The 144,179-nt window shown below is 35.8% G+C and overlaps 7 protein-coding genes across 23 annotated transcripts; 2 read left to right on the plus strand and 5 right to left on the minus strand.

Moving 5' to 3' along the window:
• Nucleotides 1–16,194: 16,194 nt before the first annotated feature.
• On the minus strand, nt 16,195–17,923 carry LOC108226607 (protein EXPRESSION OF TERPENOIDS 1). Of its 2 annotated transcripts, none has more exons than XM_064079053.1 (2): nt 17,086–17,923; nt 16,195–16,742 (listed from the first exon to the last, which is right to left on the minus strand). In XM_064079053.1, the coding sequence occupies exons 1-2, from the start codon at nt 17,735–17,737 to the stop codon at nt 16,393–16,395; spliced, it is 1,002 nt and encodes a 333-aa protein (XP_063935123.1). In that variant the 5' UTR covers nt 17,738–17,923; the 3' UTR covers nt 16,195–16,392. The 2 variants fall into 2 exon arrangements, with proteins under 2 accessions (XP_063935123.1, XP_017257083.1); XM_017401594.2 differs by having other exon boundaries at nt 16,196–16,748; nt 17,086–17,916.
• Nucleotides 17,924–54,426: 36,503 nt separating this feature from the next.
• Nucleotides 54,427–60,228, minus strand: LOC108227307 (coatomer subunit alpha-1). The gene is made up of 4 exons (XM_017402380.2): nt 59,979–60,228; nt 59,652–59,879; nt 58,494–58,988; nt 54,427–57,712 (listed from the first exon to the last, which is right to left on the minus strand). The coding sequence occupies exons 2-4, from the start codon at nt 59,857–59,859 to the stop codon at nt 54,765–54,767; spliced, it is 3,651 nt and encodes a 1,216-aa protein (XP_017257869.1). The 5' UTR covers nt 59,860–59,879; nt 59,979–60,228; the 3' UTR covers nt 54,427–54,764.
• A 6,382-nt stretch (nt 60,229–66,610) lies between these two features.
• Nucleotides 66,611–69,359, minus strand: LOC108227818 (uncharacterized TPR repeat-containing protein At1g05150). The gene has a single exon (XM_017403174.2). The coding sequence runs from the start codon at nt 69,163–69,165 to the stop codon at nt 66,742–66,744; it is 2,424 nt and encodes an 807-aa protein (XP_017258663.1). The 5' UTR covers nt 69,166–69,359; the 3' UTR covers nt 66,611–66,741.
• A 7,981-nt stretch (nt 69,360–77,340) lies between these two features.
• Nucleotides 77,341–85,272, plus strand: LOC108225960 (kinesin-like protein KIN-7C). The gene is made up of 14 exons (XM_064079404.1): nt 77,341–77,406; nt 77,886–78,494; nt 79,202–79,291; nt 79,379–79,479; nt 79,584–79,697; nt 79,770–79,851; nt 79,936–80,003; nt 80,081–80,146; nt 80,245–80,369; nt 81,229–81,535; nt 82,128–82,232; nt 82,317–83,186; nt 83,340–83,617; nt 84,070–85,272. The coding sequence occupies exons 2-14, from the start codon at nt 78,257–78,259 to the stop codon at nt 84,383–84,385; spliced, it is 2,760 nt and encodes a 919-aa protein (XP_063935474.1). The 5' UTR covers nt 77,341–77,406; nt 77,886–78,256; the 3' UTR covers nt 84,386–85,272.
• A 280-nt stretch (nt 85,273–85,552) lies between these two features.
• LOC108226418 (probable LRR receptor-like serine/threonine-protein kinase At4g36180) lies at nt 85,553–89,150 on the plus strand. The gene has a single exon (XM_017401372.2). It carries the CDS (start codon nt 85,655–85,657, stop codon nt 89,045–89,047), a length of 3,393 nt encoding a protein of 1,130 aa, XP_017256861.1. The 5' UTR covers nt 85,553–85,654; the 3' UTR covers nt 89,048–89,150.
• A 602-nt stretch (nt 89,151–89,752) lies between these two features.
• Nucleotides 89,753–108,430, minus strand: LOC108227162 (lysine-specific histone demethylase 1 homolog 3). Of its 8 annotated transcripts, XR_010284460.1 has the most exons (15): nt 108,295–108,430; nt 105,744–108,164; nt 104,794–104,935; nt 102,089–104,377; nt 101,896–101,989; nt 100,997–101,346; nt 99,282–99,959; nt 98,764–98,838; nt 94,714–95,005; nt 93,637–93,735; nt 92,412–92,586; nt 91,024–91,184; nt 90,672–90,800; nt 90,365–90,478; nt 89,753–90,248 (listed from the first exon to the last, which is right to left on the minus strand). XR_010284460.1 is itself a non-coding variant. In XM_064079403.1 (9 exons), the coding sequence occupies exons 2-9, from the start codon at nt 107,975–107,977 to the stop codon at nt 94,943–94,945; spliced, it is 5,925 nt and encodes a 1,974-aa protein (XP_063935473.1). In that variant the 5' UTR covers nt 107,978–108,164; nt 108,295–108,430; the 3' UTR covers nt 94,588–94,942. The 8 variants fall into 8 exon arrangements, 1 of the variants encoding a protein (XP_063935473.1); XR_010284463.1 differs by lacking the exon at nt 91,024–91,184 and having other exon boundaries at nt 94,887–95,005; XR_010284462.1 differs by lacking the exon at nt 91,024–91,184 and having other exon boundaries at nt 94,780–95,005.
• Nucleotides 108,431–116,198: 7,768 nt separating this feature from the next.
• On the minus strand, nt 116,199–134,623 carry LOC108227229 (lysine-specific histone demethylase 1 homolog 3). Of its 9 annotated transcripts, XR_010284508.1 has the most exons (15): nt 134,466–134,623; nt 131,916–134,335; nt 130,967–131,108; nt 128,262–130,550; nt 128,069–128,162; nt 127,170–127,519; nt 125,455–126,132; nt 125,190–125,264; nt 121,126–121,417; nt 120,037–120,135; nt 118,861–119,035; nt 117,470–117,630; nt 117,118–117,246; nt 116,811–116,924; nt 116,199–116,694 (listed from the first exon to the last, which is right to left on the minus strand). XR_010284508.1 is itself a non-coding variant. In XM_064079564.1 (9 exons), exons 2-9 carry the CDS (start codon nt 134,147–134,149, stop codon nt 121,355–121,357), a joined length of 5,925 nt encoding a protein of 1,974 aa, XP_063935634.1. In that variant the 5' UTR covers nt 134,150–134,335; nt 134,466–134,623; the 3' UTR covers nt 121,000–121,354. The 9 variants fall into 9 exon arrangements, 1 of the variants encoding a protein (XP_063935634.1); XR_010284511.1 differs by lacking the exon at nt 117,470–117,630 and having other exon boundaries at nt 121,299–121,417; XR_010284510.1 differs by lacking the exon at nt 117,470–117,630 and having other exon boundaries at nt 121,192–121,417.
• Nucleotides 134,624–144,179: the final 9,556 nt, after the last annotated feature.

The raw sequence follows: 144,179 nt of genomic DNA on the forward strand, positions 1-144,179 counted from the left end.
AATCATTCCGCTCGTGATTTTGTTTGTGATCTGTCTAGGTTTTATACCAGTCTACTGTCCGGGTTTTATACCTGTCTATTTCATGGCCGTTGCAACACTACGTGACTTCTTTTCCCTTCTTTTATGGAAAGCAACGATAAAAGGTTCTGGTAGCCAAGCCTTTACTAAAATTGTGGCCATCTTTGATATTAAGGTTTTATATTTGAAAAGTGGTAAAAAGAAAACGTAGTGCACTAGTGCTGAAGTGGATTTCCCCCTTTTTTTTTAAACATTTTTAAAACTCATGTCATATTCTAACAAAAAAATGTCACTAGAACTAAATATGACAATATGTATAAATATTATTATGAATTTTAGCACTGTTATAAGAAACAATAAGCAAAATTAATTTACGATACGGTCTTGTAATAATTTGTCGAACACTCATGATACAAAGAGCTCACCTATAAATCTAGTTACAGTTGCAAAAAATATCATTAAGTCAGACAAATGATGGTTAATTCATATCAGGCTCTTAAGAGGCCTGATTAATGAAATGTTTAATCACTAATCATGATTCCCACTACCAAAGATGTATCAAGTGTGGAATTGATGTGGCCTGATTTATATATCTTCTCTTTTGGAGACACACTGACCCCCATCTTTGGAGACCACCATTATATTTCGTAATTTATTTTTACTTTTGGTACAAAAAATAAGCAGAAAAAGAAGTAAAGGGACTGCAGAGAATACTATTTAATTTAACTTTAATTAGATTCCTTGTCATTATTATTATGGAAATACTGTTTGGCTTCGTCTTTTACAGCCATGCCTGATGAACATAACCTAACAGTAATTATAATTAAAATTATTACTTTTTCTGAAAAGATAATTATTAAAAAGAAAAGAGAAATGAGAGGACTATAAACTGACCCGGCCTGCATGACCCGGTCGGGTAAAACACTAGTGCAAAGGGGGCAGGGCATATATATGTGCCTGACAGCTAGAGATATTGGACTTTTATCTGCACGAGCGAATCTTCTTGCTATGGCCCAGCCCATCTTATCAGTTGACTCCTTGACCCACTATTGTACCCTCGATTCATTTAGGGTCGATCGCGGTCCGGTTTGGTTCGGATTGGAGATAGAATCGGAACCAAACCGTACATTATCGGTTTTTTAAAATGTCAAACCAACCTGTGAACTGCAAACCAATTAACCCGGACTATGCGGTGCGGTTTTTGATGGTTCAGTTAAGCGGATTGATCGGTTTATGACTAAGGCTTATAGTCAGAGATGAGGGTATGAATAATACTAGAAATAACGTATCATTTTGTCTACATTTGCACAATTTTACATAGTTAAATTAAAATACAAACTTTAGTCTAATAAAATGCATAAACTTGAATCGAAGTCGTGGATCAATGAATTGATATGACTTGTAGTTTGTATTGATAAGGTAACTAACTAAACAACAACCTCAGCAAGTATAAACTAAAAAGGTAATATATTTATATAAAATTAATATATATATATATATATAATATTAAATATTTATATTGTATATATATAAATATGCGGTTCGGTTTATAACGAGTTGGTTTAATATAAAACCAAAATCAACCCATAAATCACGGTTTTTTAAATTAGTCGAACCGAAACCGTAAACCTTATTTCGGTTTTGGTTTGGATCGGATTAATATCGGATTGGTTTATGCGGATTTTGCAGTTTAAACCAGACCGTCATCACCCCTAATGTCATGTATAATTTCGTAAAATCTGTAAAGTACTCGTAGAAATTGCAACAGTTAAGATCGTTGAGCTAAATTCAGGTAGGTGCGATCATTTAGACGAGTTGAGTTAATTTTAATTTAATTTTATAAATGAATACTTGAAATTTTTGGTCGAAAGAAAAAGATATTTGAGAAAGCCATTTTAATAATAAAATACCAATATTTTTCTGAGATGAATTGAAGTTGAGCCGAGATTGAATTAATTAAGATATTTACCGGTACAATTCAAAACAATAAATAGATATTTACTAGTAATGCATAGTACATTTTTTATTCAGGCAAATCTAGTCCTCTCCCTCCTGTTTTATACAAATTAATTTTATTTTAATTTCCGGAAGTACAAAACGTTTGATCTCTATCATCCTTCTAAAATTATTACAATCATGTAGTATGTATTTTTACACCTTTTCACCCTCCGTTTTTTTTTTTTTAAAGGAATCAATGCCATAATTAAAAACTAGCCATACTACATGTACAAATATGATAGAAATTGGACAGACGCCGAAGAATATCGCTAGTGAATCCTTCATTTTTGGAGAAACAGCTAAGCGATTTGAATGGTTTGAATATATGCACTTATTTTCACCTGATTGATTTTTACTTTGACTGTTTTGAACGATCGATCATAAATGTAATCCTATAATAACTTCAAACCTGAATCATACCCGTAAAAATCATGCGGATTTATAACCTTGGTCACTAAGAATATTAAAACACACCAAAACGAAAACCAACTCTCACAAGGAGAGACTAATAAAAACCAAATAAATTGAAAACTTGTTAAAAGGAAAATAAGATTCCAAATAAGAAAACGAAATAAGAAATTCATAAACAAGATAAAGATTTTATTAAAATAAAACATATCATTCTGAAATACATTCATATCATAAAATGTATTTGAGAATAATGTTTTTTCAGAAAAAATAATAATTTAAGGACTGTGGAAGTTTTATAACTAAAAATGATAGTCTAAAATAGCTATACTAAGAAGATGATAATATAATTAAATAAAAAAATTATAATTATAACAAATTAAAAATTTTATAAGATTATTCAAACCCTTATCTGACACGGTCATAATTCATAAACTTAATCTAAAGTTAGAATCTCTGGTAAAACAATCCCAGCTAAGCATGCGCCATGCGGTACTAAAAGTTGTCAATATTCCAGAACTCTGCTCTATGTCTTTTCCATTTTTCTTATAATCTTCGTTTTCATAATTGTTGTTCTGTCATATTCGATCAATATTCACTCCTACGTATTTTCTTTATCCAGTATTAAATATTTAATTCCGTTATCATCCGTTCCTTTGGATCAAGTGATCACAAGATCTCTATATCGAAACAAGGACATATATAATACATGACGCGCTCTTGGTGACCTAACTGTGAATTATGGACTTCTCACTTGTCATGAATTATTTACATATATATAATAGTGCAATCTATCAATCATTGTATTGATCAGTCGCTTTGCACACAGAAACGGACGATCAATGTAAACACACTCACAAGATTAGCAATGAAAAAGGAACAAGGAGTAGAAACAAAGAAACCCAGCAAGGAAAGCTGTAGAGACATGAATAGAGATGGTTAGTAGAGAATGCGGGTAAAATCGTTATTGCTTCGTTTGGTAGATGAAGAGCTCTCTGTTGTCTCTTTTTTGGCCAGACAGATGCTGTTCTCGTCAATTTCATGCCGTTGAGAAGTCGCCAACATTCTTTCATCAGTTGGATATTATTATACATCTATACTATAATATAATAAGTCAACATAGGTTTAATTTGTAGTCGTACAAAATTTTGGTTTGTTCATCTAAATACAAGTCGGTCATATGTAGACTTCTCTTACTCTTACAATATTAAAGAGTTTTATACCGTTCAAATTACAAACACTTGTGATGTAATACAAGATTAAAAAAACTCTACCATTATTCTTTTAAATATAATTTATATATTATTTATATACTATATTATAATTATAATAAACCGATATTGATATAATTCGCAGTCGTCCAAAAAATGTAATTAGTTGGTAAATATAATCTGGTTAAAATCTAATTCATTAATACTAAAATACTAATAAGATGATGTTAAAATTTAAATTATAATTAATAAATTACGAATTCTACACTCGCCCGTGCTTCGCACGGGTTAAAGGCTAGTATAATATATATACGCACACATTATTAACACCAAGTTTTTTGTGCTGACGAAGGGAGATGCCTAAAAAATAAATTTTCAGGAGTACATCCTTGAGCAGAGAATTAATTTAATAATAAAAAGTCATACAACATCTAAAAAACAACCGCGTCGAACAAAAATAAAACGGTAACAATTGTTAATTAATCCATTCTTTCTGAAATCACGCGATTTGTTGAAGATGTGATATTTACAAGTACCTCTTCTACCATAATTACAGCCTCAAAATCATACTCTCACAAACAAAGAAGTGAAATAAACAAAACTCTCATACACACAGCCTAACTCTCACCAAGAAGAGGTTACACCAAACCAAAATAATAAATAAAGATAAATAAATCTTAAATCTGGAGCGAAATCATAAAAATAAGAGAAATCGGACTAAAAATCCACCCGCTTGAAACATGAAAGAAAAGACAGCGAAATCCCCGATTATTTTAGATCTAAGAATTTTTTCGAGAACAGATCTGGAGCGGAACCACAAAAATAAGAGAAATCGGATTGAAATACCACCCGCTTGGAAGAAAGACGGTGAAAATACTTTTAAAATTCGGAACCACACATTTTAAATTCAGAAAATATATGTTTGCGTTGATATATAAAGGAACAAACAAAAATTCAGAGAATATATAGACATAAGAAATTTATTAGAGACACACATTTTAAATTTTTTCGTAAAAATACTCTTAAAATCATAAATTACTATTTTGGTTGGTACGATAAAATACTATCGATGTCAATTCTTATTCTTTCTCTCTCCTTTTTTTTCGAATAAATTCTTATTCTTTTCTTGATATTATTGTTGGGCAGAAAAGTTTTTTTCCCTCGAAATTTTGGATATATTAGGATCGGCGCTGCATATGTGGGGGGCTTTAGAGCAGCTCCAATGTTGGGCTGCCCAACTTATCTTTTTCTGGGGTCCGCATGTGCCACGTCAAACTGGGTTGGCCAAACGAAACAAATGGCCAACTTACTCCAATGCTATGCCCGCTTTCTTTAATGTGTAGGACACAATCATCATTTAGATCAACAAAATTTGTGTTGCCAAAGGCAGGCACTTGTGAATCTGGAGAATTTTGGGTATTATTAGGCGGTTGTTGGGTTTCAAATTGTGAATTTGAATATGGAGGAAAAGGAAAATGATGTGGAGAATTTTGTGAATATGAAAATGGAAATTGTGAATTTTGAGGATATGGAAATTGATATTGAGAATTAGTAGGTGGAGAATTAAAATTTTGAGGGTTTGTAAAATATGGATTTGGATATGGATATGGAAATGGAATTTGAGGATTTGGATTTTGAGAATTTGGAGGTGTAGGTTTATTCGGATTTATTTTTTGGTAGAGAAAAAACTAAATTTCTTAAGAAGATGAAAGTATGAAAAATGGGATATGAAAATATAAGATATATATAAGAACAAAATATAGCCGTTAAATTATATAACCGTTGATTGTTTACGTTATTAGTTAAACGGTCATATTACTGTAATGTATGCATGCCAAGTTATAAAACAAAAGATAACAAACAAAATATAAACAACAAAAGTAAAAAGTAAAACAAGGCAAAAAGACATTAAATTGTAATAAACAATTGAAGTGGCCACTGCCCGGGAAAGTGGGCATACCCATTTCATTTCTATTCCTCCAACGTGCATCTTATGTGCCCATGTCAGTTTGCGTGGCCCAATGAGGAGTTGGGCACTCCACTGGGGCTGCTCTTAGTCCGCACCAGTGGCTGCGTAGTTCCGCTATTGCATTCAATCACTACATCTTGGCTAGGGCATGCATGCTTTTAATATCGAGATATTCATGATTTTATCTTTCGTTGTATATTCAGTTAATACAAAAGTCGATTAAACCATTAATGCGAAATCGTCGAAGTTGGAAAAGGACACCCGTCATTTCATGACAGTCGTTAGTTCAGTTGGTTATCTAGTTTCGTCCATGCTTCAAATAGACATGAAGATCAAGCAAAATATTTATCCTGAAATCCAAAATGATAGCAAATATAGCAGAAAGTCCAATTTTAGTAATACAGTAATATAGTGTCACTAAAAAATTAATGTGAGATGATAAATTCTAAAATGAGTTAATTTTTCCTTGACAGACCTGTATGTCTTCGTTCATATTAAGGCTATCTACTAAAAAACGGCTCCAGACTTGTTTAAGTTATTTGTATTTGTTTTTCTGTTTTATTTAACAAAGTCTATAAGTAGGGACTGCCGTGGAGCAAAAGATGAGGCTCATAAAAGCAGCACGGTAGTGAATGAAAAGACATCACTTCTGTTGATCTACAGAAGAGTTAACTCCAACTTGCGACTAAATGAAACTAAAATATGAAAAGACGCGAAATTATAACTATTAATTTTAACAGACAAAGCCAATTTTTTGCTTTGGGAAGATCCTCTTAGCCCTATATGCTATTTTGTCGCTTCTACTCAGAGAGTTTCTGTTTTGTAGTATTATCTTATCACGTTTTAACAGCTACTGCAATCTGCAAACACACAAAGCACTAACACCTGCTTTCTGTTTTGCTCAAGTGACAGGCAATTATAGAACTTTGAATACAAAAAATTAACTAAATTAAGTTAAATCTTCTGAGTTTTTTCAGTTCAGTCGGATCCTCTTGTTCTGATGAACACACGAACTCAGTCATCAGTTCTCGTAAAACCTTGATTTTTTCTAGTGATACGAACATAAATTAAAAAGACCCCAACCTGGCCTGAAATTTTATATATCAATAAATTATAAAATATTATTTTCGGATTTCTTAAAAATGTTTACGGTTTGTGAAAGAAGAATCTAAATGATTTTTGGCCAAAAACAGTAAAGAAAACAAATATGATTCACCTGATTATATTGTTAGCTTTACATAATGACTAGCCTGCAGATAAGTAAGATAATAACTGATCTCTTCAACATCCAAATGAGTTACTATGATCTTTCTGTCACCTTTGATCAGCAAAGTATCAGACTATCAATACATGTAAACATGCGAGTGTCATCAATATTACTGCAACTTATTTGTGTCCCGACTCCAGACTGCATGATTCTTTACCTTCTTCCTTTTTCAGTTGCCTTTTCCTTTTATATGTTAATGTTTGAACAAACCAAATACTGTTTATTTTCAACTTTAAAGAAATACAGTGATCGATCACATCGGCTCGCGTGCTTTGCCAATATGAGGATTCACATACAAAGTTCATATATCCAGATTCCAGAGGCTAACACTTAAAAAAAGGCAAATCAAGATGAACCAGACATGCATTTAGGCTCCCTGGAAAGTACTCCAAATTTCAGAATTTCTATTAAAATATCCGGGACTTATACAAGCCTTTGGGACTTAGAGCAAGTCTATCTGTCCTAATAAGTACTATATAAATATATTAAAAAATAATGTTCTAGTGATTTAGAACTACTATCTTGGTTTATGAATTCCAATAATATGTCTTCTAATTGTGCCTTAATATTATAATAATAAAATATTTGGAATACTATTGGTGAGACGGGAAAATATGAGAGGAGAGATTTTTTGAAATGGAGGGAAACTAATTTTTTATTGATAAAAATGGTTTAGGCCATGCATAGTGGTGCCTTACAAATAAGCCACTTGTTGATGAATGTCCGATTGTTTTAAGGCATAAGTAGAATATTATTGGATCACTAATTTGTTTTAAATATGAAAAAAGAAGAAAAAGGATTGAGTAACCAATACAAACATGATTAGCTAATCCCCAACCTAGTTCAAATGCTCTATGAGAATGTGATGGATGTTACCCAAGGTTTGGACCAATTCTATCCCTTGAAGAATACAATCTTTCGCAATCTATCTTCTTCATTTGTTGAGCACCCACTCCAGAGATTCCACATCCACAGTAGGGAAATTGTCCCCCATTAGCACTTGCGCAAAATGCACTAATGTGAGAAAAGGGTTCTAAATTAAGATAACCTGGGCCAGTTACTTGGCAACATTCAGGTCCAGTAGGTGAAATGCTCCATGACTCATTTCAGCAGGCACTATATAGTGCACAATTCCGGACCTAAAATCAGCCAAATAAGAACAACGAATATTCCTTTCAGGGTTATTACAGGATTCTCGTGTGCATTCAATGTGCCATGATGATATGGCACAATTATTTGCTAAGCAAAGTATACACAACATGATGTAAGACCATAGCTCAAGTAGATTGCAATAAGACTATTTGGAGAAACAATGATCCGTCTTATCCAAGCTAAGCATCCGAATAAAGCCTACTCCAAATATTTCTTATATATCTTGTCTAGATCTGGAGAAAATATACAAAGTATTTGGTAACATCATAGCACAAAAACACTCACATCAAATACAAAAAATAATTTCCAGTCAGAATTGCCAAAGCCTAATCACTGTAATTAAGAGGATAACCAAGTTTGGTTTAGCATATATGAAAGGATCGACGCAAAGTTAACTATATAAATGTTCATAACATAACCATCTCTCTCATGTATCTTTCTTTCATCACATAAACAGGTTCAGATTAGGCAAACTTAACATGTAAATGTTAACAACATAAAAATGTTGGTTTAATAGCAAAAACTGTTTTGGATGGGCAAAGTTGACATATTTAAACGTAAACAAAATTACCAGGTGTCCCTTTTATCTTGGTTTCATCATATAAATTAAAGCTCATAATATCAATACAGTCGCGAGACAGCCCGAGGCGGAAGGAAAAATACAAGCTTCTCTTATTTATTACCTGTGTCTACTATTTAGGCAGAATCCCGTCACCCACTTTTACTAAGAAATTGAATCCACAAACGGAAAGGATTTAATGCAGATTTTGACGGGGATCAAATAGCTGTTCATGTACCTTTATCTTTTGAGGCTCGAGCGGAAGCACGTTTACTTATGTTTTCTCATATTAACCTTTTATCTCCGGCGAGAATATTTACAATGAGTAAATTACCATATCTTCGCACATATACCTTGGTTCGATTTGCACAAACACTAAATAAAAATCACTAAAAATTATTTACAGTACAATCCAACCCTTGATAACTATTTTTTCTTCTGCTTATCAATGGCGCCATTGATAACTAATTTTAGTAAAGCATAAACATCTCCTTCAGAAATTCACAAGTACATAAATTTTCTATTCAGCTCGTTAATATCTCCTTCAGAAATTGCTGCAGAGATAAATAGCAAATGCATAATCTTGATTCAATAGTTGAAGCAGTGCCGGATGTTGAAGGGGTGCTCACAGGGCTTAGCAGCCCCGACTCCAAAAAATTTGTCTTATAAAATATATGATATTCAATCCCCCTTTTAAAATTAGCCCACCTTAAATTTCTTTTTCAGCAATATTAATATGTCATTAGAGATGATATAAATTTGTTACAGAAAAGAAGCCCCCATCAGTAGATTTTCAGTACAACAAAATCGGCTAATTTCGATCTTCAGAAGCTATTTCGATCATAAACGGTCAAAAAATAACTAATTTTGACCACGAAAAAACGGTCAAATATAAACTAGTTGAAATTAGGAAACCGCTCGAAGATAATTATTTTCGACTGCATTTTTCTATCTTTGACCGGACAATTTCGACTAAAAACGGTCGAAATTAGCCTGGTGATCGGAAGTCCCCCCTCCCAAATTTATTTTCAACCGGAAGTTATTTTCGACTAAAACCATGGAGGGAAAAAGCTAGAGTGAGAGGTCGAATTTTTGCGGTCGAAAATAAATTTATTTTCGACCAGGTAACTTCAACCGGCTTTATTTTCGACCTTATGTGGTCGTTTTTATTATTTTCAACCGGATATATTCGACCACATTTATTTTTGATCGTTTACGGTCGAAATTAGTTTACGGTCGAAAAAGACGGTCGAAATTAGCTGCTTTTCCACCACTGAGTTGGGCTTATATATAAGGAAGTTAAACATAAAATTAGCAAGTCATAGCCAAACAGGTGTTTAGTCAGAATGTGCATGAGAGAATATACCATGGGCTGATCAGTGATCACTTGGAAGTTGGACTAGCTGCTTCAAGGTCCAAAAAGATTGAATTTCAAAAAGCTTAAACATAATATCCTCCATTTCACCAGGATCTCATCTAGTTCTCTTATCTGGAGCTTTTAATTGTGTTAGTTTCTTCTTATCCAGAACAGAATAAAACAGAACAAAGAAAGCTATTTGTCCCAAGTTAAGAGCAAACATTGAGTAGATTAATCTGAATGTATTGACCTTATTGACATAAACACCTGCTACTGCATAAATCATTTTGCAATAATCTAAAAATACAAGGAAATGAACTTTCTTCTTTATTTAAAATGACATGTACAGAAACTATGACCCAATCATAATTGATCAGCCACTTCCAAGATTTAAGATTGAGAAGGGGTAAGAAAGGAAGCCATTTATCTCTGTTCTTTAATAACTGTCCACAGTAAGGAATACTTAACTGTTTCTTAATTAGTCTAAACCTTAAAAAGAATATGCTTATGATCAGGGAATAGATGGAGTTGGTGATTAACAAATTAAAGCGCAATCAAATATGTAAAGAGGGATAACTAAGTTCTGTAAAGAGGAATAACCAAATTCAGTAAAGCCTAAACAGATTCAAATGAGGCAAAGTTAACCTATATAAATGTTGATAACATTGCGAATCAAGATAACAAATACAGAAAACAATTTACAGTTCGTTATATTATCCTGTGTTCATTTGTCTAGGTTGCATTGCACAAACACTAAGCACCAAATTCTGAAAAATTTTAACAGTTCAATCTACGAATGAATCACCATCACTGTAAAGCGGAACAACTAACCTTAATGAAGCATAAACTGGTTCACATAAGTCAAAGTGAAAGTACATAAACGCCAAAGATATTACAATGAATCCAATATATCATGGTTACATTATTTGTAGCCACGGCAACTTGATGAGACCATAAGTTGAAAAGAGAAGACTTATAAGAGAATTGGCGATACAATCAAACTGATTGTGTACGGATATACTTTTACCTTTACACTATCAGCGAGTTATAGGCTACTGTCGTAGCTGCCACAAATTAGGTATTACACTTGAAACTCTTCTGCTATGTGTAATTAAAATTAATACCGATTTTAAAGCGCAAACAAGTTAATCGGATAAGCAGAACAAAGATCATGAGTCTAGTAAAATGTGACATTATCCATCTGTAGCTGCATTGTAGTGATGATTGCTTTTATTTCGCAGCTGCTTAGTTTTTGAAATTTAGAAAAAACTCCTAGAAATATTTTTTGAAGTGCTGCGAAATAGTCGAATGCCAAGGATCAACAGATATTCCTGGTCTTTAATCAAAAACCATAAACATCAAACAATCTCAAAACACCCCATCTCCAAGAACACGGCGAAGATTGTGATTACCGTCTTTCAACTCTTTAACTTCATCCTTCAACATATCAGCTACAGCTTGAACTTCCAAGTCCAAATTCTATTTCTTCAGTTCCCTGTTCTTCACCATCAAATCCTCCAACATATCAGTTTCATCCTCCAAGTCCAGATTCTTGCTATCCAGTTCCTTGATCTTCGCCTTGAAATCATTACTCAAGATTTGCAACTCCGACATGCTAGGCCTGGTTGGCTGGGGTTCGTCTGCAACATCAACAGTAGCAGGAGGAGGACAGAGCAGGTTGCCCCATTCATCAACATTGGAGTCATATCTTTGTATAATTTTTGAATTTCATCTTCAGGTGTATTCAATTTATATTTTGAAAAATAACACCTGTATATAGATTTTAAAATATTATGGTTAATGTCAACTGTATTACCTTGTATTACCTGCAGCTGCGACATACTGCAAAATGAAAAACAAATAATTACTTTCGGGTATACCTTCCTTTTGCTGAATGTTAGCTTTGAGTTCATCAATCATATGAGAGCTGTTCACTTCAAGGGTGATGGTCTTTCCATCTAAGGGTCTTTATAACGATCTGCATGTCATCGCTATTAGTCATACAAGTCAATGTTAGAGAATCAACGTGTGCAGAAGAACAATTGGAGCGGTAGGCTCTCATACCATGTCAAAAGATAAATGATGTTTCTACATGATTGCAGTATATATACACATGATGGCATGCCCTTACTAGAGTGTAACAAATTACTTCTTAGTAACCAAAGTCAATGTTAATCATCGGTACTACTTACAAACATCTGATAATCCAGGTACTCCTCTTGTTACTCAAGTGTTAACTGATCAAAATTACTTCAAGTGGAGTCGTTCTATTTCTATTGCTTTATTTGCTAGATGAAACTTGGTTTGCTTGATGAAACCTTATCAAAACCTGTTGTTAGCTCTCCATTATTTATTGTTTGGTCTCGATGTAAATTTGAAATGATATGGTATTGTCCTGGTTGTTGAACTCTATGAGTGTTGAAATTCGAAACATTGTTGCTTAATATTTTTCCACCGAGGAAATTTGGGATGATTTGGCTATATGATTCTCTCAGTCTAATATGCCTAGAATATTTCAGTTGTGAAAGAAAATGAGGGCTATTAGTCAAGAATCTCTATCAATCACTGCTTATTTTACAAAATTCTGCACTCTTATTGCTGAAATTGACACCTTTATGTTGATGCCTAAGTGCACATGTCTTAGTAGCAACTGTACTTTTTCTAAAGTTTAAAAGCTTGAGCATATGAAAATATGATAAAACTGAGTCAATTCATCATGGGAATCAATGAGCAATATACTACCGTAAGAGGTCAACTATATATTGCTGCTCAATCCTTAAATCTCTGACTCTGAGTCAGGCATTCTCTTTGTTGTTACAAGAAGAGTCTAAGAGAGTTTTTTCAAAATTAGCCAATACTCCTTTCACTAACAGTATGGCTATGAATGTTAAGCATAACAATCTCACTAAATTCAAGAATTCAAATTCTACCGTGACTGTACATGGCAAACCCAAGACTGAGATTCAATTAATTAATCCTGTGATTACCGTCACAATGCTGGTCATATAAGAGACAAGTGTTTTTTCCTTCATGACTATCCTGAATGCCATACGTTGCATCGCAAACCCAAGACAAAGCGAAGAAAATTTATAAACTCTGTCAGCAATCCTGTGTAATCAGCAGCTCAGATTTTTACAACTGTCAATTCTTCTCCTGTAGTGTAATTAAAACTCTGTCAGATTTTATATTAATTTATCAAACAACTAACAACATAACTCAACTACCTCTACTAGACCTATAAAAACTTCAGGTCTTCGACTAGCGTTAATATAAAATTTATTTAATACATTTCTATAACAATTATAAATTTAAAAGATTAAAATTTTACTTTACTGACCCTATAAAAAAATCATAAAAAACATAATAAAATCAATGTACAAAATTCTTATCATATTTTAGAATTCAAATAAATAAGTCCATCTCGATATTATTGGAGAATAAAAGAACAATATTAGTATATTATCATGGCGACTAAGAATTAAAGCTGCAAACTGGACCACGATATACAGTACAAATGCACCTATTTATTAATACGATCGCCAAAACAGCGTGCATGCACTGGTAAATTAACAAGGTCGACGTTAGAACTGAGCAGAAGATGAATTATCATTATAGATATATAGATACTGTAGCTATGCGGCTATGCCCACTTCTCTGCATGTCTTGATAAACCATTCATCAATCATCACCCTTTGAATTATATTAATGTATATTGTGCGTATAAGTTACGTTTATTTTGGTAACTTGATAGTGATATACGCACTGAGATTGAGGGCATGGGTGCTTGTATATCGATAAAATTGCCTGCTTCAAATTCTAAATGACCGGATATACAGTGTCACCCAATTAAGCAATGACTTGATGCTCCCAAAATTTAGAGGCCCTAAAATTTAATAATCATCGATATCAATATACTTATACAAAGGGGAAGCGAGGGGCGTGTATGCGGCGCCTCTCACATCCCTCCGTTCTATTTTTCTAATTTTCTGGAATTTAAGGATGAAAAATATCAAAAATTAGAACTACTTTTTTTAGTTTTGGGTATATTAGAAGCAAGTTTCAGAGTCTGATTTTGTTTCAGATTATTTATGGAATATAGAAGCTTGAAAATTTTAATCTGATTTTGTTTCAGATTATTTAATTATGGGAAAGAGTAGCACACAAGTCTCTCTGCACCTATAAATACCTCTATAGATTGTACCTCTGTAGATGGTAGGATTTTTGATCATCTAAACACAACCTCCTCTCTCTCAATACTACAACCCTACCTCTATCTGGTGATACTTCTCTTGCTCGATTTCTAACTCGGTTCGACAACGATAAATGAAGGCTATTTATACAGTATTAAAAAAATAAAGGTTGTTGCAAGTAAATGTAGTTATAAACCGCTACAGGGGAGTCGAATAGAGTCTTGACATGATGTTGATGAATGATATCAATAAATTAACTATTAGTGATGTATGTTTGTTGGTTATTATTTATAATATTTGTTTTGTTCATCGGACATGTTTGTTGTTGCTAATTTTTATATGATTATATGATTTACTTTGTATACGAGAAAAAATTATTTATGCATTATCTGTTTGCTCCGTTAAGCAACTTTTTTGTGCACAATCAATCCAAAAAAATTGGAGGAAGGTGACAATGTAAGAACATGATTACTTTTCAAAAAAAAAACACAAATAAAATTAAGATTCGTCGTACTTTAAATTGTTAATTACGTGTATAAATTTAATTTCATATTTTCACCATGAATTATAGTCCAGTTTTGCAATTTTATATATTACTATTGGTATTACATCAAGATTTTAATAATATAAAATTAATTTTATCCTACAAATATTAATTTTGAATCATTAATATATTTTTTATAGACAGCCACAAAATTATGTTATTCTATAAATATTAATATTAAATCATTAATATAATTTTGAATCATTAAAACTTCGTGTTTTTAAGTATCCGCGGAAAATTATAGCGGATACTTAAAAAAACAGGTTTCAATTCCCGCCTTTGAAATACAGATCTGATAGTAATGGAGTAGTGTTATAGATAAAAGTTGCATGACAATCACTTGTCATGGACCAAAACCCATAATATTTTATGACATTCCGTACCGTTCTCCCCTGAATTAAACCCCTGAAGGCAGATGTTATTAACTTGTTCATTTTTTGTTCGAACTAAGCAGATACGCTACTGCTTTAAGTTAGTAGCAACATGAAACATGATATATTAACTCTTGTTATATTAATCAAACATAAGATATATTAAACCTAGTAGATGACGAAGGCGCTAAAACAAGCCAGAAAGCTAGCTGGCCTGGCTTCTTAAACCTTTTTGTTCCCCTCATACTGAAACTCTACCATTCTAGAACCCATGCATACCATCAATTCCACATAGCTTAATTAATTGTTTCGCCATCTCTGGGACCTTGAAAACCCTATAGACAGATTGAGGAATTCATCATTTTTCCTACGGACGCACCCTATATGATCCGGTCATCACATGATAAAACTCTTTGTAGATCGGAACATTAAATTAAAACAGCTCAGCCTCTTCACTACAACGCTACTCCTGCTATGCCTAACCAGGTCATGTTTCATGCAAGTACTAGAACCTCATGGATTACCTAAAACCACATACTGTAACAGAACTACGTGAAATTAAATGTTAATAAATGAAGAAAAATGCTTGGTGTATATAATTATGTACAAAACTTTGTGTACGTAATGATATGTGGTGGGTTTTAATTGAAGTGAGCCCACATAATTATATCAACCCCAATTAAAATCCAACACATCAATTGTCATGTCATTATGTACAAATTTTTCGTACACAATTTTGAACACATAACACTGCTCATAAATGAATATCTTTAGGACCGAAAAATTTTATGCATTTAGGAACTATATTCATTTTAAAGATTAAAAATATACCTATATTGCTATCTTCTTCATCAGACAAAAGGGTTTACTTTCTCCCTAAAATTAGAACTTACAGGGGTTAAGAAAATAAAAGGCGAGAGCATTATTAATTAATATCCGGCAGGGTGACGGGTAAACGGGGAAAAGCAACCTCGAGTTCAAAAACCGAACAAAAAGCGGATTGAAAATCAAATCAAACCCAGATAAAATTGTTGAATGAAGAAAATGGAAAGGAGAAGCTAGTCTAGCTACTCACATAAATATATGAGCACATTACCATATGTAGCATAAAACACATTCTTCGAAAAGCAAAATAAAAAGATCATAATGTTCAAGAAATTAATCTACACCAAAAATTGTAATTATCTGGTTATTTAATGGAATAGTTTACTACTAACAAAACAACATCATTGATTAGCAATTATAACAAGAATGTTTAATCAAAGATTTGTTAGATTAAGAAATATATAAATCAACGACGGAAATACGGAATGTAATGAATAATTAGGTGCTATCGATTTGTGCATTTTTAAGGCCTGGGGGGTGGGAAGAACTGAGTACCCGCCATGAAAGCATTGAGAGGAGTTGGATAAGTAGTCGACGAGTCAAGCCACGTCACTCCTGGTGGATTAGTGGTAGTAGCGGCCGTGGTGACGAGATTAAGGGATTGTTGTGCTGCGCCACTGGTGGTAGAGTTTTCACCAGCCCCGACGTAACGGCTTTCGGGGCCTTGATCGTAGAGAAGTCCCTTGAAGACATGCCCTCCGATGTTTACCGCTGCTTGATACGCATATTGCTCCTGCGCATCGTCCATTGCTCTCACGTTTACGCATCGAAACACGGCTGATGACGTTATTTCTGCTGGAAATTGTCCCACTTCTAACCCTAGCCTCACACACAACAAAAATGTTAGTCCCCAAATATATTCATCAATCAGGCCGAAACAAAAAATTTCATCAATAACAATAATTATATACCCGTCTAGAGGTCTAGGTTTTTATTTTAACCAAACGAGCAGGTTTGAGTATTTCAAATTCAGGAATCGACCTGTACTAATATAGTAAGTAGTTATAACCTGAGTTGTGGTTTTACAAACGAGGACAAGTATTTAAATTTTAGTAATCGACGTGTACTGGTAAACTAAGTAGTTATGACCTGAATTGTGGTTTAAGTATTTAAATTTCAGTAATCAACCTATACTGATAAAGTAAATAGTTATGACCTGAATTGTGGTTTTGCAAACGAGTGCAAGGGAGTGGATTTTCTCTTGTCCGCTTCGATTGATGAGCTCCTCTCATCAAACTGAACTGATTCTGCTCTTGCGGCTCATGATCCTGTTGCGGCTGTTGCAAAGACGAAGATAACTGCAATTGCTGCTGCTTCTCGCGTCTCTTAGCTGCCGGAACCCAAGTGCTCTTGACATGCGTCTGGCAATGAAACCCTCGGCTCTTACAACAAGTCCTGCACCTCATGTGCACACAATCCTTCTTCGCTTGGTTTCCGCAATCTTGACAATTAACACTACTGCCCCCACCACCGATCATATTATTACTATTATTATTATTGTTTCCGAGAACTCCGGATTGTCTCATGTGAAGCCCAAATCCTGAAGAAGAAGATGATCTGTAGAGAAACGTGTGATCATTATCATTGGTTCTTCTGGTTGATGAGTAATTAGAAGCTGAGCCACCAACTAGAGAGAGATCCACATCTTGGAGCTGAGTCTTTTGTTGTTGGTGAAGTTGGTAGTATTGTTGCCATAGCTCGAAACCCTTGTTGTAGATCTCTTCGTTTTTGAACAAAAACAGGCTGTTCTCTTGGCTTGCTTGATCTTGTTCTTGATCTTTTCCTCCTAGTGTGAAGAAGCCTGACATTTTCTACTGTTTGTGTACCCTAATTTTGAGCACCACCCCATGTAGAGAGAGAGTATCACATCTAACTAAGCTTCTATGGTTTATTAGGTGCTTGATTTTTTATAGTATAAAGGGAGAGAGATTGGTGGATATAGTGGAGGTGAGGGTTTGTGGTTAGGTTTGTCAAAGTTGAATTCTGTGTGCAGTCTGTTTTGTGTATTAAATAAAGGCATGTCCCCGCCGCCATGGATACTGGAGTCACTGCGACCTTCTCTCTCTTCCCCTCTCTCTAGGTTTATTATTATATACACGAACCCAAAATGAGTATTCAGATTATTTTTTTCAAGTAATATGGTTGATAAATGATTCATCTTTGAAAATTAATATAGTTTTTTTTCCGAATAACACGATCGATTCCAAGTAACATGATCAATGAGCGAACACAATTGGATATTTCATGTGTTTAAAAATTTATCATTAATTGAGCCATGTCCTGTATTCGACTCTAACTCATCTCTACAATGCTCATTTGTAAGATTATATCATATTAATCAAAAAACATGATCGATGCGTGATTTGGTTTGAGTTATGGAGACAGGTATATGCAGCGCTATCGAGTATTGTTATTACTATTATTTATATGTGTATATATCTCAGGTCATGTTCGAGAGATAACCATTAGAAAGAGAATCCTTAGAATTAATATATTATTTTTAGTATCTCTTATGATCATTAACTTATTTCTAATATTACTTAGGGTTCTGCACTAAAACTGTATGAAAAAAATGTCCTACTTATATATTATATTTTGAAATTACTTTTTGAACACGCAACAATGCAAAAAAACATGTATTTTGATTTATATCATGAAAATCTATGTAAGTTATAGAGTTTTACGACAGAACCTTAGTGTTAAGCACTGTTCTCTCTAGAGCGCGACCCATATATATACATCATATCATATTAAGATTGAAAAATATTTTTCATTCTTTTAAGATATCTTACATTTTCCATAAAAAATATATATATACCTCACAATCAATTTGAACCAATTTTCAAATAATTTATTCTCTTGTTTCATGACTCAACCCTCTTACTTCTCTACAGTTGTCTGTCAGAATGAATGAAAATCTGATTTAGAAAGACCAAAATATTAGCCGTTGCATGTCAATCTTAAGGTCACTTCGCAGTCCACGTGGCACTCCACCAGCCTTTGCTTATTCGTCCTTGTAGCGGAATACACGCTTTGCTTTTTTCTCTTCTGACTGTTGTTTTTCCTATAAAACATTTATGTTCGTATCATTTGTGTATTTTATTTTCAATCATCATAGCAGCCTTAACAGGACACTTTCGTACATGAAATTCGGAATTTGTTTGGATTCTTAAATTTTCGTTTTTGCCTTCATCTGATAATCCACGGTTATGAATTGGCTGGATGATCTGGGCTGCTAATTAAAGTATACAGCCTTCAGTTAACCAGCATTAGTTTCGACGCAATATTTAACTAAAAATTTATCTTCATACAATGCTGTTAACCAAATTGAACTCACATGTATCATAACTGTATTGAAATCACACGATCGGGTATGAAAATGAGATTCCATGCAGATTTCTCGTTATCTCGACGGGTCTCGTTTTGTTTAACAAAAATGTTAATCTAATAACAAAAAATCATACAACAATCTCGCTTCATGCATTCTCGTTGGGTTACTGGTACCCTTTTCATCATGCCCTGATAGAGCTATCGTTTGAGCCATCGACCAGAACTGCGATCACATACAAATTTCATCATCAAAACCCCCACTTACAATTAAGAAACGGAGACAAAACTATCAATAGAGAGATAAGACAACCTGAAAATACAAATCGAAAATCGAAATAAAAGCAAACTGAAAAGAAATCAAAACAAAAAAACTTAGATCTAATAGTCGAAACCACAAGATAGACGATTAACTCTCCGATCTGATAAGCTTCGCTTGAATCGAATAAAAAAGTAACTCAAAAACTCTGATGATCTAGATATAGAAAAACAAATCGAACGTAATTAAAAGGATAGAAATTCTTCCCCGAGGAGGAAGATTATTGAAGAAAACAAACCAGAAAATACAAATAAAAGAGTTTGGGGCTTTCCACCGGTGAAAGCCGATGGAAGCCCCTCAGATAATGGAAACGGCTAGTCGGCTACTTCAAGGGCAGAGAGAATTTTAGGGTGTGTTAGAGAGAAGCATGTAGGGGTGCCCATGGGTTATCAAAACCCGCCCAAACCGATCTAACCGACCCAACCCAACCCTAAACCAACCCGAAAATATTTAACCCGAATTTTGATTGGGTTGAAAATTATTAAAACCGATTTAAATGGGTTGGGTTAGGGTTTTGCCTATAACCCGCCCATTCTAACCCGACCCGCATATTTTATTTAATTTTAATATATTTTATTTGTTTTTATTGAAACAATTTTAGGTTTCTTTCTATCTAAACTAACATTATATCACATATTACTTAAATTCATAATAAATGCGTGAAACGATTTCTAGTTTGAACGAATCATGAGTTCCGCTTAATAAGAACTAAGCTATTGGCAAACAAACTTGATAATGAGCTCAATTGTCTTGAAAAGATTGTGAAGGTTAATAAGAACTAAGCTATTGCCAAACAAACTCGATGATGAGCTCAACTTTTCTTGAAAAATTGTGAAATTACAAAACTAAGTGATCTTATCTCGCACTCATTTTCTAGTAACCTATTCTACCCAACCCAAACCGACCCAACCCGAAATAAAATCTAACCGACCCAACCCGATGAATTTTAAACCGAACTTTAGTTGGGTTAAAAATTAAAATAACCGAACTAAATGGGTTGGGTTAGGATTTAACATATAACCCGCCCAACCCGACCCGCGGGCACCCCTAGAAGCATGTATGTCACTTTTTTCTCGACGAGTCTCGTTATTTATCCGATTAAATTTATTCAAAAATATAAAAAATATTATATTAATGGATTAATCATAAGATTTTTAAGTCCCTAAAATTGAAGATTATTAATTTTTTGAAACATATTGCTTCTGTTTGAGGGTCAACACCTCGTCTTTGATGGCAAAAGATAGGAGTGATATTACTGTAAGAAATCTTTGCACGCAAGGTAGATAGTATGGTCATATAATACTGCATACAATTCACTATTTTCGCTACCATGAGTTTTTACCGCAAGATTTTAATGCCACTCTTTTGGGCAAAATCGTGTTACGTGAGGACCCCGAGTGCTGAACATATCAACTCATACGTACTATTAAAAGGTAACCCTCTTTGTAAAACATAGGTACGTTCCATGCCCCGGCTCATATATTTGATTATCCATGAACTCTGATTTCTTTAAGCAGAAAAGTGAGACGGTATGCCGATAATGAGGTGTTTGGCCAGGCTTAAAAAGCCCCTGACTTTATAAGCTAAAAACGCTTATTTGTACCGTTTGTGTAAAAAGTCAAGAGTAATTATAAAAAGTTGATAATGCTTGGGCCTTTTGGGCAAATTTAAAAATATGACTTCCTGTTTAAAGTAAAGAAATGAATCAAAAGTGAGAATTAAATAAGTTAATAAAACATTTGAAAAAAGAAGTTAAAGTTATGAGAGAGAAGCTAACATGCTGCTTCTATTAAACAAACAGGCCCACTAGCTTTTATTTCATGATTTCTATTTCTTTTTCATGTTTATTTACTTGTAAGTCTTAACTTGCTTCTAATTTCTACTCCACTTCTTTATTTTAGGTAAAAAACACTTATTTTAAACTCACACAAATGATCCCGTTGCTACATGATAGACTAGATAATAAACTTCTCTGAACTCTCGCACCATCTTAAAGCTTAAAACAATGCTCTTGCAAACACAAAATTTTAGTCACCCATCCCAATGTGACCAGAATGGAAACCGAAAACCCAACAAATTTGTCATAGAATCCATGGTCGATCTCACTTCACTTCACTTCACATGCCTAATGATTATCTTTAGATCTCTAATAATACAAAGTTGTTTAAAAAGAGTAGTGGACGGGGCTAGGGTAGGACAGGACCATCCTTAAACTTGCAGTTTTTGCTTGGGATTCATGCTACGGACTCTACATTTGCCTACCTCACCCAATTATTACCACTATTTTACACATCAAATTCATAATCATGCTGCCGATAATGGAACACACTGTTACTTAAAAGCTTATTACTCTCAATCAAGCACGTGAAGGGCCTAATTACCGATTAGTGCCCTTATAATTATCACACTTTATGACTTAATCTCAGCTGAAAATCGTACATATAAAAGTAGAAAGGAATAGAAGAAAACAGTGAAATTTAGGGGCCCGAGGCTGAAGGTCCTTGTTCTTTATTATTTGACCCTCGGGTACCCTGGTCCTACGTTGTACACTGTATGTTAATGTCACTGGAGTACTGTTTATGCATCAGTGTAAGAAATAATCCAAGGAGCATGGATGCATGGTAACAAAAGCCTGCATTCTTAACCAGCACTGTACTGTCACTACTGTCCTCATCTTTCCACTCTTTTATTTCAGAAGAAGGGGCCGTTCGATTTATGTTAGAACAAATATTTATCGATTACAAGTTATTTATAAATGAATATTATTATTTCATTTAGTTGTCGGGATAATTTGGCATTTATAACTTAATACCTGTCAGTTATTAATCTCGTGCTTATATCTGTCAGTTACGCCAACTGAGGCTGGGGTTACAGTGTCCCCATATATTGAACAATCTTTCGTTTTGTAAGGTGAGTTTTGGTGATAATCACCACCATTTTAGAGTCAAAACGGGCTTCTCAGATCTCCCAATACACCAATTCAATCATTATCAACGGATCAAAATAACAAAATAGAACACACCAACCACCGGAAAAAAGAGACACGAACCCCTTCAAAAGAAGAGACATAAGACACCTAAAAGGATTGATGCAATGCTCAAAAATCTCACCCAGAAGATGAAGATTATTGAAAATTATTGAAGAAATAAAACAAAAAAAAACTAGAGAAAGATCAGAGTATGGTTGTGGTGACTATGATTATTTAGTTTGAGTGTATGAAGATGAGGAGGCAGCCGGTATGGATGGATGGGGGGGGGGGGGGGGGGGGGGGGGGGGGGGGGGGGAGCGAGAGAGAGAGAGAGAGAGAGAGACTCATTATAAGAGTTTTAAACTTGAAAGAGAATTTGACTACATAAATACAATGTTGTAAAAAGTGGGAATCAGACTTAATCAGAGACTCATTATAAGGGTTTTAAACTTGAAAGAGAATTTGACTACATAAATACAATGTTGTAAAAAGTGGGAATCAGACTTAATCAGTGAAGTCACTGAATAAGGATTAATCGGATTAATCAGTGAATAATCAGAGATTTAATCAATTCGGCGAATTACGGAACAAGGATTAATTGGTGATTAATTGTGATTAATCACCGACTTTCAAAATAGAGCTTAAATATAATAAATACTCGATTACTTTCAAGACCCGATCAATTAATGTATTTTGAAACTAATATAAAAAACTTTTAATATTATTATATTAATATTGTAATACATCTCATTTGTGTTACTGGTAATTATTCTAATTAAGCATGATTATTCAATTAATTCTAATACAGCATCTCCATTGATTAATGATTCTCTCTTTATACTGTACTGGCCGGTTTTAAACATATCTTCTGTTTTATGTTCTGATAATCTGATGTCGACGTATAGATTCACATTGGACCTAATTTTCTTTTTCTGGGAATATGATATATGATAGTATGAACAAGAAAGGGTGCAACTTGTTGAAAAAAATAAAGTGTGGTTCTTAAAAGCATAAAACGACTCCCAACTCACTGTATATTGACAAGGTAGAAGGCTGGATTAAGTCATTACATAGCTTAGGTCTTCGAATATATAAGCTAGCCCTAGAAAGTATGTAGATCCCCCCTCCCCCTCTTACACTTATTTATCGCACAATGAAAAATGCAGTAAAGTTTGCCAAGCTATGCAGATTCGAGTTTCAAATTGTCTTGGAGGGAGATTTTTTAAATAAATGATGAACAAACACTATTATAATAACAGATATTTTTGATTTTATGAACTGTTATTTAAGAGCCCAAAAGGGCGCTGAACGGGAAATGCCACGCACATTTCAGAAACAAGCTCAGATTCATCGGGAAATCATATCTATACTAGTAAATAGTTTGTAGTCCAACTTTTTAATTACTCCCTCCGTCCCTTTTTACATGTCCCTTTTGAAAAAAAAATTTGTCCCAAATTACCTGTCCACTTCTCTTTTCAAAGCAACTTTTTGTATGTTTTTTCAAAATGTAACAACTTCCAATGTTTGACTAGCATATATATATACACAACTCTATCTAATTCATTACATTTATTAGGGATAAGTATGAAAACAAGATATCCACCTAACATTTTCTTAAAATGCGTTATTTTTTCAAAAGGGACAAGTAAAAGGGGACGGAGGGAGTATAATTTTTGATTTAGTTCTCTCCGCAACAAGTCTAGGTAGAGGTCTTTTTTAAACAGTTTCAAATACTAAAAACACTCATGATAATGTATTATCATATAATATTTCATAAAAAAAATTATTATGATGTTAAAAATAAAATAATAAATATATTTAGTTATAATTTTTGGTTTGGTACTCTCTCCTGCAACTACAAGTCTACCACACGCAGAGGTCTATTACTTTTACATTGTCAAACAGTTTCAAATACTAAAAACACTAATGATAATATATTATATTATCATATAATATTTCATAAAAAAATTATAATAATGTTAAAAATAAAATTATAAATATATAATTTTAAATAGATATAATCTGTTGGTCAATATAATTTAATTGAAATTCAATTTATTAATATTAAAATACTATTAAAATGATGTTAGAATTTTAATTATAAATAATAAATTACAAACTATATTACCGCCCGTGCTTCGCACGGGTTAAAGGCTAGTATCTGTAAAAGATAAAACACATGTTGATGTTTATAACCTAGAAAATGCAGATGTGGTCTTAAAAGGCTGTCGCGTGCCTATCAAATAATAATATATCTAACAAACCTCCTAACTATGTAGTAAGGTGAGCACGATTGGATAGCCCAGTGGTGGGTTTATCCTCTGTTGACCCGGGACACCCGGGTTCGACTCTGGCTCACCCCGAGATTTATTAGAACAGATACTAAGTTGTAAGGCATATAAGCCTGCATTGTCAAAAAAACTATGTAGTAGGGTAAGTCAGAGTCGTTCCCACAGAGACAAACGTATCAAACACTAGTTATTCTCGATTCAATCCAACTAATCAAGTAACACAATAAAAGATGGAGATATAACTAAACTAATACAAATAAAATCTACAAAACAATTAACTAAAAATATCTAGAATCAAGTATCCCCACTAGCATGAATCAATGCAATTATGATTTTCTCCCCCAATTAATCAGATAAATTACCCAAGAGGAAAGATGCGCCCTATAAAATACCAATAACCTCTTCCGAGTATTAATGGCTTCTCTAAAATACAATCAAGCCTATTTCCATGGTATCATGCAGTTTGGAGACATTAAACACAACATCTTAACTTCCAAACAATTCCTTCTACCTATTTCCATAGAGAAGTTCATGTCCTTATTGGATAAATCACAACCATCTAAATCCAACTTCTGACCTCTTCCGAGTATTAATGGCTTCTCTAAAATACAATCAAGCCTATTTCCATGGTATCATGCAGTTTGGAGACATTAAACACAACATCTTAACTTCCAAACAATTCCTTCTACCTATTTCCATAGAGAAGTTCATGTCCTTATTGGATAAATCACAACCATCTAAATCCAACTTCTGATGGTAGATAGATATCGGTTCAAACAATACAGATAATCACGTCTGACCTGTTATTGTTAATCAGCACAACTCAATAAGCAAGAGTAAATAACATAATCAATCAGAGATCATCAAAAATCAGATATCACGTATCAACCATAACTAGGGTTCAACTTAATTCTAGAATAAAATCTACTCTAGCATAATCAATATATTAAAGAAAACAAAGATGGATATTACAATGAAGTCTTCAATCCCGAAGTCTTGAAAAAGAAGAGACAAAGTGTTTTAACCTAACCTAATTATACAATCCTCCTCTAATGTCTATCCCTATAAATATATATTTGATTTTAATGCTTACAAGGAAATACAAATCAGTTTCCTAAACGGAATTAGTTTGTCCAAGGAAAATTCGTAGCTTTGTTTTCTCTCATGTTTCTGGGCTAATCCTGTTGGATTTTGGATATTGAACCATCTCTGAATTAAATAAAATTCGCTAAGTTTCGCGTGTGCTGTAAGATCAACCAATTCTGACTTCTAGAAATCAACATATGGCCCAAACACTGAGTCATGGGCAAGCAATCCAACAAATCCGAATTTCCTTCTAATTAATCTCCAAATTAAGTTCTTTATTCCAATTTCTTCCAAGTTTAGGAACTCCTTGCTTCCTACAATAAAACATTAAAATCTATGTTAGGTCCAGAAATGATTGTAGAAGGGGGGGGGGGGGGGTTGAATACAATCAATACCAAATTATCGCGGAAGTGAATCTGATTGAATATGATTTGTTAATCAGATTATAATTAATTAATATAACAATGTTTGAAGTCGTTATATAATTAAAATGGTTCAGTTTTAATGTCCACTAAAGTTCGTAGAATAAATTCGACAGGGTATATTCTAGATTTAGTGATTAAAACAACCGGGTTATCAAAGCACAGAAAACTGTGGATATAACGATCAAGCAAGTTACGAACAACTTGAAAGCTTTACAAATGCTTTGATTTACAAAGTGATGAACACTTAGAAATGAAGAATGAATGCCATATTTATAGGCAAAGCATTGTACATGCAAGACAAACACTAGACAAGACAATTACTAAGAGGGTATGACAATCTAGGCTTGGGCAAGACAAATCAAGGCAAGGAAAGACAATCACAGATTGTCTACCAAGCTTTAACCAAGTCAGAAAGACAATTAGAAGGGAAGGTATGACAATCTCTTTGACAGAAAGACAAACACTACAAACGGCAAGACAATTGAAGATTGTCTTGCACACCTTCAAGCATTCGGCAAGACAAGACAACAGGATTGTCTTGCAGGATGTGTGACTCTCGGCAAGACAAGACAAATGGATTGTCTTGCTGCCACACAAGTCCTTCGGCAAGACAATTCAGTTGAATTGTCTTGCACACCATTGAAACACACGGCAAGACAAGACAACTGAATTGTCTTGCACACTGACTTCATCCCAAGTGGGCAGATCGGCAAGACAATCACAGATTGTCTTGCTGGGTGGTTTTGGTGATAAAAAGAAGTAATAATGTAGTAAATATAAAATAGAAAATTATTCACTTAATTAAGTTAATCATATAAATTCATAAATTAAATTAATTCGAGAGTGAATTAATTTAATAAATAAATTACATAATTAATATAACTATTTGAGAAGTGAAATAATAGTCTATTAAATATTTAATCACCCAATCTTCAGTAGAACTGCTTCCTGTCTTCTTTAAACTTTAATAATTTCTTCTTGATTTGTCGAACGAACGAACTACCACTTCTGCTTGACTTTAAATATTTAATTTGAATAACTGATACACAGATGTACTGTATGGTTCATCTGTATCTAGTTAAATCAAATATTCTTCGTCATATAAACAATAAGAATTTGGTTAGTTCGTCGAGTCTTCGTCTTGTACGTACATCTTCATTAAATGGAATCTTCTGATGAAATAAAGTATAGAAACTTTATGTCTTCTGAACTCCTGAACGTGCCACAAAAGATTATTCGTGCACTGAGGCTTGAACATATTAATGAACTTCTTTCAGTGGCGTGTAGCAGCATCCTGGAACTTATCTGACATATGATTTCCATAAATCATTTGACGTTCTTCGTACTGATTCCGATGACTTGCTATTTACTGAGCTTTCTGATCTGAGTTGAGTTGTACCTCTTTAAATACAAATAGGCTGAACATATGCCTTTCAATCTCCCCCCATTTGTTTGTTAACATAACATGCAAATTTTGTAAATACACCTAGAGGGGGGGGTGAATAGGTGTAAATGGCTAACTATATCAATTTTAAACTTTACCGAATATTTCAGCTTACTGTTTTCAGATCAAGTGTGATTATAGCAGGCTATTATGCAAAACAGTAAATTGCAGAAATATAAATCAGACACAAGCAATTTTAGCCAGGTTCGACCCCTATGTCTAATGGTCTACGTCCTGGTCCCTTACCAACTTGGTAAGAGAATATATTATTACTGAAAATCCAACAATTACAGAATAATAATATATCTCCCTTTACCCAGTCACCTAAAGCAGCTTGCTGAAACCTTGAGCAGACAGAAAACAGCTCGACACTTTAGCCCCCTGTGCACCTGTTCTTGAACCTCTGAATTCCTTGAGCTTCCCTCCTTGAATTCACCTTGTTCCTCGAACCTTAGCACCTCAGACCTTGTGAAGACTAATTCTATCTAACTCCCCCTTTGTTCTATACTTAGAACCCCGCTAGCTTTAGTGACTAATCAAATACAACTTTGAATAACAATGAGAGATTACAACTCAAACTATATTCTCTAATAAGATATGAATCAAACACACGATATAAGCTCAGAAGAGAATTTCAGAATGTTTTCAAGATGGTGAGTTGTTAACTATACTTCAGCAAGCCGTATATATACTAAAAACTATAACGGCTATATTGAAACAAACCTCCATGAACGTTGCACAAGTGAACGTTACAGGTTGTTAGTTCAATATTATACTCCAAAGAAATAGAAGACTGAGTTTTAGAAAGACGTTTGAAGCAACAGTCCCTATTAAAATGGGATAAGGAAATGTGTTTGAAAAAGATAAGTTTAAAGCATAACCACTTCCTTGAATTTAGGAAACGTTTTCATTTAAATAATCTGAGCTTATAATATGTATATTTAACTCATATTCAGATTAGAAAACGTACACCTTAAGTCCTATAAATTGTAGAAGTCAACAGCTGCAATCTTTGAAGTGTTCTGCTTCTGGTAGGACTCTATTATAGCTTGCTATTATAAAACAGCTCGCTATAATTCTGTTATAGTAAAATTCCTGCAACACAAGGTTAGAAATACAAAGCAGCAGGCTATAACAGTATGTCAAGCTAAAATAGCTTGTTATCTATCTGTTACTTATAAATCCTGCAGGGTTAGATTGTCAATACAATATAGCAGGCTGTAACAGAGTAAATACATTATGTTAAGCTGAAAAAGATAATAGCTTGCTAAAGTGTGTCATCATCAAAACTTGGGATTTACAATCTCCCCCTTTTTGATGATTACACAAATATCAGGAGTAATACTCCCCCTGAATATGATATCCCTGCATGTTAGTTAATAACAATGATATTCTAACAGAGATTATCGAAAATAGCTACTCAAGCAATTTTAACACAATAAGCTTAACATAAACTGACTTAAATAAAATCCAGCAATTCAAACCAAGTCAGTACGCTGTTATCACAGCACAAACCAGCATAAACCAAAAACCACATAAGCATGTCTTGCTGATATCTCAGTACACAAAATAAGTCTTAACCACATAACATAAGTCTGATAAAAGCATAAGAATTAAAACTAATTTGGGTTAAAACTAATTAAAACCCAAATCCCCCCAAGCCAAGTACTCCTGATCTTCTCCCCCTTAATCAGCAAAAAGATCATCCACAGCAGCCTGATCTTGATTGACTGGAGGAGGAACATCAGACGAACCCGAAGCAATGGCAGTAGAGGAAATCTGAGGATTGATGAGGTCCTTTGCAGCATTCTGATCATCCTTATCAGCCTCCTTATCAGCCTCTGTAGTAATCCTGGCAGCACTAACAGCAGACTTAGCTTTCCGAAAATAGCCAAGCAATTCAGTAGCCATTCCCTTGAGTTCTGTGTTCTGTGCCTTGACCTCAGTAAGAATATGTTTATATTCTGCAAAGTCCCGCTGAATATCATAGAATTTTTCTTCCAGCTTATCAAAAAGCACCTGAAAACTGGGAGCAGCAGAGGAGGATTCTGGAAAGCTGGAGGCAGAGACATGTGCTGGCAGAACTGGTGGAGGGATTTTTTCCAAGAATCCAAGCTCATTGATCTGAAGACTGGACTGAGCTAGACTTGAGCAGTCAATAAAATCAGTAGCATCAACAGCCTCTTTTTCTTCTAACTTCACACCAGAGAACTCAAACACCCGAGTGAGTAAAAGAGCATATGGAAAAGCACGGGTTTTTTTCTTCAAACAATCCATCATATTGTGTAATATCAACCCAGAAATATTAAACCTCTTCTTTTTCAACAGCAAAGAGACAACAATCAGATCCTGACAAGTTAAACCAGAGCGACTACCAATGCGAGGACAGATATTCGTGCGAGATATTTTAAACAACACGTGAGCCATAGGATCAAGCATTGCAGTAGTAGGCAAGGAGAGATCAGTGTTTTCAGGATCCTCACGAACTAAACTATGTTGCTCTAGTTCAGGCAAATCATCAAATAGATCACATATACCCTTTTTAGTAAGGGGCACAATCAAATCATCAGTTAAATTCTTAAACTCCAACATCCCATTCAAAATAGTAGCATTAAGAACTATACCCTGATCCCGGACCCTACTGACATAACGACCCTTAGATGGCTCATGCAGATTAGCATAAAATTCATGAACTAAGAAGGGGTAACAAACATCAGGGAGATCAATTAACGAACGCATCCCAATAGAGTCAAAAATATCAACTAAGCCACATTCAGCAAATTCCGATCCAACAACAGATTTTCCAAAAATAACTTTTCGACCAACAAAATTGAAGTCGCGATACCTGGTTTCAAGTTCGGTACTGATGAATTTGATGGCATACCGAGATTTCTTGAGAATGGGGACCGCAGTGGAGTCGTCATCGGAACTCAGTATCGCTTCCGCCGAGTGATTGGACGATTCAGTTTCCTCGACAGTGGTGTCGATGATGATGCGATTAGAGGAGGAAGGACGAAGACGCTTCCTGGAACTAGATGCCGGAGTAGAGGTGTTGCGGGTTTTCGCCATTGCTAGGGTTTTGGAGAGAGCTTTGTGGAGAGAATAGAGAGAGATGACCGTAAGTGAAACTCTGAATAGAAAACCCTTGATGGACTTGGTTGGAGTAGTGGCACGCGGCGATATGACTTCCCAGATTGGAGAATAAAATATTTCTGATATAAATCTTTTTGCCGAAAAATTGGGAGAGAGCCGTGAAATACTTGACTTTAGATAAATTAAGCCCCGTTTAACTAGATAAAACATATTTTAACAAGATATATCATTTAACAGATAAGCATATATATAACAGGATTTTAAAATTCAAATTGAACGCTAAATACGGAGCACAGATAAACACAAAAGCAATTAATGTAACACGGAGACCGGGGTTGACTGCCAACAACCACACATACCAAACGTCATATACATAACAGCTTGCTAGAATTAAGGGAAATGCAAAGGAGTAAGCTACTTACCTGTAACAGCTTGCTGATTTAGACAGTGCACATACCCAATTCCCTGCGAATGATGAGAAATCTTTCTTCTGGCAGAGGTTTGGTAAAAATGTCAGCAAGCTGATATTCTGTAGGAATGTAGACTAGACTGATCTTTCCTTTGGCCACATTATCCCGCACGAAATGATGTCGAACGTCGATATGCTTTGTGCGAGAGTGAAGAACCGGATTTTCTGAGATATTTATTGTGCTAGTGTTGTCACAATAAATTGGAACTTTGTCACATTTGATTCCAAAATCCTTGAGAGTTTGCATCATCCAAAGAATTTGAGAACAACAGCTCCCCGCAGCTAGATATTTACCTTCAGTTGTAGAGAGAGCTACGGATGTTTGCTTCTTGCTTTGCCAACACACCAAGCTAGAACCAAGAAAATTACAAACACCACTAGTGCTTTTCCTATCCGTTTGAGAACCGGCATAGTCTGCATCACTATACCCCACAAGATCAAACGTATTTGAAATAGGATAGAAAAGTCCAAGATTAATAGTACCACTTAAGTATCGAAAGATCCTCTTAATAGCATTTAAGTGGGACTCCTTTGGATTAGCTTGAAATCGTGCACAAACACATACACTATACATGATATCAGGTCTAGAGGCTGTTAGATATAATAGAGATCCAATCATACCTCGATATCGTGTTATATCAACACTTTTACCTGATTCATCTGAAAACAGCTTGCTGGTTGGAGACATTGGAGTGGGTTTTGACTTGACATTTTCAAATCCAAATCTCTTCAGCAACTCTTTCACATATTTTCCTTGGTGCACATAGATACCATCAGAAGTTTGCTTGATTTGAAGACCCAAGAAATAGTTGAGCTCACCCATCATGCTTATGTCAAATTCACTATGCATACACTTCGAAAACCACTCACAAAGTTCATTATTAGTAGACCCAAAGATAATATCATCAACATAAACTTGGACTACTAGGATTTCACCATTAAGAGATTTTGTAAATAGAGTAGGATCAATCTTGCCTCGTACAAAACCATTTTTAATTAAGAACTTACTGAGCCTCTTGTACCATGATCTAGGAGCTTGTTTCAATCCATAAAGAGCTTTCTTCAACTTGTAGACGTAGTCTGGATATTGTTCATGTTCAAAACCAGGCGGCTGTTTTACATAAACTTCCTCTTCCAGCAGGCCGTTTAGGAAAGCACTCTTCACATCCATCTGAAACAGCTTGATCTTTTTGTAGCATGCATAAGCCAAGAGCATTCTGATTGATTCCAAGCGAGCAACCGGAGCATATGTTTGATCAAAATCGATTCCTTCTTGCTGGTTGTATCCTTGAGCCACAAGTCTTGCTTTGTTGCGAGTGATAGTACCTTCTTCATCAAGCTTGTTCTTGAATACCCATCTAGTACCAACAACTGATGCATTCTCTGGACGCTTAACCAATTCCCATACATCACATCTTTCGAATTGGTTGAGTTCTTCTTGCATAGCCATAACCCAATTTTCATCTTCAAGAGCTTCCTTGACTGATTTTGGTTCTTCTTGAGCTAGAAAAGCAGCATAAGCACAAAAGTTTGCTTTTCCTTTTCTTGTCTTGATTCCTTCTGAGATGTCACCAATCACTAACTCGGGAGGATGATTCTTCACTGTCCTTGTAGCCTTGGGCAGAGTTTTTTGAGATATTTCTTCATGAGATGTTCGAACCCGCTTTGTAGGAGGTACATCATCATCATAAGATCCATCAAGCTTCATTTGAGATAGAATGTTTGAGAGATTCCTGACTGCAGAGGAGAGTCCAGCTTGCTGAGATTCTGTTCCACCTTGCTGAGATGAAGATCCAGCTTGTTGAGATGTCATTCCAGTAGGCTGAGAAGATGTTCCAGCTTGCTGTGATGGAGTGACAGTCTGTGAAGATGGAGTTTCAGCTTGCTTAGATTCTGGAGTAGCAGCTTCCTCTGACTTTTTCTCACCAGATTGAGGTGAAGCATTGGATCAATACCTGCATCATCTTCCTCATCTCTTGGCAGATCATTGTTAGGTTCTTTGAAGACAATATCAATAGATTCTTCAACAGTATGTTTATCTAAATTATAATATCTATATGCACGACTAGTTGAAGAATAACCAAGAAAGATAGCTTCAAAAGATTTAGCATCAAATTTACCAACTCTATCAATCTTTTTAAGAACAAAACATTTAGAACCAAAAACTTTAAAGTACCCGATATTAGGAGTCTTATTTCTCAGCAACTCATATGGAGTCTTGTTCAAGATAGGCCTGATGATCACCCTGTTCAGAACATAGCAGGCTGTATTGACTGCTTCTGCCCAGAAACTTCTTGGCAGCTTGCTTTCTTGCAATAACGTCCTTGCTGTTTCCTGAAGTGACCTGTTTTTGCGCTCTACGACTCCATTTTGTTGAGGTGTCCTTGGAGCTGAGAATTGGTGAGTGATTCCTCTTTCTTCACAGTATGTAATAAAGTCCTTTTGGAATTCACCTCCATGATCACTCCTTATACCTATAAGCTTGGTTTTCAACTTATTCTCAAGAAGTTTGATTAGAATTTCAAATTCTTCAAATGCACAATCTTTAGTACGAAGAAATAAAGTCCATGAATATCGAGAATAATCATCAACAACAACCAAACAATATTGCTTACCTCCAATGCTTTTATAAGCCTCAGGACCAAACAAGTCTAAGTGTAAGAGTTCTAGAGGTTGAGAAGTTGATACCATATTCTTAGCCTTATGAGTGCTTCGGATTTGCTTGCCTAGCTGACATGCTGAACACACCTCGGTCTTGGCATACTTTAATTTGGGCAAACCCCTCACTAGCTCCTTGCTTGACAACTTCTTAAGCAAGTCCATGTGAGCATGACCCAATCTTCTATGCCAAATGGTTGGATCAGCATCCACAGCAGCTAAACAGCAGGCTGTTTTCTGCAACTCAAAATCTAAGATGTATATATTTCCTTTCCTTCTAGCAACTAGAGGAATCTGGTTAGTACCAACAGTAATAACACATTTATCCTTAGAGAATTCAACTTTATGACCATCATCATGCAATTGACTTACACTAAGCAGATTATATTTTAAGCCTTTAACAAATCTAACATTAGAAATAGAAGCAGTGTCATTACCAACTTTACCTTTACCTAGAATAGGGAGAGTCTTACTATCACCAATAGTTACTCCTCCTCCTCTTTTCAACTTAAGACTCGTAAACTGAGTTTTGTCTCCACACATATGCCTTGTACAACCACTATCAATGATCCATTGTGTAGACTTGATCTTAGCAGCAAGACACATCTGCAAAACAAAGAAAACAAAACTCAACACTTTGGTACCCAAGTTGGTTTGGGTCCACTTTGGTTAGAAGCACGAACAAATATAGCATTTAAATCAGTTTTCTTGATCCACTTTTGGACCACAGTAGGATATGTATGCTGCTTAGTTCTGTAGCTTCTGTTTGGACCATTCTGGTAAGCTGTCTTCTTGTTCCAGTAGGCTGTTTTGTCTTCTGATCTGTTCTGGAAGTACTGTCTTTGAGGATGTTGCTGGGTTCTGTAGCCTCTGTTGTAGCTTCTGTTGTAGCTTCTGTTGTAGCTTCTGTTGTAGCTTCTGTTTGGACCATTGAAATTCTGGTAAGCTACTTTCCTGTTCCAGTAGGCTGTTTTGTCTTCTGGTCTGTTATGGAAATATTGTCTTTGAGGCCTGACTCTGCAATACTGAGCTAGATGTCCTTGTCCTCCACAGTTTGCACATTTCTTCCAGGGCATAGCATATTTGTATGGTTTGCCACGCCTTCCTTCATACTTGAGAGCATTTCCTTTCTTGTTGAAGTTGTGACAAACACCTGCTTTATCTAGTGGAACCTTGATGCTCTTCATCATGTATTTCAGACCTTCTTCTCCTTGAACAAAAGTTCCCATTCCTTTTCTGAGCTTCAATACTTCTGTTTCGAGAATTTTGATCTTTTCAGCTTGCTGATTTGTTGTAGCAGTGGGCTGTGAAGTACTTGCAGCAGGCTGAGATGTACTGGGAGCAGACTGAGATGTATGCAGCTTTGTGGATTCTTTTAATTTGAATGTCTCTAGGCATGCATCTCTGGCTTCTACTTCTTGTTTCAGCTGGGAGATCTCTTCCTTTTGAACTTCATTTCGTCTCATCAAAACTTTATGAAACCCTTCAGCTTGATCTAGCTTTTCTTGAAGTTCCTTCATTCTGGCTTGGGTAGGCTCTTTGGAGTCAAAGAACTTATCTATCTTCTGCATAAGCTCCTGAACCATGTTCTTAAGATAGTTGTTCTTTTCAATCAGCTTGCTGTTTTCTGCCTTGAGAGAATTATATTCCTCATTTGGAATATGATCTTGCTCCTGCATGGTTAGTTGTTCTAGCACAAGATTATCATTGGAAATATCAAATTTGAACGAACTAACCTCACTGTTGTCATCCTCGGAGTCAGTTTCGACAAGACCATCATCGGTGAGTCCTCGAACATTGTCATCCTCCATGCCAACAAGTGCAAGGTTGATCATTTCCTCACCAGAGCCATCACTGGAAGCAGAATCTTCTTCATCATCACTCCAGGTCAGAAGTGCTTTAGATTTCTTCTTCTTGTCTCTGGAAACAGCAGGCTGTTTTGACTTGAGCTTGTAGCAGTCCTTCTTGAAGTGACCAGGCTTTCCACATTCAAAGCAGTTCTGATCCTTTGGTTCTTTGGAGGGCCTTCTGCTACTTGAGTACTTAGCCTTATCCTTGCCTTTCTCCCTTTTCAACTGACTATGCTTGTTAATCATCCTTTGAATCTTCTTGGAAAGGAGTGCAAGATCTTCGTCTGATTCCTCATCTGATTCTGGCTTGCTCTTTTCAACAGTAAGAGCCAAGTTCTTCATTTTCTCAACTGGAGCATCATGCTTCTTGGAATGCATCTTTCTCTCAAATTGTTCCAATTCAGCAAAAAGAGCTAGATGATCCATTGTATCAATATTGTGAGCAGCTTCTAAGGCAGTTACTTTGGATTAAAAGTCGAATGGAACAGAAGCAAGAATGTTCATGTTGAGTTCTGATTGAGGAATTATCTTTCCAAGTCTCCCTAGGTTATTAACAATGAGTTGAAACCTAGCTTGAGCTTCTTTGATTGTTTCTCCCTTCTGCAACCCGAAAGCACCAAGTTCCTTCATTAGTTGTCCCAATTTTACTTTCCTTAGACCCTTGGATCCTTCATGATAAGCTTCCAAAGCATCCCATATCTCCTTTGCAGATTTGAGAGATGACACCTTGTCATATTCAGCTTGATTAAGACCATTGATGAGAGTACTTCTAGCCTTTCCATTAGCAGCCATCTTTGTTAGCTCGTCGGTAGTAAGTTCATCAACATCTTTGACCTTGCCATCTTTATCTAGGAACTGATAGGGACCTCTTTCAACAACTCTTTGCATGAGAGGGTCTCTGGAGAGATGAGCTTCCATTTGTCCTTTCCACCAGTTGTAGTTGTCCGAACCAGTGAGGAGAGGAGCTCTAAAGTCTGATTTTCCCTGAAATTGGTCAGCCATATGTCTAATGGTCTACGTCCTGGTCCCTTACCAACTTGGTAAGAGAATATATTATTACTGAAAATCCAACAATTACAGAATAATAATATATCTCCCTTTACCCAGTCACCTAAAGCAGCTTGCTGAAACCTTGAGCAGACAGAAAACAGCTCGACACTTTAGCCCCCTGTGCACCTGTTCTTGAACCTCTGAATTCCTTGAGCTTCCCTCCTTGAATTCACCTTGTTCCTCGAACCTTAGCACCTCAGACCTTGTGAAGACTAATTCTATCTAACTCCCCCTTTGTTCTATACTTAGAACCCCGCTAGCTTTAGTGACTAATCAAATACAACTTTGAATAACAATGAGAGATTACAACTCAAACTATATTCTCTAATAAGATATGAATCAAACACACGATATAAGCTCAGAAGAGAATTTCAGAATGTTTTCAAGATGGTGAGTTGTTAACTATACTTGAAAACAACAAGCCGTATATATACTGAAAACTATAACAGCTATATTGAAACAAACCTCCATGAACGTTGCACAAGTGAACGTTGCAGGTTGTTAGTTCAATATTATACTCCAAAGAAATAGAAGACTGAGTTTTAGAAAGACGTTTGAAGCAACAGTCCCTATTAAAATGGGATAAGGAAATGTGTTTGAAAAAGATAAGTTTAAAGCATAACCACTTCCTTGAATTTAGGAAACATTTTCATTTAAATAATCTGAGCTTATAATATGTATATTTAACTCATATTCAGATTAGAAAACGTACACCTTAAGTCCTATAAATTGTAGAAGTCAACAGCTGCAATCTTTGAAGTGTTCTGCTTCTGGTAGGACTCTATTATAGCTTGCTATTATAAAACAGCTCGCTATAATTCTGTTATAGTAAAATTCCTGCAACACAAGGTTAGAAATACAAAGCAGCAGGCTATAACAGTATGTCAAGCTAAAATAGCTTGCTATCTATCTGTTACTTATAAATCCTGCAGGGTTAGATTGTCAATACAATATAGCAGGCTGTAACAGAGTAAATAAATTATGTTAAGCTGAAAAAGATAATAGCTTGCTAAAGTGTGTCATCATCAAAACTTGGGATTTACAAATTTCCTAGAGGATAACTCAACTAACAGATAAGACAAAGATTTAAACAATGGAATGTAAATAGCAAAAGTTTATGGCTTGCATTAAACATTAAACCATGATCATAAATAGATTACAAAAGGATATTCCTTGAACATATCTAACAAATATCCTAATCAATCTATTCACTCAGAACGAGTGACTTCTCCTTCTTCAGCATCTGAATAGTGAATAATTGGAGTTGAAGGCTCATTCTGAGTAGGCTCTTCAGCTGCAGTGGATTCTCCACGCTTCTTTCTTTCACGAGCCAGAGCTAGCTGGTGAAGTACTTCCAGTTCCACAGGGTCTTCACGGAAGTCAGATGGCTGAGATTTTGTTACACCCTTCATCCTCCGAAAGTATTGAGAAATATTTCTTCGAGTGCAGTAGGATGAGATTACATCATCAGCATCAGACTTGGCTTTAGAAGCGAAGCCCTTGGTTCTTAGTAAGGTGGATGCTAGAGCCGGACGTTTGGCAGGGTACTTTGGCAAAGCCTCTTCGTTTAGATAGACAGTGCAGAGGATTTCCTGGTGAACGAACTTGACACAGTATGGGTTCTTAACAACCTGAGGACTGTTGAAAACAGCACAATCCAACAGTTTGTCACGAAGAAGTTCATTCAAGTTGGAGCAACGCTTGACTTTGTTGCGAAGTACCCAGAGCTCAGATACAGAGAATGATTTGAGAAATTCGACAGATAGTCTGAATGAACCATTCCTCTGTGTGTAGACAATCAGCTCCCACTCTTCTAGCAGTCCCCTAACAGCAACAGTTACATATTCCAGTTCTAAGGCAAAGGCATGCATAAAAACATCCTCATCAGGGTTCACCTCTCGAAGATCATAGATCAGAGATAAGAACTTCCTATCATCGAAGGTTTCCCTTTGAGGTCCATTGAATATTCTTCTTGCAATGTCCCAGCCTTTTCCTTCTTTTCTTTTAATCTCAAGATTCTTCTGCTTGATCGCAGCATCATAGATTTTCTGCTTTTCAATCTTGATTTGTTCCTCTGTGATCAACTTGTCTTCCAGAAGTTTCTGATAATCACGAAGCTTACGCTTCCTGGCTTCATTTTCTGCTTTGAACTTCCGGACATTCTCCTCGTGTTCAAGATCAACAGGTTCTTCTGGAAACAAATAGCTTTCATCAAATTTACCTTCTTCTTCAGCCTGACGATAGGTAGCATCGAATACGTCATCATCATCCATGTCTTTGGGATAATCATCATAATTGTCAGTGTTGAAGACATTTTCAGATTGATGTAATGGTTCTTTGCCTTTAGACCTTTTATAGCTTTTATCAGCTTCAGAAGATTCTTTGCCACTTGCTCTTTCTCCACCCTTGTCACTCCTGTCAGCATCATCCTTATCACTCCTATCAGCAGCATCAGCATTGCTGTGATCATCTTTGTCATCCTTATCTTCCTTATCCTTCTCCCCCTTAGTTGAGGGATCCTCTGGAGTAGACTGAGCTGTTGACGGATTAAGCTTTAAGTGATGAATAACTTGAGCCAGAGTTTGCTCCAAGTTGCCAAGCTTTGTCAGACAGAGCTCCTGAGATTTATCAAACTTGTCCATCCTAGAGTGAATACCCTTGACATGAGCATCTAATTCCTGTTTGAGAGAAGAAAATGAAGGATCAACAACCTTTTCCTGTAGAGTCACCAACTCTCCACTTCTGAATCTGGCATTCTCAGCATTTAACCTTGAAATCTCAGCTTTCAGAGCAGCCAATTGTTCCTGTAACAGATCAGTGTTGGTGTGTGCACTCACCTCACGAACACTCAAAGATTTATCACTATCCTCTCGTGCATGTGTTTCGCTCGGTGTTTGCCTGATTTCACTCGTGTTTGTCACACCGTCACCAGTACCTGTATATACAACCATAGTTCCCTGAGATGGAACTGTAGGTTGTGAAGGAACAAATTGTCCTTCAGATGCCTGTGAAGGCAGATGTACTTGCAGGTTGCCAAGTAGAGCCTGATCCAAAAAGAAAGAGTGATCAGAAAGTTTTTCATATGACAATTTTTGAACATCTGTGCTCTCTTTAAGTGAAGAATTAAAAGACAAAGGTTCTACTAGCGTGAGTGCTAGTTGTGTGCTTGACTCATTACAGGATACCGCGGTCGGATGGCCAAATTCAATAAATGCATTCTGTGGAGAGAATGAATCTAGAGACTGTATATTTACCATTTCAGTGTCCAAATCCTTTTGGGAGGAAATGGATGCGGCTGTAGTTGTCTCCGGTTCTGCCACCCTTTGCTTCTTATGAGACAGAGCTGCGGGTTCTCTCAGAATTGCACTCCCACTCCGTTTCCGGGCTACCTTTCGAACAACTGGTGTATGAGTAGTGTCGGTTGATGTGTTTGACGAAGAATCAGTTGTTGAAATGAAAACGTCAGCTTGGTTATGAACCTGGGTGTTTACAGGTTCATTGCTGGGAGTCTGGAAATCAAAGCCAATGTCACAATCAAAATTTGTAATATCAATATTAAAGTTATCATTGAGATTAGAAAGTACCTGAGCTACCTGTATTTCTGTCCTGAATTCCTGTAGCTCTGGATTGATAGCAGAATCAGCAGGCAGAGGCTGAGAGGCAGATTGTGGTAGAGGAATGGTATTTGTATGTGTAGGTGATGGTGTTGGTTCAGACTGAGAGGGGAAGATGGAGGCTTGTTGGTCTGGGAAGAAGTTGTAATGAGTAGTGGATTGGTTTGGAGATAGTTGAGGAGAGTTGTATGATGATTGGTGAGGTGATTGTTGTGGTGAGTTGTAAGGAGGGTTGTATGGAGAGTATTGTGAGGATTGGCTGGAGGATTGGTAATCTTGTAGAAGTTGAAGTGGTTGGAAGTGTTGAGGAGGAGATTGTTCCTGAGGTTGTTCTTCTTGAAGTTCAGGTTGAGCTGGTTGTTGTTGATCAGGTTGATATTGTTGCTGTTGTAGAGGCTGAGGAACTTGGACAGGTTGAAAGGGAACATTAAACTGTTCCAACATGTAGGGAGTCACAACAAGAGGCACACTCTCATGCTTCTTTTGATTAGCAAGTCTTGATTGAATCTTGGTGCAAGTTCTTAGAATGGGCACCACTGCAGAATCAACGTACATGGCTCTATCTGCATCATTCATTTTGTCACTTAAGAATAGCATTAAGAATCTTGGAAAGTGACACTCAACCTTGTCATTGTCATGAATGGATCTCTGAGAGACAGAACCCATTTTTCTGATAATCTCCTTGAGTAATATCTTCCCGAAGTTAATTCGACGATTATAAGCTACAGAGAATCCAAAGATTTGTAGCATAGAAGATATGTTGTGAAAATTCTGCCTTGTAGTTGGAGCAAATACCTTTGCCAAGGTATCGAAGAAGACATCCCATTCAGCCTTCAATTTGCTTTTAGACATTCTAGGAAGAAAAATCTGTCCCTGGTAGTGGATGTCTTGGAAGAATTGAGTAATTTCAGCACTGGTTGGTTCCACTTGAAAGTTGTTCCTTGGAAACCCTAGAATCCGGTTCACATCATCGACAGTTATAACAATTCTTCGTCCATTTGGCAGATCACCAATCAACTTATAATTCTCGAGAGTTGTAGAGTTGACGGCATTAGAGTAGAAGTCGAAGAGTGGTTGCACTTGTATGGGAATATCAGCAGTTAGTGCAGTACTGACGAGGCTTTGTTGAGTCAGGAAACGGATCCACTTCTTGAATCTATCAGAACAATCCTCGAAGTTCAGGTTAGCACAATAATTGGTCTCAGCAATCTCAAATTCTCCGGCCATTTTTTTTAATAATTAAAAATTGAATTAAGCGAGAAATTTTCAAATAAAATGTTAATTCTCAATTATCTCGCAAAGTTCAATTATTAATTAAAATTGATTAATTAATTAATAATTCGAAATATTAAAATAATATCGAATTAAAAGTTAATTAATTAAAATGGTACTTAGTCAATTAATCCAACTCCAAATTTCACAAGCCAAACGAGTCCTTAGGCTTTAACAAATTACACAACCAAACAAGTCCTTAATTGAGAAAAATCCCCAAATCAACCAAGAACCCTAATCTCACAATCGACCTCAGATCAATTCTCAACACAAGCTCAGGCTTCAGTACACAAGAAATCGGTTCAAAATAAGCAGAATCGTCGAGGAGAAAATTCAAATTTTGGGCAGCAGTTCGTCACTAATACCACGAAATAATGCGTAACCAGCAAGCACAAAAGCTTGAGAACTCGAAAACCAGCAAGTTTTTGATGAAAAACTTGAAAAACACAGTCGATCGTGTGTGTGTATAGCAGCGTGTGTGTGTGTATTGAAGGAGATGAGACAATGGGCAAGACAATGAGATTGTCTTGCTCGATTGTCTTGTGAGGTTATATATACACTACACACAGACAACGGACGAAAGGGAGTCTCGGTAAGACAATTTGAAATTGTCTTGCCGAGAAGATGCAAAGCAGTAGATAGTAAGACAATCTGAATTGTCTTGAGAGAGAGAACAGTCTCGGTATGACAATATAAATTGTCTTGCCGAGAGTTGATATAACGCAGTGAAAAGTGTAGTCAGTAAGACAATTCCATTGTCTTACTGAACTGAGAGAATACAAATAGAGAAAGACAAACCATTGTCTTGCCGAGTTGAGCAAATAAGAACGGTTCATCAAGACAATTAAATTATCTTGCCGAGCCAGGAAGAAGACAAACACATTGTCTTAAAGAAATAAAGTATTTATAATATGGTTTTTGATTATTTTAAGATAAAACATTTTTCAATTAAAATCAGAAACCTATAATTAAAACAATACTATATATTACACGAATATTTTGTAAATTTCAACTTTAGTTAAATATAAATATATATGAATTTAACTTTAATTCAATACAATGAATTAACTTAAACTCAAATATTTATGCTTAATTAATTTTGAAAAATACAAAATAATTACAAATAATTATCTAAATGCTTAGAGAAAATTACAGGGGAGAGTATGAGCACTTAGTAAATTACTTACTAATATACAAGCATGCATAATTACTCAGAATATTATCAGATAATATACAGAAAATCATATAAAATCTAATAATATAGATATAATTACACAGAAAATTCACAAAAAGTATACAAACACATATAATTCATATGAAAAATATATACAAGAGAACTATGTCATATTTAACATCCCTAACTCACAAACCAGCTTAGAGAAAGTGGATTCATCCAGTGGTTTCGTGAAGATGTCAGCAATTTGCTCAGTCGTGGGTACAAAATGTAACACCACTGTACCATTCATGACATGTTCTCGTATGAAATGATACCTGATATCAATGTGCTTGGTTCTTGAATGTTGAACCGGATTGTTGGAAATGGCTATGGCACTTGTATTATCACAAAATATAGGAATTTTTTTTACTATAACACCATAATCATTCAGTTGATTCTTGATCCACAAGATCTGAGCACAGCAGCTTCCAGCAGCTATATACTCAGCTTCAGCAGTAGAAGTAGACACGGAGTGCTGCTTCTTGCTATACCAGGAAACCAACCGACGTCCTAGAAATTGACAGCTTCCAGACGTACTCTTCCTATCAATCCTGCATCCTGCATAATCAGAATCTGTATAGCCGGTTAAGTCAAAACCAGTATTCTTAGGGTACCAAATACCTAATCCAGGTGTACCCTTAAGATATCTAAAGATTCTTTTGACAGCTATAAGATGTGATTCTTTAGGATCAGCTTGGAACCTAGCACACAAACATGTTGCAAACATGATATCTGGTCTACTTGCAGTAAGATAAAGTAAAGAGCCAATCATACCTCGATAGCTTGTGATATCAACTTTCTTACCAGATTTATCCTGGTCAAGCTTTGTGGCAGTGGCCATGGGTGTCTTTGCCGGTGAAGAGTCTTCTAGATTGAACTTTCGAAGAAGATCTCTGACATACTTGGATTGGCAAATGAATATTTCATCTTCCTTTTGGCTTACTTGAAGACCAAGGAAGTAGGACAGCTCACCCATCATACTCATCTCATAGTTACTCTGAATCAACTTAGCAAATCTCTTGCACAAGTTATCGTTAGTAGAACCAAATATAATATCATCAACATATATTTGTACAAATATCATATCTTTATCATGCAATTTGTAAAAGAGAGTTTTGTCTATGACACCTCTAGTAAAATTGTTTTCAATTAAAAACTCAGAGAGAGTGTCATACCATGTTCTTGGTGACTGCTTGAGTCCATAGACTGCTTTGAATAGGAAGCATACAAAATCAGCAAACTCTGGATTTTCAAAGCCAGGGGGCTGTTCCAGATATACTTCTTCTTCCAGCTTTCCATTCAGAAATGCACTTTTCACATCCATTTGATAAACCTTGAAGTTGGAGTGTGCAGCAAATGCAAGAAATATTCTGATGGCTTCAAGACGAGCAACTGGAGCATAGGTTTCATCGTAATCAATTCCTTCTTCTTGTGAATAACCTTTTGCAACCAGTCTGGCTTTGTTTCTTACAACAATGCCATCACCATCTAACTTGTTACGGAAGACCCATCTAGCTCCAATGGTAGATTTTCCTTTTGGTCTTGGAACCAGGGCCCAGACTTCTTGTCTCTCAAATTGATTGAGTTCTTATTGCATGGCTAGAACCCAATCAGGATCAGCAAGTGCTTCTTCTATTTTCTTTGGTTCTAGTTGAGATAGAAACCCAGAGAATAGGCATTCATTTGTCGTAGCACTTCTAGTCTTGACACCAACATCAGGATCACCAATAATCAAATCAAAGGGATGATCTCTGCTCCAAATCCTTTCCCTTGGAAGATGTGTCCTTGATGATTCAGCGGTATTATCATTGAGCTGAAATGTGTGACTAGTTGATCCATCAGCTCCCCCTGAGTTGTTGCCAGGTTGACTTGATGATCCACCACTGGCACTAGTGGAATCTCCAGTGTTTCCACTATTTCCTCCACCATTGCCTGGATCATTACCATCATTGTTGTCATCTCCTGTTGCAACCTCAGGTGGTATATCATCATCTGAATCAGAGTCTGGATAGTTGTCAAACTTCAGAGACTCAGATGGATCAGCAGATTGTAAACTAGGTAGTTTAGTGTCATCAAATGTTACATTGACACTAACTTTCACTGACAGAGTATCAATTACAAAAACTCTAATTATTTGTATAACCAACAAAAATTGCTTCAGATGCCTTTGGCTCAAACTTGTTCAAGTTCTCTTCACCATCCTTGAGAACATAACACTTGGCTCCAAAGACATGAAGATGTTTGACATAAGGTTTCTTGTTGTTATACAGATGAAATGGAGTTTTCATATGATCCTTGTTGATCAAAGTTCTATTCTGGGTATAGCAGGCAGTAGACACAGCTTCAGCCCAAAAATACAGTGGAAGCTTTGATTCAGCAATCATAGTCCTTGCAGCTTCAATCAATGTACGATTCTTTCTTTCGACGACTCCATTCTGCTGAGGAGTCCTTGGTGCTGAATACTGCCTTCTAATTCCCTTTTCAGAGTAAAAGTTGATTAGAGTTTTATTCTTGAATTCTGTGCCATTGTCTGACCTTACAGCTTTATATGATCAATCACTGTCAACGGGGTTTCATCCTTAGAAGCCAGGAAGTAAACCCAAGTAAATTTTGAGAAGTCATCCACAATAACCAAGGCATATCTTCCTCCATCAATAGACGCAACATTCACAGGGCCAAACAAATCCATATGCAACAAATGAAGTGGATCTGTAATGGTATTGATGGTTTTGCCTTTGTGAGATGCTCTCTTCGCTTTTCCTTTCTGACAAGCTTCACAAAGATCATCAGTTGAGAATTCCAGGGAAGGCAAGCCTCTCACTAGATCTCTCTTGACTAGAGAGTTCATGGTTTTGAAGTTGAGGTGTGAGAGCTTCTTATGCCATAACCAACTATCTTCAGCAGACGCTTTGGCGTAGAAACAGTGAACTTCGTTTCCTGGTCCTGAAGACAAATCAGCTACAAATATATTGCCTTTCCTTATGCCACATAGTGAAGGACGCTTATCCTTGATATGTTTAATGATACATATCTCCTTTTCAAAATGAACATAATATCCTTTGTCACAGAATTGACTGACACTTAGGAGATTATGTTGAAGTCCTTCAACTATTGCAATATCTTCTATGATGATCCTTCCAATTTTGTACTTGCCATATCCCACAGTACGACCTTTGCTATTATCAGCAAAACTGACTGTAGGGACAGCTCCTTCTCTTATGTCTTCCAGCAGGGATTTATTGCCAGTCATGTGCATTGACGCTCCACTGTCAAGCACCCAGGTAACACGAACAATTCCACTGGCACCCTGCAAAAGACATACTGATTAAACCTTCTTTGGGACCCACACTTGATTGGGTCCAGCAAACTTAAAGAATTGATTTCTATCAGGTAATACAACAGAGCCTCTTGGACTGATACTTGGTTCTGATTTGACTGAACTTACTTCCTTAACAACAGCCTTATAAACCTTGGTTTTAGGCTTTGGAACATAAGTCTCCTTCCTCACACGAGGAGGACTAGCAGTCTTTGATCTAGCATGCTTATTGTTTGTGTGTTGTCTAGGAGATGTGTTTTCATTTTTAGCATGCAAATTTCTAAAATAAGCAGACATCATATTGAAAGCACAAGTCATGCAATTATCAATACCACAACATTTATGACATGCATCAAAAACAGGAACAACAGGAATATCAGTCACAGTAGTAGGAACATCAATAGATTCTACTCTAACCTTGTTAACAGATTTAAAGTTCTCAGTAGAATGACATCTATTGTTCTTGTTCTTACTATTCACAAAATTATTAGGCTTGTTGAATTTAGTTCTCTCAGAGTTGACACCTAAACCAGCTTTAGGCAACCTAACATTGCCTTTCACTTTGATTGGTTTCAGTGATGTCAGGATCTCATCTCTCTTCTCATTACTCTCTTTCATTTTAAGGTCTTCCTGTTTGAGTTCATATCTAATGACAACAGGAGTCTCTAAAAGAGGTTCAGCTTCTGAGGTTTTAAACAAAGGTTTAGGGGAATCTTTCAAAACAAAAGGAATCCCTCTCTCCTCAGCACTCTTCTTAAAAGGAGTAATGTTACTAGCCTTACCTACGGATTTGTTATAGTCAAAACCTATTCCAACAGTTCTCTTGATCTCTTGTTTATCATTAAGTTCTTTGACTATAGTGGAGGCATCCTTAAAGGCTTTACATTTCACTTTCTCTTCATCTAGCTGAAGTCTTAAAGCAATCTCACCTTTTTCTAGAACTCTGACTTTAGCAACTTGTAATCCTAAATCCATAGTTAGTTGTTCAATTTTAGGTTTCAATACATTCATCTCATTCATCTTATAAGCATGAATATCTAAGACTAACGTATCAATTTTAAGATTGGCAGCTTTCAACTTTTTAATAGCATCATCCCTTTCAAGTCCTAATTGCATAAACAGTTTAGGGCATGTAGGATCTACCTGAAAGCTTCCAGCAGGAGGAGGTGAAGATGATCCAGTATTAGCCATGAAAGCAACATTCCCTAGCTGCTCCTCTTCATCACTATCTGTATCATCCCAGCTTTTGCCTTCTGCCAGATAAGATTTGCTTTTGAAGTTATAACCTCCAGAAGTTCCCTGATGCTTTCTCACCAAGGCATCATACTTCTGCTTCAGCTCGTCATACGAATCCTTTCTCTTTCCTTGAACCTTGGGCTGCTTGCACTCAGTTGCAAAGTGTCCAGGTTCACCACAGTTGAAACATTTAAATTTACTTCTATCCACCATCCCAGTCTTGTATCCTCCTTTGCTTGTAGAAGATGAATAACCTCCCTTATGAAACTTACTAGCAGTAGGTTTGTATTTGTAGGAAGGGTTCTTCCGGAATCTCATGTTTCTAAACTTCTTGGCAAACAGTGACAGAGATTGATCTTCTAACAGTTCTAGCTCTTCCATTGTATAGAACTCATCATCACCACTGAAAGAAGCAGTCTGACCCATCTCAGGTACAACAAACTCCTGAGTTTTTTTAGAAGGAACAACAATATCCTTCTTCTCTTCCGGTACAGGTGACTCAACAACTAGAGCTCTCGAATGGTTCAGTGTTTTACCCCAGCCATATCTCTGTTTACTTTGAACTTGTTCAAGTTCATAAGTTTTCAACACTCCGTAGAGTCTCTCCAGAGATATCTCATTCAGATCTCTGCTTTCCCTGATGGCAGTGATTCTGTGTTCCAGATGTTCAGGAAGTGTTAAGAGGAATTTCATGTTGACCTCTTTCTTGTCGTAGTATTTCCCATTTAAATTTAGATTATTAATCAGATTATTAAGTCTGATAAACACTTCTGAAATCCCTTCTCCGGGATTGGAACCAAACTGTTCATACTGAGCCATCAGTATCTCTTTCTTGTTTTCTCTAACTTCATCTGAGCCTTCATTGATGATCTCTAATGTATCCCAGATTTGTTTGGCATTCGTACAATTAACAACAGCATTGTACATTACTGGATCTAGAGATTCCACCAAAATTAGTTGAAGAGCGTCATCTAAGTTCATCTGTTCACCCTCTTCATCTGTGTACTCATGAAGTTCTTTCGGAATGGTCTGATGAGGTATTAACACACCTTCTTCTTCGTGTGCTAATATGACTTTCATCGGAATAGAAACACCCTTGTTTAATATCCGGATATATTTTCTGTTGGCTGTGCGGAGGAATAATAACATGTGCCTCTTCCATAGGCCAAAGTGTTCCTTGATGAACGGTGGGATTTTAATGCTACTGATCTTTTGTGTACTCATGTTTCAAAAGTTTAAAGTGAATAGTGTTTGGATGAGATTTGGATTACTGAAAGAAAAATATTTTTAATCAAAATTAATTTTTGGATAAAAATTAATTCGAATAAAAAATATTTGAACGTTACAGAGTGTGTAAAGGATCTGATACGGAAAAATGGTATCAACCTCGCTCTGATACCAATTGTTAGGTCCAGAAATGATTGTAGAAGGGGGGGGGTTGAATACAATCAATACCAAATTATCGCGGAAGTGAATCTGATTGAATATGATTTGTTAATCAGATTATAATTAATTAATATAACAATGTTTGAAGTCGTTATATAATTAAAATGGTTCAGTTTTAATGTCCACTAAAGTTCGTAGAATAAATTCGACAGGGTATATTCTAGATTTAGTGATTAAAACAACCGGGTTATCAAAGCACAGAAAACTGTGGATATAACGATCAAGCAAGTTACGAACAACTTGAAAGCTTTACAAATACTTTGATCTACAAAGTGATGAACACTTAGAAATGAAGAATGAATGCCATATTTATAGGCAAAGCATTGTACATGCAAGACAAACACTAGACAAGACAATTACTAAGAGGGTATGACAATCTAGGCTTGGGCAAGACAAATCAAGGCAAGGAAAGACAATCACAGATTGTCTACCAAGCTTTAACCAAGTCAGAAAGACAATTAGAAGGGAAGGTATGACAATCTCTTTGACAGAAAGACAAACACTACAAACGGCAAGACAATTGAAGATTGTCTTGCACACCTTCAAGCATTCGGCAAGACAAGACAACAGGATTGTCTTGCAGGATGTGTGACTCTCGGCAAGACAAGACAAATGGATTGTCTTGCTGTCACACAAGTCCTTCGGCAAGACAATTCAGTTGAATTGTCTTGCACACCATTGAAACACACGGCAAGACAAGACAACTGAATTGTCTTGCACACTGACTTCATCCCAAGTGGGTAGATCGGCAAGACAATCACAGATTGTCTTGCTGGGTGGTTTTGGTGATAAAAAGAAGTAATAATGTAGTAAATATAAAATAGAAAATTATTCACTTAATTAAGTTAATCATATAAATTCATAAATTAAATTAATTCGAGAGTGAATTAATTTAATAAATAAATCACATAATTAATATAACTATTTGAGAAGTGAAATAATAGTCTATTAAATATTTAATCACCCAATCTTCAGTAGAACTGCTTCATGTCTTCTTTAAACTTTAATAATTTCTTCTTGATTTGTCGAACGAACGAACTACCACTTCTGCTTGACTTTAAATATTTAATTTGAATAACTGATACACAGATGTACTGTCTGGTTCATCTGTATCTAGTTAAATCAAATATTCTTCGTCATATAAACAATAAGAATTTGGTTAGTTCGTCGAGTCTTCGTCTTGTACGTACATCTTCATTAAATGGAATCTTCTGATGAAATAAAGTATAGAAACTTTATGTCTTCTGAACTCCTGAACGTGCCACAAAAGATTATTCGTGCACTGAGGCATGAACTTATTAATGAACTTCTTTCAGTGGCGTGCAGCAGCATCCTGAAACTTATCTGACATATGATTTCCATAAATCATTTGACGTTCTTCGTACTGATTCCGATGACTTGCTATTTACTGAGCTTTCTGATCCGAGTTGAGTTGTACCTCTTTAAATACAAATAGGCTGAACATATGACTTTCAATCTATTAAATAAATATCCAATTAAATGCAAAATATAATATATATGAGAATAAAATCATCTAGAATATACGTAAATATATACTCTATCATGGTCCATGACCTCCTTTTTAACATCTTAATATTTTAACAAAACTGATAATTTAATGTTATTTTAAAGCTCTTTATTTCCACTATTTAATTGTCAGGTCACCGTGTTATTTTCACATTTTTTTTTCATTATTCTCGTACTTTATTATAAGAAAATATATAAATTATTGTTCCAACTAAAGACGGGGCTTTAAATCCATATTTAATTTGTTCTAAAAGTGAGTTTTGAATAAGTACGAGTATTAAAATATATTATTCTAATAAATTCTCTTGTTCACTATAGTTTTTTTTTTTGCCATGGTTTAATATATTTATATATACCTTTTTATTTTAGGGTATAGGAATTATTTATATATAAAAAGCAAGTAAATAAGTTTATATTACTCCAGCACAAACTAATAAATTCAAACTTAAATACGAACCAATATTTTTAGAGGTATGGTGAGGTTTGTGGGTCTCGAGAATGGATCCCGAGATGGGCTTTGGCAAGGCCTAGGTGGGGCCTAGTGGAAAGGAGAATGAGTAAAGTATTGGCTATTCAGCTTGTATCGAGCCCATCTGGGTCCTGTCCCGAGCCTTAGCGAGGTTTAAGTGGATCCCAGATGGATTGAGTGGGGTCGGGAGTGGGACAGGAGTGAGTGATGACATCTAAGAAGATTGGTGATGTCATATACGTTTTATTTCTCTTTGTTCGTATTTAAGGGTTTGTATTTGATCATAGGCTATATATATATATTGAAAATACTTTATTTTTAAATACAGTGTTATTCGGCGGTACTGTAGCTGTATATTTGGGTGCATATCATCAGTTGGTCTACATTATAATTTAGAGAAAAGACGATTATCTAAATAAAATAAGTTAATAAAAGTTTGAGTGCATGTCTCGATTGGTATGCACATTTTCAATAAAAGAAACTGGTAATTTGTGAATTTATTAGTCTGTATGGCAGATTCATTTTGATTATCTTTTAAATAAAATTTTTATTTGAATCGCAAACATTTAAATTTATAAAATTTGGTAGTAAAAGAATAACACTCTTCGATATGTAGTCCGAATAAGAGTCATGACGTATTATCTTCCAAATTTATCGATTTTTTTGTCTACTTTTTCCATCTGATTCTCTTCGTCTTTTACTTCCATCCATTTCCTCTTCATTACTCTTACCTTTCACTTAATCACAAAACCGTCTCAAACACATTCTTCTGTTCATGTTCAAACATACTCAAGAAATTGGAAATTATGATATAACACAAGCCCTTTTATTATGAAGATTTGGGTTTAGGGAATTAGGGTGCCTCAATGACACTGTTTCATATTAAAAATATTGGAAAGGAACACAAAAGTGCTGCTTTGCAGGCTTCTGACTCTAATCTATTTGGAGATGTCGAGATAAAAGAGCCAAGATATCGAGTGAATGCTGAAATTGTGGCTTCTCGCTCTAATCTATTTGGAAATGCCGAGATAAAAAAAATAATCTAGATATCAAGTGAAAGTTGCAATTATTGGAAGATAATTTAAACTTATTTAGTTTTGTTTTATTTGTGTTCATTCATTAATAAATGTAAATATCAGTCCTACAGTTGTTGTGGACGTGGTTAGTAGTTTATTTAAGTGTTATCAGGAATGTAGGTATAGATGGTCAGTAATTTATTTGAGTGTTATTAGGAGTGTAGATATAGTGGAGATATTATACAAGTTAAGTTGCTAGTTTTTAAGCTCCAGTTTCTAGTAGTTATATGCATAAATACTCTATATGTACTCAATGTTATTAATCGTCATATTCACATTTTGTTTTCTTTAGTTTAGAACATACTCTTTCATAGTTTCATGTTCAACTCTAACAGCTTCTATATCAACATCTGATATCTGAGCGGGTGTATAGGTCCCTGTATTCCAAAATATCAACTCAAACACAAGAAAGAAATTATGGAGACGTCCAAGACAAAAAAAAAAAAAGGTATTGTAAGTTTAAACTACTCGATGTTGACAATGAGTAATTAGACAACATGGTCTCTGAACTTGAAAGTGTTCATGACGATGCAAGGAGTATGGAGAGCGATCCAGCAGAAGGAACCCAAGATAATCGTAGATAAAACATTTCAGGTAGCCCTTGAAGCAATATATCAAGGAGTTTCAGAAGATGTGTTATTGGCTGTTGCTGATAAAGAAACTCCTAAAGAGGCATGAGAATCGATTAAAATGATGTGCATGGGTGTAGAGTGAATGAAAAAAGCGAAGGTACAAAACTTAAACGGAGAGTTTGAGTCCCTGATGATCATGAAGGAAACAAATAACATTGATGAGTTTTATATGAGGTTGAGAGGGATTGTGACTAATGGTCGAGTTCTTTGAGAAACAATGGAGCAATGGAGTGCTGTGAGGAAAATTCTGCATGCAGTCCTTAATAAGTTTCTTCAAATAGCGTCAAACATTGAGCAATTTGGAGTTATGAAAGTAATGATGGTCGAAGAAATAGTGGATCGTCTTAATTAATACTCACGAAGAAAGAATGAAGGGCAGCTCCGAGAGCGTGGACAACTTTTCTTGACATCTCGGAATCGAAGAGTTAGGGGTGGTTCTTTCGTGACAAGATCGCAGGATAAAGTGTTACAACTACAACATCTTCGGTCAGTATGCTTCAAAATGTTGTAAACCACGACGTGAATGAGAGAAGATACAAGAAGTGAACATTATAGTCATCGAGGATGAGGAACCGGCATTATTATAGATCGTAGAAAATATTTCCTAATGGGTACAATAGTTGTCAAACGGGCAAAGTAGATAGTCAAATGAGTTGTATGAAAAAGCCAAATAGGCCAAGTTGAAAGCCATACTGGCTGATTGCCCCTCGACATTCCCCGTTGGTCGTATTGCTCGCTTTCTTAAGGCTGGCAAGTACGCTGAGCGTGTTGGTGCTGGTGCTCCCGTTTATCTCGCTGCCGTTCTTGAATACCTCGCTGCTGAGGTGTGTGTATAATAAATTAATATTCTCCGGACCAGATAATTTTGGAATTGTTAATTTTCTGAGATTAAAAATACACATTTTATTGCTAATTGGATTGAATGAATTATTCAAGTGTAATGCGGCGAGAGATAACAAGAAGACGAGAGTTGTTCCGAGACACATTCAGCTATCTGTTCGGAATGATGAAGAGTTGAGTAAGCTATTGGGGAAAGTTACAATTGCTAATGGTGGAGTCATGCCCAACATTCATGCTCATTTGTTGCCCAAGAAGCCTTCCTCTGCTTCCTCCAGAGCCGATGCTGATGATTAGATAGTTCATTGTAGCATTTGTAGTGGTGGTTCAAGATTAGATTTTATTGGAATTGATGTGTTCATATTCTGTCTTCTATTGAATGAAGAACTTTATGTTTTGCTGATGTCAGAAATGCATAATGTTATTATGTTAAACAGTCTAATCTGATTTTTATATGTGGTGGTGATGGATCATCAACAATGTTAATCTTATCTCCATTCCTTGATAATGGTAGACCGAGAAAATGCTGTCATAGTGTCACTTGCAGATTTGCAATTGATAACCTGATAGGGGCTTTAGGACTCTTTCCCGATGAACATTCATAATCTCTCCGACAAACAAATGGTAATCAATTCTTTCATGGCAAATTCTATTAATTTCTGTCAAGTGTCAACACCAAAAGTTTAGGTTTTAATGCAAACAAATTTAGCAGCAAGTATTATCTTTCCGAACCACTCTCCGCAAAGAATCATAGCATTCATTATGACTTCATGCTTCATTTTAAACATCGCAGTTTCTGACCAAATAGACATACGTCCATAAATTACCCAAGTTCCACAAGCACCAGTTGTCCTATCCACAAAGCAATTGACAATATTGAAAAAATCAAAGTTGCTATAACATATGAGTATTACATCGTCGGAGGATCCAGTGTCAGTGACAAGTCTCAACTTGACCTGGATCCACTAGAGACTCGAATCACATGAATCGCTCATGACAAAATTCTTACATAGTTTATTACATTAAAAGTTGTAATGCCAAAGCTAAGAATGGGAGGGAGAAGGAAGAAATATTAAAAAGCTGAACTCAAAACAAATATTAAATTTAAAAACACATACTAACTTAAACTCAAGCCGGTCTTTAAAATTCCTGTAGGACAGAAACAGCAAGTTTAATGGTATGACAATGAAACAGTAACTATTCAGCAGTTCAAATTATCTGACTTGTGAAGGACAGCAGAGTAAACCAGAAGCATCAGAACCAACAACAGCTAGGTCACAAACAGTACAAATCTGCCCTTCCTGGGATGGCACAAAGCGTGAGCTGCAGTACGGGCAACTTACATCCTTTTGTCCCCGATATATTGGAACATATGTTGCTCCACATACCACAAATGGATTTCTGAAGTCATAATTCAGCTGGGAGGCATCATGCATGTTCCTCTCAGCAGCCTGCAAAACTTGGCGGGCTGTTTTGGCTTGGTTTTCAGCACTTGGATTGGTCTCTAGGAGTCGCCTAGCAAAATTAGCTGCTGTGTTTAAATTTTTTGCCTTGTAGCAAACAGTCATGGCATTCAATAAAGCGAGTCTCAAGTGAGGCAGCTGAAGATTACAATGAGTGAAGTAGGCTGCAAGCTCTTGCTGACGAACTGGATTGTCCTTCAATTCCCTTCTCTTGAGTTCTATCTGTAAACCGAGAACATATTCTTTTACAATGATGATTAATTCCTTTACTTCATCCACCTCTCTACGAGTATCAACAACAATCAGCGGAATAGTATGAAGAATTCCCTGGAAAAGCCTCAGTCCTTCAGTAAATTTCCCTGCAGTTGTGGCTTTGTATCCTGCCTTGAGCTTGTCTTCCAACTGTGTAAAGCTGAACACCAGTGCAGGTGGGCTCCGTACATTGGGGCTTGCTGCTTCACTCCAGCCCCTCTCGATTGCCAGTGCGATGACTGGAGCCGAGGAGAATGCACGTAAATAAGTATGGCTGCCGGTGTGGAGATCAATAAATAATGATTTTAAGGGTGCAAAGTTCCTTATTCCCAGTTGCCGGGTTAGCAAACGCATTGCAGTGTCGAAATTACCAGCAGCAGCATGCTCAGCAGCAAGAGAAGACTTTTGAACCCAAATTTGGCTCACAGGCATGCCAGCAGATGGAGTAATGAATATTGAAGAGCGCACATTGCTAACTTTCGGAGTGTCAAGATCAGGTGGTAGTTCAAGATCCTCAAGATCCCATCCTCCATCATTGTCTTCATTTGTTTCTTCATCATCAAGTACCATGCTAATGTCCTCATTCTGTATGTTCTCAACATCCACCAGATCCAGGTCTTCAACCCAATCTTCATTTGGGGCAACATCATCATCTTCATCCTGACCACCCTTTCCAAAATTGTCAAGACCACCCTCCAAGATCCCTTTTGTGACCATCAATAATGGCCAATCACCACTGCACACTATAGGACTTGGGGGCATTAAAAGAGATGATTGTTTCCCTTTTGGCAAAGGAGGAACTTTATCTCCCAATTCAGCAGCAAGACGTTCAGCAGTGTCATTAAGTCCATGGACAGAAGCTGTGATATATGCAAGGGGTAAATGACCAGCATTCTCCAAAATCTTAACACGCTCCTGGATATCACCCAAGTACAAGGCATTGTGGAATTGACCCATAACATCATTCTTAACCTCAGCAATTTTCATCATTTTTGAAAGCTTATCCAAATTTCCTGTTATAAGATAGAGGAAAGATAGTCTTTCAAAATTCTTTGTTCTCTGATATGCATATTCCACGATACCTGCATTACCTTGACGAAGGGCCTCTATCCCCAATCTGTACCAGTGATCCTTCTCATCAATCTCTTTAGCAGAAGCTACTGCTATCTGGATGTTACCGCTTTCGAGTGCCAAATTAAAACGAGTTCGCTCATCCTTTACAAAATGAAGTGCAACTTCAGGAAAACCCTTTTGCTGAAGATAAGCAATCATAGCTTGTCCGCAAAGATCTGATTTTCTAATCATGGTCATAACCTGGCTATATTTCTCCCGCAGCAAAGAGAGTTTAAACACATATTCAGTTGAATCAATAATGATAGGACGGTTCTTCCCATCTCGATCCAAACAAAATATAGTGTTTCCAAAGATTTTTGTGATGTATACTGGGACGTCAAGGGTCTTTACAATTCCACTATCCCCATTGGGAAGGCAATACTTAATGTGGGTCAATGTTGTGTAAATGAAGACACCATTGTCATCCCAAGCTCCACTTTTAACTCGAATCGTCTCGTGAAGAGTACACCGATGTGCAAGCTTCTTATCAGCAATAACAATAGAATGTTTGCTTAACAAGGCCACATTTTCCATGTCATTTGACCAAACAACATACCTAACAAAAGAAGTTTGAAGATCACCTAAAATAATCCTTTGTTGAAGATCAAAAATCACAACTCTATCTTCTGCCCTGCATAGTAAGTTTCCAGTGCCAGCATAAAATATCGCATCAGTAGGAACAGGAAGGGGACTCTTCTTAATTATTTCATTTTTTAAATTTTTCACCAACACTTGGTTACTGGTCTTCTCAAGCACAGCAAACCTGTTACGAGCAACAAATACTGCTGAACCCCCAAGACCTCTTTTTGCCTCTTGAACTGTATCGCCTCTACCAAAACTGTCTTTGGGTATTATATAGAGTTCATAAGATCCCCCTTCCAAGTCTGAACAGACCAAAACCGCATTTTCAGTAGGGCTATAAGAAAGGGTCTTGGGTCCTTGGTTCAAGCTAGTCGAACCAGGCCTACGAATTGGGATAACTTGGGTTTCTTTCTGAGTTGAGTACTCATAGAAGCGCAGAAAACGGTCTTTCACATAGTAAAGACAATCCCCACTGACAGAGAAGGCAGGACGTTCTCTCTCCAACTTGAAAACAATCACACCACTATCATGGCCTGCTGCCAGAAGATTCATCTCAGGATGGGACACAAGAATCCAGAACCTATCATGCTCTCTACGAAATGTTTGCAGACCAGTCCTTTTTGTAGAATCCCACACACGGATACTCTTATCCTCTGAATTTGAAACAATAATATCCTGCCTTGCATGGAACAGAACACAGGACACATTGTTCATGTGCCCTCTTAAAGTATCAACTTCCCAAGCCTTAGTATCTGAAATATAAGCCCATTATCAGTATACAATTTCTACACAAATGCAGATATTAGCATGATGAAATTATAAGTGATATGAAAGCCTAAATATATATCATGTAATGTCATTCGCTACTAACTGCCCAAGAAAAAGGTAATATTTACAAGTGTATAAGCAATTGGGCAATTCAAAATTTAACAAACAGGCATGTGTTGTTTTAAAGTGCAGTCCAGGCTAGAGTCACTAAGAAGCATGCTAACAAAGTAGATACGAAACTTAGGTAACTTGTTCTGTTTTTGGTGCATAATACAATGCGAATAAACTTATACAGAGAAAAGCAAAGTAGTTGTAAAGACACGTAAACATCACTGCCCCCATTAATTTATAATTTTACGAAATTAAGGATAATCTATAACCAAAGTTATTATAAGCTCTCCATGTCTAGCTTTCGCGTTTTACACTATGTGAGGCACTAATAACAAGGCTTCAGCTTGAGAGATTTATGGCTTAAGTTGCTAACTCATTTCTCAACCTACAAGGCTGCAACTAACATCAGCCATCAATATATCCAATTCAAGAAGACGAAAATAACACCTAATCTTTTTTGGCTAAGAAGCAAATGAAACAACCAAAAGAAAATCCCAATGCGCAAACTTATGAGTCTTGTTTTTCTGATTGCCAAGTAAATTATAAGATTTTCACTGAATCATTTGATATATGTGTACGACGAGATAATCACTAACATTAAACTAAATATAGAAGCTAGGGGGAAAATTAAAAATCTGTATAACAGGATCATACCATTCATTCTCCAGATCTTAACCTGACGATCATCTGCTCCAGAAACAATGAGGGGGAGAGTAGGATGGAATGAAGCCCAGTTGACTCCTCGATCATGACCTTCCAGGACATACTTAACAACAGCATCAACGCCGCCAAAAAAGTCTGTATTCATCTGACTCAACCTAAGGATGTCATCAGCAGGTGAAACAGTCTTCTTCCTAAGAGCACCAATATCCCAAACTCGAACAGTCTGATCCAAAGAAGCTGATACTACAAGGTCCTCCTTGGGATGAAACAGAGCACACATAACATAATGGTTATGTCCTGTCAACACAGAAATACAAGTACGCGACTGCCAATTCCAGATCCTAATAGTCTGATCATCGCTAGCACTCACGATCCAAGGATACTCATGATGGAATTGGACTGTACGGATGTAATCTAGATGTCCAAGAAGGGTAAACAGACACCTATGCAATTTATAATTCCACACCTTGATCTTGTAATCATCTCCTGCGCAATCATTCTTCCATTAAACCAATAAATACCTCACTAAATTCTTTCATTAAATCAATGCCAAAGAGCACGTACATTGGCAAGTAACTCAAGACAGAGCACAGAAATGATAGCTATAGACTTGTGTTTTCCCAAGTTCAATTGATACCAGCGGTTCATATTATCCCATTTATTTAATAATGCTACTTCCACAAGAATAATGAGACACGACACCAGATAAGATAAAATGACACTAAAATCATCACGTATTCACCATGATTATCTTCAAATAACGCTACTTTAATGCCATTATATCTTAGTTTCCTATACTAAGGTCAACATTATGTTACAACAGTTAAAAATCCCTAGCAAGTTTAAGTAACATGACCAATGACAATAGCATTACTGTTTGCACTTATTCCACTAGTTAAATCAAACAAAACATAACCATAAAGCAAAAATCGACTCCTAAACATGTTCATGTAAACTTCTGATACTCCTAATTTAATAACATCAGATCACAATGCTTATATATTCGTAACATGACAAACTACACCAGCATTGCTCTTTGTGTTCATTCCAGAGTTAAATACAACTACTTGAAACAAAAACACAACCGTAAGCAATACACACACATAACTGATTTTCCAAGAATTTAAACAAATCCAAAGAAATAAAGACCTCCAGAGACAAAAAGCGGCTGAGAATTATGGAAATGGACGCCGCGAACAGGTCCATCGTGCTCATCAAAGCGATCAATCAGCGTTCCCACACGGTAATCCCAAAGCTGAATCACTCCACTATGCAAGCTCGCTAAGATCCATGGCCTCTTGTTATGAAAACTCAGTCCCTTCACTCGATTACTCTTCGTCTCGAATTTCGTCAACATCGCTTCCTCTAATCAATCGCCTAATTCAACATCAGACACGCATTCAATCACATCGCGACATACAAAAACACGTATAAATTAATAAATCACGATATAATGACCTAATCGAATGACAGTACCTGAGATCTGAGATTAGTAGATCACCGCGGCGAGGATTGTTTGCCGGCGGTGAAGTGAGCGCAGGATAAGCAAAGAGGAGGTGTAGGATAAGAGAGAGAGGTGCATTTGGTGTGTAGATCGGAAGGGGGTAATTAAAGAGAGAATGAAAGTGCCGGTGGATCTACTCGCGTGTATGTATTTTGTGATTGTATCTATAGTATTGTATTGTACTGTGATTTAGTTCTGTGTGCAAAATTACAATTCGGTGCCCTGGTCACGGTTCGGGTTGATTGCATCCGATATACAAGCAATAAATATCAAAAGTCCTCCCCAGTTTAATTTATTCGGTTTTTCTATGGTGTGCCCATGGGCACATGCTAAGCGCGGAAAATTTTGTGTTTTGATCATTTTGATTGGCTCCTATCTCATGATAATGGTGGATCCCACTGCAAATACACCAACCACACCAATCAAAATCTCCCAAATACAAAAATTTCCGTGTTTAGCATGTGCCCATGGGCACACATTAGACAAACCGTAATTTATTTGATCAAATTATTTTTTATATATAATAAATGAGTTAATTCAATAATAAAAAGTCATACGACGTCTACATAAACAATCGCATCGAACAAACAAAACACAGAAACAATCACCGATTAATCCAATCTTCTTGGAGGCAAAATCACGTGATTTGTTGAATATGATATATACACATGTTTTGCCACTTTCGCTTCCGCCATAACTAGTTTGAGCTATCGACTGAGAATGCAGTCCTCCAACTTTAATTACTAAATCAAGCACCATACTCACACAAACGGTGAGAAAATAACAAAACTCACACAAACGGTGAGACAACAAAAAAATAAAACAAACAAGCAACCGAATGCGTAAATGAAATATTAGCTAAACCAAGGCAATCACTAGATCTGGGGAACAAACCCACAAAAACAAGATAACTCGGACCACTTTCGAGAATAAAATCATTGGGAAGAATGAGAAATCCGTAGCTCCGTGGAATTGAGATCTAAGAGAAAAGAAGACCAAATCTAAAAAAGTTTTGAATCTTGAGATCCGGAAAAAAACAAACTAATGCCAAAAAAGTTTTATTGAAACAAGGAAGAAAACACAAAGGAAATAAAAGGTTTTGGGGCATTCCACTGGTACAGATCCAACGAAAGCCCCGGCGATTGCTAAGAAAAAGGAAAAGAAAGAGGAGAGAAAAATTAGTTATTTATTTAAAAATTGGTCAATTTGATTATTAAGAAAATTTTGTATCATCATTAAACTGTTAAAATTTTGTATCGTCTTATTCATTGACACATGTTTCACTAATTTGATATATTTGAATTAAACGAGTGATAAATTCAATATTTAACGGTGTGATATTATACTTTGATTCAAATTTGATGTAAAATTACAATTCAGTGCTCTTGATTTATGACCGATCATGATTCGGGTTGAACTACTTTAAAACCTAGATGTGATTCACGTTACGGTTGGACTACTTTACAAGCTGCAAGGTCGGTTTTGAGTTGAAATTAACAAAATATGCTTCAAACCCAAATAATTACAAATATGTATAATTTTATATTTATTATTTTTACAATTGTGAAATAAATCACTACGAAGACATAATAATATTGACTTATACAAATAACTTAATCCATCTCATATTTATATCGTTTTATAATAATGTTCAAAATTATTATATTATTGTTTTCACTAGTAATATTAATTAATTATCGAGGTTTAAAAAAAATTTAGTCACTAATGTTTCGTATTTTAGTGAGCTATTTTATGATTTCGTGAGATTTTTTGTAAGCGTAGTAAATACTTTAGTGACAACAATCAGAAAGATATCATGAATTGACCCGTCAACAAAACTATACATTTTAGTTTTAAAAATTCAAAAAATTTAATTTACAAAAAACTTATGAAAGTTCTATCATATTTCATAATTTAAATAAATAAAAGTCAATATTAATACAAAATTTTATTAGTCAAATTCATATTAATACAAAAAAATTGACTTATAAAAAGAATTTAAGTTATTCAGCCTAAAAATTTATTAGATTTCTTTATTAATTTTTCAAGCACTGTTGAGATATCCGACCGGCATTACATATAACATTTTATCTATCAGGTTTCTTAAACAATTTCAAATAAAAAATTTAGGCAAGTCTTTAGCTTGTAGAGACGCATGATCAAAAGGCACATGCACCTATTAAATATGTACTTCCATCTTGATTTAGTAAAACTTATATTTGTTGATGTTCAATATTTTTTCCATTTGCTTTAGAAATCATTGGTGATAGCTTCCAACCTAGATTAACTTTCCATAATTCTTGAAATATATCGATAACTTTTATTTGTTGGTGTTTAATTATTTCCCCATCTTTTTAGATATTATCCTAATAACTTTCGGTCCAGATTATTCCTAAACTCTCTTGCAACATCAACATTTAAAATATTTATAAAATTATCTTAACTCGTGCTTAGCACGGGTCATAAGCTAGTTATTACAAGTATGCAAGCACCTCTTCATGGACCACCTTAGGGATGAATCGGCAGTGGCAAAATCAGGACTAAAATCTTGGGGTTTGAATATTTAATTATATCCCAAAACATTTCTTTACTGATGGCCACATCAAAAAGAGATGAAGTATTGTTTTTTGGTGTGGACCCCCATCATGTATCTCTCGGTCGAGTTAAAAAAATTTCTTGATTTTTCCCTTTTTCAGAAAATATCTCATCACTTTCTAAATATTTCGTGTAAGTTCATGATGTATTTGTTGAAGCATATTTTTTCTCTTACACGAAGTGCCCACCAAATTCATAATATGACAAATATGATGAAAAAATTCACTTACTACATGAGAACATTTAGCCACATCAACAATTAATAACTGTAATTTCATGACTCTTCTGATAATTTTAAAGTAATTCGAAAGTACCAAATTAGATTACCACAATTCAATAATTCAAAAATGATAAAGAAGTCTAAATTATCATTAGTAGGGACTTCCCGGATCAATTCAGGATCAAACGACGACGAGCACCTGTTGGTCCTCGAATGTATTGCATAAGGGGGTTGAATACAATACTGATAAATTTAAATCTTAATTCAACAACCAATTAAAGATTTAAGTATATCAGTAGAGAAAGATGCAGACTAAGTTATGAACGCTTGTAGTCTAACTTCACAAAATAAATGATAAATCAGAATGCACCTTGCATGAAAAGTGATAAAAAAAAATATGATAAATAATAAATCTATCATATCTTGTAATTTAGAAAACAAGACAGAGCTCTGTCAAAAAAAAAGAAAAAAAGAAAGCAAGACAGAGCATTGAGTAAATAAATCCAGAGAGGGAGAGGAAGGCGGTTTCGCAGATGAAATGAATGAATGAAAACCGGAAAGAAAAGTATACTGTAATCCGTAAACACACTGACTTGTGAATTAGGGTAGACCCTAGTGTTGGTTTTTTTTTTTTATAATATTTTTTTTGGTTAAATTACTTAAGTTAAGGATTAATTTTATAATATTTTTTTAATTTTCTAAAATCATTTTTTTTGCTAAATAATATTCTTTGTATGAAGTAATATTTTTCTACAACATAAGCCTCTTCTCTATTTTTATTGGACACTAAAAAATATATTGACATTTATAATTCAGTCTAATAAAACAATATATTCTATTTTTTTCGAGGTCGGGATAACTTTGACATCCCCTAACCCATGTGGTTCTGACTTCCGACACAGTGAACTGGTACCAAGAGACATTTCATAGTCTCCAAAAGGTCTCTGCATGATGCTAGTTGTCAACTGTAAATATGAATCACTGAAATCTGTCGCTCGGTAAGTAACGTGCATGAAATATGCTGAAAAGTTAAATATCTGATCTGGTAAAGATTTGGATGATTTAAAAGATAAAATGGTTGAATGTCGAAGTTTGGAATCTTCTACTGCATCTCTGAAAATTACTATGGAAACTTTGTGTAACGGAGATAAGTAGAAAGAAAATTTTGGCTGAGCATGCGTGTAACGAAGCATTGAGTGGACCAGCAATATGATTTTGTATACAAAGAAATGATATCGGAGAATGCCTTGAAATTCTGCTGTTGAAGAGATGGAGGAGAAGAGCTCAAAAATTGTCAAGTTTATGAAAAGAATGAGCAAAATGTGATCTGCTAGTTGCTTGTAAAAGGTACTAATAATGCTACAAGAAGGCTAGAGTTTAATTACAACCTTTCTTTCTCTTACAGTACTAATAGTTCCAAGCACTTTTCAATCCACTGCTTTCGTATCTTACTCTTCTCGTTTTTGATTTTTTCAGTCATCCGAGTGCAGATCACTTATGTTGTGTTTGGTTGGGAAGAATGGAATGAAATGAGTAAAAATACTTAGAAATTAATAGAAATAGGAAGAAAGTTTGAAAAAATATTGAGGGAGTGCAAAATTGCTACGATGAGATTGGAGAAAAAATTGAGAATGTGAGAGAATGGAGCATTCCATCTCAAATTGAAAGTGTGATATTTAGCCTATGATGTAAGGAATGGAATGGAGGAAAGAATGAAATTTATTAAAAATTGTCCATGAGATAGTTTATTTTTCATTCCATTCCTTCCGGAATCATTCACCCCAACCAAACACAACATTACCGTTTTCTATTCGACTTGACTCGGAAGTCTTTTTCTCCAGGTCTTTGCCAAGGAAGAACGGCACATGGAATATCTACGACGAAGAAATGGATGTACTAATGCGAGTACTCCACATGCTTAGAAAGCCTGTTTTATTGGTCCATCACCCATCTGTTATAGGTATGCATGAATAATTGCAATTGATTTAAAAGATGTATTTTTCAGCTCTCTATACATTTTGCTGGTGTGGTTGATATCTGTTCATACGCTGCAATTTAATCTGTAGAACCAGACCATACGAAAACCAGTTTGTACTTGGCAAAGAATGCCAAGCTGCGCTACATCCCTACAATTGGTCGTAAGAAGTTTCATATTTCATTTTTAAGCAGGGCGTTAGAAATGAATCTTTTTATTGAAGGATCATTAAAAAATGTGTCCTCAATGTGCAGTACCCGGAGTCCCTTCAACAGTGTTGTTTATACCGAGCTTACCTTACTGCATCTCACAATACTCAAAGAAAGAAGGCAGCTGGTCCAGGCTAGAAATTGTTTGTATGATTTTTTTTCATCATTGAAAGAGAAAAACACTATAATAGATTATTAAAGGGCTAATAGATAACATAATCCCTGCATTCACATAAAAAATTTTAGAGTTAATGTTTTTGAAAAAGGCGCTCATGGACATCAATTGCTAGACCCGAATCCAGGAAAAAAATAGTCCTCTAAAAGAAGGGCTCAAAATGATTACGTTAATTGATAAACCCGAATCCACGAAAGAAATGGTCCTCTAAAAAGAAGCCCTCAAAATGATTATAAGCCCGAATCCGAAAAAATAATTTTGAAACCCTCAAAATGATTACATTAATTATAGGCCCGCATCTAGAAAAGAAAGGTCATGGTAAGTATATCCAAATATCTCTTAATCACAAGATTTTGGGGCATTGTTTGATTATAATAAGTTGCAATACAACAGAAACTATGCTGTTCCAGCACATCTCTGTTTTCATGAAATATGTCCTCTGTTTCTCTTATAAGAATATGCTATCTTTCGGTCCTCGTTTTTGTTTTCGTTTTATCTATTGGCATCCTCAAGAACGTGTGCTCCACAAAAACGAGGTAGAAAAAATCAACAGGTGAAAAGATAACATAAAATCATGCAAAATAAGAGAATTGTTCAACGACTAGATTTAGAAAAAATCAAAGAGCAAGGAATTCAATAACAAGAATCGAAACAATCGCAAAATAATCGTCCTCACCCTTGGAATCATATGATAGAGCATAGGCTTCGCGCTCTGCTTTTCTTTGAGAAACTCGACCTGACAAAATGACTGTCTGAGTATTTAAAATTCGGTTATAAAACATTAATGATGCAACATTGCAAATATGACATCACCATGTTGGTCTCCAGAGCCCAGGACACTCCAAACAAAATTTAGCAACAAAAACAGAATCTGACCATAACTTAAAATTTTCCCTTGCTGGACATGATTAGATGACCAAAATAAGATAATTTAGCATCCTCATGGTTGTGCATTATAACAGCCTGTTAATGATAAAAAGTGCTGATTTATTCTTTTCTTAGCCAACTCTGCAGTTTAGACTTTAGACAGCTCATTGACTCTCTCTTTTTCTCTTGTTTGTTTGGTGGCCTGTCAATTATCACTCCAACCCCTTAATCAATGGCGCAATGGGCCAACCTCAAGCAGTGCCTACCAAGTACCAACCATTTATGACCGACAATTATGATCAAGTTTATATTAATCATCTGTTGATAATTCTTGATTATACAAAAAGCAATAGAATTACTAAAAATTAAGCATGTAATCAATGATCTAACCTAACAAACCTTTCAAAACTAGGCAACACTAATCATTTGCTAAATGACTTGTAAGCAAACTTAACAGAAAGTGTCCTTCGAGTACTAGCATTTCAACCATAAGGCCATTGATGGGTATGAAAGAAGCAAGAAAATTTAATATTGAAGATAAAGTGCGGGAAAAATACTTGACAAATTTGAAAAGACTTATCATACAAAAGAACAAGCCACTAAACACATACATGGAACATATATTCATCACACTGAACTAAATTTGTACTTGAAATGTTACAGGTAGTTCCGAAAAGGAAATTGAACACACTCACTATCTAGGGGGTTCAACAGGAGATGAATTTTTAGAGTGTACTCTAAACCACATGCATTTATCTTTCATTGCATCAGATTCGCTTGCGTACTCTTTGAATCTGTATTCTTCCTGCTTAGAGTTTGGAGGCACTTTACCTTCACTGTAACACTGACTACACAGACTGAAATGAGACTTCATTTCCTTGAAACGAGAACCAATAATAGGGTAACGACAAATGCAACAAGAGTGTCTGCCATGACGATTTCTGTCTCCACTCTCAAGTTTCAGTAGAGTAGACATAATACCAAAACCCCAATCAGGATCGTCAAACATTACAAGAAACTCTGTCAAAGAAATCAATGAAACATCCGTGTCTCCATGTATTTCCAACATTTCACTAATCCCATAAGAAGGGATATAGATTGATCTTAACACCTTAATGTACCTTAAAGCATCAACTTTCCTTATCTGTGTTGCATCTTCATTAACAGAACGCCATGCAAGGGCATCGAATGCAACTCGTTTTCTCCTTTCTGGCAGACCACTGCAGATAGGGGCAATAATAGCGAAAAACATGCCCAAATCCACCCTTCCTGATTCTGTTTCATCCAAAACAGATAGGATTTTTTGGTTGATCATTTTGACCGCTCCAACAAAGGTTTCGGGCTTCAGGAAACCAAGTAACCTATGAAGAATTCCTTCCAAAGAAGCCTTGCGAATGGACTTCTCTGGAATACCACCGCCAGAGTAAGACACTGGTGCATTGCCTTCATTCATTTCCTTCTTAAGCAGATCAACATCACAGCGGCTCAACCTGGTGATCCTCTGAAAAGCTCTTACATCAATAGCATTAGCTAATTCAGGCCTAGATGTCGTCTTTTCACCAACCAACTTGAACTTTGAGGCCTCTACAACAACAAAGCTCTCCTCCCCGTTGCCAGACCCATTCCCCTTCAACTTCTTCTTTTGTAGCTGCTTCAAGTGCGCTATTGCATCATGCAACTCCACCCTGTTTGTCATCTTTAAAGCTTCCTTCAGAGCTTTCTTGGCATCTTCTGTTTCACCAGCTCCTAACAACGAGACTGCCTTATTGAGCTGCGCTCTCCAGTGATTTGGCCACACACCCAAAACCCTGGTATACATCTCCGAAGCTCTCTGATACCGACCCATATCCATATACAGTCCACCCAAATTATACAAAGCATCCACATGACCAGGCTTGAGATCAATAGCTTTCTGAAACTCCTTAATTGCATTATCGTCATCACCTAGAGCATGTAATGCCGAAGCCAAGTCACAATGCGCATCTGCGTAATCATGTTTCATATAAATAGCCTCTTCCAAAGCCTTAACAGCTGCTTTATACTCGCCTACCCCAAATAGAGCACTACCCAAAAGCTTCAGAGCCCTGAAATGAGTCGGACACAAAATTGCAGCCTCCCTATAATGTTCACAAGCACTAATAACCATACCTTCACCTTCAAGAGCAATCCCCAAATTAACATGAATCTGCGGAAGCAAATAACTCCATTCATTCCCACTAGCCTCAGCAGCATCCAAAGCAAGCAAAAACTCCTCCTTGGACTCCCTCTCCTTCCCAAGAACATACAAACAATTCCCCGCCCTAAAATGCGCCCTCACATCCGCAGGCTGCAACTCACACGCCCTCTTAAAACTCACAAACCCCTCCTTAAACAACTGATGCTCATACAAAACCCTCCCAATCGCCATATGCCCATCAAACGCCTCCGACCTCGACCTCGCCCCATCTGCCCTCCCTCTCAAAACCCCCAATTCCTTAACAAACGCATTATACGCACTCGAATTCTCCTCCCACACAACCCTCTTATCACTTATCTCACTTGACGCCCCTAACTCCCTCGACCACCCAGCATCTGAATACGTATCAAAATTCCCCTCCCCATCCTTCCCCCCTCCCGTCCCCTTCCCCTTACCCTCCTTAACCCCCTTCGCCTTCAACTTCTTAATCATAACCTCCAGTTCATCAACAATCTTCCACGTATCATCATACACTATCCCGTGATTAGGCGATGTCGCCCACGCAGCGGTCCTTAGCTTCTTATTCGGATCAACCACACTCCTAGTCTCATCCACCAACGAAGTGGAGGCCTCCTCCACTCTCTCCGCCTTGAGCTCCAATCCCAACGCATCGAAATCACGGTCCACGTCACCAGCACCATCATCATAAGTCCTCAACAATCCCTCATGCGTAAGCCCCTTATCACCATCAATAAACTCACTATACGTCTTGAACACCTCATCGAGAATCGCATTGATTTGCTCATCGCTAAACTTAACCCTAGGATTCACGGCCACCACCAGCGCCGCCATTTCTTCACGGTTCAGACCGCCGTCAACGTTAACATCGAATTGCTCGAATATTGTCCGAACCTTCTCGGATCTGCTGCCCCGTGTCGTCATTTCGACAAACAAGGGTTTCGAATCGAACAACTATCTCAATCAATTGTGTAATTGAAGGTGAAATTTGAAACCCTAGAAATTAAATTAAGAGAGGGGAAATCAGTTTTGGGGAATTAGGGTTTGTTTGGGTTTCATTATTAGGATAGATGGATCTCACGGGAAGATAAAGCAGGTAAAGATATGTAAATGAATTTAATTAATTTTATATTTTTGGGAATAAATTAAATTTGTTTCACCTTTGATCAAATTGGTGGGGTAATGGTCCAGCCAACCATGATAATGAATCTTTCCTGTCATATTCAAATGTGGTGTGCTTTGTTATTTGAAATAAAAAAATAAAGTAAGGTTTGCACCATTATTTGTATTTGTATGACTGTGAACTAATAAATGTTCATTTCAAATTAATATTAGACTTTAATATTAATATTCGACTCTAATAAAGAGAATACAGATGAGCACCATCATTTTTGTACCGAAAAATTATTGTGATTTTGAGTCATATATTTTTGAGAGAATTAAAATATCATAAAAATGATTAGTGACATGCTATCATTATAATTTCAAAGAATATGACTTTTTGTGGAGATTAAAAGAACATAAGGGATTATCAATATATAGTCAGGGTCAAATTCAGTGAAGTCTAATTTATTTGGAGTTTTTAAAGACCAATTTTATAATCGTTGGATGGATATCTAATTCTGTGGTTAGCAAGTTTTGAAGATATATAAAAAATTTTTTTAAAAAGAAACACGTTAACCTCGTTAACGTGATTTAACGATCTAGAATCCAAATCCCGCAAATCACTCCACCAAAAAAAAATCCTCCCCTTGTTGCGGAACAATATCCCACGAAATCAGTCTATTAATGTCAAAAATAGGAAGATGGAAATTGCGGGAGGAAGACATTATGAAGTATAAAGATCTTCGTTCTCGCTTGTTGCATAACACAACATAATGTAATCATGTATTGAATTTGAGTTGCTTTCTACAACTTAATTTGTGCTATGTAGTTTAAATCGATGTATATGCATATGAGGGTTTATATATACTTTAAAAGCCGGCAAAAGTTTTGTAGTCTGTGTGAGGATTGTTAATGTTGTGTTCGGTGTATTTTGAATTTGGATGTTAATGGCGGTCGATATAGTATTTTGTGGGTTGTTTGTATTGTGTTCTGCATTGTCCAAGTATCCATGTTACTAGCTCTTAGCTCTGTTGTTGTATTATATCAATTGATGTACTATGGTGGTGTATAGTGTTCTTCACTATGATTATGGTTTAGTGGCCTGAACTAAAAAGCCCAAAGCGAAATTAAGTTCTCAAATGTTTTAGTGAACAATGGTGAAATTAAGTGTTCTACCCATTTATGTGATTTTATAAATCTTGATCCATTCAACAATAAATTTGCGAAAAGTAATTACTAGAGATATTTTTATCCAGAATATGTTTGGCATACAATTTGTCATGTCTGTTTGATTTTTTGGATGAATAATACACGTTGAACTCACAAATCCTTCCATATATACTCCCTATAAAAGACATAGGCATCCTCAATAGTAGCGAATTGCTGATTCGCATGGAGTGTCTTACTGATATTGCATTTAAATGTATAAAATTTTATATCATTTGTTTCAACGCATGTCATTTCAGGTTCCTCAACAATGTTGAATTCAACATTACTTGACTTTGTTGACAAATGTTCAATTTCATCATCCGAATATGAACTTTCACTGTCCAGAACATCATATTCATGATCGGAACTCTCTGAGTCTGAGCTCTCAATATGTGGGGCAGACACAGAACCTACAAAATTTAAGTATATACATATCGTTAAACGTTCAGTAGAACATACATACCAAAAAAATCAAAGACGCAAGTACAATGTAATGCTACGTATGCAAAACACTCCTCAAGAACATATAATTAGAAGCTGTTGTGCAGTATACGCACCACAAAAATCAAATACGCAAGTACAATATAATGCTTCATATGTAAAATACTCCTCAAGAACATACAATTAGAATCTGTTCTGCAGTATGATGCAAAATGATAAGAAAAACATAAACAAAATCAGAATGAGAATGCAAGCCATAATTCAATTTAATTGTTTATTACTAAGAATAACAAAAGCGGAATTATAAAACATATCAGAAAGAGAAAAAAAAAAAGAAAAAAAACAAATCCCATCAAACAAAATAAAAAAAATGAAGAACACACAAATTACATCAAACAAAATGATAAAAGCAGAGAAATAAACACAATAATGTATCAGATTCTTCAACTTGAGAAGTCATGTCAAGAACAAAATAGGGAAACCGAAAACAATGATATTCAATCGCGAATCTTCGGTTGTAAGATGGATCAAAAGGAGAACAAATCTAAGCTAAATAAAAAAAGAGAAGTGAATATTTATTAGCTATCCTCTGCAGATTTAAGTTTTGTTTCATTCCAATTCGTTCAAGTTACAAATATGGCTTCCACTTCCACGTACAATATATGTGAGCCACTTCTCGGTTCACTGGCACCACCTCTTCTTAGTGGCTTGATGGCAGATCTGGACAACTTTCATCCTTAGCAAAGATCAAATATTGCAAATATTGAATGGTGTAAAGTCAACGGATTTGAGATCACGACGACCTCTTCATATACGGTCTTCGGTTGATTTATATGTCAAGTAAGTTTTTAGCTTTGTAAAATAGTAAAATCACATCAAAAAAAGAGATCTGTGTCAGGTTAGTTTTATCATTCGTGATATATATATTCTTGTGTATTAAAACCTTTTTAATCATATTTTTGTTCTTAATTTTTCGTCATGTATCTTTTTTATCCTTTTTCATAATTTAGTATGTATTATTTTTCTTACGAACCATCTGTTCTATGATTTTTGTGAATTTTTGTTGATAAATTAGTTTTGGAGCGTTTTTTCGTTTTGATGTATATCTTCTTGATTTAGAGTGCATGGAGGTGCATTTTTATGAATTTATTGAAATTGAGACGATTAGTTGCTCATGATGCCTCTATAGGCTTTGTACGAAGTTTTTATTAGATTTCTTGTTCTTTCGCGACGAGTCACAATATTGTTTTTGATTGAGTTCAATAGATATATATTCATAAAATGTATAAGTTTGTGTGTTTTCATGATTTATTATTGATATGTGTGTTTATACGAATTTTGTTCCTCGTATTTCTTTACTTTAGATTTCTGAGGATCATGAAAAACTTTCTCTAACTTTCAAATCTCTCATGTTTCTGAAAAACAAAAAACTAGCATTTCAATTTATGTTGATAATTGTTTTTTAGGCAAGAAATTGATTTTGATTTATATTGGGAAAATAGATTTTTTTGCCACTCAACTTATAGTGTTTTTAGAAACTTACCACCCAACTAATTTTTTTATTCTTTTAGTCACTAATGTTAGGTTTGGTTTTGTTTTTAGCCACCAGCTTAGGTTTGGATTTAATTACTAGCATTATGATAATTTTTTGTATCATCATTTATACATAGTCATAGTATCTAATATTTTGATGGTGTGTCGTATGTTTATATCCTTATATATAGCAATAGTAATATAAAATGAGCCGATGAAAAATTAAAATTAGGAATAATAGTAATTAGATTCTAAAAATTCAATAAATCATGAATATGAAATCAATGACTTCAAACAATTCACCCTCTCTCATAAGATAAAGTGTAATTGAGTGATATGACACATCATCTTTCGCTATTAAACTTTCAATGGACTAGCTCAGTCTAAGATCTTTCTTAAATTTATCTTCAAAAATTTTAATAACTTTATCTTATTACAATTTTCGAGATAAATAAATAGAGTGGAAAACTTAATTTTCGATGATTGTCCTCTATATATAATGCATCATTTTATATTATTATTACTCCCTCCGTCCCTCTCATTAGTTTACAAATTTTCTCTAGTGCTTAGCATGTATTTAAGATTCTTATAAAACATGGTTTCATAACTTATTTTTGTGTGTAAAAATTCAAACGCTGAATTTTCATTCGGAAGAAAAAAAATAAAGTTATATATGAAACTACATCTTTTAAAGGCCATATAATGCGTGTAAAATTCTTATCATCTAAGGTAAGCGACCTTGAAGACATAAAAAGTACTACATATAAAAATACAAACATATATCAAATCATCAAAATATTACCGACTACCACTCTATTTTAATAATGATACACATAAAATGTAATGCTAATAATCAAATCTGAACCTAACTTCAGTGACAAAAAAAAGAGCTAAATCTAACACTAGTGAGTAAAATAAAAAAAAATTATAATTCAGTGGTTAGTTTCTAAAAACGCAATAAGTTTAGTGACAAAAAAATTATCATAATGCTGGTAATCAAATCCAAACCTAAGTTGGTGGCTAAAAATAAAACCAAACCTAACATAAGTGACTAAAAGAATAAAAAAATTAGTTGGGTGGTAAGTTTCTAAAAACACTATAAGTTGAGTGGCAAAAAAATCTATTTTCCCATTTATATTCTTAAATGTGTCTTTTATGATCATTAAGAAATTGGTCAACCATCCTTAAGTAACATATGTTATAATCAGTTACTTCCTTAATTTGGACATTGATTACTTTTATTAAATTTGTTATGATTCAAATTTTAAAAAACTTTTAAATAAGTGTTGTTAATTATGTATAGCTATAATCTTACAACAGATTTATATTGTTCAAATGTGTTATAAATTTCGTATATTTTTCTTTTTTATTCATACATGATTTTTAATATTTATATAATTCGTGTATTTATGTGCTTTGTTTTAAATGGAGATTGATAGATAATTGAGTATCATTTCTTGGTGGTCAAGTCTTAGGGCTTGTTTAGTGACTTAAAATAGTCTAAGGGGCCATTTGTTAATGGCTTAACTGAACAGGATGAACCGGCTTTTTGATCAGATCGTTTGGTTGAATGCTTTTTTTTCTGGACGAAACAGAACAATCTGGACGAGTAGCTAAAATTAGCTGGACGACCCATGTGTGGAAACGGAGGGGGTTTGGTCCAGCAGCCGATTTCACTGTTAAACATAGTTACATTCTTTAATATTATAATCATTGTTGAAATTGATTATTTTTTGTTGATTTTTTTTCTTCTTAACTTTGATTACTTTGAAACTACGTATTATTTATATTAATTATCTGTAACTTAAATAAATATTGATATTTAAATTTAGAATTGTGTTTGAATTAATAATAAAATATATTTTAATTTGGTAAATTTTAAAAAATAAATAAATACCGTGTTAATAGTATGAGATTATCGACGATGAACTAAATCACAACTATAAATAGTATCCATATATCAACCCAACAATTATCAAAATTTTAATATTTTAGTACGGACTTTTACAAAATATAATATATTGAGTGTGATTAAATAGTTCAAGTGGTTGAGGACAAATTTTGGATTTTTTCTATAAAAACATGTTATAGTTAATAAAGTATATAACTCTACTTGCTGGAAAAAAATTATTATATATTTCTTATATAATGCTATTATGTAAACAGTATTTCTTTTAAAAAAAGTTATATCTCATTAAATATATATAAAAATTCAAACAAATATTATCATTCAGAAATTTTATAATTACATTTATCAAATGACATCATTCACTCGTGATTCAGATTATCATTCGTTCAGATATATAAATGGTTCAGAAGTTATGGTTAAGACTAAACAAATGACCCCTAAGTACCATTTTTGGGGGCCATAATTGATGGCATAACTGTGCCTTTAAGAGGTATTTTGGTGTCATATTTGATGACTAGTAAATTTTATTATATTTTTTATTGAAAATTATTTATAGTATTATTCATTGTATTAAATTGTAATTACCGCTTGTTGGCTCTAACTTAATTTTTGTATATACATATACATATCAAAATTTTCATAAATATAATAAGTGAGCTTATATCTATTTTTTATAGAATATTTATTTTAATATATCTATTTATTGATGTTAGTAATTTAGAGGATAAGTATTAGTAACATATTTTTATATCATATACTTTTTCATAAAGAGTATGATTAATTGTTTTGTTTATTTTTCTGACAATATACATATAATCCTTTGTTAATGTTATTTGATCCAACAAGAAAAGATTAATATGATTTATAATTATTTTAGTATTTGTGTGTTTAACCAAAGGTGTCTAACCAAAGTTCTCGCTTTGGTTAGACATTATAAGTTTACATAATTGTCTAATATTCTTTATAAGTTATGATGTTCTTATTGTTAAATAATATATTATGTTTTTTTGTGTAGACATATATGTCATTATCAGATTTAAAATTTTCACATAATATATACTTTTTTTCCTGAAATTATAATTCTTATGTTTCTCTTTGCTTGTTTTGATTTTCAGGATCTTGAAAAGAGACTTCATGGGTTTTCTTATTCAAACTTTAAAGTCTTATTATCTAAACGTCCGGAGATTTCTTGCGTATCTTTCGGTTAGATGATAAACTTTGATGGATCAAAGAAATCTCTGTTGCGGCTTATTGTATCTATGATACAACTCATCTACGATATGTAGACCCTGACAAAAAAAAAAAAGAGAACAAATCTTGCAAGGCCTGTAAAGTATGACTAATCAAGCGTAACTGTTTTCATAACTTGTTTTCATAACTATTTTAATATGTGATAACAAATTATAAATATGATTATTTCTAATTGATGAAAAACGGGAAAGTGAATATAACATCATATTTATAATATAAATAAAATATTACTAGTAAAGAATTCATCAAAATCATTAATTTATATTTTTAGGAGAAAAATTTCTCTTGTTTGTTGAAATCAAACTTAAAAGTTATATTAATGAGTCAAGTTTATGATTAAATTTAAAATTTGTTTTGATTTTGACAAGCATACTTTATGACCTTTTTTATTATTATATTGTGACGATAAGTTGTGATTATTATAATTATTTTGAACTAATTTTTCATCATCTATATAATATCTAATCAGAAATAATTTTTTTTAGAAAGATTGAAAATGGATCTGATTTGATATAAATCTAAAATTTATGTGATTTTTGCTCAAATTTGTGAATCAAAACTGAAAAACAATTGTGATTCAAATCACAAAATCAAAATTGGAACCAAATCTAATTTGACCTGACCGAACCTAATCTTGTTAATATATACAATAATAAAAAACAGATTTCATCTAAAACAAACTAGGGATGTCAATTTATACCGAACCGATGGATACTCGATCCGTACCGATCCAATTGAGTTTCACCGAACACGAATATTTCGGGTTCGAGTTCAAGTTCGGGTTTGATTTTTAAACCCAAACTATTTTTGGGTCAGGTTCGGATTTATGGCATACCGTTTCGAACCCGACCTGAAAAACCCGAAATCCATTTTATTACGACACGAACCCGACACCGACCCGAAACCCAAAATTATTTTTAATATATAAATAATATATATATATATATATATGTAGTGTCCCGTAATTTAAAGTACTATTGGTATAACATATAAAATACTATATTATAATATTATTACTAAAAAGGCCTATAATTTGTAGAAAATATTGCATTAAAGTCTAATTACTGAACTATTATCATTAAACATATTTTCGGTAGTAAGGTTCGATATAAGTATATTATAGGCCAAAATTTTCCATGCTTATAAGGTTGATTCATTGTCTTCTCTCACCTCTAATTCAATCACAGCAATTTCAACATCGACAGACCGATAAGCCCTTTGGCGAATCAGATGTTAATAATCTTTTCACTAGAGTTCGTGGAAATCAAGATACAATTTGGTAAAGATTCACACCCGAACCGAACCCGAACAAACCCGACGGGTTTGGGTTTGAGTTCAGTGATTCGGGTTTTTCCAGGTTCGGGTTTAGCAAAAAAAATCAGGTTCGCGTAAACCAAACCCGTTTCGACGCCTGGTTGTCTATCACTGAAGCAGACCGATCTGATTATCTGAATTGTCGGTCCGGTCCTGGAGCGTGTAATTAACAAGACTGACATTGGAGTCTCATGAAGTCAATGCGAACAAGAAAATGGCACCGAAAATCTCTCCGTAATCACAAGCTCTACATCTATTGCTAAAAATGGCAACTCATCCTCTGGTTTTAGTTCTCTTTCCTTAATTGGTTTATCATCATTTTTTCTCCTGCTGCATGTACACATTTCTCAGGTTTACGTCCTCCAGGACGAAGACTGCGCCCTGACCAGCATACAAATCAAAAGGTTTGCATGCATCAAATTTAATTGTATTTGCTCAAAGCATTTTCAAATTTTTTCCCAAAATTTCAAACGTAAGACTCTTTAATATTTTGCTTGTTTTTTCTAGTATGTGGATAATTCTTGTGTTTGGTGATATGAGTTTAATTTATTGTTGAATGGGGAGTATATATGATATGGATAGTCGATAAATTTAACATGGTGTCAGGTCTCAATTTTAGAAAGAATAAGATAACATGCACCCAACAGATGCAAAGTCGAGAAAATATTACTATGGATATGTTAGTCATCCTATATTATTCCTTCTTGAGTATTACATGATTAAGCTACAATTTGTGCAAGAAGTTAATTTGGACATATCAAAATTCGATATTCTGGTCTGAGATATATGACGAACTTTTTAGAAATGTATTTATCAGTTGCAACTGCTGAATATTTCTTTTAGTGTCACATACGATGATCAAAATTGCTTCACAATTCTTCAGGACGGGGTTTTGTTTTACAACTGAAATTCAATATAGCTACTGTGTGGAATGTACAAGACGACATCCTAATTGGATAGCTGAGAGCCTGAGAAGCAACACTGTGGCAACATCTATTGATATGGGCTAAAGATTTGGATGTTAAAAAGTTCTCTCTATTTGAGATAACTCAAGCGAGTATTTAGTATTAGCAGTTGCCAAGAATATGATTGCTCTTTTTTGTGGATCCTAGGATTGCAAGAGATTCTGATAGCCCTTTTGCGAAGTTGGTTTCTCTTGCAACTGTGCAAGAGCTAGCTCGGCGGCATTTTGTGGTTGTTTAGTCCTTTAAAATTTCACTTTTCTTCAAGTGCATTTGATACCCGATAAACAAGATGGGATCATTTAGGGATGACGAGTCAATACATTCGTTTCAATCACTACAATCAGATTCAACAATACTGTCAAGTGCACAAGGGGAGAAGATATTTGTAGCAGTAAGGTTGAGGCCTTTAGATGACAAAGAGATCGCGAGGAATGAAGCATCAGAATGGGAATGCATCAACAACACTACTATTATGCATAATAAAGAGATACCTGAAAAATCCATGCTTCCAACTACCTACGTATTTGGTAAGCAAATAGCCTAGCTCTTTATTTGGCAAATTAGTACTTATTATACTTATTATTAAATATCTTTGAAGTCTGCTTCATATATGAACCAACCACACCATTGAATTACTGAATTGAACCTTTAAACCAAATAACTGGTTACGCTTCTGCTCCTTCAAAATTGCTCATACTACCTTGCTCTACATTTTGGGTAAAGTATCTTGGAACAAACATACTCTTTCCAAGTATGTTATTCTTTGTAATGAACAAAAAGTTAAGCAGATGTAAACTGTCTTGATGATCCAAAACAGATACACAGTTATACACTATAAACTTACATACAACAAACTACAAGACATTCTGCTGCTACTCATTTAACCATCATAATGTACCAATAGACTGGAACAGAATTTAATAAATTAAGCACACATTCAGGTTCATTTTTCGCATGGTCAAAGACAGAAATTTAATTAATTATGCGCACATGCCTGCACTGGGGCTTGAACCTCGACTTCAAATTATGAAGAGAAAAGAGGTATCCGCTAGGCTAGTTTGCTAAAGTTGGCCTTCCAGATGTGGCATGTTTCCTAAGAATATTGTAATTTTTGTGCCGTACTCATCCTCAAGTTAATATATTGATTAAAAAGGCAAATAATTTTACAGTTTTAACTTTCTTTTCGTTTTTCATTTTTGCTGTTCTTTGCACTGATAAATGTTTTGGTGAGCAGACAAAGTATTTGCATGTGAGAGCTCCACAAAGGAGGTATATGAGGACGGACTCAAAAATGTTGCCCTTTCAGTTGTAACTGGCATAAATAGTGAGTACTATTCTTGTCTAGATATTAATTTTTTTATTTTTTCAAAACTGTAAATATCACAATCCAACATCAATTCAATGTTCCCAGCAAGTATTTTTGCATATGGGCAGACAAGCAGTGGAAAGACATACACCATGCGTGGAATATCTGAATATGCTATGGCTGATATATTTGATTATGTACATGAGGTACTTAAATGTTTAAACTTTTGTTGCATTAAGATGTATATTTGCTGTCATACAAATTTTATTACAGATGTGTAATCATCTTATTCTACTTGTTATTCCTTTAGCATGATGAGAGAGAATTTGTACTGAAGTTCTCTGCTATAGAGATATACAATGAATCAGTGAGAGATCTCCTTGGAATGGATAGTACGCCTCTTAGACTCCTTGATGATCCAGAGGTGAATATAAACCAGTTAAAACTGTGACTTACTAGTGACCACAAGCATTTAAGTCATCTCATTTTCCTACAGAGGGGGACTGTTGTTGAAAAACTTACCGAGGTGACTGTGAGAGACTGGAGTCATCTGAAGGAGCTCATGGCTATATGTGAAGGTAATAACATTTATCTACTTCCTGCATACACAAGCTATGTTAAATAAGGATGTGTATTTACATTGATGTCTACCCTTCTTGCAGCTGAAAGGCAAATCGGAGAGACATCTTTAAATGCAACAAGCTCTAGATCCCATCAGATTATACGACTGGTATGCTGGTTATAAACATGGTTATGATTGTTACTTTTATGTGTATACCTCTTCACCATATAAATGGATGCCTGCAGACAGTGGAGAGCTATGCTCAAGATTTTTCAAGTGCTGATGATTTAAGCTCACTTGCAGCTTCTGTGGTATGGAGATTTCTGATAGGAGGATTTATTCTGTTATTTTTATAGATTTTTCATGTCATGCATATTGAATATATAAATGATAACGTAGTTGGTTTTAGAGTTTTGTTGATCTTGCTGGAAGTGAACGTTCGTCTCAGACCTTAGCTGTCGGATCAAGACTGAAAGAAGGCAGCCACATAAATCGCAGTTTACTGACACTAGGAACAGTTATCCGTAAATTAAGGTGGTTCTTTCCTTTTCCTTTTTTTTATATTGTTGCTTTGAAAATATTTTTTAATAGTGCTGCATCAAGCAATTTTACTATTTACATTGAGATATCAACATGTGAACTCTGATCTACTCCATTATAACTTGAAGTACTATAGAAAACTTGAAAATGATTGTTTTATGTGTACTCAAAAATAGGCATGCCTCAGAATGTTAGAAGTGTAAAATTGCCTACTTGTATACTTTTACATTTGGAAAATCTTTTGATGGATAACAATATGGCATTGCTAATCATATTGTTTGCACTGGATGGCGACATTTTTCAAATTTTTGATAGATCTTTGTTGAATATTGCAATTAATAAATAAAACCGTTCCTCTGAAATGTGAACCTTCATAATCCCCTTCTTACTTTAGTCAGATTTTTTTGTTTTATTCCTGTAGCAACACCAAGTCAGGTTTCTTTTGAAATGAAGTTAGTGGCATAACACTTTCAGATTCCTAATCACACCAATTTATCATTATCTTTGTAAAATGAATTAAGTTAATAAGTTCATAGTAGGAAGATATCTATCAACTCTACTTGTCAATGACTTGACAGTCTATGTTAGAGTTTCTTGCTGCAAATTTTATTCTTGCATACCAGAGTTGCCATGCCTTTTTGTCTGCTAATATCTCAGGGAACTTACTTTGTTCACCTTCTGATTATTGATCAGTGATTCCTAGCTAGTAAACGTTAACTCCTTCTTCGATATTGGAGATCTTCCCTTTTTGAAAAAAAAAATGTTTGTAGCATTATAGTCTATGATGTAAGTAATGTCATTTTATTGCTATTTGTGGGCGCATCAAAGGGAATAACAGGCATGTACCTTTCAGAGACTCCAAACTGACACGCATACTACAGAACTCTCTAGGGGGGAATGCAAGAACTGCCATAATTTGTACTATGAGTCCTGCACATTGTCATGCTGAGCAATCAAGAAATACCCTCTTGTTTGCTGCATGTGCCAAGCAGGTCAGTACTAACGCACAGGTCAATGTAGTGATGTCGGAGAAGGCTTTAATAAAGCATTTGCAAAAACAACTGGCTAGCTTGGAGAATGAATTGAGGATTGTAAAATCAGCTTCTTCGCCGGGCGATTCTTCCTCTTTGCTAAGAGAGAAGGAGCTTCTCATTGAGAAGGTGATGAAACAAACATTTAAGCTAGAATATATGTCAATAAATATAGTTAGCATGCCACTCTACTTCATGCAATATTCTCTCACCTCACTCGAAGACATACACATGTGTATATTTATTAGATTACAAGTAAATTAGGAACATACTCTGATAACTTCTCATATAAAAGACCATGTACTATTTGTTTTGGTGGTCTTGGGATACATTAAAGTGAAATCATGGTCATAGTATGTTTGAGTCTCAATCAGGTAGGAGAACCCATAAAAATTTGGCCTTCTTAGAATTGAAGCTTTCCTGATCCCTGAATCATGTTACAACCTTGTTAGATCAACTTTGAATCATGACATTATCACTTTTGACGCATACTTATAGACTCTTTCCTATAAAATATGCCACTGTCTCATAGTGAAGTGGTGATGTAGATACCATGACCATGTGACCTTGAAAAATCGAGACGTTATGTGTAGGAATTTGAAATTTTCTTTTACCAGCTGAACTTAATAGTATCACATATAGTATTCTGGTAATGGTACATAAGTTGATGGTCATTTGAGGTTTTTCTCACCTTTCTTTGTAAATGTATATGATACACTAGATGGATTCAGATATTCGGGATTTAACTCGCGAACGTGATCTTGCCCAATCTCGTTTACAAGAAATGCTAGAGTCAACAAGTGACAATCAAGTTTCAGAGACATGGGTAGGTGAAGTAGTTATACTGTAAGTTTATACAATATTTTTCATTCTGAGCACTAATTACTTGTATATATTTTTTAAAGAATAGGTTTCAGCCGATCGTGTTCCTGATGCTTCTGAGAAAAGATCATGGCGCAATGAAAACTCAGTATCAGATTCTTCTAAGGTTGTTGATCCTCCTCCCTTAGATGTTCCATCAAGTAATCGTAATTTTTTGGACAAATCTCAAAGTCATAACAGTGTCAATAATGTTCCACAAGTTTTTGACAATTCTGATGATTTTTTCTTGCCGCATGGATCTCCAAATGCTTACTTGAATAAATATTTTGGGCCTGACTTATCACGTGGCTGGGAGGAAATTGCTCAGAAAAATTATTACAGTTCTGAAGTGAATTGCAAAGAGGTTCAATATGTTAATGGAGAACCTAAGACGTATAAGAACTCTGAGACTGCTACTGTACCATTACCACACAATCGAGATGGAAATATAGGACAAGTTCAATCTGATCCTACTTCTGAAGCTCCGCAGCCAAATCAGGACAAAAAAAACATTGCTGATGATGGTTCTGTTGGCCCTAAACCTACAGAATTGTCTCCTAGTTCACCTGACAACGATGCATCCAGCTTAGGAAATAATAAGTTAGTTAAGTCCAGCAGTTGTAGAGAGAACGACATGACTGTGTCTTTGATTCCTTTGTCCCAGGAATATGAGAAAGATACTACACCACATAATGAATATGAAGTAGACTTTCCTGTAAAACCAGAGGAGCCGGTGCTTGATGACAACAGAGGAAAGCTATCGATAGTAGACTCCTCACATGAAAGTGATTCTATAGATGAAAAAGAGAAGAATGACAGAAAGAGACCTGATAGTGATTCTGATAGCCTCTTTAATGGTGCCATGAGAGATAAGGAAGCTCTTAAACATAACTATGAAGTAAAATATGGAGAAAATACGGTGCGGATCTCTTTCTTTCCACCCCCTCCCATAAGAAAATATTAAAAGTGTCTCTCACCAGGATAGCGTGAATATTCTTTTGTTTTTCTAATTTTTTTTATTAAATTTGCTTGATGATATCTTTCATTTATCCTAGACTATATTCAAAAGCAGGTACAGGATGCTGAAACTAATAAATATGAGTTGATGAAAATTGTTAAAGGCAGCAATGAGATGCGATATGGTCCAGAACACCAATCTTCTGATTGGAAACTAGAATTTGAGAGGCAGAGGAAGCAAATAATTCGACTCTGGGATGCATGTTACATACCACTAGTTCATAGAAGCTTTTTCTTCCTCTTATTTCAAGGTGACCCATCAGACTCCGTGTACTTGGAGGTAGAATATAGACGTTTGTCCTTCCTGATGCAGACGACTTCTCGTGGAACAAGGTACTTCCTTTCATGAACTTTCTACAAACTCTAACATGTATCTCAAATTTTCATGCAAATCATTAATATAAGTAAAATTTTACATACAATGATTTTTAGTTGGGAAATGCTTGAGTTAGGCCTTCACTAGGATATTTTGTGCAGATTTAAGACTCTAGAAATGAAGCATATGACCTGTTGAAAGATTAGGCTTTCTGATTAATTTGTTTCAGTATTGACGAAAACTACACTCAAAAGTTGATCGCCAAGAAAAAACGTTTTCTAAGTGTGGAAAATGATATTACATGTACAAAAGTTATCTTTCTGGTGCAAGATTCTCCTCTAGCAGTAAATAATCTTCTACGCGAGTTCAAATATGTGTTTAAATTAAGTTTATTATTCATTCCTTTTTTGTGTTGGAAATTCGATTACTTATGTCACGGAATCTCATTTCATACTATTGGATTGCACAGTTCAGGAGCTATCGACCGTGAGAGAGATATGTTAAGTCACCAACTTTTGAAGAAGTATAGAACAAAGCAAAGAGAGGTCTTGTATGAAAAGTGGGGCATCGAGTTGAACTCAAAACAGAGGAGGAAACAACTGTCGCGCAAACTATGGAAGGATACTGAGGACCTGGATCATGTCAAGGCTAGTGCATCACTTGTAGCAAAACTAGTTGGCGACCCAAACCAAGCGCCCAAGGAAACATTTGGACTCAGCTTCGCTCCACAACATGGATCTTTCGCCCTTCCTTCTCTACGGAAAAGCACTTGTGCCCCTTATTAGAAACCTTTGTCTGACGAACTCGCAGAATTTCTACTGTCAGCTTGATTCCTTAATCCCTTGGCTGGATTTCTAAATCTCAATTATTGGCTTTAGATTCTAACAAAGACAGATCACAAAAACAACAAATTGTGACGCAAAACGTCTATAAAATTATTGCGATGAAGTGTCTACTTGTTATCTTCAGAAATGGCCAAAGTGTGTATCGAAAATAATAATATCCATCCGATTATTCGAATTCAAAATTTTTACGGTGGTAAATATTTTGGACACATTTACTCAGCCACCAACTTTGGGCTTAAAGATAAAACAAAAAAAGAAAGAAAATAAATGCAAAGAAACTTGATTGAAGTTCACGAATTAGAAGTGACCAAATAAAGGAAAGACGAACTTGTACGTGACCCATTGCGGAAGACCGGGTATATTTTAAGTATACATGTCTTCTTCCCTTTGGACTGTAAATAAAAAACACAAAACTCGGGAGCTAATAATAAGAATCTTGAATTTTAAAAATGGCTCTCTTTTCATTCTTCGTCTCTCTCTTTAAATGTATCGGGAAGAGATAAAAGCCTGCGTATCAAACATTCATTAAAAGCTCAAATACATTTGAGATAAGAATCTTACTCCATCATAACAGTAATCAGCTCACAATCAAGATTTTGGATTTAAATTTACATATAAACAAAAACTCCTATCTACAGAAATCTTCTTGATGTAATGTTATACTATTAACTCTCTTACAGAATATCAAGAATCCAAATATAATAAAATATTGACGAGTGCGTAATTACACGAGTGTTTAGAAAATTTTCTCATTTTGTTTGGACTTATTTGACTAGGATGGTTTTTAAGAAATGAATACCCAAACTCATTTTCAGCTACATAAAAAGAGTTAATGAATATTGAATGTATGATTATAATAATTTTAAAAAGATGATACAAATGTCAGGTTCATTGTTTTTGGAACATCCAGAAAAGAAAAGTGGTTCAAATAAAAAAAAAAAGCTATATCAATTTCAAAAATTTAGACTAATTTTGTGATACTTTGGCACTGGTTAATATGAAATTTTGCATTCGATATGATTTTGGTAAATAAACCTTAGCACTGTAGTATCTCGTAATCCATAAAATTTTGGATGTTTATATACTGAATTATTTGCATGTGAACCAACAAACCAATTCTTATATAATATCATCAGGTAGTGTTCTGTCTTTCTGCTAAAAAAACACCAGTCCCCAGTTCCAAAACCCCACTCTTCATTACCGCCATCCATGCCAACGGCTAGTTTCCTCTCTGTAGCCACTCTGCTACTATGTACCACCACCGTCCTCCTCGCCGTTGTCGAAAACGCAACCGAAATCGATTCGTTACTAATCTTCAAAATGAACCTTAATGATCCCCTTGGCGCATTGGCCGGCTGGAACTCCTCAACTCCACTCGCTCCATGCGACTGGCGAGGCATCCAATGCGCCCAAGGCCGAGTTCGCGAACTCGACCTGCCTCGCCTTCGCCTAGCTGGACCACTTCCTGATCAGCTAGCTAACTTGCGCCAGCTGCGCAAGTTAAACCTTCACGACAACTTATTCAACTCATTGCTACCGCTCTCATTATCAACACTCTCGCTTCTTAGAGTAGTGTACCTGCATAATAACGCGTTAACCGGGGAATTAACGGCGATCAATCGGCTTACGAGTCTTCAGGTGTTGAATGTTGCTAACAATCAACTTACTGGAACAGTCCCTGGTGACTTACCAGCACAGCTTCTGTACTTAGACCTCTCGAGAAATCAATTCTCTGGTGCTATTCCATCCAATTTTACCTCCTCATCGAAGCTAGGGTTTATAAATTTGTCGTTCAATCAATTCTCCGGTGCTATTCCAGCGAGTATTGGCTACTTAACAGAGCTAAAATATTTATATCTGGACTCGAATAGGCTCCGCGGTGCTATTCCGTCTGCAATTTCTAATTGTTCGTCACTGGTACATTTCAGCGCCGGAGATAATTTGCTCCGAGGACTTATTCCAGCTAGTCTGGGATTACTTTCGACACTTCAAGTGATATCGGTTACGAGTAATCAGCTCTCAGGTATCGTGCCTGCATCTTTGTTATGTAATGTTTTGGTGAATAGTTCATCGATTAGAATATTGCAGTTAGGATTTAATGAGTTCACGGGAGTGTCTCAGCCGTCGAATGAGCCCTGTTTTAGTAATTTACAGGTTTTAGATCTTCACGGGAATAATATTGGTGGTGTATTTCCGTATTGGTTTGCAAATTTAAGTACACTTAAGGTGTTGGATGTGTCGGGGAATTTTCTTTTTGGTGGTTTGTTTGATGAGATTGGGAAGTTGTCGAGTTTGGAGGAGTTTAGAGTCGCGAATAATTCATTCAGTGGTGAAATTCCGAATGGTATTGGAGAATGTAGGTTGTTGAGAGTTCTTGATCTGGAAGGGAATAGTTTTTCAGGTTTGATTCCTGATTTTCTAGGGGACATGAAGAGGTTAACAACGCTTTCTCTGGGTAGGAATATGTTTACTGGTTTGGTTCCGCGGAGTTTAGCAAGTCTTGAGGAGCTTGAAATTTTGAATTTGAGTGACAACAAATTAAGTGGAAAGTTCCCGGAAGAAGTTTTTTCATTTAGAAACTTGACTACCTTGAGTTTGAGTAATAATGATTTTTCGGGTGAAGTTCCGGCTGGTTTCGGGGATCTTGAAGGTCTAATGGTTTTGAATATGAGTGGTTGTGGGTTCTCGGGCCAAGTTCCAGCTAGTATTGGAAGTTTGGTTAATCTGAAAACGCTTGATTTGAGTAAGCAGAAGTTATCTGGGAAATTGCCATTTGAGCTATTTGGGTTGCCAAGCTTACAAGTTGTGTCTTTGGAGGAGAACATGTTATCTGGAGATGTTCCTGAAGGTTTTAGCAGTTTGTCGAGTTTGCAGTTTCTGAATTTATCATCTAATGAGTTTACAGGACGGATTCCTGCAGAGTATGGCTTTCTACGTTCCCTGACCGTTCTATCGTTGTCTGGAAATCATATCAGTGACTTGATACCAATTGAGTTGGGTAAATGTTCCGGTCTTGAAGCATTAGAGCTTCGCGGGAACAGTTTGACAGGCCATATTCCAGATGAAATTTCCAGGTTATCTCATTTGAGGGGTCTTGATTTGGGTCAAAACAGGCTGACTGGTGAAATCCCAGAAAGGATATCTGATTGTGTATACCTTAGTTCTTTGTTATTGGATGATAATAACATTTCTGGTCAGATACCAGACTCCTTGTCGAGGTTATCAAACCTTACAGAGCTGAATCTTTCCTCAAATAATCTTACTGGAGACATTCCTGAAGATCTTTCGCTCATCCCTGGTTTGAAATACTTAAATCTATCCAATAACAATCTTGAAGGTGAGATTCCCCGGGGTTTGAGTTCAAAGTTTAACGATTCTTCTGTGTATGGAAAGAACAAAAGATTATGTGGTAAGCCATTGCACAAAAAGTGCAAGAAAGCGAGCAGGAAAAAGAGGAAGAAGTTGATTATATTGATCATTGTGATTGCAGTAGGGGCGCTTATTCTAGCATTATGTTGCTGTGGGTATATAATTGGTCTTTGGCGGTGGCGCAAGAAGTTGAGAGCAGCCCTAACTGGCGAGAAGAAGAAGAGCCCTGCACGTGGAAGCTCGGGAACTGAAGGGGGGCGTGGCAGTGGAGACAATGGAGTTCCTAAATTGACTATGTTCAATACCAGAATAACTTATGCAGAAACAGTTGAAGCGACTAGGCAATTCGACGAGGAAAATGTATTAAGCAGAGGAAAGTATGGACTCGTTTATAAAGCCACATTCATTGATGGAACGGTTCTTGCCATTCGTCGCCTTCCAGATACATCTCTAGATGAGGGTACATTCCGCAAAGAAGCTGAAAATCTGGGCAAGGTGAAGCATCGAAACTTGACAGTTTTACGCGGATATTACATCGATGCACCCGATTCTCGCCTTCTTGTGTATGACTACATGCCAAACGGCAACTTATCGACTCTCCTCCAAGAGGCATCTCATCAAGATGGCCATGTACTCAACTGGCCAATGCGCCACCTGATTGCACTTGGCATCGCCCGAGGTCTAGCATTCCTGCATTCCAGTGCAATGGTTCACGGAGACATCAAGCCGCAAAACGTGCTGTTTGATGCAGACTTCGAAGCTCATCTTTCAGATTATGGGCTAGACAAACTAACCCTGCCACCACCAACCACAGGAGCTTCCTCATCTTCCACTCCAGTCGGAACACTAGGTTACGTATCACCCGAAGCAACACTAACTCGTCAAGCAAGTAAAGAATCTGATGTTTACAGTTTCGGGATTGTGCTGTTAGAGATATTAACAGGAAGGAAACCTGTAATGTTCACAGAGGACGAGAACATTGTGAAATGGGTGAAAAATCAGCTGCAAAGAGGCCAGATCTCTGAACTGTTGGAACCAGGACTACTCGAGCTCGATCCTGAATCATCCGAATGGGAAGAGTTCATGCTGGGACTAAAAGTCGGGCTGCTCTGCACAACTGCAGATCCTCATGAAAGACCATTAATGACAGACGTCGTATTCATGCTTGAAGGCTGTCGCATTGGACCGGACGTTCCATCACCGGCCGATCCAACATCCAATTCCCCTCTTTGATAATTCTAATTCAAAATTGTAGCGATGTTTTAATCAAAATTCTATGCCATTCATTCATTCATCTCTTCCACGATAGTATAATCTCGTACCTGCTTTTCTAAAAAATTTCCGCTAAATTTCCATGTTTGGTAACCATGTACATAATCTACGATCAAGTCGCCATTTAATCATCTCGTAACCAATATAAGAACTCTAACATTTCCGAAATTTAATCTGACATGGATGCTAGGCAAATTTGTACAAAGTCATGAAACAACTGCAGCTCTCATAATAGACAAAGACCCAGTAATGAATGGAAACAGGTCATGTTCATGTGGCAGTAGCTCTGAGCCTCTGCCTACTAATTCCTGAGTAAACCAAAGCAGAGATACACGTGACTACGTGAGAGTATAGCTAATCAAACATTCATATTGAATTTTGTTAAAGTTAGATCACGAATACCGCAATTTTCTTTGGCACTAAATTAAAGGGTTGGCAGACAATGATATAAAATTAAAACATGATTCTGGATAAACATGCCCTTGTAGTTTGAATCATACAAGCTTCTAACCTCCTGTAATTTCACTCACTGAATTGATTTGAATCATCTAGATTTTAAGATTTGATCACTTTTGTCGAGTCTAGCAGCTGAATTAGCACTGTTAGGCTTCGGTTACATTAAACTTATTCGTGATGTTTTTACAGAAAGAAGAAATACAACAAAAGTACACAAATGATAAGAAAATACAATACAATAACGGAGCAGTTGGTAAAATTGATATCCAAAGCAGCATAATCAGTGATCTATATTCTATTTACGTTTTACAACATCTATACGGTCAGATCTCATGTCTATGATCAACTGTTCAAACTACACTGACCAATCATATGTTCATAACTGCATAAATGAAATTTAATTAGCTGCTGTCATTGAACTGAACTGGTGAAGCACATTAACCACAAACTAATTTTGGTACCAGCTTTAGGGTCCAATTACCAGCATTTTAGGACCTCCCAATTCCCAAGGCGTGTAACTTCTGCGTTATAAAAAATACTGAATGCACTTTTCCTGGGGTGTAACCAAGTAGATGGAACTACAATCTCTTCCCAATCCCCCATAGTTTGTAACCCTAACATTTCAATTTAAAGCAGTTCGCCACTTGCTGCAATGTTACAACCCTGGCACCACCGCAAATGTATTAATTGAAACGGGTACCCATGCCTGCAATTGCATAGCTTAATAACCGCTATTTGCATATGGAACATATAACCACCAAATGAAAGTAATAGCTGGAATAAGAAAGTACAATGAACCAAAATTAAGTTATTAATACATACTTGATACCGCCACCTGGGTGTGGATGGACAATGGCACACCGTACGGTCTGCAGGGTTATCAAGTTGATATTATCAGGTAAACCTTGCAGCACGTTATTCTGCTCATTCAAATACCTGAGGACCATTACCAGTACAACAGTATTAATATGAATCTATACACAGCATGTCATGTACATAACTGAATGAACATTTAATGAACAACGATTGCACAGATATTTTATCTACAAACAACTATCCCAAGTAATCAACCCATATTTAACATCACAACAATTTTGATAACTACGGGGAAAAGAAGGGCAAGTTATACCATATGCAGCTCAGCTACAAGGAATATGACCTCAAAATTAGTATAAGCGGAAAGAATCCATAGACACTGTAATGGATCAGTGTTCTTCAAGTTGGCTTCTGAGGGCTATCTTGTGCAGGCACACCACATCTGTCACAGGAATTTGATATAGATAAGAATCATAATGTACACTTCTGATAATGTTCAGCTGTGAACTGCAGCAGGATGTCGAGGAAACAATAAAGTATTAACATTACATAACAAGCTATTCTAGATTTCAGTAGATTTACATTTCACACAAGTGTGATTTCACTCATTACTCTCCAACTGTCCCAAAAATTACGCAGATAAATTTATCCATATTCTCCTTTACCTTTTGTCCTCATGCCTGTGTCCACCAGCACATGAAATGGGGATGGTTTTCATGTCCACCGGACATGACATTGGTGTGGAATAGTTTCTGAAATAGATCCTTAGCCAAATACTTCACCTCGAAGCATCCATTTAAAAATGAAATTGAAGCTCTCCTCGCGTCTTATTTACAGAGAGTAAGATCAATAGATGACTCGTTTCAATATTATTCTACAAGTTAAAATACACAATTAAGTGTATCGGTGTATGTGATTCAAGCATAGTACACTGTACACACCATTTTTATGTATGTACAGCACATCACTATGCATAAAATATTACTTGTGGAATGTCAGTCATGCTGAGTCCCCACGCCTGTGTCCGATTTAGATCCATATCTAGAATCCTAAATATATTAGAACTAAGAATCTTACGCTCAGATCCGCACCCATAACCGAGTCCAGGTAACATAATAAACTCACATCCCTAAATATTTTAATGCATACAACCTATATTGGCATTTGGTTTTGATAATGACTTGATCACATAGGTTATACTATATTTGTTGTGATCTGAGTGATCACGAACTTAAGTAGTTGCTATTAATCTTTGAGAAACTCTGATAGCTAAACTTCACAAAAACAATTAGTGGTAGATCCAGAAAGTTCCACAAGTGGTCTACTTGGTAATAAATGTTCACAAAAATATAACATGGTATTTTAGACATAGAAACCAATGTTTAATTCTCATCAAATTCAATGAATTCCATGGAACCAAATGGGTACACAACTATATTTTTACAGGATCCAATCAAAAGTCCTGTATAGTTTATTCTTGTTCGAGCTAGAGAAGTGGGATCCTTGGACCCTTTCTCCGAGTCAACACATCTCTCGTCACAATTTATTACTATCCTCAATAATACTCCCTCCATCCCAATTTAGATGAGCCTTTTGCTCATTTCACACATATTAAGGAGTATTAAATGGTTGTTTCTTTTACCATCTTTGCCCATATTTATTGTGTTGACTTCCTATTGTATATTAGCAAGTGGTACATTGGAATGATAAATAAGAGAGGGTAAGGATGGAAAATAGTTGATAAATATGCATTGAAAGCGGAGAAGCTCAACTATTTTGGGATAAATTTTTTCCCCAAAAGGCTCATCTAATTTGGGATGGAGGGAGTATAATTTCTCAACTTCCAGCTATATATCACGTACAGTAAGCCCCCACCTAAACGAATTTAATTCTGTACTTGCTGCCTCATAAATCCATGCAACATTAAATAATTTTGGAGAAGGCATAAAATTAATCACTAAATAACATCCTCCACTTATTATTTCAGTTATGAGAAAACTATTTTGATACAATGCATTCTACAATTCTAACCTTTAAGATCAGACTCTCTTACCCGCAAGGGAATCCTGATTCAAGATAGCCCAATAAACTTTCAAACCAATTGTGAATTTCTCATTGGACGCATAATCTCCATGCACAGCTTTTGAAAACATAACACGTCATGATCCATGAATCTGACAGTTCCACACCAGGCGAAATCCATAAGGAAAGTATGAAAGAGGACATCCCTAAAAAATAGATGAAGGAATTAAAATTAAATTGAATGATGAGGTGTTACTAAATTTCAACTAATTAATAATGGAGGAATCCATAAGAAAAGTAAAGCAGCATGAAAGAAGACATCCCTAGGAAATGCATTAAGGAATTGAATTAAATTAAAGCATGAGGTGTTACTGAATTTCGAATAATTGATAACGGAAACGAGTATAAACACTACAATCTATATGCAGAGTACAGCCAAACTTCTGAAGAAACTACCAAAAGCGTCACTACATCATGTTACTTAGAAATATCATGAGGTGACAAAAAACATCAACACATCAGCCAATCTACAATAATTACACTGGGGCGAGAGGGAGAGGAGGAGAGGGGGAGGGAGGGAAATTGAGGGTGGGGAGAGAGAGGGTGGGGAGGGGAGGGGGGAGAGAGACACACACAGAGGGAGGGAGGGAAGGAGGGAGGGAGAGGGAGGGAGAGAGAGAGAGAGAGAGAGAGAGAGAGAGAGAGAGAGAGAGGGAGGGAGAGAGAGAGAGAGGGAGATCAACACAGACTACCATTTCTAATCTTGATGGAAAAATCATGTTATGAGCCCGAACGTATTCATGTGAGACACAAGGGTCGTATCTTATATATTTTATGGAGTCCAATAATAACTCTCTAATTATCCCTGCTTTAAAGAGAGTGTGGTCATTACTGGACACCCCTACTGTCCAACTACATCCAAGAATCTGACCCTGTTCTCATACAGTACAAATTATCAATGAACTGTTACAAACTGATCGTCCATAAATTAATTACTTTAACTTCCAGTTTGATACAGTAGAGTAAGCCTCAGCCTTTCTCAATTCACCATATAAGCTGCCTTATGCAACAGATTTTCAGATGTAATACTGAACTTGAGTCTGTAACTGAACACAAGTTCAATATTCAGGTAAACATACTCGAAATGATGCATTAAAAAAAATCAGTAACATGCATTTAAAAAACCTCCAAGTTTTCAGATAAAAATCAGTATAGGCAGGCAGTCTGCAACTCAAAACTTGTAAGAACTTCCATACCAATTTTTATCTGCAAAGACACAAGTCCTGCTTGACTAACAAAGCACGTCTACTTAAATTACAGTCATTTCATTATCCTTCCCTTTGACAGTCTCATGCCTGAAAAAAGCGTGAAGAGTGTCAAAGCAAGAAAAGCAGATGCTAGGAGAAAGTGGGAGTAGGAAAAGTTAGTAACATGCTTGAGGTGCCACTGAAGTTCACAACTAACTAAGTTAAGGAGACAAAACATGCTATCTCAACACTTTATGCAAAGTCAAGCCTGGCATTGAGATATCACAAAAGTGAAACCTCATTTTTTAACCATACTCATGAGATACCATGCAAGAAAAATATTTCAAATCCCAGGCATAAGGATGCAAGTAAAAAACCCCAATCAATTAATAAATGTAGAGCTGAGAGAGGGAGAGTGAGAGAGAGAGAGAGAGGGGGGGGGGAGATAGAGAGAGAGATCATCCAAATCAGTTAGGAAAGGCTCCAACTGAAGCTGACATCCCAACACTAATAATAAAAAAGCCACTTAGAACATATTAAATGACAAACAATTATGATGGGATTATACTTTCTTGAATTACAAATAAGAAATGCCAGGGGGAGAGGAAAAACCAGTCGGTGCTCACACACGGAATAAAAGACAAAACGAAATAGGACGACAGAAACCAGATCACCTAGAAAAGAGGCACTGATATGTAGCTCATCTTTTGGTTAAACCAAAACGAACAATATCTTAAGCAGAAGCAATAGTTGGTAATATATTTCGTCTATTAACTTCTTATATGCAAGCACATATGAAGTTATAGAGTAAAAACAGTGATGAGGAATATAAGATGCTCCATCAATGGTGACCAATGAACAAAAACCTAGAAGTATTTTCCTCTACACCTTTAATATAAAGCTTAAAGATGATGCACCACTCTTCTCAAGATGGCTAATATTTTTTATCACATGTGCATATCATCAAAACAAGCATATCAATATCATTGCAAAGTGCCCAACTTGAAATATGTAGTAGGCTTATCAATTCTGAATATTTACTTTAATGGTTAATCAATTTCTAACATAATGTGTATGATATCGTACAAAGGCACAAAAAGTCGGGAGTCTGTAACAAGTCCACCAATCATGATCACATTGACAGATTCTTACAAAAGCCACCTTCATCCATTTCTGCAACATCTTAGTCATAAACTGTAGAATTTCTATTAACGACACTGTCTGCTATTATGCAACATCAATATATCAAGAGCACCCACTAGCAAGATCAGGCTTCCTCGACCTTCCAAAAGATAGCAGTGAGATGAAGAAACGACTATCTAACACCTGATTTACTCGCCATGTGTCTCTCAATCAACATGTCTACAAATGCTCGGATCTGCATATTATAACAGTACAAAAAAAACCCAGTAAGTAATAAACTACTGCAAAAGTAAAATGCCCATTAATATATAAGAAATATACCAAATCAAAATTTTCATTCAGCATTGACTTCCTAGGGCAGAGTAATTGCGTGGTAATTCAGAAATGATCTTACACTGCTGGAATACATTATTTATTGATGTAAGCTGAGCTAGCTCTTTTATCAAATTATATCAAAGTCCGGAAAAGCATTCTAGAAGAACCTATGTTAATGTTGCACTTAGCTAATAGATGAGCTAAAGTTTTCCCCGTGCTTAAAATAATGAACATCAAAGAACCATGGCTATTTTAATTTTTCAAATGTCATGAAAAACAGGAGCAACAGAGTCCATCCTTCCATATTATTTTCTTTATAGCTGGAATGGCCTTTATAGTGTCACTTTCCAAAACCTCCTGCTTAAAGCCAAGTATCTTCACAGAAGCTATATTGACCCCTTCCTTTCTGTTGTTTCCAGGGCTTCCTCAGGCCGAGTCAAAATTGTGTGCAACTCTCTCGTTAATGACCAGCAAGGTACTGTACTCAAAGTCTTACCCAACCGAGCCCCAATTTATGCAAAAAAATCGAGGTCAGGGTATCATCCCCAGTCTAATTGGATTTGTTCTCAATAGCCCGTAGATGCTCTTTTCGCGTTCATCGATTTTAAATCAATCAAACGCATGCTTTCAACAGTTATATGTTCAGCACTTGGCTACCCAGCACTGCATTTGGTGATTAGACTGAACAAACAAACAGTCCTATCGGAGAACATAATCACAAACAGTCTTACTTAGCCCTAGGTAGATTTGTGAAGCTGCTGAATTGCCTCTTCAAAAATAAACTGCAAACCGAGGATTTACGAAGATAACCGGTACCACAGCATTCCAAGAGATAGTTACTCAAGTGCAGAGTGGAGTCATTAAGTTTAAAAGATGGGACTTACTATTAAAATATGGTTTCATCGATAGCAGAATATCCTGACTCTACAAGGGTTCTACCAGTGCTACGCGTTCACGAATCACGAGTCAACTGACCGATGGAACTGGTCGTATGGGATCACGGGTCGACTTCGACCTGGTGCATATACATATATGTCTGTGTATACAAATGTTTTTCTTTTTCTACATGAACTGATAAAAGTCGAGGAAGAAGGTAATGTTGGCATTATTATGAAGCCAAGGAAGAAAGCCTAGATATTCTCAAAATGATTGGAACTCTACACTTGTATAAGATATTAATATCGTTATGCTGCATTTCTTTCATATTCAATCCATATTCAGTCTATACGAGTTGATATTAAAATTTAAATTAATTTTTAGTTGACATAAGTTCCATAACTAATATATTTTAGTTTTAGAATCACATTTGTATTTTAATAAAATATGAAAAATTGAAAATATAATGTTACAAGTGGATCCTTGTATCGATCCACGAACCTGATTCGCGGCATGTCAAACCCGATTCATACAAACTAGTGTTCCACACACCCGTACTCGTACCACTTACCCCATACCTGATCGATCCGCTATCTGTGCAGCATTGGGCGCTACTACGCCGCTCAAACCAATAAACAGCCGTTGCTGCCTCTGCTTCTGCTTCCGACCAGCAGTCCTACAAGCAACTACAGCAAGCGTCTCACGAAATTTCTAACTATCCACGGCCCCACATATGTACCATTACCAATGTTACTCAGACTTGGGTACGGAGAGTCGGACACGACACGTATCTAAGTGTCGGACACAAAATATTAAAAAATTTAAGACATGGGGACACCGTCCAAATTTTGGACACAGGTACGGGGACACAGCATTTTTTATTTAAATTAAAATTTTATATTATAACAATTGTTTATTTATTTTATATATTAGGATTATGCATTGATAAAATCAGTTATAATCAAAATAATATTAAAAATATATTTAATTATACTAGTAGTAGTGGATCTAATTACTCCTTAACATTAGTATTTTTTTTTCCTTATATGGTAACACAGGCTCCATTAAGTAATAAATGGACATGACATCCATATTGTCCAGATTCATTTTTATATTATCACTCAAGCAGACATATCTAGGTGTAAAGTTTGACTTTACCTCCCCCTTCCCTAGCTCGTCTTTCCCATCCCCTTCTTCTAATTTCACCTACCTGGCTACCTACCCAAAGTATAATATATACATACAACTATACATACATGTGTTAAAAAAAATCTTCAAACACATGTCACTTGTTAGATCAGCAATCATGCAATCACTAACAGTAGCCTGCAAAAATATATCCGGCGAGCTTTAGTTCTTTCTGACGAGCTTCCATTTTTCAGGTGACGACGGATCCGATCTAAAGACCACATATCCAGCATCATATCCCCTGTCGTGTCGTGTCGTGTCGACATGGGTACGGCCAGCGGAATAGCCGGGTCGGAGTAACATAGACCATTACAGACATGCACAACTGTATTCAGCTTTACCGAACCTGTTGTGAGGGTCCCTTCAACAAAATTACAGTTCTGCGACCACCCTTAAACACAATCTTAGCATAAAAACAATACTTCACCAATCTTGAGCATTCCACTACCACATGCATAGAATTAGGGGTAGTTTGCTCGAAAAAGGGAAGTTGTTGACAAGACCAAGACATCCCAGTCAAAAATTAAAAAAATCGTGGTTCATATTTATCTACCTTATTAGTTGCCACACAGGCCAATATATCTGCTAAAGACGAAAGAAGAGGGCCTCCAACCCCCCCCCCCCCCCCCCACCCCCAACCTCCCAACCCACCCAAAAAAAAAATAATGGATATGCGCCCACAATTATTTGTGTATGAGAATAGAATAGAGTGGACAGTCTACTCAAGAGCATCTACAACAGGGTTGGCTAAATTGGACCCGTAGGACATTATGTAATTCGGTGGTATTGGCTATATTGGTTGGTTATAATTTAAAAATAGTATGTTATTAATATTTTAGATTATTATAAATAGAATATATCACTTCAATATGGTAATAAATGATGTTTAATCTTGCTACAGATTTCTTAAGGCATGTAGAGATTCGACAAATAGAGTCATCTATAGGAGGTTGACTATAATTATAGACAAGAGGAAGGCATGGTTGGAGTGTGATATTTTCAAGAGATTATCTATATTTTTTATTTTGGTATGCCAACTCACTTTTTAGCCAAGGGTTTTCATGGTTGGAGTTGCTCTAAAAAGAAAAATTACATTCATCAGAGTAAGTTGTCAGTTGTCAGGTTGAAGAGAACCCCATTGACAAGACCCCGACAAATGATATTTATCTGAATAAGAGAGGAAAAGAATAAAAAAGCACATGCACTTCATTAGACCTCGGACCTCAGATTGGAACCGAAGAAAATAAATACAGAACCACTGATAAAGAATAAGAGGCACTGAAGCTCCAAGTAGTCACATTTTGCAAGTTTCTTTTCTACAAAACTATCCACCAACTACTGGTTTAGTCTAAGTCGGGTTGGGCATGTAGTGTCCTGAGGCATCATGTGAAGTGTTGGATCGAAGTGTTATGAATATCTTCATGATTAATGTGAACTATTTCTCGTCATCATAGTGTAAGGGAGACCAAAATATATTTTACCCTTAAAAAATATTACATAGTGCAAGTGAAGCAATCAAACGGCAGAGAAATTCAGCCAAAAACATATGTTATGAAACAAAAGATAAAGCAATTAGAGAAACACATGCAAGACTGGGGTAGAAAATTTAGTTACCTTGTGTTTGCGCTTAGAATTAAGGAAGTCAAAAACATTCATTGATTTCTCTGCATCTGTGGCCTGGTCCATGACCTGAAATTAGTTTGGAGGAGATAAGAAGGTAATGGTACATATTCCAAACCATTAATAAGGCTGTAAAGTAAAGTCATGAAATTAGTGTTGCTTTATTAGTATTTCACCTACAGATGTGTAATCTACTTTTGTTTCAGTGTAACATGTACTCCCTCCGTCCCCCTGAGTTGTATACATTGGGGGACGGGGACGCGGCACGGACTTTAATGCTCCTGTTTTACATAGTTATATAACTTATTTTTAAGATTTTTCTTTTCTGAATAAAAGTTTGAATGTTATATTTTTATTCAGAAAAAGAAAATTTTAAAAATAAGTTATAGAACTATATTTTACAAGAGCATTGAAGTGCGTGTCGAGCAGTGAAAAAGAAACGTATAGAATTAAATGGGACAGAGGGAGTATCCTATTAGTGTTTTAAGAAAAGAATGGAAGAAAGAATTGACCTTTGTTGTTGCTTTCTTCATCATTGACTTGTAACCATCCTTGTCAAATTTCTTTGCTTTATAAAGAGGCATGAGCAAAGATGCAACATAATCCACAACAGCTTGCTTGATCTTCTCTGGTCCTTTAGATCGATTTTCAACCATCTCCTTCCCTGTAGTAACTTGGAAAGTAGAGCTCTCACTTGCATGAACCTCATGCTTCATTATAGACGGCCTCGAGTTAATTTTAGTCTCTTCCGCATCCATCATCCGCATGGTCCGACTATAGAACTCAGAATCAGCGGCGGCGGCTTGTGACTGCCATCTCTCAATGGCACTTCCATCCTTAATACCTTCGCTGCCAGCACTGTCAACCCATGCTTTGGTGAATATACTGCTGTCAACAGCCGCACTATCAGCAGAGTGCTCACTGAAGTTCACCTGACAAGCAACCTCATGTAAGGAGCTGCGCTGTGAGAGATTTTCCACCGACCTTTTCGAATTTCCAAGGTTCACATGAGAAGATGAGAAATCAGCAGTCCATTCCCTAACCTTGCAGTTCCTAGAATCTATTTCCAATGTATGGTTATCGGGCTCCTCCAATTGCGGATAATGCTCGCGTCTAGCATATTTGTTAAACGAAGGTATCTTAGGAAGCTGCAGAGAAGTACTGTACCTGGTACCTGAGAGAGCATAGGCCTGCACGTACAGAGGTAACTTTTATAAATGTTGAACATGTATAAGAGTACATAGTGGTGCTTTATGAAAGTAGATCGCAAACATATTTACAATACACCAACACACAAATTAACACAAACGAGGTAACATCTACAAGTCCTCCCAGACGCTGACCATCAAGCACAATCTGGCTTGTGAATACAAAATATTCATCATAAATAACTATAAAATGTTCCCTCATACAAAGAAACTTGTCCATTGTTGTTCTTTTATTCAAATGTCTGAACCAAGCAACTCAGATCGGATATAATTTAGATAAACGGTCCGCAAAGGCTATACAGAGTGATTGATATGTCTGTCACTCATAAAACCTATAAATCCCTTCAGAGTTTTTTTTATGTAAAATAAATCCCTTCAGATTTTTAATAACAATAGTGATATTATAGTTGAAGCATTCAAATATATTTAAGTTGCCACCAACGAATCTGGGAATTGCAAAGCAAACAGACTTATATTACACATATAAATTGAAGCACTATTATTTAAATATGTAATGCAAAATGAGCTATAAATGTACAAGGGAGGAACTTATGTCTTATGGTGTCTAATCAAGCATAGCTTTCAGAATTTTAATCTATATTGAGATGCACAATAATCATAATCCTGATCAAGGCAAAATAAATAAGCCACTACCCTTACAATATATGTCTTCTGTAAATGTGCATCTCAAAGAGGATGACAGTCATGTGGATGTGGCTTTCCTGTAGTCTTGTCTCTCTTTACAAAAAAGTAACATATACAGATTATAGAGACTTAGACTTTTGAAGAATTCGGAAGAATATGATTGAAGAATAGTGGGTAGAGTACAACAATCTATGAACATAAATCATCAGCCTCGTGAGCATGAAAGAATGGCACATGCATTGGACGGTAACTCAGTTCATAATAAGGATATAAATGAATGTATTTCCTATAAGAACTCAGATGTTGTACTAAGAATGTCAAGCCAGAGAAGTTCATCAAATATTTTTGAGGAGTATCTATTATGAGAAACCAACCTTGGCAGCTGCAATTGCCGCTGCACGAGCTGCTTCTTCAGCAGCTAAGATAGCTTTTTCTTCCTCTGATGGGACATATTGTATTTCATCCAACATCTTGGTAGGGTTGATTCCCTTTTTATTGTGTGAAGGTGGTGCGCCATGTGGGGCAGGGGGTTTCCCTGAACCAAGACTATACTTGCTTTTTGAGGACTCCATGGCATTCGATTGCCTCATCAACTTCAGCCCACCATTGGAGGCCTTCTGTTTGCGAAATACTTCGATCCACACATTAACCAATTGGCTTGCTACAGCGCGTATATCACGGCTGGTATGCAGACATACTTTTTCTTTAACAGTTTTCCCAATTCCTACAACATATTTTTAGAACGTGAGCAAGTGAGACAACTAAAAAAATAATGAAAAAGCAAGTTTTTTTAATATATTGGCTGTAAAAAGCAGTAGAGCATTGTCTAATGGCGATATAACACGTAATAGCTTCATCATAAGATGGCTCATATATATGGATACAGTTAGATCTAGTGCACAAACTATCATGTACTTAAGCTAACAAAATTTATTAATTCTCCTAGCTTTTAATATATGAAGAACAAGAGAAGCAAGGTGCTAGTTATCTTGACACCAGTATAATATTTTCTTTGAAACTATATAAAAAGATCTGTTGCAATTTTCCCCTTGAACAATATTATATATGCAGCATCTCATTCTCACTGATCTCCAATCAAACCCATAAATTATTTAAAAAGAAACCTATAGATTATAGATTATTTAAGAAGAAACTCTAAGTCTTAACATGTGAAAAATAACCATGGCTGCACTCCAGTCTGTTTTATAGAGCCACAGTCATACACCTATATTTCTATTTAATAGAACAGATACACAGGCAATAGAGTATATACCAGACACACGAACTGCTAGCAGATCAGTGGAAACAAGAGTAAGAAGACGAACACAATGCCGCAGTAGTTGAGTCGCATCCTTTCCCAGAGAATCCTGTTGTAGAAGTAGAGCATTAATACTGATAACTGCAAAGGCGAACTTTAAATTTCCTAGATCACTTTTATACCAAAGACAAACACACTAAACACATACCAGAATCCATTTGTTGAGAATGCTGAGCCCGTCTTTGGTTCCAGCAAAAGATTTCAGCACCCTAACAGGAAAATGCAACAGCTCTTTGATCAGATGCAATCTACCAGATGTGGTTTTTGCTTTAGAGAACATGTCTTGCAGTAAATCTTTCCTTGTTATAACATGGCTTCCATCCAAAGATTTTTCATATAGAGCATTTGACATCTGAACTGCTTCAAGTCTTTTAATTATGTCATTAACTTCACTTCGTTCACTGTCCATGCATCTCTGTTCAGCCTCCATTGAATTCACCTCTGTCATATAATCAATTCCTGTAGTCAACATATTCATAATGCGAACAGCCTCCCGAATTCCACTCATCATTGCACCACCAACCGTGTCAGGGTGCTCCTTGCATGTAGCTTCACCAGCAAAAAACACACAATTCTCAACAGGGCTACCCAGTATGTCATAATCTTCACCAGATGCACCAATAGCAACATAAGAGTAAGCACCATAACTGTATGGATCCCTTCCCCAATCAGTCACAACTGACGCAACTGGATCAGGCACAACAGCTACCCCAAAGAGTTTTCTGAGAACCGCTAACGCATGGTTTACATGTTCGGACGAGCTCTTGTCTTTCACATCTAAAGCTGCCCTACCAACGACTAAAGCTATAAGAATAGGTGCCCCAACGGTTTTCCTGACATTCCAAAACATAAAGCAGTGACCCCTCTTGTCTGTTTCCTCAGCAGTTGCTCCAAAATAATCAACAGAATCATCCCAAAATACTTCAGGGAATTCCAAAACCACTTTATTAAGCACACCAAAACCAAGCCTTTGTATGGACAAGTTTTTCCAATGTGGCAATGGCGGTGCAAACTTTATCGATTCCTTTTTTAGGCACCCAAGTGGAACAGTGATCAGAACTGCATCACCAAAAAAGTCTCTACCATTTGAAGTGGAAACTTTAACGTTGTGATGCTGATCTTCATCTATCATGGCATCACCTGTGCGGTAGGTAACACTTGTGACCACGTGATTCAAATGTATGCAAAGACCTTCTCCCAACGCCTCGACTACAGTGCTGTATCCCCCTTTGATCATACAATGAGCTCCTCCAAATCCTCCATATACGTCATCCTGATTCCAGCAAGGAAGTGATACATCCTTGAGTGAAGCAGCACAACCGTACTCCAAGTGAGCAAAATGCCAATCCATGACCCTCCTTTCAAGAGGACTTAATACTTCTCCTTCAGAATTGCTGTTCCTAAGAACCTCTTCATCGATAACATCTGCTAATTTATGAAGAATACTTCTTCCACCATTTCTTTTATACTTGGTCAAGCGACGCCTCTCAAGGGCAAATTCTAAACCATCTTCAAGGGACATTTTCATAGCATGCGTCCCCTTTTGAGCAACCAGAAGTTCCATGTCATCAAGTAGATTGTTGAATTCAGACTCCAGATCTTCATCTAAATCTGCAGGAACTTTGTGACCTGTGACAGTATCATAAAGAGGGCAGTCACTTTTCAGTACAGTTAACTCGAGACCCATCTGAGAGCAAATTATGGAAGAAGGATCTGGTCTTCGTTCAGCAGCCACGTCTGCTTCAACACCTGTAATAATGCTAGCCCCAAGATCCACTGGTACCGAAAGAGATGTTCGATCAGTAAAGACACGACCTCCTATTCTACCTCTAGCCTCTAAAACAGTAACTTGGAAACCCTGTCTCTGCAAATGGCGAGCAGCAGCTAATCCAGCAGGCCCCGCTCCAATTATGATAATTTGCTTTGCAACTTCCGAATGATGTTTCCCGCATGGATTCTCCCCTACATTATCAACTGTGTCATATAGGGTGCGATTAATTTTTCTCATGGGCTCTGAAGGTATAACAGGGGCTGTTCCAGCATCTGCTACTTTACAAGGAGATACAAAATTCAAATTATCCAAACTTCCGAGTGTTACTGATTCCATATCATCTAGTAGTCCCTGTCCCTGATTACTGTCACTTTTTTCAGGTTTTGTCAGTATAAATGACTCCAAAACATGTGAATCAAGAACTGGCCTGTCTTGTTTGTCCATTGCTACAACATTTTCGCAATCATGTAGAGCCAAATTCTTTTCCTCCAATGAAGAATCAGGATTCCTGGACTTGCCAACAATAAACGAAACTCCTTCATCTGAATCAGCCAAAGCGGCCCCAGGTGTTTCCCCTAATGTTTTCTTGGTTGAAGCATGTAGATTATATACTAAAGAAGATTCTGAAACCCTTTTCTTAGAAGCAATTCCAATATTAATGTAACCCTGTCAAAAAGGTATTTATCAATTTAAACATATATTCCTCTGAATTTAAGGCAATCCAACATTCTATCCTGTACACATGTGAACAAGAACAGTTGCAATACCAAGGTAGCAGAAAAAATAACACTATATCAAAAAGGAATCAATGAGTCCATCCACCTAAAAGCGATACACTTCGGTTAAATAGAAGTTTTTAAGAAAAGTAATTAGAAGAGAGTGTCAGTTTTTCTAAAATACCTATGTATCCAAATGGTTACTAGTCGCCCTCAATTGTACTATTTCTGGGCAATTAATCCTTTCCCGTCATTATTGCTTCAACTCATGTAGATAAAATATTTGGAGAAGAAAATCTTTTCGATTTTGTCATTCTTTCCTATGATTAGGTTGTAATGAACTACTGTACATTCTAAAAGACTTACAAAATGATCAAGAAACTCATAGATTTCCCTAATGAGAGAAGCATCCGGTGATTCATCAACCATTGGAGTGGCAGAGATGCCACAGCTTGAGAGAGGCAAAATGGAACTAACATCTTTGTTCCAAAGACCTAATATATGATTCCTGGAAACATAAATATAATTTAGAGCTATATTAGGGAAGAAATTAATAAAGATAAAAGCACCACCACATATTTAGCAGATAGGTTAATTGTAATAAAACTAATGTACTTGCTAAGTTTATACTGGGTAAAACACCATCTCACATTATAAAGCTTCTCCAATTATACTAATGGTGCCTTTTACTCCTTAGTTCAGAAAAAGGTACCTTAAAATTTCAGAAATAGCACCAAAAGAGGCACTACCCGTTTGACTTATCTTATTTTCTCAAAAATAAGTCACTTATTTCTGGAAAAAAAATGTAAACATATACCTTTTTTCTGATAATAAGTACTTATATCTGAAAATAAGAGGATGGTCAAACTCCCCTTAAATACATAATGTCAATAATAGTATGTAAATGTGAAATTTTTTGGAAGCCCTTATTAAGTTCAGCCAAATATGTCCGTTGTTTGAACATGAAAGTAACTTACAATCTCAGCCAAACAAACTCTTAACCAAGAAGTTCATGCTAACAGCAAACAGAGAGGGCTTACATTGCCAACCATAATTAATACAGAAATTACTAGAACATCAAAGGCTTTGTCACATTTCCATAAAGACGTCATTTAGCTTGAATAGTACAAACTTAACTCCAGGTAATGACAGAAATGTAGTGAAGAATAAGAGAGGATACAAGCGATATATGGTTAATAATTGGCTAAATAAGATATGAGTAGGCGCAGTACAGGACACTAGCCCTTGCATTTCAAAACAATAATTTGGAACATATAATTATAAATGCACTATCAGACTTGAAAATAGTAACAAACCTGCATTCTAGATACATATTAAGGCCCCCTTTGCGCTTCAATACCTCCTTAAACCTAATCTTCTCAATTGGACTGGCTGCACGAGCTTTGAGGCCATAAGATACTGCTGCATTGCAACCATTTTTGGCCTCAAGGAACATGGTTGACGGTTTTAATTTCTCCTTTCTTCTAACCAAGCTATTATCATCATCCTGATTATCAGCATTAAAATTTCCGTCATGTACCAGAAAATTCCAATCAGCATCTCCTTCATAAGCCATGTCCAATTGCCTACGCTTTCTGGTGTTACGCATAGCACGCTGCGCTGAAAGTTTATTGTCTTTATCTTTAGGCGAGGGCACCAACCCAGTATCGTCAGTATGATTTTTATTACAATCAGGAGCAGTGGATGGAGAAGAGGACCCATCGGCTACTTCATCACCAGAAAAATCACAACTTAATGCAGATAAACCGTTGAATGCATTATCAGATGAATGGGTTAGATGGAAACTGGAAGTGCACCTTGGAACTGAGGTGTCAGACTTGTTAATAAGTGCATGCTCGGTTAGGCCATCAGATTTGTCACCATTTTGCTTGCAGTTCCAAGACGGATTTTCTTGGAAATCAATTTCCTGTTTCTCGACTCCTAGTGATGATGGTGATAAAGCTTTCTCCTCCTTTGCCTCGTCATGTTTAGAAATTAACAAATTTGTCTCGTGAGATGTCAATTTTTTCTCAGATAGACATTCAAATGACCCCAAATGTTTTCCAGAAATCAGTTTTGTGGTCTCATTGCATGAATCTTCATATGAATTGTGCAACGAAGCATTACCAGAATAAGACCCCTTAAGATCATGTTCAGGCTTTGAAAATACATTCTCATCCATATTATAAGCTTCACTGTTCACAACAGCCTTAAACTCTTTAACACCCAGACTATCAGTGAAGCCTCTGGTTGACGTTTCGACAGCAAAGAGATTGATAGTATGCACCTGTTCTGGGGCAGATACAGACATAGGAATTTCAACTACAACATTCCCCAGATCACATGCTTTCTTGACAGGAGAAATTTTCACGTCATCCTCAAGAATTCCATTCCCAAAGGTAGGCCCCCGACTGGAAAGACAAAGGTTTTCTTTCACTTCAGGACAATGGGAACCTTTGGCATTTTTGGCTATAAGTTGGTTTAACTGCAGTGTTTCTAGCTTGGTTCTTTCGTGAATATCACATATCGGCTTCACTAATTCACCATTTGGGAGCGTTGAGACTATATTAGGACATGACCTTAAATACAGGTCAGATTGTTGAGAAAAGGATATGGTAACTGAATCCTCAAGCTTCACTTGGTTTCCACTGCGTCTATCATCAGAAGATCTCAAAACACTATCAGAAATCAGAGGCCTAGAAGATAACTCTGGGTTTGACTCTGGAGAAATAGTACCGCCAGTGTGCTGCGCTTTTCTAATATTATTCCTATGACGCTTTAAATCCATCGTATTTTCAGACTCTAAATTTGAACTGCTATTAAATCCCACAATTTCGGTCATATGTTCCAATGGGGACTGTGATATCGATGTTTCAGGCATTTGATCCTCTAAAACACGGCCAGAGCCAGCACTCAAACCATCACTAAGAGAATAAATTTTTCCTAACTGCTTTGACTTCATAGAAGTGCGAGATTTCCTCACTGAAACAGATTGTGCCTTGAGGAAAAAGGCAGACAACGAATCTTCTACATTGACATCTAAGCACTCATTCAAGCCACCTACAGTCCCACAAGTTCCTTCAACAACGACCGTCTTACCTTCCTCTACAACCACTCCCTCTTCTTTAACTTTCTCAGCACTAGATTCCTGACCACACCCCTCATGCCCAATTATATGTAAATCCTTATCTCCTATTCCAACAGATACACTGCTCTTCCTAGACCGCTTTAACTTCTTCTTATAAATAGCCAATGTATCCCCCATACCCCCTAAATCCTCTACCCCACTTTCTTTCTCCTCAATCCCCTCACCAACAAAACCCGCGTTTACCTTCTTAGGGTTACATTTATTTTTCTTCTTCGCCATCATAGCCCCAATCGGCTCGTCATCATTCGAATCAACCCCAACCCTAGTTTCCATCACCCTTTTCTTACCCACTACCTTACCCCCCTCATCCCCCATCTTCTCAACCCCGATACGCATACTATCATTAAACCCTAACCCAGATTCCTCCACAGACCCATCACACAACCCATTCTTACATTCCATCTTTATCAATTTTCCAGACAACCTTAAAACCTTCACACCTTAGAAAAAAATAACCCAATTCAACAAATTATAACACCAACCTTAAAACCCAACACACAAATCAATTCGAAACCCTAAATTCACACAATCATATGTTTGCAAAATTTTAACAACACCCAATTTCACCAAACAAGATTTCAGCAGCAACCTACAAAATGCAATCAAAATAATAAAAAAACAAGCCAAAAAAAACTCACAAGAAATTATTAATGAATACAATTATCAACACAATGATCGAAAAGGGTGTGAATATATAAAGATTTAAGAAACGTATGTACCTTTGGTTGAAGCTTGTGGGGAAGGAGAGCTAAGAAACAGTGAAGCTTGTTAAGTCGGTTTGTAATAGAATAGGCTTTGCCCCGGTCTGGTAAAATTAGGCAAAAAACTATCGAGTTATGCGTTTGTGGGGGTAAAATATGACAACCGATAGATATAAATTCTGTAAAATAAGATTTTCCTTTTGTTTTTGATAGAGCATTAGTGTAGGGGCCTGGATGTATGCATTTTGAAAATATGTGTTTGTATATGATGTATGATGTCTTGAAAATCTTAAGAGTTTTTACATTAAAATTCATAATTCATACATCAAAAAATTATTTTTGAGAAACTAATCCTAGATCATTATTAACATAAAATTTGAGAAGGGATATGACTGAAATTCATAACTTAGAGGAAAAGAAAAAAAAAGTATTTCCAGAAAATTAACTTTAGATTATTATTAACTCTAATAAGAAACTTAAAATATATGTCGAAACGGATTTAGATTTTGATACATGTCATCTTTTATATCTTTTTACGGGTTAGTCATATCAATATGTTCACGATCAATCATGTCAATATGTTTATGTACAATACATAGATTATGTAATCGATTGTCGATGTTCAACTGATATCGGGAGTGATTGAAATTATTTAATACAACAAGGTTAAAGATATAAATAGACTCAGAAAAAACCAGTTTAGTTAAGCGCAAATATGTTATTAGGGTTGTAGTTGATCAAAGTTTCTTACTTAGAAAATGATGCAGTTAGCGGAAAAAGATAAACTAAAATAGATAATACAATGATATGATAAAGAAGTACCCAAAATAGATTTAATAAAGTGACAATTAGGTCATCGTTAATTCTATTGTTGGATTATTCCCATCATTTGTACGATATTATGGACGTTTTCATATAAAGGTAAATATCATTAAGGGGGTGTTTTGGATTGCAAAAACCCGACTTCTTTAATAAGAGCCTCTCTTTCACTACTATTGAACCATATAGAAAAAAGAGAGTTCAAAAGAAAACAAAAATGGCAATTTTCTTCTATTTCACAACTTGTACTAACATATTTTCCTAATTAAAAAAACCTAGATGCGTGCTAAACCTAGATGCGGCGTGTCTTGTATTTTTTCCGCCATCCATCAAACATATCTTCATGTCTCTTTTGGCATGTAATAATTTTCATGTATTAATCAAATCTCTAATATTATAATAGTTTATAAATTTGTAAGTTTAAACTACTAAGACTGAATTGACTTATAAGGAAAATATTCAAATATTTAAATAATTTTAACTCATATTATCCAAATACTAGCATATAAACCCGTGCAAGGCACGGGCCGCTAATTTATATTCTATTTTAAATTATTTCTTTGTATAATTATTTTGTTTGAAATATGCGTATCATTTCTCTATTTTTTTTTTGTAAATATGTGAGTTCGATTTACTTGTTCAAGTGAGTGACAACACAATATTTATTATTTAGCAATAAAATATTAATCACCGTATTTTTTGAATTTATTATGCATCATAAACATATATTTGGACTGATTTGCTCGTTCGAATCAAGATAAGTTTCATGATATTACAAGAATTCTTGGATATATAATTTTCGATATTTTGATTGTGATTAGATGACAATGTATCACCACCACTATCTCACACTCATGTTTTCTTTTTATTATGAGCGGTCTTATATATTTGTAATTAAAGTGTATGAAGTATTCGAATATTTTGATAATACTTAAGATATTTTCGGACTTAATATATAATTTTTTTAATGTTTAAGATCGAGTCGACATGAAAGTGTGCAGAATAGGTGTCACAGCTGAGTATGTGATGTATGATGAGACTATCATTAGAGCACAATTATAAAAATAATTTTTGTATTAATTGATTTAAGTTTACATGAATTAATTGCTTGAAAGAGTATTTTGTATGACAAATTAGTTAGTGATACTTTTATAAATGAAATGTTAATGTAACATGATAAGTATGATTAATGTCATTATTTTATGTGTAATGTTAGCAATCAATAACATTTAATAGATTAAGTGCAATAAATGATTTTTGGGTGGTATTTCTGTAATTATATGATGAGTAGGGGTGTATTAGACATTTCACAGTCATTTTCTTGGCAATTTTTGCCCCTAGTTGTCTTATTATATAGATAAGTAGATAAGTATATTTTAATAATTATAATCTCTATTTTAATAAATGTAGCTAAGAAGTCTCAAAAGCAAAAACAAATGGTCTTTTCTTCTTTTTACAACTTCAACTAAAATATTTTCCTTATTAATAAAATCTAGATGCGGCGCATCTTGTATTTTCCTGCCATTTTTCAAAAATATATCATTTCTCTTCTAGCATGTAATAAGTTGCATGAATTAATTAAATCTCTATTATTATAGACTTACAAAACTAATTATTATATCAAGTTAAGCCAGTCACAACACAAATGCATCAAACTTTGCACAACTCATATATATATATGAACAACAACTAATTTGTTTTTCACATTGACACTGGATATCAACTCAATAGACAGTATGGGTCTTGGGTGATTCAATACATATGGATAATGATTGTATGTTTACATAATTATTATAGAATCATAAAGTAAGATAACTAGATATTAAGAATGGCAAGATTTGTATAACAAGTATAGCAAGGCTTGCATAACAAGTGTGATGATAAATGTTGGTAGCTAAAATTAAGATGTCTATATGCATAGACATATTATGTTTTTTAAGTATGTCTAAGTATCGTTCGACGATAGTATAATCTTGTACCTGCTTTCCTAAAATATTTCTTGCCAAAGCAAAATTTTCCACTAATTTTACATGTTTTAGTAACAACATTCATGATTTACGATCACATAATCATATAATCATCTCGTAATCAATTTGAGAACTCTAACATTTCCGAAATCAATCCGACATGTATTAGTGATGATCATTCTGATATCACAGCTGTCACAGCACCATCATCTACAGCTGTCACATGAGCATATTATTTATGTTAGTTAGTTCCCGCCAGAAGTTAGTTAGAGCTCACCATCACTTAGGAGTTGTATATATTCAGTCTGTTTGTGTAGTTTTCCATTCATTCAGTTGTAATACACTTTTCTCCAGTTAGATAATACAATGTGCTTTGCTTTCTTTCAAGAATCTATCATGGTATCACTAATATGAAAACACTTTGGGTTGGCCTCACAGATGCTAATCCACTCCCTGCTTGTGTCTGTCATAATTGTCCCTGTTGTGCCAATCTGGTTCAGAAGATTAAGAAGAGAGAGCAAGAACAAAGGCTCCTCCAGTTCATGATGAAACTAAATGACAAATTTGCTTCTGTTAGGGCAAATATTTTGATGATGCATCCACTTCCTCAAGTGTCTCAGGCTTACAGACTATTTGCTCAAGAGGAAAGACACAAAGAAATTTCTCAGGCACAGAACACAGCTGAGTCAATGGCATTTCTGGCTGACAAAAGAAGATTTAATAATTTTCCTCAGGCTGGTTCCAAACAAAATTTCTCAAGTCAGACTTATGCCAAAAGCAATTCATATGATTCTGGTGGTAAGAAATCATCTGGCAAGCCTGGTTCTAATTACTATTGCACTCATTGTCAAGTGTCTGGTCACAGTATTGACAGATGTTTTAAGATCCATGGATTTCCACCAAACTTCAAAGGTTTTAAGGACAAAAAGGTTGCTGCATTTTCTCAATCATCTGGTGATTCTGCTCCTTCTGATTCCACAGCTCCATCTCAGGATAATTCTGTTGCTCAGTCTAATGAACCAACTATGGATCAGTATAATCAATTGCTCAATATTTTTCAGAAGAACAACTTTTCTGAGTCTGATGACACTTCTCCCCAACACACTGCTCTTCTGACAGGTACACTCTGTCTTTTATCCTCAGTTAATCATGGATGGATATTGGACACTGGTGCCACTGATCATATCACTTATAATTTGGCTGATTTTTGTGAGTATAAAGTAGTGTCAGATTCTAGTAGCTTTATTACAATGCCTAATGGTAGTAAGGCTCCTGTTTTGCATACTGGCAGTGTCATTTTGCCTAATAACATTTTACTAAAAAATATTTTACATGTTCCCAGTTTTCACTTTAGACTTGTTTCAGCTCACAAACTTTGTCATGATGTGCAATGTCATTTGACATTTAGTGCTGATTGTTGTTTTCTTCAGGACCATTCTCTGAAAGGTCCTCTGATTCTTCTTGGTAAACTTCATCATGGCTTGTATAGTGTGGTTCAGGATGAATTACAACATTCATTTGGTTCATCTTCACCACACAAGCCAGCTTGCTTTACTACTACACATTCGGAGTCTGCTGATCTTCTTCACATGAGGCTTGGTCACATGTCATTTCACCAACTTAAGCTGTTGTTTCCTTCTTGTAATGTTCAGTCTCATGTTGACAATCATATTTGTCACATTTGTCCTCTAGCTAAAACTACTAGAACTTCTTTTCCTCATAGTAGTATTAAGTCTACTGCTATTTTCCAATTACTACATATTGATGTTTGGGGACCTTATAAGGTCAAAACTCCATCTGGTTGTAATCAGTTCTTGACCATTGTTGATGATTTTAGTAGGTACACCTGGATTCATTTGCTCAAATATAAATCTGATGTTCCTGATATTTTTGAGAATTTCCTCAATTATGTTTACAATCATTTCCATGTTAATGTGCAAACAGTTAGATCTGATAATGCATTAGAACTCACATCTGGTAAAATGAAAGATCTGTTTCTGAAAAAAGGAATTGTTAATCAAATAACTTGTGCTTATTCTCCACAACAAAATGGTGTTGTGGAGAGGAAACATAGACACCTGTTGGAAACTACCAGGTCATTGTATATTCAATCTCAATTACCTGCCAGATTTTGGGGGGATTGTGTTCTTTGTGCTGCTTATCTAGTAAACAGAATGCCTCTCAAGGCTTTGAAGAATCAGACACCTTATTTTAAACTCTACAGTTCTGATGCTGATCTTAGTACATTGAGATGTTTTGGCTGCTTGTGTTATTATGCTACACACAAAGTCAGTAGAACCAAGTTTGATCTTAGAGGAACACCTGGAGTATTTCTTGGATATCCACCAAATGTTAAAGGCTATAAGATTTTAGACCTTACTACATTCCAGATTACAATTTCCAGAGATGTAACTTTTCATGAAAAACACTTCCCTTTTCATCTGCTATCTGCTAAAACTAAACTACCATATCAGTCCCAAATCTTTTTACCTAAAACTACAGCACCAACTCATGATGATGAATATCCAGCACATCATGTTCCAGATTCTAATTCTCCATACAATTCTCCAATAAATTCTCCCAATAATTCTCCAAATCCAAATTCTGCTGCTAGTACTAATTCTTCAAATGATAATACTATTTCTAATTCTGGTAATATCAGTGATATTAGCACAAACTTAACTTCACCACCTCCACCTGTTAGAAATTCTACCAGAATTAAAAATCCTCCAGCATATCTCCAAGACTATCACTGCAACTTAGCTTCTTCTTCAGTTTCTCACCACTGGTGTAATCTGGTTTCTGGCACAGAGTTACCTTCTTCTCATCATCAGTTCCTCTCACAGAGTTTATCTACAGTTGAGCCTTCAAGTTTTCTGGAAGCTTCTGCCAATCCTTTGTGGCAGGAAGCAATGGATAAGAAAATTAAGGCCCTTGAACACAACAATACTTGGACTTTATGTGACTTACCTAAAGGCAAGAAAGCAATTGCATGCAGGTGGGTTTATAAAGTAAAGTTTAAGGCAGATGGTTCTATAGAAAGATATAAGGCCAGATTAGTGGCAAATGGGTTCACTCAGAAGTATGGGATTGATTATCAGGAGACATTTTCTCCTGTTATAAAAATGAATACTGTTAGATGCTTGATCTCCTTGGCTGCTCATAAAAAGTGGAATCTCTATCAGCTGGATGTGAATAATGCTTTTTTGCATGGTAATTTGAAAGAAGAGGTGTACATGAAGGTTCCAGATGGTATTCCTCATAAGCCAGGCCAAGTCTGCAGGTTAAATAAATCCTTATATGGTCTAAGGCAGGCTTCTAGAGAATGGAATGCCAAGCTTGTGGAAGAATTAATCAGGCAAGGCTTTTACCAGTCAAAGCTTGATTACAATTTGTTTTTGTGTAAAGATGCCACAAATGTTACTATTGTAGCTGTATATGTTGATGACATAATAGTCACAGGTAGCAATGTTGCCAAGATTGATGCTCTCAAGGCTCATCTTCATTCTATTTTTAGCATCAAGGATCTGGGATTCTTAAACTACTTTTTAGGCATTGAGCTTACTTATATCCCAGAAGGAGTAGTTCTCAGTCAAGGTAAATTTACTAAGGAGTTGCTGTCATATGCTTCAGTTGAGTCTACTGCAAAAGCTGCAACTCCACTGCCTTTAAATATCAAGCTACAGGCTTCAGATGGGGAGTTACTTGACAATCCAGAAATTTACAGGTCTATAGTTGGCAAACTCAATTTCTTGACCAACACTAGACCTGATCTTGCTTACACAGTACAGTTGTTGAGTCAATTTCTCCAGCAACCAAGGGACTCTCATTATGCTGCTTTAACACATACTTTAAAGTATGTTAATTCTACAATTGGTCAAGGCATACTCCTTAAAGCTGCAGATTCTTTGACTCTACAGGCCTTTTCAGACTCAGACTGGGCATCATGTCCAGATTCAAGAAAGTCTGTCACTGGTTATGTGCTGTTGTTAGGCAATTCTCCTATTGCCTGGAAATCAAAAAAACAATCTACTGTTTCCAGATCATCTTCTGAGGCTGAGTATAGAGCCATGGCAGCAGCTGCTTCTGAAGTTGTCTGGACAGTTCGATTATTAGAAAAGTTGGGTCTGTCTAACTTGAAGCCAGTCACTCTTCATTGTGATAACCAATCTGCTCTTCATATTGCAAGAAATCCAGTCTTTCACGAGCGAACGAAACACATAGAAATATACTGTCATTTCACCAGAGAAAAGGTTCTTGAAGGACTGATACAACTCACTTATCTTCCTACTACCAGCCAGTTGGCTGATGTTCTTACCAAAGTTATCCCTTCTGTTCAATTCAAAGATTTGTTATCCAAGCCGGGAGTTCATACATCTTCACCTCCCATCTTGAGGGGGGGTATTAGTGATGATCATTCTGATATCACAGCTGTCACAGCACCATCATCTACAGCTGTCACATGAGCTGTCACATGAGCATATTATTTATGTTAGTTAGTTCCCGCCAGAAGTTAGTTAGAGCTCACCATCACTTAGGTGTTGTATATATTCAGTCTGTTTGTGTAGTTTTCCATTCATTCAGTTGTAATACACTTTTCTCCAGTTAGATAATACAATGTGCTTTGCTTTCTTTCAAGAATCTATCAACATGGATGCTAGTTAAATTTGTGCAGTCATGAAACAACTGCAACTCTCATAATAGACAAAGACCCAGTGATGAATGGAAACAGGTCATGTTCATGTAGCAGCAGCTCTGAGCCTCTGCCCTACTAATTCCTGAGTAAACCAAAGCAGAGATACACGTGACTACGTGAGAGTATAGCTAATCAAACATTCATATTGAATTTTGTTAAAGTTAGATCACGAATACCACAATTTTCTTTGGCACTCAATTAAAGGGTTGGCAGACAATGATATAAAATTAAAACATGATTCTGGATAAACATGCCCTTGTAGTTTGAATCATACAAGCTTCTAACCTCCTGTAATTTCACTCACTGAATTGATTTGAATCATCTAGATTTTAAGATTTGATCACTTTTGTCGAGTCTAGCAGCTGAATTAGCACTGTTAGGCTTCGGTTACATTAAACTTATTCGTGATGATTTTACAGAAAGAAGAAATACAACAAAAGTACACAAATGATAAGAAAATACAATACAATAACGGAGCAGTTGGTAAAATTGATATCCAAAGCAGCATAATCAGTGATCTATATTCTATTTACGTTTTACAACATCTATACGGTCAGATCTCATGTCTATGATCAACTGTTCAAACTACACTGACCAATCATATGTTCATAACTGCATAAATGAAATTTAATTAGCTGCTGTCATTGAACTGAACTGGTGAAGCACATTAACCACAAACTAATTTTGGTACCAGCTTTAGGGTCCAATTACCAGCATTTTAGGACCTCCCAATTCCCAAGGCGTGTAACTTCTGCGTTATAAAAAATACTGAATGCACTTTTCCTGGGGTGTAACCAAGTAGATGGAACTACAATCTCTTCCCAATCCCCCATAGTTTGTAACCCTAACATTTCAATTTAAAGCAGTTCGCCACTTGCTGCAATGTTACAACCCTGGCACCACCGCAAATGTATTAATTGAAACGGGTACCCATGCCTGCAATTGCATAGCTTAATAACCGCTATTTGCATATGGAACATATAACCACCAAATGAAAGTAATAGCTGGAATAAGAAAGTACAATGAACCAAAATTAAGTTATTAATACATACTTGATACCGCCACCTGGGTGTGGATGGACAATGGCACACCGTACGGTCTGCAGGGTTATCAAGTTGATATTATCAGGTAAACCTTGCAGCACGTTATTCTGCTCATTCAAATACCTGAGGACCATTACCAGTACAACAGTATTAATATGAATCTATACACAGCATGTCATGTACATAACTGAATGAACATTTAATGAACAACGATTGCACAGATATTTTATCTACAAACAACTATCCCAAGTAATCAACCCATATTTAACATCACAACAATTTTGATAACTACGGGGAAAAGAAGGGCAAGTTATACCATATGCAGCTCAGCTACAAGGAATATGACCTCAAAAGTAGTATAAGCGGAAAGAATCCACAGACACTGTAATGGATCAGTGTTCTTCAAGTTTGCTTCTGAGGGCTATCTTGTGCAGGCACACCACATCTGTCACGGGAATTTGATATAGATAAGAATCATAATGTACACTTCTGATAATGTTCAGCTGTGAACTGCAGCAGGATGTCGAGGAAACAATAAAGTATTAACATTACATAACAAGCTATTCTAGATTTCAGTAGATTTACATTTCACACAAGTGTGATTTCACTCATTACTCTCCAACTGTCCCAAAAATTACGCAGATAACTTTATCCATATTCTCCTTTACCTTTTGTCCTCATGCCTGTGTCCACCAGCACATGAAATGGGGATGGTTTTCATGTCCACCGGACATGACATTGGTGTGGAATAGTTTCTGAAATAGATCCTTAGCCAAATACTTCACCTCGAAGCATCCATTTAAAAATGAAATTGAAGCTCTCCTCGCGTCTTATTTACAGAGAGTAAGATCAATAGATGACTCGTTTCAATATTAATCTACAAGTTAAAATACACAATTAAGTGTATCTGTGTATGTGATTCAAGCATAGTACACTGTACACACTATTTTTATGTATGTACAGCACATCACTATGCATAAAATATTACTTGTGGAATGTCAGTCATGCTGAGTCCCCACGCCTGTGTCCGATTTAGATCCATATCTAGAACCCTAAATATATTGGAACTAAGAATCTTACTCTCAGATCCGCACCCATAACCGAGTCCAGGTAACATAATAAACTCACATCCCTAAATATTTTAATGCATACAACCTATATTGGCATTTGGTTTTGATAATGACTTGATCACATAGGTTATACTATATTTGTTGTGATCTGAGTGATCACGAACTTAAGTAGTTGCTATTAATCTTTGAGAAACTCTGATAGCTAAACTTCACAAAAACAATTAGTGGTAGATCCAGAAAGTTCCACAAGTGGTCTACTTGGTAATAAATGTTCACGGAAATATAACATGGTATTTTAGACATAGAAACCAACGTTTAATTCTCATCAAATTCAATGAATTCCATGGAACCAAATGGGTACACAACTATATTATTACAGGATCCAATCAAAAGTCCTGTATAGTTTATTCTTGTTCGAGCTAGAGAAGTGGGATCCTTGGACCCTTTCTCCGAGTCAACACATCTCTCTTCACAATTTATTACTATCCTCAATAATACTCCCTCCATCCCAATTTAGATGAGCCTTTTGCTCATTTCACGCATATTAAGGAGTATTAAATGGTTGTTTCTTTTACCATCTTTACCCATATTTATTGTGTTGACTTCCTATTGTATATTAGCAAGTGGTACATTGGAATGATAAATAAAAGAGGGTAAGGATGGAAAATAGTTGATAAATATGCATTGAAAGCGGAGAAGCTCAACTATTTTGGGATAAATTTTTTCCCCAAAAGGCTCATCTAATTTGGGGTGGAGGGAGTATAATTTTTCAACTTCCAGCTATATATCACGTACAGTAAGCCCCCACCTAAACGAATTTAATTCTGTACTTGCTGCCTCATAAATCCATGCAACATTAAATAATTTTGGAGAAGGCATAAAATTAATCACTAAATAACATCCTCCACTTATTATTTCAGTTATGAGAAAACTATTTTGATACAATGCATTCTACAATTCTAACCTTTAATAAGATCAGACTCTCTTACCCGCAAGGGAATCCTGATTCAAGATAGCCCAATAAACTTTCAAACCAATTGTGAATTTCTCATTGGACGCATAATCTCCATGCACAGCTTTTGAAAACATAACACGTCATGATCCATGAATCTGACAGTTCCACACCAGGCGAAATCCATAAGGAAAGTATGAAAGAGGACATCCCTAAAAAATAGATGAAGGAATTAAAATTAAATTGAATGATGAGGTGTTACTAAATTTCAACTAATTAATAATGGAGGAATCCATAAGAAAAGTAAAGCAGCATGAAAGAAGACATCCCTAGGAAATGGATTAAGGAATTGAATTAAATTAAATGCATGAGGTGTTACTGAATTTCGAATAATTGATAACGGAAACGAGTATAAACACTACAATCTATATGCAGAGTACAGCCAAACTTCTGAAGAAACTACCAAAAGCGTCACTACATCATGTTACTTAGAAATATCATGAGGTGACAAAAAACATCAACACATCAGCCAATCTACAATAATTACACTGGGGCGAGAGGGAGAGGAGGAGAGGGGGAGGGAGGGAAATTGAGGGTGGGGAGAGAGAGGGTGGGGAGGGGAGGGGGGAGAGAGACACACACACACACAGAGGGAGGGAGGGAAGGAGGGAGGGAGAGAGAGAGAGAGAGGGAGATCAACACAGACTACCATTTCTAATCTTGATGGAAAAATCATGTTATGAGCCCGAACGTATTCATGTGAGACACAAGGGTCGTATCTTATATATTTTATGGAGTCCAATAATAACTCTCTAATTATCCCTGCTTTAAAGAGAGTGTGGTCATTACTGGACACCCCTAATGTCCAACTACATCCAAGAATCTGACCCTGTTCTCATACAGTACAAATTATCAATGAACTGTTACAAACTGATCATCCATAAATTAATTACTTTAACTTCCAGTTTGATACAGTAGAGTAAGCCTCAGCCTTTCTCAATTCACCATATAAGCTGCCTTATGCAACAGATTTTCAGATGTAATACTGAACTTGAGTCTGTAACTGAACACAAGTTCAATATTCAGGTAAACATACTCGAAATGATGCATTAAAAAAAATCAGTAACATGCATTTAAAAAACCTCCAAGTTTTCAGATAAAAATCAGTATAGGCAGGCAGTCTGCAACTCAAAACTTGTAAGAACTTCCATACCAATTTTTATCTGCAAAGACACAAGTCCTGCTTGACTAACAAAGCACGTCTACTTAAATTACAGTCATTTCATTATCCTTCCCTTTGACAGTCTCATGCCTGAAAAAAGCGTGAAGAGTGTCAAAGCAAGAAAAGCAGATGCTAGGAGAAAGTGGGAGTAGGAAAAGTTAGTAACATGCTTGAGGTGCCACTGAAGTTCACAACTAACTAAGTTAAGGAGACAAAACATGCTATCTCAACACTTTATGCAAAGTCAAGCCTGGCATTGAGATATCACAAAAGTGAAACCTCATTTTTTAACCATACTCATGAGATACCATGCAAGAAAAATATTTCAAATCCCAGGCATAAGGATGCAAGTAAAAAACCCCAATCAATTAATAAATGTAGAGCTGAGAGAGAGAGAGTGAGAGAGAGAGAGGGGGGGGGGGGGAGAGAGAGAGAGAGAGAGAGAGATAGGGAGAGAGATCATCCAAATCAGTTAGGAAAGGCTCCGACTGAAGCTGACATCCCAACACTAATAATAAAAAAGCCACTTAGAACATATTAAATGACAAACAATTATGATGGGATTATACTTTCTTGAATTACAAATAAGGAATGCCAGGGGGAGAGGAAAAACCAGTCGGTGCTCACACACGGAATAAAAGACAAAACGAAATAGGACGACAGAAACCAGATCACCTAGAAAAGAGGCACTGATATGCAGCTCATCTTTTGGTTAAACCAAAACGAACAATATCTTAAGCAGAAGCAATAGTTGGTAATATATTTCGTCTACTAACTTTTTATATGCACATATGAAGTTATAGAGTAAAAACAGTGATGAGGAATATAAGATGCTCCAATGGTGACCAATGAACAAAAACCTAGAAGTATTTTCCTCTACACCTTTAATATAAAGCTTAAAGATGATGCACCGCTCTTCTCAAGATGGCTAATATTTTTTATCACATGTGCATATCATCAAAACAAGCATATCAATATCATTGCAAAGTGCCCAACTTGAAATATGTAGTAGGCTTATCAATTCTGAATATTTACTTTAATGGTTAATCAATTTCTAACATAATGTGTATGATATCGTACAAAGGCACAAAAAGTCGGGAGTCTGTAACAAGTCCACCAATCATGATCACATTGACAGATTCTTACAAAAGCCACCTTCATCCATTTCTGCAACATCTTAGTCATAAACTGTAGAATTTCTATTAACGACACTGTCTGCTATTATGCAACATCAATATATCAAGAGCACCCACTAGCAAGATCAGGCTTCCTCCACCTTCCAAAAGATAGCAGTGAGATGAAGAAACGACTATCTAACACCTGATTTACTCGCCATGTGTCTCTCAATCAACATGTCTACAAATGCTCGGATCTGCATATTATAACAGTACAAAAAAAACCCAGTAAGTAATAAACTACTGCAAAAGTAAAATGCCCATTAATATATAAGAAATATACCAAATCAAAATTTTCATTCAGCATTGACTTCCTAGGGCAGAGTAATTGCGTGGTAATTCAGAAATGATCTTACACTGCTGGAATACATTATTTATTGATGTAAGCTGAGCTAGCTCTTTTATCAAATTATATCAAAGTCCGGAAAAGCATTCTAGAAGAACCTATGTTAATGTTGCACTTAGCTAATAGATGAGCTAAAGTTTTCCCCGCGCTTAAAATAATGAACATCAAAGAACCATAGCTATTTTAATTTTTCAAATGTCATGAAAAACAGGAGCAACAGAGTCCATCCTTCCATATTATTTTCTTTATAGCTGGAATGGCCTTTATAGTGTCACTTTCCAAAACCTCCTGCTTAAAGCCAAGTATCTTCACAGAAGCTATATTGACCCCTTCCTTTCTGTTGTTTCCAGGGCTTCCTCAGGCCGAGTCAAAATTGTGTGCAACTCTCTCGTTAATGACCAGCAAGGTACCGTACTCAAAGTCTTACCCAACCGAGCCCCAATTTATGCAAAAAAATCGAGGTCAGGGTATCATCCCCAGTCTAATTGGATTTGTTCTCAATAGCCCGTAGATGCTCTTTTCGCGTTCATCGATTTTAAATCAATCAAATGCATGCTTTCAACAGTTATATGTTCAGCACTTGGCTACCCAGCACTGCATTTGGTGATTAGACTGAACAAACAAACAGTCCTATCGGAGAACATAATCACAAACAGTCTTACTTAGCCCTAGGTAGATTTGTGAAGCTGCTGAATTGCCTCTTCAAAAATAAACTGCAAACCGAGGATTTACGAAGATAACCGGTACCACAGCATTCCAAGAGATAGTTACTCAAGTGCAGAGTGGAGTCATTAAGTTTAAAAGATGGGACTTACTATTAAAATATGGTTTCATCGATAGCAGAATATCCTGACTCTACAAGGGTTCTACCAGTGCTACGCGTTCACGAATCACGAGTCAACTGACCGATGGAACTGGTCGTATGGGATCACGGGTCGACTTCGACCTGGTGCATATACATATATGTCTGTGTATACAAATGTTTTTCTTTTTCTACATGAACTGATAAAAGTCGAGGAAGAAGGTAATGTTGGCATTATTATGAAGCCAAGGAAGAAAGCCTAGATATTCTCAAAATGATTGGAACTCTACACTTGTATAAGATATTAATATCGTTATGCTGCATTTCTTTCATATTCAATCCATATTCAGTCTATACGAGTTGATATTAAAATTTAAATTAATTTTTAGTTGACATAAGTTCCATAACTAATATATTTTAGTTTTAGAATCACATTTGTATTTTAATAAAATATGAAAAATTGAAAATATAATGTTACAAGTGGATCCTTGTATCGATCCACGAACCTGATTCGCGGCATGTCAAACCCGATTCATACAAACTAGTGTTCCACACACCCGTACTCGTACCACTTACCCCATACCTGATCGATCCGCTATCTGTGCAGCATTGGGCGCTACTACGCCGCTCAAACCAATAAACAGCCGTTGCCGCCTCTGCTTCTGCTTCCGACCAGCAGTCCTACAAGCAACTACAGCAAGCGTCTCACGAAATTTCTAACTATCCACGGCCCCACATATGTACCATTACCAATGTTACTCAGACTTGGGTACGGAGAGTCGGACACGACACGTATCTAAGTGTCGGACACAAAATATTAAAAAATTTAAGACATGGGGACACCGTCCAAATTTTGGACACAGGTACGGGGACACAGCATTTTTTATTTAAATTAAAATTTTATATTATAACAATTGTTTATTTATTTTATATATTAGGATTATGCATTGATAAAATCAGTTATAATCAAAATAATATTAAAAATATATTTAATTATACTAGTAGTAGTGGATCTAATTACTCCTTAACATTAGTATTTTTTTTTCCTTATATGGTAACACAGGCTCCATTAAGTAATAAATGGACATGACATCCATATTGTCCAGATTCATTTTTATATTATCACTCAAGCAGACATATCTAGGTGTAAAGTTTGACTTTACCTCCCCCTTCCCTAGCTCGTCTTTCCCATCCCCTTCTTCTAATTTCACCTACCTGGCTACCTACCCAAAGTATAATATATACATACAACTATACATACATGTGTTAAAAAAAATCTTCAAACACATGTCACTTGTTAGATCAGCAATCATGCAATCACTAACAGTAGCCTGCAAAAATATATCCGGCGAGCTTTAGTTCTTTCTGACGAGCTTCCATTTTTCAGGTGACGACGGATCCGATCTAAAGACCACGTATCCGGCATCATATCCCCTGTCGTGTCGACATGGGTACGGCCAACGGAATAGCCGGGTCGGAGTAACATAGACCATTACAGACATGCACAACTGTATTCAGCTTTACCGAACCTGTTGTGAGGGCCCCTTCAACAAAATTACAGTTCTGCGACCACCCTTAAACACAATCTTAGCATAAAAACAATACTTCACCAATCTTGAGCATTCCACTACCACATGCATAGAATTAGGGGTAGTTTGCTCGAAAAAAGGAAGTTGTTGACAAGACCAAGACATCCCAGTCAAAAATTAAAAAAATCGTGGTTCATATTTATCTACCTTATTAGTTGCCACACAGGCCAATATATCTGCTACAGACGAAAGAAGAGGGCCTCCAAGCCCCCCCCCCCCCCCCCCCACCCCCCACCCCCCACCCCCCACCCCACAACCACCAACCCACCCAAAAAAACAAATAATGGATATGCGCCCACAATTATTTGCGTATGAGAATAAAATAGAGTGGACAGTCTACTCAAGAGCATCTACAACAGGGTTGGCTAAATTGGACCCGTAGGACATTATGTAATTCGGTGGTATTGGCTATATTGGTTGGTTATAATTTAAAAATAGTATGTTATTAATATTTTAGATTATTATAAATAGAATATATCACTTCAATATGGTAATAAATGATGTTTAATCTTGCTACAGATTTCTTAAGGCATGTAGAGATTCGACAAATAGAGTCATCTATAGGAGGTTGACTATAATTATAGACAAGAGGAAGGCATGGTTGGAGTGTGATATTTTCAAGAGATTATCTATATTTTTTATTTTGGTATGCCAACTCACTTTTTAGCCAAGGGTTTTCATGGTTGGAGTTGCTCTAAAAAGAAAAATTACATTCATCAGAGTAAGTTGTCAGTTGTCAGGTTGAAGAGAACCCCGTTGACAAGACCCAGACAAATGATATTTATCTGAATAAGAGAGGAAAAGAATAAAAAAGCACATGCACTTCATTAGACCTCAGACCTCAGATTGGAACCGAAGAAAATAAATACAGAACCACTGATAAAGAATAAGAGGCACTGAAGCTCCAAGTAGTCACATTTTGCAAGTTTCTTTTCTACAAAACTATCCACCAACTACTGGTTTAGTCTAAGTCGGGTTGGGCATGTAGTGTCCTGAGGCATCATGTGAAGTGTTGGATCGAAGTGTTATGAATATCTTCATGATTAATGTGAACTATTTCTCGTCATCATAGTGTAAGGGAGACCAAAATATATTTTACCCTTAAAAAATATTACATAGTGCAAGTGAAGCAATCAAACGGCAGAGAAATTCAGCCAAAAACATATGTTATGAAACAAAAGATAAAGCAATTAGAGAAACACATGCAAGACTGGGGTAGAAAATTTAGTTACCTTGTGTTTGCGCTTAGAATTAAGGAAGTCAAAAACATTCATTGATTTCTCTGCATCTGTGGCCTGGTCCATGACCTGAAATTAGTTTGGAGGAGATAAGAAGGTAATGGTACATATTCCAAACCATTAATAAGGCTGTAAAGTAAAGTCATGAAATTAGTGTTGCTTTATTAGTATTTCACCTACAGATGTGTAATCTACTTTTGTTTCAGTGTAACATGTATCCTATTAGTGTTTTAAGAAAAGAATGGAAGAAAGAATTGACCTTTGTTGTTGCTTTCTTCATTATTGACTTGTAACCATCCTTGTCAAATTTCTTTGCTTTATAAAGAGGCATGAGCAAAGATGCAACATAATCCACAACAGCTTGCTTGATCTTCTCTGGTCCTTTAGATCGATTTTCAACCATCTCCTTCCCTGTAGTAACTTGGAAAGTAGAGCTCTCACTTGCATGAACTTCATGCTTCATTATAGACGGCCTCGAGTTAATTTTAGTCTCTTCCGCATCCATCATCCGCATGGTCCGACTATAGAACTCAGAATCAGCGGCGGCGGCTTGTGACTGCCATCTCTCAATGGCACTTCCATCCTTAATACCTTCGCTGCCAGCACTGTCAACCCATGCTTTGGTGAATATACTGCTGTCAACAGCCGCACTATCAGCAGAGTGCTCACTGAAGTTCACCTGACAAGCAACCTCATGTAAGGAGCTGCGCTGTGGGAGATTTTCCACCGACCTTTTCGAATTTCCAAGGTTCACATGAGAAGATGAGAAATCAGCAGTCCATTCCCTAACCTTGCAGTTCCTAGAATCTATTTCCAATGTATGGTTATCGGCCTCCTCCAATTGCGGATAATGCTCGCGTCTAGCATATTTGTTAAACGAAGGTATCTTAGGAAGCTGCAGAGAAGTACTGCCCCTGGTACCTGACAGAGCATAGGCCTGCACGTACAGAAGTAACTTTTATAAATGTTGAACATGTATAAGAGTACGTAGTGGTGCTTTATGAAAGTAAATCGCAAACATATTTACAATACACCAACACACAAATTAACACAAACGAGGTAACATCTACAAGTCCTCCCAAACGCTGACCATCAAGCACAATCTGGCTTGTGAATACAAAATATTCATCATAAATAACTATAAAATGTTCCCTCATACAAAGAAACTTGTCCATTGTTGTTCTTTTATTCAAATGTCTGAACCAAGCAACTCAGACCGGATATAATTTAGATAAACGGTCCGCAAAGGCTATACAGAGTGATTGATATGTCTGTCACTCATAAAACCTATAAATCCCTTCAGAGTTTTTTTTATGTAAAATAAATCCCTTCAGATTTTTAATAACAATAGTGATATTATAGTTGAAGCATTCAAATATATTTAAGTTGCCACCAACGAATCTGGGAATTGCAAAGCAAAAAGACTTATATTACACATATCAATTGAAGCACTATTATTTAAATATGTAATGCAAAATGAGCTATAAATGTATAAGGGAGGAACTTATGTCTTATGGTGTCTAATCAAGCATAGCTTTCAGAATTTTAATCTATATTGAGATGCACAATAATCATAATCCTGATCAAGGCAAAATAAATAAGCCACTACCCTTACAATATATGTCTTCTGTAAATGTGCATCTCAAAGAGGATGAAAGTCATGTGGATGTGGCTTTCCTGTAGTCTTGTCTCTCTTTACAGAAAAGTAACATATACAGATTATAGAGACTTGGACTTTTGAAGAATTCGGAAGAATATGATTGAAGAATAGTGGGTAGAGTACAACAATTTATGAACATAAATCATCAGCCTCGTGAGCATGAAAGAATGGCACATGCATTGGACGGTAACTCAGTTCATAATAAGGATATAAATGAATGTATTTCCTATAAGAACTCAGATGTTGTACTAAGAATGTCAAGCCAGAGAAGTTCATCAAATATTTTTGAGGAGTATCTATTATGAGAAACCAACCTTGGCAGCTGCAATTGCCGCTGCACGAGCTGCTTCTTCAGCAGCTAAGATAGCTTTTTCTTCCTCTGATGGGACATATTGTATTTCATCCAACATCTTGGTAGGGTTGATTCCCTTTTTATTGTGTGAAGGTTGTGCGCCATGTGGGGCAGGGGGTTTCCCTGAACCAAGACTATACTTGCTTTTTGAGGACTCCACGGCATTCGATTGCCTCATCAACTTCAGCCCACCATTGGAGGCCTTCTGTTTGCGAAATACTTCGATCCACACATTAACCAATTGGCTTGCTACAGCGCGTATATCACGGCTGGTATGCAGACATACTTTTTCTTTAACAGTTTTCCCAATTCCTACAACATATTTTTAGAACGTGAGCAAGTGAGACAACTAAAAAAATAATGAAAAAGCAAGTTTTTTTAATATATTGGCTGTAAAAAGCAGTAGAGCATTGTCTAATGGCGATATAACACGTAATAGCTTCATCATAAGATGGCTCATATATATGGATACAGTTAGATCTAGTGCACAAACTATCATGTACTTAAGCTAACAAAATTTATTAATTCTCCTAGCTTATAATATATGAAGAACAAGAGAAGCAAGGTGCTAGTTATCTTGACACCAGTATAATATTTTCATTGAAACTATATAAAAAGATCTGTTGCAATTTTCCCCTTGAACAATATTATATATGCAGCATCTCATTCTCACTGATCTCCAATCAAACCCATAAATTATTTAAAAAGAAACCTATAGATTATAGATTATTTAAGAAGAAACTCTAAGTCTTAACATGTGAAAAATAACCATGGCTGCACTCCAGTCTGTTTTATAGAGCCACAGTCATACACCTATATTTCTATTTAATAGAACAGATACACAGGCAATAGAGTATATACCAGACACACGAACTGCTAGCAGATCAGTGGAAACAAGAGTAAGAAGACGAACACAATGCCGCAGTAGTTGAGTCGCATCCTTTCCCAGAGAATCCTGTTGTAGAAGTAGAGCATTAATACTGATAACTGCAAAGGCGAACTTTAAATTTCCTAGATCACTTTTATACCAAAGACAAACACACTAAACACATACCAGAATCCATTTGTTGAGAATGCTGAGCCCGTCTTTGGTTCCAGCAAAAGATTTCAGCACCCTAACAGGAAAATGCAACAGCTCTTTGATCAGATGCAATCTACCAGATGTGGTTTTTGCTTTAGAGAACATGTCTTGCAGTAAATCTTTCCTTGTTATAACATGGCTTCCATCCAAAGATTTTTCATATAGAGCATTTGACATCTGAACTGCTTCAAGTCTTTTAATTATGTCATTAACTTCACTTCGTTCACTGTCCATGCATCTCTGTTCAGCCTCCATTGAATTCACCTCTGTCATATAATCAATTCCTGTAGTCAACATATTCATAATGCGAACAGCCTCCCGAATTCCACTCATCATTGCACCACCAACCGTGTCAGGGTGCTCCTTGCATGTAGCTTCACCAGCAAAAAACACACAATTCTCAACAGGGCTACCCAGTATGTCATAATCTTCACCAGATGCACCAATAGCAACATAAGAGTAAGCACCATAACTGTATGGATCCCTTCCCCAATCAGTCACAACTGACGCAACTGGATCAGGCACAACAGCTACCCCAAAGAGTTTTCTGAGAACCGCTAACGCATGGTTTACATGTTCGGACGAGCTCTTGTCTTGCACATCTAAAGCTGCCCTACCAACGACTAAAGCTATAAGAATAGGTGCCCCAACGGTTTTCCTGACATTCCAAAACATAAAGCAGTGACCCCTCTTGTCTGTTTCCTCAGCAGTTGCTCCAAAATAATCAACAGAATCATCCCAAAATACTTCAGGGAATTCCAAAACCACTTTATTAAGCACACCAAAACCAAGCCTTTGTATGGACAAGTTTTTCCAATGTGGCAATGGCGGTGCAAACTTTATCGATTCCTTTTTTAGGCACCCAAGTGGAACAGTGATCAGAACTGCATCACCAAAAAAGTCTCTACCATTTGAAGTGGAAACTTTAACGTTGTGATGCTGATCTTCATCTATCATGGCATCACCTGTGCGGTAGGTAACACTTGTGACCACGTGATTCAAATGTATGCAAAGACCTTCTCCCAACGCCTCGACTACAGTGCTGTATCCCCCTTTGATCATACAATGAGCTCCTCCAAATCCTCCATATACGTCATCCTGATTCCAGCAAGGAAGTGATACATCCTTGAGTGAAGCAGCACAACCGTACTCCAAGTGAGCAAAATGCCAATCCATGACCCTCCTTTCAAGAGGACTTAATACTTCTCCTTCAGAATTGCTGTTCCTAAGAACCTCTTCATCGATAACATCTGCTAATTTATGAAGAATACTTCTTCCACCATTTCTTTTATACTTGGTCAAGCGACGCCTCTCAAGGGCAAATTCTAAACCATCTTCAAGGGACATTTTCATAGCATGCGTCCCCTTTTGAGCAACCAGAAGTTCCATGTCATCAAGTAGATTGTTGAATTCAGACTCCAGATCTTCATCTAAATCTGCAGGAACTTTGTGACCTGTGACAGTATCATAAAGAGGGCAGTCACTTTTCAGTACAGTTAACTCGAGACCCATCTGAGAGCAAATTATGGAAGAAGGATCTGGTCTTCGTTCAGCAGCCACGTCTGCTTCAACACCTGTAATAATGCTAGCCCCAAGATCCACTGGTACCGAAAGAGATGTTCGATCAGTAAAGACACGACCTCCTATTCTACCTCTAGCCTCTAAAACAGTAACTTGGAAACCCTGTCTCTGCAAATGGCGAGCAGCAGCTAATCCAGCAGGCCCAGCTCCAATTATGATAATTTGCTTTGCAACTTCCGAATGATGTTCCCCGCATGGATTCTCCCCTACATTATCAACTGTGTCATATAGGGTGCGATTAATCTTTCTCATGGGCTCTGAAGGTATAACAGGGGCTGTTCCAGCATCTGCTACTTTACAAGGAGATACAAAATTCAAATTATCCAAACTTCCGAGTGTTACTGATTCCATACCATCTAGTAGTCCCTGTCCCTGATTACTGTCACTTTTTTCAGGTTTTGTCAGTATAAATGACTCCAAAACATGTGAATCAAGAACTGGCCTGTCTTGTTTGTCCATTGCTACAACATTTTCGCAATCATGTAGAGCCAAATTCTTTTCCTCCAATGAAGAATCAGGATTCCTGGACTTGCCAACAATAAACGAAACTCCTTCATCTGAATCAGCCAAAGCGGCCCCAGGTGTTTCCCCTAATGTTTTCTTGGTTGAAGCATGTAGATTATATACTAAAGAAGATTCTGAAACCCTTTTCTTAGAAGCAATTCCAATATTAATGTAACCCTGTCAAAAAGGTATTTATCAATTTAAACATATATTCCTCTGAATTTAAGGCAATCCAACATTCTATCCTGTACACATGTGAACAAGAACAGTTGCAATACCAAGGTAGCAGAAAAAATAACACTATATCAAAAAGGAATCAATGAGTCCATCCACCTAAAAGCGATACACTTCGGTTAAATAGAAGTTTTTAAGAAAAGTAATTAGAAGAGAGTATCAGTTTTTCTAAAATACCTATGTATCCAAATGGTTACTAGTCGCCCTCAATTGTACTATTTCTGGGCAATTAATCCTTTCCCGTCATTATTGCTTCAACTCATGTAGATAAAATATTTGGAGAAGAAAATCTTTTCGATTTTGTCATTCTTTCCTATGATTAGGTTGTAATGAACTACTGTACATTCTAAAAGACTTACAAAATGATCAAGAAACTCATAGATTTCCCTAATGAGAGAAGCATCCGGTGATTCATCAACCATTGGAGTAGCAGAGATGCCACAGCTTGAGAGAGGCAAAATGGAACTAACATCTTTGTTCCAAAGACCTAATATATGATTCCTGGAAACATAAATATAATTTAGAGCTATATTAGGGAAGAAATTAATAAAGATAAAAGCACCACCACATATTTAGCAGATAGGTTAATTGTAATAAAACTAATGTATTTGCTAAGTTTATACTGGGTAAAACACCATCTCACATTATAAAGCTTCTCCAATTATACTAATGGTGCCTTTTACTCCTTAGTTCCGAAAAAGGTACCTTAAAATTTCAGAAATAGCACCAAAAGAGGCACTACCCGTTTGACTTATCTTATTTTCTCAAAAATAAGTCACTTATTTCTGGAAAAAAAATGTAAACATATACCTTTTTTCTGATAATAAGTACTTATATCTGAAAATAAGAGGATGGTCAAACTCCCCTTAAATACATAATGTCAATAATAGTATGTAAATGTGAAATTTTTTGGAAGCCCTTATTAAGTTCAGCCAAATATGTCCGTTGTTTGAACATGAAAGTAACTTACAATCTCAGCCAAACAAACTCTTAACCAAGAAGTTCATGCTAACAGCAAACAGAGAGGGCTTACATTGTCAACCATAATTAATACAGAAATTACTAGAACATCAAAGGCTTTGTCACATTTCCATAAAGACGTCATTTAGCTTGAATAGTACAAACTTAACTCCAGGTAATGACAGAAATGTAGTGAAGAATAAGAGAGGATACAAGCGATATATGGTTAATAATTGGCTAAAAAGATATGAGTAGGCGCAGTACAGGACACTAGCCCTTGCATTTCAAAACAATAATTTGGAACATATAATTATAAATGCACTATCAGACTTGAAAATAGTAACAAACCTGCATTCTAGATACATATTAAGGCCCCCTTTGCGCTTCAATACCTCCTTAAACCTAATCTTCTCAATTGGACTGGCTGCACGAGCTTTGAGGCCATAAGATACTGCTGCATTGCAACCATTTTTGGCCTCAAGGAACATGGTTGACGGTTTTGATTTCTCCTTTCTTCTAACCAAGCTATTATCATCATCCTGATTATCAGCATTAAAATTTCCGTCATGTACCAGAAAATTCCAATCAGCATCTCCTTCATAAGCCATGTCCAATTGCCTACGCTTTCTGGTGTTACGCATTGCACGCTGCGCTGAAAGTTTATTGTCTTTATCTTTAGGCGAGGGCACCAACCCAGTATCGTCAGTATGATTTTTATTACAATCAGGAGCAGTGGATGGAGAAGAGGACCCATCGGCTACTTCATCACCAGAAAAATCACAACTTAATGCAGATGGTTCCTTGAATGCATTATCAGATGAATGGGTTAGATGGAAACTGGAAGTGCACCTTGGAACTGAGGTGTCAGACTTGTTAATAAGTGCATGCTCGGTTAGGCCATCAGATTTGTCACCATTTTGCTTGCAGTTCCAAGACGGATTTTCTTGGAAATCAATTTCCTGTTTCTCGACTCCTAGTGATGAAGGTGATAAAGCTTTCTCCTCCTTTGCCTCGTCATGCTTAGACATTAACAAATTTGTCTCATGAGATGTCAATTTTTTCTCAGATAGACATTCAAATGACCCCAAATGTTTTCCAGAAATCAGTTTTGTGGTCTCATTGCATGAATCTTCATATGAATTGTGCAACGAAGCATTACCAGAATAAGACCCCTTAAGATCATGTTCAGGCTTTGAAAATACATTCTCATCCATATTATAAGCTTCACTGTTCACAACAGCCTTAAACTCTTTAACACCCAGACTATCAGTGAAGCCTCTGGTTGACGTTTCGACAGCAAAGAGATTGATAGTATGCACCTGTTCTGGGGCAGATACAGACATAGGAATTTCAACTACAACATTCCCCAGATCACATGCTTTCTTGACAGGAGAAATTTTCACGTCATCCTCAAGAATTCCATTCCCAAAGGTAGGCCCCCGACTGGAAAGACAAAGGTTTTCTTTCACTTCAGGACAATGGGAACCTTTGGCATTTTTGGCTATAAGTTGGTTTAACTGCAGTGTTTCTAGCTTGGTTCTTTCGTGAATATCACATATCGGCTTCACTAATTCACCATTTGGGAGCGTTGAGACTATATTAGGACATGACCTTAAATACAGGTCAGATTGTTGAGAAAAGGATATGGTAACTGAATCCTCAAGCTTCACTTGGTTTCCACTGCGTCTATCATCAGAAGATCTCAAAACACTATCAGAAATCAGAGGCCTAGAAGATAACTCTGGGTTTGACTCTGGAGAAATAGTACCGCCAGTGTGCTGCGCTTTTCTAATATTATTCCTATGACGCTTTAAATCCATCGTATTTTCAGACTCTAAATTTGAACTGCTATTAAATCCCACAATTTCGGTCATATGTTCCAATGGGGACTGTGATATCGATGTTTCAGGCATTTGATCCTCTAAAACACGGCCAGAGCCAGCACTCAAACCATCACTAAGAGAATAAATTTTTCCTAACTGCTTTGACTTCATAGAAGTGCGAGATTTCCTCACTGAAACAGATTGTGCCTTGAGGAAAAAGGCAGACAACGAATCTTCTACATTGAAATCTAAGCACTCATTCAAGCCACCTACAGTCCCACAAGTTCCTTCAACAACGACCGTCTTACCTTCCTCTACAACCACTCCCTCTTCTTTAACTTTCTCAGCACTAGATTCCTGACCACACCCCTCATGCCCAATTATATCTAAATCCTTATCTCCTATTCCAACAGATACACTGCTCTTCCTAGACCGCTTTAACTTCTTCTTATAAATAGCCAATGTATCCCCCATACCCCCTAAATCCTCTACCCCACTTTCTTTCTCCTCAATCCCCTCACCAACAAAACCCTCGTTTACCTTCTTAGGGTTACATTTATTTTTCTTCTTCGCCATCATAGCCCCAATCGGCTCCTCATCATTCGAATCAACCCCAACCCTAGTTTCCATCACCCTTTTCTTACCCCCTACCTTACCCCCCTCATCCCCCATCTTCTCAACCCCGATATGCATACTATCATTAAACCCTAACCCAGATTCCTCCACAGACCCATCACACAACCCATTCTTACATTCCATCTTTATCAATTTTCAGACAACCTTAAAACCTTAACACCTTAGAAAAAAATAACCCAATTCAACAAATTATAACACCAACCTTAAAACCCAACACACAAATCAATTCGAAACCCTAAATTCACACAATCATATGTTTGCAAAATTTAAACACCACCCAATTTCACCAAACAAGATTTCAGCAGCAACCTACAAAATGCAATCAAAATAATAAAAAAAACAAGCCAAAAAAACTCACAAGAAATTATTAATGAATACAATTATCAACACAATGATCGAAAAGGGTGTGAATATATAAAGATTTAAGAAACGTATGTACCTTTGGTTGAAGCTTGTGGGGAAGGAGAGCTAAGAAACAGTGAGGTCCATATATATATATATGTTAAGTCGGTTTGTAATAGAATAGGCTTTGCCCCGGTCTGGTAAAATTAGGCAAAAAACTATCGAGTTATGCGTTTGTGGGGGTAAAATATGACAACCGATAGATATAAATACTGTAAAATAAGATTTTCCTTTTGTTTTTGATAGTGCATTAGTGTAGGGGCCTGGATGTATGTATTTTGAATGTATGTGTCTATATATGATGTATGATGTCTTGAAAAACTTGAGAGTGGTACCAGGTACCATTAAAATTCATAATTTATACATTAAAAAAGTATTTTTGAGAAACTAATCTTAGATCATTATTAACATAAAATTTGAGAAGGGATATGACTGAAATTCATAACTTAGAGGAAAAGAAAAAAAAAGTATTTTCAGAAAATTTACTCTAGATCGTTATTAACATCTAATAAGAAACTTCAAATATATGTCGGAACGGATTTAGATTTTGATACATGTCATCTTTTATATTTTTTTACAGGTTAGTCATATCAATATGTTCATGATCAGTCACATCAATATGTTCATGTACAGTATATAGATTATGTAATCGATTGTCGATGTTCTACTGATATTGAGACTGATTGAAATTATTTAATACAACAAGGTCATAAAGATATCAATAGAATCAGACTAAACCACTTTAGTTAAGCGAAAGTATGTTATTAGGGTTCTAGTTGATTAAAGTTTCTTACTTATAAAATGATAGAGTTAGCAGAAAAAGATGAACTAAAATTGATAATACAATGATATGATAAAGAAGTACTCAAAATAGGTTTAAAAAAGTGACAATTAGGTCATCGTTAATTCTATTGTTGGATTATTCCTATCATTTCTATCATTTCTACGATATTATGGACGTTTTCATATAAAGGTAAATATCATTAAGGGAGTGTTTTAGATTGCAGAAACCCGACTTCTTTAATAAAAGCCTCGCTTTCACTACTATTGAACCGTTTTGAAAAAAGAGAGTTCAAAAGCAAAAAAGAATGACAATTTTCTTCTATTTCACAACTTGTACTAACATATTTTCCTAATTAGAAAAACCTAGATGCGTGTTAAACATCTAGGTTAAACCTAGATGCGGCGTGTCTTGTATTTCTTCCGCCATCCTTCAAACATATCTTCATGTCTCTTTTAGCATGTAATAATGTATTAATCAAATCTCTAATATTATAATAATTTATAAATTTGTAAGTTTAAACTACCAACACTGAATTGACTTATAAGGAAAATATCCAAATATTTAAACAAATTTAACTCATATTATTAACCCTCGACCTTATTATTATTATCCCATTTCTTTTATTATTATTATTATCCCATTTCTTTTTGGGAATAAATATTTAAATAAATTTACTGAATTATGGTCTTACATCCCTCAACCTTATTATTATTATCCCATTTCTTTTATAGTGAGACTAATAGAAACTTTTAAATTAATATTTTTCATGTAAATAAAATAAATTTTATCATGTAGTTAAAATAATCTACATCCACCTTTATTTTCAACCATGTTTAATGGGTCATACCAATATTCAAATTCGATCCATTATTTTTAATCAAGTTCAATTTAATATGTATTAAATATTCAATCCTTTTCCATGCATCATGTTACTTTCAATTTTGTACTCTCCATTCCAAGCGTCACAAAAATAACATTTATATAATAGTGTGTATCGATAATTTTCAGATAATATTGATCTTTAAAGTATATGATATACTTTCTTCGGCTAAAATTAATCTAGTTGTCTAGAATTAGTATACATTCACTACATACGATTAACATAATTTTTTGGTAACATGTAAATTCCAAACACATTCAAAATACATTTAATTCATGTTCTTCACTTCACTGTGATTCGTTACATAAATTCAATCTGCCATCCATGTTTATTCTCGATCACATAACCAATTTTACATTCCATTAACCCAGAAAATTAATATTTCATGTGTTGATTATTTCGACCATCTTTAAAAATTTATAATTTTTCGAGTGCAATTTTCAGCAAAAATTCTCTTGAAATAATTTATTTCGTGATTTCTGACTTTATAAATATTGTTCATTACACTAATTTGGTTGTTACATTGCCCCTTTTTAAATTTGATGGTATATTTTCTTAATGACGATATGATTGTTCTTATGTTTGTTATTTGTCACACAATTATTGCATTTTTGTGGTTCACTCTCATACATTTATTTTAGTAAAAAACTAGTTATACACATAAAAGTGATCAAAATTATTTACTTAAATGATGGATGATGGTGAAAAAAGATAAATTAAAATCGACTATGTTATGATATGTTGAAGGAAATCATAAATTCTAATGTTGGATTTAGCGGTGTCCATGGGTAGGGTTAACCCGACTAACCCCACCTGAAATCGGCCAACCCGAGCTGACTAATTTAAATTGAACGGTAATTGAGATGACAAATTATTAAACCCAAACTAATTGAGTTGGGTTAGGGTTTTGTAAATTTTAACTCCATCCAAACCGACATAAATATATATATAGGCTAGAATGGACCATAGACATATTATACTTACTCCTGATCTACTAAATTATGATACACGCACACGGGCACGAGTGCACACGGGCACGAGTTAGTACTTAGTCTTTACTCTTTATAGCTTACGCTTTTTAAAAAGTAAAAACCCTAGCAAAGAGAGAGAGGTAAGAGCACACAACGGCCGCGAGAGCGACTGTTTGACTCGCGACTCATTTCTTTAATTTCTTTGTTAGGGTAAGTTTTTTCTATTCTTTCTTAATTATACTTGTAATTATTATGTTCCTATATGGCATATATAAGTCTGATTGTCCATCTTGCTGCTAGGATCGTGTAATATATAAGTGTAATATCTTTCTCTTAGTTTTTTATGTCAACCTTCGAGAGACGAGAGAGATTGTTTGTGAGAAAAGTATATAGTTAGGACCAATATTTCATTTAGGGGAAAACATTACAATCCAACAATTCATAAGTGTGTATATATATATATATATAGACTAGTGATCAAATATACATCAATCCTAAAATAAAAACTAAAAACCAGTATATTCTAGTGATATTTACCTAAGAAAATAATGATTTTTGTTGCCAAAATTGGTGAAAACCTACATATTTGTCCTTGTTGTCGATTCTGGTGGTGATGCCATTGACGGAGATAGTGAAGGTGGTGGACATGGAGAGGCTAAGATGGCTGAGGTAGGGGTTGAGATGGCGGAGGTGGAGGTATGGCAGAGGTGAGGTTGAGATGGTGGAGATATGGCAGATGTGGGGGTTGAGTTGGCGGACGTGGGGGTTGAGATGCCGCGCAGCGGTGGCTGAGGTCAAGGTGGTAGAGGTGGTGGCGAAGATGGAGGTGGAGTGTGTAAGTCTAAATGTAAAGACAACCCTATCTGTTACATAGGGATGATAACTCAACAATAGAACGGGACAAGTAAATAACACTACGCCTGCACCGGAATTGGAAGATACGAAGACAAAGGTTGAAGAAGCCATCTACAGTCTTGAAGGAATAAGTTCACTGGAAGAAGTTCATTAATATATATGTTCATGCCTCAGTGAAGAATAAAGATTGAAGTATTCAAGATTGTGGAAGCAATGAAGATGTTGTCCAAGTACTCGAAAGATTTCAGTGCAACCCTGAAGCAAGATATTTCTATATATCTTGGTTGGTTATTTATAATCAACAAACTGAAGCATAAACTAACCCGGAACCGACTGATCAATGTTTGCTGACAAAGACGGTACAATGTTTAACTTCAGTGTTAGTCGCTTGTGAACCAGACCAGTGCACTAAGCGTCAGCACGTACGGAGCTTTGCAAAGTATTTATCGATCGAAGAATTGATCCAGTCATATCAAGTCATTTGTTCCAAAGCCAAGTCAAGCCAAATGTCAGCTATGCCAAAGCTTACTGCTCAAATGCCATATGTCAAAGCTTCCACATAAAGCCATATCAGGAAGTGACATTTTATATATGTGTGCACTTATATATTTGTATATGTACAAATATAATTATATATGTATATATGTATATTTAATTAAATATAATATATATAATATATATGTTTTTTCGTGTTTTTGGCTTATGCAAATATCCCATCCTCGTAATCTCTCTTTCATATGTATGCCTAGGTTCTTCACTTTTTCGTATCAAGTGCTTTGAAAGGGCTGGTGTACATAAAAGCGTGTTCCATTTTTGAACTTACTAAACCAAACTCTAAATTGCAGTTGCTATGAACAGAAAATAAAATTCTAGAACAAAATTAGAAAATTAATTCTAGTATAAAATCATTTGCAGAACAACAGAAAAAGTATAAACTTGAAAGAAGTAATAAAACAACTCAGAAATGAAGGACAACTACAAAGAGCAGAACAGGGGGACAAGATAAAGCAGAACAGGGGACAAATTGGAGATAAACATGATTGAAAACTGTCCCTAATATGGCGCATGATTCATAAAGACCGTTATAATTTTTTTTATACGGTATAAAGATAAGTATAGGAATAAGCAAGCATAATATACCCAATCCAGAAAAAAAGGATAGTCGTTAGATTAGAAGAAAATGGACGAACCAGATGGAGGACTCCAATACTCCAAATAATGTTGGTCTCCACTGAACTTAAGCCATGATTTGTGCCAACTCAAGATTTGAGCTAATTTGGCTAAGTTGGGAGAGGAGCAAACTCAAGTCAATCTCAGTCAAAGGAGTGATAACAAGGAAAGCTTTTACAATGGTGGAGCAACTTTTGACTAAGTCAAAAGACACTATGGTGGAAGCTATATGAGGAGCAACATTTGACCGAAGTCAACAGCTCTTCCTCACTTAGAAAATTCTCTAAGTATCATCACAAGTGAAGACAATGCACTCTTGAGGAGCAAACTTTGACCAAGTCAAAGTTCGTCCCCAAGTGATGAGAGAGAACAAGGAAGCTATATGAGGAGCAACATTTGACCGAAGTCAACAGCTCTTCCTCACTTAGAAAATTCTCTAAGTATCATCACAAGTGAAGACAATGCACTCTTGAGGAGCAAACTTTGACCAAGTCAAAGTTCGTCCCCAAGTGATGAGAGAGAACAAGGAAGCTATGTGAGGAGCAACATTTGACCAAAAGTCAAAGGCTCTTCCTCACTTAGAAAATTTTCTAAGTACATCACAATGGAGTATCCACACTCTTGAGGAGCAAACTTTGACCAAGTCAAAGTTCGTCCCCAAGAGATGAGAGAGAACAAGGGAGCACATTCTATATGGAGTTTCTTGGAGTTAGATTTATTTTGTTAAATCGAATCCGTCCAGGACGAACTCAAGTCGTCCAGGACGAACTCGTTAACCATGGTTAGTTTATGAAAGCCTATAAATATGTGATTGTGGTTCTCACAATTATCATCATCCTTCGGGATGGATGACCAAGTGCTATGCACAAACTCTCTCAAATATACACACACCCTAGCCTAGTTTTGTACCATAAATATTTGTAGTGGATAGGGCTTGTAATATTTAGAGGAGTGGTCATTGTAGCCAACCTTCGGGTTTGGATTTGTAGCACCTTCGAGGTATTTATCAATATACAGATATACCTTGGAAAATATTGTGTGTTGGTTTAATATTTTCATATCCTCAGAAATCAACCCTATAAATATCCGGAACACGAAACCCATTACAGAACTGCAATTTGTTTATCCGCAAGATTCGAAAGAATTTTAAATTGTAGTGAGTATCGTATTCAACCCCCCCTTCTACGATACTTTGGACCTAACAATTGGTATCAGAGCCAGGTTGATTGATATACAAATCAGGATCCTTATCGTACGGAAAATCAAGAACCTAGCTTTTGATATTTGATTAGGGGAAATGTTCTTCCGGTTTTTGTTGCTGAATTTGTCCGTAGGCCTAAGCAAGGGATTATCTGTCGGATACTGAACTTTGGACCGGGACTTATAAATTTATACTTTAAATTTTAAAAAAGTTTATTTTATAAATTTGACTTAATTTATTTTAAACTTATTAATTGAGTTTATTATGAATTAATTAAATTTATCTTATAAACTTAATTAAATTTACTTTTTAAACTTTACTAAATTCATTTAATAAATTTTCTTAAATTTATTTTAGACTTATAAAGTTTACTCTTAGACTTTATCAAGTTTATCATAAATTTTTATAAATTTATTATTTAAATTTGTATAATATATGATTTAAATTTAAGTTAAAATATAAAATATAAATTTAAGAGGATTTAACTGATTATGGATATAAGTTCAAGTTCAAGGGTTCAATTTCGTGTGTTCTGGAAGCTATGATTTAATTGGAGACGAGACACTTGAATATTTTCAAAAATTAAATTTATCTAATGAATTTTAATATATTTACTAAATGAATTTGAAATAAATTTATTTTAAACTTATTCAGTTTATTATGAATTTATTTGAATTTATTTTTTAAATATAATTAAATTTACTATATAGATTTAACTAAGTTTATTTCATACTTTATTTTCTTTTATTTTTTATAATTTTTTTTATAATTTAAACTTAGTTTAAATAATCAAGTGTCCCGTAACCTTTTTAAATTATTCTACTCCAAGACAAATCAGATTGACATTTAGTTGAGACAGATCAGGCTGACAGATTACAAGACAAACACCGGTCTTTCAAATACCAGATTCTCAGAACCGGTAATGGAATTACATTGATGACCCAATCCAATTGATTACTCAAAGGATTATTAGAAGCAGTTTTCTATGTTCGACAAAGCTGATTGTGATTCGAAGAAGATTCTATTGAAGACTGATTGGACACTACTGACAGTGAATTTTGAAGAAGGTACTTCAGGCCTTGATCTGAGTAATTACTCCTACTTGATTATCAGATCACCAGATCAGGATGGGAATTTGCTACATCTGCAGTGAAGCATCTTTCCAGGGCTCGGAATGTCAACTTTGAATGGCACCACTGGTAGTAGGAAAAGAGAAGTTTTTACGGACGAATCTTCAAGGGATTTCAATCTAACTCAGTGATCCGGGGATATACAATTACACAGTGAATTGTAGCAATGCTAAATCCATCCAGAATCAACTGAATCAAAGACAGAGAACTGTGGAGGTTTAAGGATATAATTATCGAGTTACTACCGCACCAAATCAGTTTCGTGCATTTTTGTCAAAACCTTAGGATTGAACAGAAGAGTTTGTAACTGCTGAATTTGAGGAAGCTCAAGTCGACGAAAGTTAACACTTTTGAAGAATGTGAGGACAGAACTTCAAGGATTAGCATAACACTGTCTGAGAGGTTTAGTCATGTCAGATTCAGATGGAATCCATTGGTTTCAAGTGGAGACTCTTCGGGGTTTAGTTCGACAGGTTGTTTGAAAACTGAGTTGGTAAGTAAACACAATATTGATTGGTATCTTTAGCAAAGAAGGGTTGCTATATATATTGAAGCCTCGACAAACAAGGACGATAGGGTTTGTCTGGAATTCAAGTGGATGTTTTGAAAGAAGCATCATAACAAGTTCTAATGCTACATAAGGAAAGGTGTGAGATGGATCAGTTGCTGATGAGAAGGATGATTATGGTTATCTGGCTATCCTAGCATTCTCTGAAGATGACTCAACTCGCACATCTCAGGTACAAATTCTTTCTAACTATGCAATACATATTTCTTTATATTCAAAGCATGTTATAAATTTTTGAGTAGAATTGTTCAACACACAAGCACAAGCATGATAGCATCACAATAGATAATGTTAAACTAGTATGCTAGATGACTGTTCTAGTGACTAGGATTGATGATAATCTTGTGTATGTGTCTTTAGCAGATTCTTAACATGTGTATGAATAATTAGGATTTGATTATTTGCAATGGTGAGATTAGAAGCTTTCCTTTGGAACACGACTCTTAGTTTTAGGGGTTATGATCCTAGCATATATAACTTTGTTAAAACACCTTCTTTCAGATTCCCTAGTACAACTAGATTTTCTTATTTATCTGAATTGTTTGTTAAGGAATTTATTTGTTCTATGATGGAATGTCTACCTTGTGTCAGTAGAACTTTTAGAACTTCATGTTAGATCTAAAAATGACTTAGGTAATAGAGATAATATAATGCCATATAACAATAGAGTGGGATTAGTATGAATTGATAATGTGTTTATTAATTTGTATATGATCCCTATGCCTTTAGAAGATTATTGAATATCTATATTTCTACTTGTTACCTGTTGCACTTGTGTTAATTGGTTTAAGTAGAGAGTACTGAATCTTCTGAATTGCATAACTGTCTGCCTTGCTCTTGTCTTATCTTTGATTGTTTTCCATGTGTATTCAACATCATGTCTGCTTATTTTCATGTCATGAATGCATGTCTTTGTACTTGCATTGATTTTAGAAAAGCATGTTTGAGAATCACATTAGGGCAATGTCTAGATAAGAATTAGCATGTTAAGGTTGCTTCTGTTGTTACCACTATTAAAAGAAAAATCTCTAATCCTTCCGGACCCAGTTATGATTGGGAACCATAGAACACTTTCCATTTGTTTTGCAGGTTACATATGATCCATATGATTTTTGGTGCACTCTGTTTGCTGAGTAGCTGAAATCATATGATTCACCAAAAGTACCCTGTTAGCAAATGTGATCATGTGAGCACTTCCGTCAATAATCTTTGAAAGATGACAACAAAGATTCTCTTGCGGGACATGCCTGTTTTCCTGGAATGTCATCATGGAAGCATATCTTTCTTGCAAGAAGTCAAAACACATATTCCTAGTATCAGACGGTTCTCTGACAAAGGACATTATGTCAGTTCATGGAATAGTGTTTTATCTTAAATCAGGAAGGATATGAATTTTACTCGTAGCTAATATGGAACTTCAACTGAAGATGGAGTGAGCTGTTTTGATAGTGAAGCTTCATCAGATGAGTATTAGCTATGGCACTTAAAGCTCTCAAACTTGTATGTCAAAACAAGGAGCTCTTTTTATTAGTAAGAAGAGAATTGGTGAGAGGACTACCTCATCTGAAATTCATTATGGATGAAGATTATGAGGTATGTCAATAGGGAAGTTGAAGGAGCATCGCACAGAAGCAAAGATATGATCAGCATTACTGAGCCGCTTCAGATGATACATATGGATTTCTACGGATCAGTTAATGTTATATCTACAACAAATCCAGATATCTTTTTGCGATGATCGTTGACTACTCTAGATTCTTTCGTGTTGTTCATATGTGTTCGAAGGACAAGACGTCACAGATGGAGGTTGATCAAGATGAACCCTGATCATTGATAAATCCAGAAAGACACCATTCTTTCCAGTGGCCAATCAGACGCAAACACTAACTCTTGGTATGTGTTTGGAGGAAAATGCCTCTTTGCAAGTCTTGCATTTGAAGAACAAAGAATATTTTCCTCGGCTACTCTATGGAGTCTACAATCTACAGGGTGATTGTGATTGATCAATAGAAGGTGATTGTAAGTCTAGACGGGACATTGAACGACACTTTGCTCCAAGCTGTTAAAGGTGATAGTATTGGTTTAATAATGATTCAGATCCAAGCAGAATCTCTTTGCAAGGATAAGGATTATTAGATCCCAGCAACAGCTTAGGGGGAGCATTTGGTGGATCCACTAGTCAAACTCAACAC

This window comes from Daucus carota, chromosome 6 (genome assembly GCF_001625215.2).
Source record: "Daucus carota subsp. sativus chromosome 6, DH1 v3.0, whole genome shotgun sequence".
Lineage (NCBI taxonomy): Eukaryota > Viridiplantae > Streptophyta > Magnoliopsida > Apiales > Apiaceae > Daucus > Daucus carota.

Coding starts and splice junctions, on each gene's coding strand:
- LOC108226418 (XM_017401372.2), top strand. CDS start 85,655: ATGCCAACGGCTAGTTTCCTCTCTGTAGCCACTCTGCTACTATGTACC.
- LOC108226607 (XM_017401594.2), bottom strand. CDS start 17,737: ATGTCAGGCTTCTTCACACTAGGAGGAAAAGATCAAGAACAAGATCAA. Junction 16,749..17,085: donor TTTGCAAAACCACAATTCAG/GTCATAACTATT, acceptor GTGTGAGGCTAG/GGTTAGAAGTGGGACAATTT.
- LOC108227818 (XM_017403174.2), bottom strand. CDS start 69,165: ATGACGACACGGGGCAGCAGATCCGAGAAGGTTCGGACAATATTCGAG.
- LOC108227307 (XM_017402380.2), bottom strand. CDS start 59,859: ATGTTGACGAAATTCGAGACGAAGAGTAATCGAGTGAAGGGACTGAGT. Junction 58,989..59,651: donor GCCGCTTTTTGTCTCTGGAG/GTCTTTATTTCT, acceptor ATGATTGCGCAG/GAGATGATTACAAGATCAAG. Junction 57,713..58,493: donor TAAGATCTGGAGAATGAATG/GTATGATCCTGT, acceptor CTTATATTTCAG/ATACTAAGGCTTGGGAAGTT.
- LOC108227229 (XM_064079564.1), bottom strand. CDS start 134,149: ATGGAATGTAAGAATGGGTTGTGTGATGGGTCTGTGGAGGAATCTGGG. Junction 130,551..130,966: donor ATGAGTTTCTTGATCATTTT/GTAAGTCTTTTA, acceptor CCTTTTTGACAG/GGTTACATTAATATTGGAAT. Junction 126,133..127,169: donor CGGCAATTGCAGCTGCCAAG/GTTGGTTTCTCA, acceptor CTGTACGTGCAG/GCCTATGCTCTGTCAGGTAC.
- LOC108225960 (XM_064079404.1), top strand. CDS start 78,257: ATGGGATCATTTAGGGATGACGAGTCAATACATTCGTTTCAATCACTA. Junction 79,292..79,378: donor AGTTGTAACTGGCATAAATA/GTGAGTACTATT, acceptor CAATGTTCCCAG/CAAGTATTTTTGCATATGGG. Junction 80,370..81,228: donor ACAGTTATCCGTAAATTAAG/GTGGTTCTTTCC, acceptor TGTACCTTTCAG/AGACTCCAAACTGACACGCA.
- LOC108227162 (XM_064079403.1), bottom strand. CDS start 107,977: ATGGAATGTAAGAATGGGTTGTGTGATGGGTCTGTGGAGGAATCTGGG. Junction 101,990..102,088: donor TTCTCAACAAATGGATTCTG/GTATGTGTTTAG, acceptor CTTCTACAACAG/GATTCTCTGGGAAAGGATGC. Junction 99,960..100,996: donor CGGCAATTGCAGCTGCCAAG/GTTGGTTTCTCA, acceptor CTGTACGTGCAG/GCCTATGCTCTCTCAGGTAC.